Raw genomic sequence first — 144,179 nt, forward strand, 5'->3', positions numbered from 1 at the left:
TCTTTGTCATATGTGGATTTGCATGTAATGATTGCTTAGTCTCTTCAGAATGTTTTCTCTCTCTCTCTCCCTCTCTCTTGTATTATGAAGGTATAATTTGTGTACTATCCAATTCACCTATTTAACATATAAAATGTAATGTCTTTCAGTATATTCACAAAGTTATAAAACTATCACCACAATTTTAGAATATATTAATCACCCTCCAATAAAAACCCTATACATTTTAGATATCACCTTCCAAATCCCCAATCCTCCTCAGCCCTAGGCAACAACTAATATACTTTCCATCTTTTCATATTTGCCTATTCTCTATATTTCATTTAAATGGAATCATACAATATATTTTCCCTTGTGATTGGCTTCTTTTTCTTAGCATTAATTTCAAGGTTCATCTATGTTGTAGCAAGTATGCCAAATAACATTCTATTGCATGGATATACCACATTTCATTTATCCATTCATCAATTGATGGACATTGGGTTGGTTCTAATTTGGACATATTATGAATAATGCTGTTATGAACATTTGCGTACAAGTTTTTGTGTGAATATATGTTTTTATTTTCCTTGACCTAGGATTACTGGGTTGATGGTACTTCTATGTTTAAACTTTTGAGGAGCTGTCAAACTGTTTTCAAAATTGGCTACATCATTTCACTTTCCCACAAGTAGTTTATGAGATGTCTAATTTCGCCACATCTTCACCACTGCTTTTTACTATCTGTAATTGGATTATAGCATTCTAGTGGATAGGAGGTGGTATTCCATTATTGTTTTGATTTACTTTTATCTGATGGCTAATAATGTTCAGTCTTTTTCATGTGTTTATTAGCCATTTGTATATCTTGTTTGGAGATATATTGATCTGGATAGTTTGCTCATTTTTTAATTGTTATTTTTTTCTTTCTATTATTGAGTTATGAGAGTTCTTTACATATTTTATATACAAGTCCCTTACAAGGTATATGATTTGCAAACACCTTCTCCCATTATATGGGTTATATTTTCTTGGTAGTTCTTTGATGCATGAAAGTTTTAAATTTTGATGGTTTCCAGTGTATCTATGCTTTATTTTGCTGCGTGTGGTCTGTGATATCTAAGAAACCATCGCCTAACCCATGGCCCTGAAGATTTATTCTTATGTTGTCTTTTAAGAATTTCATACTTTTAGCCCTTAGATTTAAGCCTCAGGTCCCCTTTGACTTAATTTTTATATATTTTGTGGGTGAAGGATTGTTCCCTTGCTTGAATCACAGAGTCTTGTTGTTATAATGAATGCTTAGTGGATTTTCTTTAATAAATATTTCATCATTTGCTATATACCTTTAAGACCATTTTTTTAGACTTTAAATGGTTGGACACTGTAAATACTTTTCACAAGTTTTACTTGTTTTACTGGGGAATGGGTTGATGGAACTCCTCAAGCTGCCATCCTGCAAGTGGAACTCAGACTCTGTTATTTTCTTGCTTTTTGTATCTTTTGTAGTATTTTATTGAAAGCTCAACGTGCTATATAGGAAAGTACATAGTTTTATACACACACACACACACACACACACACACACCTTTTTGTGTATAGGTTAGAGGTGAGCACAACTTCCTTTCTGCTAGTCCTTCAGTATAAGAGTGTGTGTTGATCTTGTCTTTTTGGAAACTGATTTTGCCAGGGATAGTGTCATAATCTGTATAGTTGCAGTTATAAGAGATGTAAGAAAAAATGAAGATCCAACTAAGTCTACATTTTTGAGTAGTGTTTTAAGTATAAAAATTATCACTACTCAAATATTAATGAGCAAGGAACATGCATATTAAACACATGTCTAATTCAGGATGGTAATATCTAAATTGTTAAATATGGTGGCAGAGGTTATGACAACAGGAGCCTCTGGGCAGTGGTTAGAGTCAGGCAGGTATGTGGTGGGTAGGAAAGTGATCTTTCCATGTTGAGTTGAGATGCCATGTAAACATGAAGTGTAGAGCTTAAGGGAAAGTAGAAAATGGAGATCCTTGGTGCCTGCCCCCCCCCAATAAAGACAAAAAAACCAAAAAACACACAAACAAAAAACATCCAGATGGCCTGTTATGTCCAGAAAGATTCATATAGACAGCTTTAGCTGTGACAAGATTCCTGTGGTCTTAAACATCTCAAACATCTAACAGTGCCCTTATTAGAAATTTTGATAAGTATTCTGTGTTGGAATAATATTGGTCTTCAAGGGCTTTTTAGATGAGCAATGCATTTGTCAGAATAGGCTAGCTCTTCTGCCACAATTACAAATCAACTCCTAAAGCCTCAGAAAGTCAAGATAGAAAGCTTTTTGATTGCTCATGTAACACCCTGTGAGGGTCAGGCAACTTTCAGGCAGCTTTTTTTCCTTATTATAACTCAGGGATCCATGCCTCTCCATCTTGTAGCTCTTGATACATGGTCTTCATAATTGCCTTCAGGGGCAATGTGAGAGATGAATAAGTCCCACCCATTCTCAAAATCCTTGGATTGGAAGTAACTTCTCATGTCTTCACAAATCACCAGAATTCAGATGTATAGCTCCAATCCAATGTCAAAGTAACTGGGAAATCCAGGTGATAATAATAGTTTGCTGTAGACAGTTTGCCCCTCAATGAAATGCTCTTCACCAGCTGGGTTCTCTAGGTTCTGGGTCTATCTCTTTCTGCTACTGGCATTGATCTCTCTGTTCCTAATCTGTTGCGGTGTACTACATATATTATTCTAAGTCAACGTGATAAAGCATCTGTTCTTATCTAAAGAGAACTGGGGAAGTACTCAGGTTGGAGTGGAAAAGGGGTATGGAACAAACTTTTAATAGATTATCTGCAAAGCGGTGGCTCCTATGCTAGGCACTCTATAAAAGTTATCATTTGTCAATTGCTTAAATTCTATTTGTCAGTCTAGGATGACTTTTCCTAATCTGTTGCGGTGTACTACATATATTATTCTAAGTCAACGTGATAAAGCATCTGTTCTTATCTAAAGAGAACTGGGGAAGTACTCAGGTTGGAGTGGAAAAGGGGTATGGAACAAACTTTTAATAGATTATCTGCAAAGTGGTGGCTCCTATGCTAGGCACTCTATAAAAGTTATCATTTGTCAATTGCTTAAATTCTATTTGTCAGTCTAGGATGACTTTTACTAGGACTAAAAAAAAAAATAAACAAATAAAACAAAATTCTTAATTGCAATCTGCTTCCATTTTCCTTATGTAAGATGTTAACAATGTTATAAAGAAGGATTAACATTATAAGTGCTTTGACCTCCTAAGTTAAACAGGGATGTTCCTCTCATCTTTGTTCTTTCATTTTTTATTCTGAATTGTCAAATTAAACTAAGAACATAAAAATGACATTATCTGAGAAGAATTTACATTAATTCCAACCAACCTTCCTTTTGCTCTTTCATTAAGATAGGTCTTAAAACATCTCCCCCATTATTGAAGCTTTGATTCTCCACCACTCTTACAGTTTTGGAGGAAGAAGGTAATTTCAAGCTGTCTACCTTTTCAGCAATGACTATAAATAAATAATGGGTGACACAAATCCAAGACTGCTGGTAAAATTTATCACAATAAATGGACCGGATTCTTGGATTTATGCATTTTAAAGAGATAAATTTAGTGCCCTAAATTGGACATATTTCAAAGAATTGAAACTTTTTACCCTTAATTATCCCACTTTGGTTTACAACTTAAGATCCTGAACTTATTTTCTAAAAAGTAGAATAAGAACATTTTTGCTTTAGAAATATCAACATTATTTGTAATAAAAGGAGTATATAAATACAGTGAAATATTATGCAGTAATAAGAAAAAATGAAGTACTGACACATTTTACAACATAGATGAACTCAAAAACATTATGCTAAGTGAGAGAAGCTAGTCACAAAGACCACATATTGAATTATTCCATTTATATGAAATATACAGAATAGGCAAATCCACAGAGATGGAAAGTAGATTAGTGGTTGCCAGGAGTAAGGAGTGACTGCTAACAGGAAATTTCTAACTTGGGGGATGAAAATATTCTAAAAGTAGATTGTGGCGATGGCCACAAAACTCTAATATACTAAATATCATTGACCTATACACTTTAATTGGGATAATTTTATGGTATACAAATTATACCTCAAAAAAGTTGCCTTAAAGAAAACCTCAAACCAATCATCTATTATGAAACGATTTTGGAAACATGACATTTCATAATTATGTATAAAACAGCATTTATGTATGTGTGTACATATATATGTACATTTCACAAGGAATGAATTCCATCCTGTTCAAAGCAAGACCTTTTTCTATTTGCATGACTATGTAGTGTTTAAAACACAAACCGCCTCTGTCTAATTTCTATGTAAAAAATACAAATATTTGCCTCCCAAACTGCACACAAAACAATTAGATGTGTATATGTATGCATGCTGCAAGGAATGAGAAAACATACATCAAAATGTTTCCAGTGATTATATCTAGGTGGTGAGATTACATGGACTTGTGTTTTCTTTATTTGCTTATTTCCCAGTTTTCTATCTAGTGATCATGTTAACTAATTTATAATAAATAAACATTTGTTTTAAAAAATGAAGCAGAAAAAGATAGCTACCTAACACCTCAAAAATCAAAAGAAATCAAATTATATCTAATTAGTATGCTTCTTACACAAATTCATTTGTGTTCCACGATGTTTCATTTTCTGATTTGAACTCTGAAGTGCTTGTTTTCTGCATATTTTTCTACTAGTGAAAGCAGAGTAAGCATTTTTGCTAACACATTTTAAAAATTCGGTGTTTAATATAAAGTGGCACAATAGAAGCTTTACTGGACCTTACCAGAACTTTACTATTCTATGCACAAAGTTTGAAAAATGAAACAAACTAACTTGTATGTGTCTCCCATGGTTGTCATAGGACAGTCACACATACGTCTTTTTTCTGTTGATGTTGCTTCTGTCTTAAGGAAATTCTGCCATCTGAGTCTTCCTTAAAGCAGAAGTTCTCCTTTCCAAAATCTTTTGTTTTTTTTTCTTTTGTCCATCCTCCTGATTTGCCATAATAGAACATTTTACCAAATGTCAAACTGTCAAAACGTTATGAAATTAAAGACTAGTGGAGATTCTCAGTGGCCTTTACAGGTATCCAATCCAATGGGTGAATAAATAAAAATTGAGTGAATTTGAATTTTGGTACAGGGATAAGTGCCACTTCAGCTCATTCTCTCTCAGACTCTGGAGGAGGAAGTTTTGTAATGATCCCATAGAGCAGTGGTTTCCAATGGGGACATTTAGCAATCTCTGTAGATCTTTTTTTTTTTTTTTTTTTTTTTTTTTTTGAGACAGGATCTCACTCTGTTGGATTACAGGTGCACGCTACCACACTTGCCTCTCTGTAGATAATTACTTTTAATTAAAAAAAATTTTAGAAACAGCGTCTTATTCTGTTGCCCATGCTGGAGTGCAGTGGCATGATTATAGCTCACTGCAGCCTCGAACCCCTGAGCTCAAGCCATCTTCCTGCCTTAGCCTCCTGAGTAGCTGAGACTACAGGCATGAGCCACCACACCTGCTTATTTTAAAAATGTTTTTCTAGAGATGGGTTTTCCCTATATTGCCCAGTTTGTTCTCAAACACCTGGCGTCAAGTGATCCTCCTACCTGGGTCTCCCAAAGTGCTGGAATTATAGGCACTTGGCCTCTCTGTACACATTTTTGATTGTTCCAACCTGGGGGAGGTGCTATTGGCATCTAGTGGGTAGAGGCCAGGAAGGCTGCTAAACATCTCACAACACACAGCAAAGACTTATCTATCCAATATGGCAATAGTGCAGTATTAGTCTGTCAAGGCTGCCATAAAAAATTACTATAGACTGGGCAGTTTAAACAATGACATCTTCACACAGTTCTGGAGGCTGGAAGTCCAAGATCAAGGTGCCAGCAGGTTGGTTTCTGGTGAGGGTTCTCTTCCTGGCTTGTACTCAGCTAACTTCTTGCTGCGTCCTCATGTGACCTATTCTCTGTGTGTACCCAGAGAGAGAGAGCTCTTTGATGTTTCTTCTTTTTCTTATAAGGACACCATTTCTATGAAATCAGGGCCTCACCCATATGACCTCACTTAACCTTAGTTACCCACTTATAGACACCATCACCAAATACAGTCACATCAGGGGTTAGGGCAACATGTAAATTTTGAGAGGACACAATTCAGTCCATAACAAGTGCCTAGGCCAAGAAACCCCACCCAGAGAGATTCAGAGTTGCCTCAGTTTCCTCATAGATAAAAGGGTAGATATCATAACACTTATTGAAGTGGGTTATTGTGGAGATTAAATTGAGTCAATAAACACAAAGCACTTAAAATAACACTTGAGAACCTAAGTGCACTGCAAGCACTGGGCATTATTATTTTGTTGCTGTTGTCATTTTTGTTATTTATTAATAGCTGTCGTGTTGAGTATCCTGTTACGTTCTAATTTTTAAGTGCTTACCCCATACCACATATGTAACTAAATAACAGAACTTAAAAGATGTGGCTGAGCAGAACACGAAGAGAAGACTGTGGAGTCATCTATGCAGAAACTGGTAACACCTCCATCAATTCTGTAGCCAGCAGCCTCTCCATGGACCACTTCTATGTTCACACCAACTCTTTTTTCCTCTTAGAGACCTGGTGGCACTATGGTCAAATTGAGGTGTCTCCCTGCCCTCCACTCCCTTTCTCACCAAATAGATTGTCTTTTCCTTGAGGGCATGTGACATGCTGGGTGCATTAGAGCCTCTTACAAGGGCCTCTTCTGGAAAGACAACTGGAGAGGAGCAAGGCCATCTACATTTCTCCTAAAAAAAAAAAAAAAAAAGGACCTAATAATGAAGGTATTTCAGGGAAAGACAACATACCCCAGAGCCAAGGATAAATGAAAATTTCTCTCTCTAAATTAAGATTCAAGTCATTGCACATAAGATACCTGAAAAGCACTTTTATGACCAAGGGATAGAAGAGGAAAACCTTTACATTTACACAGTTTCTAGCTTATGGAGTATTATATGCACCTTCGGAGAGAATTATTTTAACTGCAACTAAACAAAAGGATGATTTAACTAAATTGAAATTCCAGTAGTTTAAATTATATATTTATTTATAAAATGATGCATTTCTATAAGTCATCATTTTAATTTCTAATTTTATGTATAAGATATTTTCCCCTTTGGTCCCCAGTTTTGTTTCTAAAATCTTTTATTGTGTGTTGATTGCATTTGAAGGGAGGGAGGTTTTTAGCAAATAAATTTTAAATCCCCTTCCCCCTTAAAGAGTTACTGTACTTAAGTGCACTAATAGAATTCTTTATGAAATATATCCTGGAGCTAGGCAAAAAAGCCTTTTGCAAAGTGAAACATACTTTTGTAATATAATTCTCTTTATGCGAGTTCTTGTGTGAGTAACCCTCAATTTAATGGAGAGTAAACTGCCTAAATTAATGAGGTGAAAGAGCCTGTGGATCTGGATATAGTTCTGTTCAACGAAAGCTGTTCACTATAGCCTTGGTACTTTGGTGACACCATCTTAATTAAGGCTGTTCAGCATCAAATACTATAAAACTAGTAAGTCCTTGTCCTACAATACATTTTTTTTTGATTTATAAAAATCCCAACAGTTGACCAGTGTACTATGGAATGCAAATTTTGCCTTTGCCAGCAGATGGCAGTATTCAAACCAATTTAATTCAACTCTTTAAGATTGATAGCTAAACCTACTGAGCAGCTACCTACAGCATTGTGCTAGGTGTTAGGGATGTAACAAAACTGAACCCCTTATGGCCCCAATAGAGTTTATTTGTTGTGCTTGTGCTATGTGTAAGACTAGAAAACCTGTAAATAATCCTTAAAAATTATTCTGATATGGCCCTTTTGTCATATTGGTGAATGGGGGAGGTAGTGGAAAGGATGTCACACAAGAACCACAAACTATAATACCAAACTGAAATTTAAAGGCTCATTAGAATCACAGAGGCATATAGTTCATAGGCAGTAAAAATCTGTTTCAATAATGGTAGTAGGAAGGCAATTGATCTTAGGGTTATCACTCAGTCTATTGTCCTATATCTAGAACTATGGGCCATATCCCGTATCTGTAACCCTTTGAGCCAGATGTGTTTAGCACTCAGAATTTTGTGGATTTTACAAAAGTAAATGGTGCATACACTCTACATTGTATAACACCCATAGTGGAAGCTGGGGAGCCCTATAATTAAGCACATTCATATTTATGCAATAAAATATATGGGAATCCATACTGTAGTTCATATACAGCCTCCTGTCTCCTGTCAATCAGATATGCTTTGCCAAAATCTTTTGGTCTTCAGAGACTTTTGTATATTAGCATGGCAGACAAGGTATTGTAGACGTATAATATATCATCACATGGAAAAAAATAAAAAAGAATCTACCCTAAATTTTCCAAAAAGATGCTGCAGTTTTTTTAAGGTAAACTACTCGAGTTTTCTGGAACATGCACTCCCAGTCTATAGAAGGCATGAGAGTTTGATTTCCATATCTGTTTACAATTTGTTCAGCATCGTTGGGTGCCAAGTACTGTCATGCTTGTGTTTTATTCACATAAACAAAAGTGGACTAGAATTAATTTTGTTTTGAGAATGTTTAAATAGTTTTATTAAATATTTTGAGATAATTAGGAATATTGAAATATCAGGATGAGGAATTTTGACCTTAGAAAAAAGGATGTTTTTCTCATTATCACTCACAAATTAAAAATAATCTGAGATTTCTGCTAAGTTTCAGTATATCTACTGATTTAAAAAAACAAACAAACAAAAAAAAAACACAGTTAACTGAATAAAAAGACATTGGATCAAAACAGGGGAAGCCTTCCCTCCCCTTGTTTAAGGCCACCCAGGCTTTGGTTGTTAAGTTTTATTTAACTTGTGAAAACCAAGGGGGGAATTTATCATACCTTGGAATGTTCATGATATACTTTAAAAGATAAATTTTTAATTTAAGAAATTTAAATTTAAAACATTTTCACTATAATTTCTCTAAACGAATAGAGACTCTTAAAGAGATGTTATTTGCAGGAAGTCAAGAGGATCTACAGATGAAATTATGACAGCGTAAGTAATCAGGGTGAGGGGGAAAAGGGAGGGACAACCAAGAATTCAAAGAGTTTTCCAAATGGCAAAACCAAACCAAGCTAAACTGGTGTTCTTAGCTGGGCACGTTATTCCTTCTAATACCTGATTTCACAAATAGTCTTTGTTGGTTTCTTCATTGTTTGGTGGTTATCTTGTTCTTAAAATGATTTGAAGCAGAGTACATAGACATATACAAAATATAGGTTAAAAAGGTGTATATGTGTGTGAGAGAAAGTCAGGGCACACGGGAAGGAAGTCAGGGAAGGCAGGGTGAAAGCTGGTACACTGTTTGTGAGTAGCCTCTGAGCTTTCAAGGTAGCAAGGTGAGAGAGAAATACTCTCGGTCATGGGAGAATATTACCTTGTGTAGGTTAAAGAGCACATTCTATTCACTGTCTTCAACCCAGGACACAGCAGGCAAGGCAAGTGATACGTAGTTGGCAAATATTTGTTAAATGCATCAATATTTTCAGTGTCTGTAAGATTAAAAATAGCAGTAGTGGTCTGTAGAAGTGCAGCTTGTTTTAGCACTCAGACATTTCTGCCAATGTCCCCAGTAACATCTTTAAGAATAAAGCGTCAAATGGTATGTGGGACTTCCATTCATGTGTTCATTCATTGTTAAACTGATCTGTTCATTGAACAAACATTTCTTGCCTCAATTGGTTCCAAGACATATGGATTCAAAAACTGTCTAGGAAAGGGAGAGAGTGATTAAACAGATATGAAAAAAGTATTAGAGGTTACATAAGGTTAACTCGTAAAGAGTTAACTCTTTGCAGAGTTAAATCAACCCCTAGAAGAACATGTAGTTCACAGTAGGCACTTGATAAATATTGGTTGAATGGACTAATGAAGGGTTTATCCAGTAGATGGAAGAGAGGGGCCTTCTAGTCAGAGGGGGGCAGAGCAGGCAAAGGTTTGGAGGGCTGCTGGTAGCCCAGGAGGGAAGATGACTGCATGAAGATGGATACAGGGGCCCTCGAGGTACCTGATGAGAAATTGGACTGGGGAAATAGACTGGAGTTGGATCTGGAATGCTAGCAGAGGGAATTTTATTTTTTGTACTTTAATTTTGTTTTATTATTTGCTTTTGAATTTCTTTGTCAAGAATGACCTTCTGGCCGGGTGCGGTGGCTCACGGCTGTAATCCTAGCTCTCTGGGAGGCCGAGGTGGGCGGATCGTTTGAGTTCAGGAGTTCGAAACCAACCTGAGCAAGAGCAAGACCCCGTCTGTACTATAAATAGAAAGAAATTAGTTGGCCAACTAATATATATACAAAAAAAAAAAAAATTAGCCGGGCATGGTGGCGCATGCCTGTAGTCCCAGCTACTTGGGAGGCTGAGGCAGCAGGATCGCTTGAGCCCAGGAGTTTGAGGTTGCTGTGAGCTAGGCTGACGCCACGGCACTCACTCTAGCCTGGGCAACAGAGTGAGACTGTCGCAAAAAAAAAAAAAAAAAAAAAAAAATGATCTTCTACTAAAGTCAGGACAGAAGTCTAATATATAGGAGCACCAAGTAATTTGACACTCACCATCTTCCCTAATGCCTCCAACAATCTTCTGAAGCATTGTTCCCATTTTCCACATAAAAAACTGAAACTCAGCAAGTTGAACCATTTGTTCAAGATCACTTATCTGCGAAAGGAAATTCCCACTTTTCTTAGATTAGTGAGACCCTTGTTCCCTATCCCAGCAAGGAGGGAGGGTACCTCCTTGGGGAGTGGACCTGGTACCTGCAGTTTCTGTTCTTGTCCCCAGGCTCATTGTATCCTGGGTGATCACCCCCAGGTGATCCGGGGATTTAGACTCCGGAGCATGGTGAGAACGGGCTAAAATTCTTAAACAAAGTGGAGGGGTAACATTCAGGAAATAATGATAGAAACATAACCCATAAATTATTGTGAATTACCTTTAGCAGTGGGACTCCGTGGAGATCCCTCTTTTCCTATCTTTCTCCTTCTTCATAGAACTAGAACACTTTTAACTCCTACTACCACGAAGACTTTTAAATGATAAAATTTCTACCCAAGGGAGTGGATGCCCACAGAGACAATGGTTGCTTCATATTCTGCCAACTGAAACCTTACCTGATTTACTCATATTCAAGGTGTTTAATATGTTCATCCTGGTGCTTGCCACATGGTAGGGGCTCATGAATATTAGCTGTTATCATTCACCTCAATTTATGTTGTGGACAATCAATTTCTCCCACAGGATCGATCTTGAGATCCTAGATCCTTTGCAAGATATCTAGGTTGCACACTCCTTATGAGAATCTAATGCCTGATGATCTGATGTGGAGCTAAGGTGGTGATGCTAGTATTGGGGAAATACAAATTATCACTAGCAGAGAGGTTTGACTGCACATAGGCCATAACAAATCAATAGCTTGCAGACTCATCAAAACCCTATCAGTGAGTGGCAAGTGACAATTAAACAGTATCTGGTGATAGGTTTTATAGTGGCCTCTCCTCTTGGAGACCTTATGGCACTTTGGTCACACCAATGTGTCTCCCTGCCCTCCACTCCCTTGGAAAGCCCACAATCTAACCCCAGCAAAAATGAGTAAAAAACAAATGTTGCTGGAGAGCTTCTTGGAAAAGGGGGGAAGACCCAATGATAAGACAGCAGAGGACTCTAACACTGCTGACAAATTGAAAGCTGCATTTAAAAGAAAATGCCAGCAGTCCTACTTAAATTACAGGTTCATTGCAACAGGAGCTTCACATTTTCCAAGGTGCTTTGTATAATACGTGGTGACCTGCTATTGAAGGAAGCCATGAAACCTTCAAAACCGCTTCACCACATGGAGATCAAGCACCCTGCATTAAAAGAAGCTTTTGGAGTTTTTCAAAAGAAAAAAAAATGTGAACATGAAGAATAGAAGCAATTATTGAAGGCCAGCACTTCATCAAATGTGTCTGCACTGAGAGCATCATTCTTAGTGGCTAACCACACTGCTAAAGCTAAGAAGCCCTTTACTATTGGTGAAGAGCTGATCCTGCCTGCTGCTGAGGACACTTGGCATGAACTTTTAGGAGAGGCTGCAGTTCAGAAGGTGACAAGCATTCCTCTTTCAGCTAGCACCATAACTAGATGAACTGATGAAAAAGCAGAGGATATTGAGGCACCATTGTTGAAGACCATTAATGAGTCACCATGGTATGCAATCCAGGTTGACAAGATGATAACAAAGCAAAAATGCTTGTTTTTGTGCAATATATTTTTCAGGAGGATGTGCATGAGGATGCATTATGTGCACTTTTGTAGAATAATTCAATCTGTAGAATAATTCAAGTCTTTGAATGATTACATATTAGGAAATCTGAATTTTGTGTCAGTATATGCACTCATGGAGCCACTGCCATGACTGGACGGCTTTCTGGTTTTACTACTTGGGTGAAGGAGGTCACTTCTGAATGTGCGTCTATGCACTGTGTCATCCATAGAGAAATGCTGGCTAGCAGAAAAATATCACCTAAACTAAACAATATTTTGCAGAATGTGATTAAAATTATCAACCACATCAAAATACATACCCTTAACGCATGTCTGTTCACTCATTTCTGTGAGGAGATGGACGCAGAGCACACACGTCTTCCCTTATACTCAAAAGTGAACTGGCTTTCTAAAGGTGGGTCACTGGCCAGAGTTTTTGAGTTATGAGAGCTGCTCCAGAGGTTTCTTTTGAAAAAACAGTCACCACTGGCAGCACATTTCAGTGACACACAATGGGTCACAAAACTTGCTTACTTGTGTGACATATTCAACCTGCTCAATGAACTCAATCTGTCACTTTATGAGACAATGACAACTGTGTTCAAGTCAGCAGATGAGGTGGCTGCATTCAAAGACAAACTGGAATTATAGGAGTGACTAGTAAACATTGGGATTTTTGACATGTTTCAAACATTAGCAGAGATTTTGAAAGAGACTGAGCCAGGGCCTTCTTTCTCCCAGCTGGTGCATGATCACCTATCTCAGCTCTCAAAATAATTTGAGCATTACCTCCCAACCACAAAAGACTCCTGAACTGGGAAGGAATGGATTCATCACCCATTTGTAAGCAAGGCAGGTAAATCAACTTTGTCCGTGGCTAGAAGAGGGTGAACTGCTTAAGATTGCAAATGATGGTGGCCTTAAAAGTATGTTTGAGACAACTTCAAATCTCTAAGTGTTCTGGTTTAAAGTCAAGGTGGAATATCCTGAGATTGCCACAAAAGTACTGAAAAGCCTGCTTCCATTTCCAACATCTTGTCTTTGTGAAACAGGGTTTTCTGTAGTGAGCAACCAAAACAAGATTATGGAGTAGACTGGACACAAGCAACACACTTCGGGTGTCACTGTCTCCCATCACCCCCAGATGGGACAATCTAGTTGCATGAAAGCAAGCTCAGGGCTCCCACTGAGTCTGCATTATGGTGAGTTGTATAATTATTTCATTATATGTTACAGTGTAATAATAATGGAAATAAATTGCACAATAAATGCAATGCACTTGAATCATCCCTAATCCATCCCCCCTACCCCAAGTCTGTGGAAAAATGAGAAAAATTGTTTTTCATGAAACCACTCCCTGGTGCCAAAAAGGTTGGGGACCACTGCCATGTGGGACAGATACTTACAGATGCCATGGAGCTGTTTTCTTCTAGGATTATGATGAGCTGGGGTTGGTGCTATCTCCCCTCATCTCCTGGCCTTTCACTAGAAAAGAGAGTGAAAGGGAAGCGAAATCCTACATTTGAATTTGCAAAGAGATCATAAGACCAGTACAGCTGTTTATCCAACCTCCCAGTACATAGACATGTTCTTAGGCTGCTTACAGAACTTGTGGAAGAGACACTGAATGGCTGTTAGAAATACTTTAGGAATCATGGAAAATCAGAGAAGTTTCAAGTGACAGGCAAATGTCCAATTTTCTGAAGAAGGAAGACAGTTTTTTCCCTGGGTGGTTAGGTCCATTTCATTTCTCAACAAAAGTCTAACATGGATTTCTGAAAAGGTGTTTTGTGAACATCTGCATAGGATACAGGCACCCTGCTACAATCCAGCTCTCTAGAGCTTAATAGAGAACAAGCTGGGCTGGGTAAGCGCTGTTCTGCCGAGCTCGAGTGCCAGTTGGATAGCTCAGGAGGTCATGTATTTGTGTCTCAGCCAAGAGTCCTAATACAGATTGATTTTTATTTTATTTTAGTGCCTGATGTGTGCCGAGCATCATGCTCAGTGCTGGGAATGATTGAGCTGAAGGGGCTCAGTCTTATGATATCAAAAGTAGTCTATGATATTTTTCTCCAGTAGATGCATGCACATGAATGTTTGGAAATACTTAAATTGTTTGCATTAATGACTGATTTAATAAACATACCTGGTTACTGAGAGTGGTCTTTAATGACATGTCTTGGGGCTCTGCCCTGTCCTACATTTCTATTGGCAACATTTTTATATCAATGCTTATACTTTTTTAGATAAAGCAATCGTGGTGGGAAAAACGTTATTAGTTGATGAACCTACTCCAGAAAGATGATGTTTTTCTGTGACAAAGACCAAAGTTGAAATGAATGGTAGCAACAACAAAGTCCTATACTGTTCTATAGATTTTTAAAAATTTTGTGTATGTGTGTGTATTAAGGATTTAGCAATAATGCATGGAATTTTTTTTACCATAAACCATTGAAATATAAATAAAGTAAATAAAACCTTCCTATCTGACAGAGTCTTCCTTCTCTCCAAACAACAACATGCTGTCACCTACAACCCAAGCTGCATGACCACAGCAACCACGACCACACTGATCCAGGGAGGGGGTGGATGGGGGAGCAGCAAAATGTGTCCAGAGTGACCAGAAGTCATTATCACAACCTCTGCATACTTTGTTCTAATGAGTCACTCCCCCGCCCCTGCAACTATCTCATGAACTCCTCAAGGTCAGAGCCTGCGTATTGTAACCTTCATTCTCATGAAATGCCTGGACTCTCACAAGTTCTCAAGCAGCACTTCTTGAAGATGTATTCCCCTCCCCTGCAGAAAACTTAATTTGATTTGATATTGCATGGATTACAGAATAGCATCTGTATTGAGTGTCTATTGGTGGTGTAACAAATTGTCCCAAAATTAATGGGTTAAAATAATGCAAATTAACTATTCCATAGTTCTGGAGGTCTAAATTCCCCAGGGGTCTCATTGAACTCAAATCAAGGTGTTGAAAGCACTGTCTTTCTTCCAGAAGGCTCTAGGGGAGAATCTGTTTTCTTTCCTCCTTCAGCTTCTAGAGGCTGTGCACATTCCTTGGCTTGTGGCTCCTTCCTCCTCTCCAAACCAATAGCCCTCAGACCCTTTTGTTCTGGGTCAAGTGTCTTCCTCTGACTGCTCTGCTGGAAAGATTTTCTGCTTTTCTTTTAAGGATTCACATGATTAGATTGGACCCACTAGTTTAATCCAGGATATTGCCATGTAACATAACATGTTCAGAGATTATGTGATCATTTTTAGAATTCAGGCATCTTGGGGAGTCATTACTGTTCTTATCACAGTATCACATAAGAAAGGTGGTAGTATTAAATTGTTGGACTATACCCAAGATACTTCACTATGCCTTATTTCAACCAAGTACTTGAACATTGTAAGAAAAAACCAAAACTGGCCGGGTGCAGTGGCTCATGCCTGTAATCCTAGCACTCTGGGAGGCTGAGGCAGGCCGATTGCTTGAGGTCAGGAGTTCGAAAACAGCCTGAGCAAGAGCGAGACCCCATCTCTACTATAAATAGAAAGAAATTAATTGGCCAACTAATATATAGAGAAAAAATTATCTGGGCATGGTGGTGCATGCCTGTAGTCCCAGCTACTCGGGAGGCTGAGGCAGAAGGATTGCTTGAGCCCAGGAGTTGGAGGTTGCTGTGAGCTAGGCTGATGCCATGGCACTCTAGCCTGGGCAACAGAGTTAGACTCCGTCTCAAAAAAAAAAAAAAAAAAAGAAAAGAAAAGAAAAGAAAAAAAGAGAAAGAAAGAAAGAAAAAGAAAGAAAGAAAGAAAGAAAGAAAGAAAGAAAGAAAGAAAGAAAGAAAGAAAGAAAGAAAGAAAGAAAGAAAGAAAGAAAGAAAGAAAGAAAGAACAGAGAGGAGGAGACTGGGAGTTGTGCATATCTAAGGTATGCTTAAAGAGATAGTGTTTAGCTTAGAAGAAAAGAAGTCCTGTATGTAGATATGTGGTGGAACTGCGGTTTGAGGAGGCATAAGACATTTGTGGTCTTCAAAATATCAGAAAGTTCCATTCCAAGACAGAGGGTTTAAATATCTGGGAATTCCCAGGATGCAGTTTTTAGCACAAAGTAAGGCAGAGCTCTATGGCCATTACTGATGTCCTTAAATGCCTCAAGCTAGAAATGCCGTAGCTGATGGTGTGTGGAGCCATATAAAAAATATCTGAGCCTTAGGTCAGGGTGAAGCTCAGTTGAATCCTCAAATTCAATTTAACCCATACAGTTACTGATTCTCTGGCTTAGAATTCTATTCATGGCCTTTAAATACCTCCACTTGCATATAGCTAAAGCAGACGAAGGCTCTCCATGCTTACTAAGTATCTTCTTGCCCTCAGAAAATCCATCATAAGGATCTATTCAATGCCACATAAAAGAAGGGATGAAGGAAGCTGATAGAGTTCAGCTACCTCCTTGGAAAATTAAGCGGTCTATGTTTTTGTTGAGAATATAAAAACCCTAGTCAAAAGGACAGTGGCAGGGTTTTCAATGATGCACAAATACTTAGTAAAAAATACTCTCTGTTGTCTTCACGCATGGCAAATGTAAAGAGACAAGGCGTGAAGACAGTGGTGGTCCATACGAATATTAAGTATGATTCATATTTTGGGGAAGTTAGGTATTTAAAATGAAGGAAAAAGAAAGAGTAAGCCAGGTTCTTTCATCTCAATTCAGGACACAATACATTTTTGATAATTTTTTCATCAGTCCACTTTTGAAATGATTATTTGGAATAACTTGTATAAGATTCATGAGCCACTATAGGAAGTGCTGTTTTTATGACACTGGTATATATGCTGCATACAGTGCTTTTTTTAATACTTTCAAAAATTGTGTTACCATGATATTCTTGATCTTTTAAGTACACCTCTGGATATCTAAGTTATCTCGAACTGTATTCGGTTATGTCAGACCATTTGATCCAAAACTTATTTTCTACCACAAAAATGTCCAAAAGGAATTAAGAAGTTAATTACAACTTAAATCGTATTTAAGAGAAGTCTCTTTGTGGTCCATTATAGTTGCCATTCATATATCTTCAAAGAGAGTCTTAAGTGTCTTTGGGATTGTAATGGTCATCCTAAGGCTAGGAGGAGCTTGTTCAGACACTTGAGATTTGGGGCCAATGACTTCATAGCCATTCCATCTTCTCTCCACATCTATGGATTAACCAACAGCAATCATGATAATCCCAGCCAGTTCCTGGTACTCCTTGCTGTAGTCAGGGGAAGGTCAGCTATTTTTTGATCCCCACGGGAGAAAGACAGCAGCTCCTCAATCACTATCTTAAAATAGCCAGTCATTCTCAGCTGCTGGGCTGGAGTCGCTCCAGGGAAGAGCAAAAGGGAATACAAATCTGCCTGGCAGTGGTGTGAGCGAGAAGCCACCAAAACATGAGCTAGGACAGCCTTCTCAAGGGGTTTCCACGTACTCAAAAACCTTATTCTTTTTTTGTTGTTGTTGTTAAGAAGCTAGGTGTCTCCCGTTTCAAAATTTCTTATTTTATTTAATAGGAAACCAGTGAATTGAAAATGAGACTAAATATCGCCATCTTCTTTGGGGCTCTTTTTGGTGCTTTGGGGGTTTTATTATTTTTGGTGGCTTTTGGATCGGATTATTGGCTTCTTGCAACTGAAGTGGGGAGGTGTTCAGGTGAACAGAATGTGAGTTTCTTCTTTAAAATACTGATGTACTTGGTAATGATGAAATAGTCTTATGTAGCCTCTTGAAACCAGAGAATAGTGGTGGAATGTCTATTTCATCATAGAAGAGATATGTAGAAAGCTACTGATCATTATTATTTGGGATAAAATACATTTCTTTAAAAATTTCCTGGATGTAATAGTTTTGATTGTATTTTTTGTGTTGATGGCAAGTTACTTCATCTGTGTTCTGTGCAGATAGAGAATGTCACTTTCCACCATGAAGGATTCTTCTGGCGATGTTGGTTTAATGGGATTGTGGAAGATAATGGCTCCAGTATTTGGAAGTTCTGGTATAGTAAGTATAACTTAACTTTATATTCCCTATGTCACTAAAATAAAAATGAACAACTTCTTATTTAGTAGATGTCACTTACAGAGTGTTGGATTCCTAATTGTAAAACCTCAGTAAGATGCCTTCAAAAGTTTAATGAAGAGACTGCCTTTCAGTAAATAGGGAAGGCTATAGGAATAATTAGTCTATCTTCTAACATAAAATAAGAGTCTGAATATTTATGGAAAACTGAATTATCCACTGTTTCCCTGCTCATATTTAAAATACACTAGCCTTAACAAATAAAACAGATATTATCTATAGTACTTTTTCAAGTGTCTATTATTGTTACATTGCAAAAAAAAACAAACCCTTTTTTGTTTTTTACTATTAGCCCTTGAAATCTGAAATGTAAAAATCCAGAAACAGAGATGTATTATTTTATATTCATAGTTTCAAAGTTAACAAAATCCTTTTTTGATAATGAAACTTAATTACCAGCAGTGCAGATGAAAGCTTGTTTTATTTTGGCTTTATCCAAGTTCATGGTAATATCAAGACATGCCTTGCTTTTGATGTTTGCCCTCTCTTGTTGAAACTTTAAAGTTCTTTTTAGAAGTAGAATGCTTTTAAAAACTCTGATGCATCTTTCAAATATATTTCTTATATATTTAAATTAATCTTTGAAAATCAATTTATTAAAAATAGCTAACATTTGTTTTATTGTGTCTAACAATGAAAGAACTGTTTATTAGCCTAAAGTTATTGAGGGTCTAAATTATTAATCTTATTAAATACTCTTGTGAAAAATCGAAGTATGGTATTTATACAATAGTCAAGATTGCGGAATATATAATAAAAAGATGAAATAACTGAAGACTTAAGCAAGCTGATAGTGAGTTATCTTATGTAAAAGGAACAAGGTAGTGATGAAGTGGTACTTTGAGATAAATATCTGATAGGCTATCTTATAGAGCATTTGGGGCAGGAGAGAATAGCATGCAACTTGCCAATGGCAATTATTTAGACTTTGATAAAGAGAAGTCAGTTAGATTGTGCAAGAAAAAGATTTTGCCAAAGATTTAGAAAAAGAAAGAATATGCCAATATTTCACTCCACCTTAAAGTATACATATGAAATTTAACGTTTTCAGACAACATAAAAATTTCCTTCTTGTGATTTCATCAAATGCTAAAATTTATTTGAATTATTAACTTGTATGATTGGTCATTTGTATCTTTTCCCCCAAAATAAAATAGATATAGAAGAAATTTTTTATTAATTGCAACGAATGAAGGTTAAATTTATTAAGACAATTATTAAACAATTAATTATTAATAATTAAGACAATTTTAAAGACAATTATTTTTGAATACCTAATGCATACTAGGCATTATGTTAGGTACTGGAGAATATGTGAAAAATAAATAAAACATGACACCTATAATTTTAAGGTGATATTAAAGGCATTTGCACTGATTCCGTTGAATTTATGTCACATAGGTAGATGTTCTGGATGAGTCCACCTTTCAGCTGTCCTGTGCTTTTTAATAGAGGTTTCTAGGATGTCATCCTCCCTCTCACAATTCTCTGAATTGGTCGATAGGACCAGCAGTTGTTTTTTGCTTGTGTAACCCCTCCCCCGGCATTTCTGTTCCATTAGGAATGAGTCATCACCTAGCTTCTCAGTAACAAATGCCACACTGCTTTGCTCTCTTTCTCAGCCAATCAGCCACCATCCAAGAACTGCACACATGCTTACCTGTCCCCGTATCCCTTCCTGAGAGGCGAGCACAATTCCACCTCCTACGACTCTGCAGTCAGTAAGTACCCTCTGTCCTCAGATTGCCTCTGAAACGAGCTTATCTTTTAAAGGATACCCACCACAAAATTTTTGTGAGCAATTAAAAAATAGTTGAACACCTGTAATTTCAACATTTTTCCTACAAATCTATAAAATATGAAAAGGCATGCTATGTTAATGCACCATTTATAATTTGAAAGAACATAACTTTGACCTAGATGTAATTCACTTGTTACTTACAAAAATAATTTTTTAAAAGATGTGTTTTTTGATATGAAGATAGTGATGTTTAATGGGAAGAACTACTTCTGAAGGGTTTAATTGACCTAAAACTGGTCTTACAATTGAAAATATTGTCATATACATCCTATTTTTAGAACATTTTCTTGCCATTGTTACACATGAAACTAGAATTATGCTACCACATTCACATAAAATGACTGAACTCTATGTGTGTGATGTCCCATAGACAAAAGATAGTCAGATATTGCTATGGAAAGTCATATTTAAAACATGAAGTTTTTAATAACTCTAAAACTAAGGTTTGGTACAGACTATCAATGTCATATACAAAACCAAAAAGTGTTTGTTTCGCAAAAGGAATACCTACTATATTTAATATTCTAAATAAACTTATATTAGTCAAGGTCTTCCAAAAAAAAAAAAAAAGAGAACCAGTAGAATACATACACATAAACTCTCTCTCACACACACATACAGAGAGAGAAATTTTAAGGATTTGGCTCTGGGGTCTGTTGAGTCTGAAATGCGTAGGATGTGCTGGCTGGCTGGACATTCAGATAAGCCTTGGTGTTGTAGTCGTAAGTCTGAAGGTTGGCAACTGCAGCAGAATTTATATGTTGAAGTCTGGAGGCTGGCTTCCTTCTGCCTCAGGAAACCTATCTTTGCTCTCCAGGCTTTCAACTGGATAAGGCCTGCTCATATTATGGAGGAAAATGATTGTAAATGCTAATTGCCTCTAAAATATACCATCACGGCCACATCTAAACTGGTGTTTGACCCAACAACTGGGCACCATTGTCTAAACAAGTTGATAGAGAACATTCACCATCACAGAACTTAAAAAAAAAATTTACATTAAACTATTTTTAATCTTTTTAATACACAGTTCCACATGTTACAATTTTGTTTTAGGTTTGTCAAAGAACTTAGCATTGGTTTATATCACATCCTAAACATGGCACTTTATGGCGAGCATGCGGGGTCTGCATGGTGAGCTGACCTCCAGCTGTGATTGTCCCCTGGGATTCCTTGGGTGCAAAGGACGGTGGCTGTCTTCCCTGAAAACAAGTGGTGTGGGTGCTCCTTCACATTAAAAACTGCATGAGGTATCACATTTCATATTTGTCAAAACCCTGTGGCTCGTGTAAAACATGGACTCTCTCACCGGTAAAAGAGGAGCTGGACAGCATAGGAAGAAATAGAAGCATAGGACAGCATAGGACAGCATAGGAAGAAATTTTGTTTTACAGAAAAGTTAAAAAAATATGCCCTTTCCCTGACATTTGTACTTTTATAAATGAACTGAGAAGTAGTACAGGATTGGCTTTCCAGAGAATTTGTTGTTCGCATAAATAATAGTATTTTGTTGTTGTCATTATTCATATGCTGAAGTCTTGTGATGGAACAGGTATGGTAGGCACAGTGTATTTCACAAGGAATGTACATATTTGAAAAGTCTGCACCTCAAGGCAATAGTGGAGGACTTGAAAAACAAGGTAACATAATCTATGCATAATAATTATGATGGAGATGGATAGTAAATACATGTCAGAAAAATTATACTGCAATTACACTTAGAATTATTATGTAGCACTGCATATAATTAGTGTGTCATTTTTTGGATCTAGTGACAAAACCATATCCAATTTTTTTTTTTTAATTATCAAACTCCCCTTTGGCACATATATTGTAACTCCTTATTCACTTTAAGAAACTTTATCAAATACTTTAAGTAAAAAATGATTGAGATGTGCAAAGATATGTTTACAACAGAAATAGGATACACAAGTTTCATTTAGCCTCATAATAATGTACAAGGAAATTTGATGTTATATTTGTGTGATTTATGTTTTTTGTGTATTTCCTGTATCCAAGAAAAAGGCATAGATTGTATCAAAAGTATTCTATCTGACTTTTCGGTATGTGTTTCCTAGTTAACAAGACTATATAATCTTTACTATACTCAAGAGCCACTATTTAGTTTCTTGTAGCTTCATAATTACCAGGCATTAGATACTTGCTAAGTTATCTTCAGTAAACTGAAAATATTATTATATAAAATCTTGATGTATCATGGCCTGGAAAATTATTCGTAAAATGACTTTGTGTTCGTCTGAGTTTTTACAATTACAGTTAGTCAATATTTGATTTAGTGAAAATAATACAGTGGAGTACGATTTTTTTCTGGAGTGACTACTTTAGAATCAGGGCTACTACTGATGAGATTATCCTCTTTCATAATCAGGAGACTGAAACTCAGAGAAAACATGTGACTCTGTGTCTTCACACAGCTGATCATTGGCAGAACTCATACAAAGTCCCCAGTCTCTGGTTTTTGTTTTATTGATAATATTATAAACTATAATGAATAAAAAAGCTTAATTGTAGTGCTTACTATTAAAAAGTATAAGTCTTTTATTTGTGTCTCAGCAAAAGCAGAAATTAAACTTATATTGGCTTTTTCTACCTTGCTATCAGAAGATGACATATGCATATAGTCAGGTCTAATTAGGAGTTTCGTTCTTTAAAAAATCCCAAACACATATTCTGAAATTCAATTACTTTCAAATCTAGTTATTTGAGTGATTGCTCCAGCTTAGTGAGAGGGTCTATTTCTAAGAATTGTTTTTGGTAGGTGTGTGTGCTTTGAAGTCCATGAAACCATTCTATTACCTTTTGAAATTTGCCAGAGTTTAGATTTCCTGGTTTGTTTCATGCTTACATTCAATCACAGTTCATTTATGTGGTATCATTTGGTAATGATGTACTGAACATAAATGAATTTTCAAGATATTTCAGCCCTAAGTGAATTAATTTTGCTCTTTCTTGGTGTCTCCATAGCTTTTGACAGCCTGTCAAAGGGCTCATTATAATTAGCTGAAATTGTTTACCTCAGTTTCTCCGGTGTATATCGGAGCTCCTTGAGGGTACAGAATGTAACTTATTCGTGTTTATATTCCCAGAACTTTGTATAGTGCCTGGCAATTAGTAGATACTTAAAAATATGTGTAGAATGATGTTATAGAAAACTTACAGTTAGTATTTTCAGCACTAAACTAGTTTTATTTTTTCCAAGTGGAAATTTTTTAAAACTAAATTAAATACTTGATTTCCTTCTTAAGCAGAATATATTGGACAAAATTTCACCTTTTCTTGAAGAGTTGGAACAAATACCTATTCACCTGGGCTAGCCACCCTGACCCCCTTTGAGTTCCTTGAGCTCTGTGTTTGTCCCCTGGCCTCAGGCATACATGCTATAGCCCTCCCCAAAGGCTGTTCCTCTCTCCCCACTCCCTCCTCTGTTGCTGTTGCTGTTTCTAACAAAGCAGGCTTATCCCTACAGCCAGTTCAAACTTTGGTTTTCTAAGGAAGCCTTCCTTGTCGGCCTCCTAATGCATTCATTGGGCCACATTGTCCTTTATAAAACCCACGCTTTAATTTGATAATTCATAGTGCAGCTTTTCATTATTTACTTGTGTAATTATCTTGTTCATGTATTTCCTTCTTTTCTTCCCAGTTCAACTCTAAACTCCATGGGAGTGGAGTCCATGGGTCTTGCTTGTTTGGCTCAGTTTTGTGTCTGGTCTAGACGAACAGTTAAATGAGTATTCTGGGGAGACTCCATTGTTATACTGTACTGTGGTATTAATGCTGATACCCTAAGTAAAGATTGATGTGTGGAGGATTTCTTTAACCCTTTACTAAACAGACTTAGATTGCTCTTAATTTTTTTTTTTTTTGCATATGTTTTGTAAATTTTGGTCTTCCACGTTATTTTTTACCTGTCAGCTGTCCTTTGCTTTTATTGTCAATGTTTATTTATCTAGTACTCTTTTCTGGTTTCTCCTTTCTTCTCCCTTATAAAAAGTGTAAGTTGAAGAGAATGATGTGAGGCTAGAAGCAGGAAGGCAGCTAGGCAAGGTATCAGTCAGTAATGCACCAGGCTGCAAGTAACAGGCAGCAGAGAGTAGCTAAACACAAGCACTGTTTTTCTCCCCTAACAAGGTGACCAGAAGCAGCTGCCATGATGCTATTGCCAGGGACCAGGATCTGTCAGCCTTTTCTTCCACTGTCCTCGGAGGTTGACAGTCACCTTCACACTCTTCCATCCTCAGAAAAGCAGGAGTGTATCCTGAATGTGCCAGTAGTTTTCTGCTTTATTCATCAAAATGGTGTCCCATGAATAAAGCTGGGCCACGGAGTTTTTGGCTTTCTATCAACTAGAGTAGAAGAGAAGGGAGCAGGACTGGGAGTGAGTGTTGAGTGAATCACAATCATCAGGGGTTGACCAAGAGTAGAACAGAACAAAAAGGGAATAAAGGCTGTAATTGATATTTGAAGAGCTAATATGTAAAACTTGATAGCCAAACAAAAGAAAGCTAGAGGAATCTAACATGATGAAGAAATTTCCTTTGGAAGTACATGTAGTTCAGTTTAAACAATATACAATAAAAGGTAATATGGTCACTTACCTCCAACCAATGATCATTATTTTAGTGTTTTGTTTTTTTTCCCAGTCCTTTTGATTTGCATTTGTACATAGTTTTTTTTTTTTTTTTTTTCAGAGATCCTGAAATTCCTTTTTTCCTCAGTTTTTAAAATGTCATAATACTACAGGGGCACAAATGTTTTGGTCACATGGATTGCTTTGTACTGCTTAAGTCAAAGTCATAAGTGTGCCCATCACCCAGACAGTGTACATTGTACTCGTTAGGTATGATTTCACCTATCCCCTCCTTCCCCTCCCACCTGCATGATTTCCATCAAACAACCCCATTAAAAAGTGGGCAAAAGACATGAACAGAAGCTTTTAAAATGAAGACAGACTGATGGCCAATAAATATACAAAAAAACATTTAACATCACTAATCATCAGAGAAATGCAAATCAAAACCACAATGAGATATCACCTAGCTCCAGTGAGAATGGCTTTTATCAAAAAGTCCCAAAACAATAGCATGGAGACAGAGAGGGAAAACACTTATACTCTGTTGGTGGGACTGAAGACTAGTGCAACCTCTATGGAAAATGAGGTTCCTCAAAGAACTATAATTAGACCCAGCATTTGATCCAGCAATCCCACTACTGGGTATTTACCCACAGGAAAAAAAAAGTCATTTTGTCAAAAAGACACTTGCACTAGAATGTTTATTGCAGCACAGTTCACAATTGCAAAGATGTGGAATCAATCCAAGTGCCATCAATACATGAATGGATTAATAAAATGTGGTATATGTATACCATGGAATACTACTCAGCCATTAAAAATGAATTAATACCTTTTGCAACAATCTGGATGAAAGCAGAGACCATCCTCTTAAATGAAATATTGCAAGAATGGAAAAACAAATACCACGTGTACACACTATTAAATTGGCACTAACCAATCAGCACTCATGTACACAGATGGAAGTTGTACATAGTTTTAATCATCATAAATACAAATGTCTATCTTGCTCTTCTATTTTTCTTATGTTAGTGTATATTTCTCCATGTTTTTATTTAATAGTTTCTCAAACATTTTTAGTTTCTCAAATGTTTTAACGTTAGTTGCTAACTCCACATTAAAAATAATTTTATGCATGTATCATTATTCATAATTTGTACTAATTCTTTGGGTTATATTTCCAGAAGTATGAATGGTGAATCAAAAGACAGGAATAGATTTTCCTTGTTGTTATTGTACCATAGTACCAAATTGTTTGCAAACTGGTACTGAACTGTGAATGATTTTCAATTAAGAAAATTTGGCAAGGAGGACAGAAATTTGAGAGTTAAGGGGAGGAGGCATGTTTTGAAGTAGAGGGTGGGGATTTAGTTCAGTTATTAAATCCAAATTGATGGTGGAATATCAGTTTGAAATAATTCAGCAAGTAGCACACTCTCCTTAAGGTTGCTCTTTCAGGCACCTAATTCTACTCTTAAAGCCACCTGAGATTTCCAGGTCTTCTGCTGTGTGTCCCATTCTGGTTCATGGCCCATTCTCTTAGACTAGACTTGAAGGCTCTGTCCTCTCTTCTAGGCAATGGGAACCCATTCCATTTTCCTGCACATTTTGCCACCAGCGGTTTCCACTGAGAGCCAAGCCCTTCCCCAGGCTTTCTCCTCCCTTTTCTTCCGAGTGGAGAGGTCAGGAAGCAGCGAGCCTCCTCAAGGGGCGGTGAGCAGAATGGTGGGAATGTGAAACCTCACACTGCCATGTTCAGGGAGTGAGCAATGAGGAAGTTGAGACCTTTGCAATTAGCCAACACTGGGGCTTGGAATAGCCACTGAAAGAGCACAGCGTCCTTATGAAAACAACCATAAAAACACACCAAAAACTTGCTTCACTATACAAGGCAAAATGAAATATAAAAATGCATGCTCTTACATCTGACAGCTTGAAACAGCACAGTAATGAATTAAAATTTGAGTCCAGAGTTAGCATAAATGTAAATACTTAATAATTTGGGGGACACATTAACATGTCATAGGTACCTAATCTCATCAGGATCCCCTCCCCCACACACTCCAGCTTGGACATTGATCATTCTGGTGTAGTTGGGTTTTATTTATTAATTTGTGTGTGTTCATATATGGTGATTCTGGCCCTAGTCCTAAATATAACAAATAGTTTCAAATATTTCTGCTTTGCTTTAGTCAGATAGGAAAAGCCATGAGCTGCAAAATGTAATGTAAAATGCAATTCATTCATTATTTTTCATAAATGTCAAGTACTTAGATATTTGGAAATGCCTTAACATCAACTAAATTTCCTGCTATTCGTTCAGACATTTGGAATCACACAGCCATCGCCACAGACACAGCACACATGACAGGGTGGCTGCAATTCCTGATTGACAGCTGACTTTTCATCTGGGACCCCAGCCCAGATTCCATTGGGGTTTGAGTGCCACTCCCAGGGCTGCTCACTCATCGAGTCAGCTTGGAAGTTCCAGGACATAACATCAAAGTTGTAATTAAAAATCACTTTTTTGAGAAGGTGCCTTTTTGTGTTTTTTACAATTTGTTCATGGGCTTCTCAGGATTGGCAGTTTACATAACATCCCTCCAATAATGGGAGGTGATGACTTTCTGAAAACAAGACTGTGTGGATATTCCCAGCAGTGCGTCTTGGCTCTGTTCATGGGGAAAGCCTCCCACCTTTATGGAAGCTTCTGGCAAGCCCTGAACCTGCCTGCTGCACTCAGAAGAAGAAACCTCTCATGATGGAGATCTCTTGGTGCTACAGAGCAGGGTTGCTTAACCCCCGCACTGTCAACATTTGGGGCCAGATAGCTCTTTGTTGGGGAACTGCCCTGTGGATTATAAGATTTTTAGCAGCACCCCTGGTCTCTACCCACTAGCAGCAGCACGCCCTCAGTTGCAACAACCAAAAATAACTCCAGACATCACCAGATGTCTCGGGAGTGGGTGGGCACAAAACGCCCTCTTATGAGAACCACTGGGGTTTTCTGGACATTTACTTCCAACACGGCTGACCTAGGCCCAAGCTCTTCTCTGGAATTACACTCAGACTGTCCACCCTCTGTGCTCAGGCTGGGTCTGGGCCTGAAAGGATGTGATAATAGTTTCCTTCTGCCGCCTTCTTTCACACAGGATATTCAAGCCAAGCAGGGGTAGGGAGCTGTCTGGGCCTTTCTTACCTTTAATCATGATTGCATCTGCCCCAAGCTCTGCACCTTTTCTTAGAAGAGAGTATATCAGTTAGATTCAAGGAAGGAAATGATTGAGTGCCTACTGTATGCTGGGCACTATTCTGGGTGTTTTCAGAATCAGCCCTAAATTCTTGCCCTCATGGAGCTTGCACTGTAGTGATGAAATAAGCAAAATAAGTCGGTCAGCACTTGGGGGAAATAAAAGATGAGAGGGCTGTGTGTGGAGGGAATGTCAATACTAGACAGGATGGCCTCATGGGTAAGGTGAGGCTTGTTTTGAGCTGGACAGGCCTGGGTTGAGTGTGGGCTCTGCAGTCTAGCTGAGCTGTCTCAGCAGGCTCCCTGAGCCCTCTGGGGGCTCAATAGATGCTGTATAGGGTTTTCAGCCCAGGGACTGGCTCGTGGTGAGGGTTCTCGGGGGGTGGGAGGGGATTACAAGCTGGACTTCCAGTCTGCACTCATCACCTGGTACCGACACTTTGGCTAAGAGTACGAGGGCAGGTTTTTAAACTCTACAGACTGGTTTGTTAAGGGAAATAAGAATAGTGTCAACCTCATACAGTTGTTCTGAAAATGAAAAGACATCATAGTACAAATGCTTGGCAGATTGGTTGCCATGTCATTGGTATTCAATAAATGTGAGCTATTCTTATGATGATATACCAACTTTGAGCACCAAAAATAGGTCATCATCAGGGAACATAAATTCATCATAACTTCTCCTTAGTGAAATGCCTCCCACTCTCTGAGTGTGCGTGTGTGTGTGTGTGTGTGTGTGTGTGTGTGTGTGGCCACCTGAGGCATTTGACAGAGTTTCTAGCAAAGAGTAAGGGCTTCATAAATAAATGTTCATCATTATTATTAATATCATTATCACCATTACCGTAGTACATGATAGTTAATATTATGCTCTGTACTGGCAAACATTTGCCACTCTTTATCTGGTAATAATGATTAAAATTCATTCAACAGATATTTATTGAGCATATACTATGACACTTTCATAGGGCCTGGTGAATAGTAGTGAACAAAACAGATAAAAATCCTTGCCCTTGGGGGACTGACACGCCAGTGAGGACAGTCAGACAAAGCAGCATAAATTGGTCAAATACGTTGTAGTTAGAAGATGACAAGTACTCTGGCTAAACACCAAACTTGGAAAGGGGCTGGAGGCGAAGGGGCCTGGGATGGGCAGGGCTGGATACAGATAACGACTATAATGTGGTCGGGAGAAAGCCTGCCTCTGAGAAAGTGAGGGAGAGAGCCATGGGGTATCTGGAGGAAGGGTGTTCCAAACAGAGGGAACATAAGCTGCAGAGGCTCAGAGACTGAGGCATGCCTGCTGTGTGCGGAGAACAGAAGAGAAGCTGGGATGGCTGCAGAAGAGCGAGTGAGAGGAGAGCAGAAGATGTGGTCAGAGAGGCAGTGGGTGCTGGGGGAGGCTGGGCTGTTGTCAGGACATGGGCTCCTACTCTGAGTGAGATGAGGGGGGGTTAAGGGAGATTTCCAGTCTGATTTATATTGTAAGAGAGTCCGTTCAGTTTGCTGCATTATTAACACACTGTCGCAAGGCAAGGGTGGAACCAGGCAGCCCAGTTAGCAGGTTTCCCATATCCCAGATGGCTTGGACCAGAATATTAGGAGATGAAAATTTCCTTAATTCTAGTAGAGTCTTATTACAATTATTTATCTACCAGTAAGGAATTCTATCAAGTGGACATGGCTTGTAATAAACAAGACACAATAAAACACCAAGAAAACTGTGTATGCCTGGGCTGCTATGTACCTTAAAATATCAGTCCTGAATTTTGTTTTTGTTTTGTTTTTACTATTTTATTATAGTAAAATTTTCAAATGTTTACAGACGTAAAGAGTATAATGAACCCATACGTTGCAACTTTAGTAATCATCACCCAACTTCAATAATTACCAACATATCTCGTTTCATCTGTATAAATCTGTAGGAATAATCCACACTGGATTATTTTAAAGCAAATTCTGAATATTATATAATTTCTACCGCAAATATATCAGCACATATCTTTAGCAGAGTCTACACTCTCTGATTACTTTCTTTAAACTTTCTATTTTGAAATAATTATAGATTCACAGAAAGTAGCAAAGACAGTACAGAGGTCCCCTGCACCCCTCTGTCTGGTTCCCTCATCAGTTACATCTTACATTGCTCCAGCGCACTATCAAAACCAGGAAACTGACATCAGTACGGTGCATGTGTATAGTTCTGTGCCATTTGTTTATTTTTTATTTAAAAGCATTACGGGGGTACAAATGTTTTTGTTACAAGGATTGCTTCTGTAATGCTGAGTCAGGGTCATAAGTGTGCCCTTCACCCCGATAGTGTTCATTGTATCCGTTAGGTAGATTTGTGCCCATCCCTTCCTCCCCATCCCCCCTATTGATTTCTGTTGAGCTACACTTCCCTCTATGCACATGTGTGCTCATTCGTTAGTTCCAATTTAATAGAGAGTACATGTGGTGCTTGTTTTTCCATTCTTTAGATACTTCACTTAGGATAGTGGTCTAGAGTTCCATCCATGATGTTGTACCATTTATCTCACACGTAGATTTTCATGCTGTGAGCACCACCACAGTCAAGATACAGGACTATTCCATCAACACCCTGATTTCCCCAGGGATACCTCTTAATACTCACTTCTCCCTCCACCACTCCCTAACCCTTCAAAACCACTAATCTGTTATACACATATCTAATTTTGTCATTTCAAGAATGTTCTATAAATGGAATGACACAGTATATGACCTTTTAAGACTGGCTTATTTTTTAAGCATATGCTCTTGAGATCCATTTAAGTGGTTGCATGTATCAATAGTTCATTTCTTTTTATTGCTAAGTAGTTGTTCAACCATTCATCTGTGGTGGGGCATTTTGGTTGTTTCCAGTTTGGAGCTATTACAAAGATTGTGCACTGTTCTTGTAAGGACATAAATTTTCATTTACCTGGGATAGATGCCCAGAGATACAATTGCTGGGTCATATGGCAAGTGAACGTGTACGTTTTTAAAAAACTGCCAACCTATTTTACAGAGAAGCTTTACTATTTTACATTCCCACTGGCAATGTATGAGAAATTCAGGTTCTCTGCATCCTCACCAGCATTTATTGCCACAGTGTTTTACTTTAGTCATTCTAATAGCTGTGTGATGATAGCTCAATTTGTTCTTAACTTCTGTTTTCTTAATGTCTGGTGATGTATAAAATATTTTCATGTGCTTAGTTGCCATCTACATATCCTTATCAATGAAATGTCTCTTCATGTCTTTCGTTCATTTTATAATTGAATTATTTATCTTTTGATTATTGAATTTTGAGAGTGCTTTATATAGTCTAGATATACATACTTTATCAGATATGGGTTTATAAATTTCTCCCATTGTGTAGCTTGTGTTTTCATCACTTAACAGAAATTTTGCAGAATAAAAGTTGTGAATTTTGATACAGTTTAATTTATTTATTTAAAAAAATAGTTTGTGCTTCCACAATGTTAAAGTTTTACAATTTACCCTTAAATCTATGATACATTTTGGGTTACTTTTTGTATAAGGTGTGAGGCACATTTTTTTGAAGATGTATGTCCAATTGTTCCAGCAGCATCCTTTGTTGAAAAGACTGTCCTTCCTCCATTGAGTTGCTTTTCCATCTAAATCAAAAAATAGTTGATCATAGTGTAGGATAGAACTATTTATGGACTCTATATTCTGTTTCATTGATCTATGAGTCTATTCCTCTGCCTGTACCATATCATCTTGCTTATTTTAGCTATATAATAAATTCCAAAATCAGATAGAGGGATTCTTTCTACATTGTTGTTCTTTTTTTGATGTTGTTTTCCTAGTCTATATCCTTTGACTTTCTGTATAAATTTAAGAATCATCTTTTACATATCTACAAGAAAATCTTGCTGGGATTTTGGTAGAAATTATCAAGCCTATATACCAGTTTGGAGAGACCTGATGCCTTCATTATTTTGAGTCTTCTAATCCATGAACACAGTATAGTCCTTCATTTATTTAGGTCTTCTTTGATTTCCTTTATCAGCATTTAGTAGTAATACTGTGTGCTTTGTTATATTTATAGCCAATTAATTCACTTTTGGAGCAATTCCAACTGATATTATATTTTAAATTTCAGTTTCCATGTGTTCATTGCTAATATATAGAAATTCAATTGATTTTTAAAAAAATTAACAGACTATTTTTAGAGCAGTTTTATATTTATAGAAAGTGAAAAGTACAGAGAGTTCTTCCCATGCCACCATGTACAGTTTTCCCCATTGTTAACATCCGGGTACATTTGCCACAATTAATGATCCAGTATTAATACATTGTTATTAACTGAAGTCCGTGATTTACATTAGGATTCACTCTTTATGTTGTGCATTTGAGAATTTTGAGAAACGTATCCACCCTTATAGTATCATACAGAGTAATTTCACTGCCCTAAAAATCCTCTGTGCACCATCTATTCATCCCTCCCTCCTGCAACCCCTGGCACTCACTGATCTTTTTACTGTCTCTGTTGCTTTGCCTTTTCCAGAATGTCATATAGTTGAAATTCCACAGAATGTAGCTGTTTCAGATTGGCTTCTTTCACTTAGTAATAAGTATTTATTCCTCCATGTCTTTCCATGGCTTGATGGCTCATTTCTTTATCATGATGAGCAGTATCCCATTGTATGGATATATCACAATTACTTATGCATTCACCTATTGAAGGACATCCTGATTGCTTCTAAGTTTTTCAATTATGAATACAGCTGCTACAACCATTTGTGTGCAGGTTTTTGTGTGAAGTAAGTTTTCTACTTTGGGGTAAATACCAAGGAGTGTAATTGCTGGATCATATAGTAAGCGTATGCTTAGTTTGTAAAGAAAGTGCCAAGCTGTCTTCCAAAGTGGCTATACCATTTTGCATTCCCACCGGCAATGAATGAGAGTTCATGTTGCCCTACATCCTTGCTAGTATTTGGTGTTGGCAATGTTTTGGAGCTTTAGCCACTTTAATAGGTATGTAGTAGTAACTCATTGTTTCAATTGCAATTCCCTGATGACCGATGATGTCAAACATCTTTTCATATGCTTATTTACCATCTCTATGTCTTCTTGGTGAGGTGTGTGTTCAAATCCTTTTGCCATTTTTTAATTAAGTTTTTGTATTATTGAATTTTAACAGTTCTTTATATATTTTGAATACCAGTCCTTTATCAGATATGTGTTTTGCAAAGATTTTCTCTCAGTCTATGGCTTGTCTTTTCATTCTTTTAACAGTATCTTTCACCAAACAGAAATTTTTAATTTCCGTTTCTGTTTTTAATGAAGTCCCACTCATCCATTTTTTCTTTCATAGATATTGCTTTTGGTATTGTGTCTAAAATGTTATTGTCTAACCCAAGATCACCTAGATTTTCTTCTATATGTTTTATGGTTTGGCATTTTACATTTAGCTCTATAATTTATTTGGAGTTAAGTCTTGTGAAAGAAAGGTATAAGAGTGGTGCCTAGATTCATCATTTTGCATATGGATATGCAATTGTTTCAGCACCATTTAGTGAAAAAAACTACTCTTTCTCCATTGAATTCCCTTTGCTCCTTTGTCAGACTAGTTGTCTATATCGTGTGAATTTATTTGGGGGTTCTGTATTTTGTTCCATCGATTTATTTAATCTACTCTTTCACCAATACTACAATGTCTTATTTTTGTATCTTTATAGTAAGCCTTGAAATCTGATTGTGTCAGCCCTCTGATTTTGTTGTTCTGTTACAATTGACTTCTAAATGTTTATCTTGTGTCATGCAAAATTGCTAAATGTTCTTATTAGTTCTAGGGAGTTTTTGGAGATTTTCAACATAGACAATCATGTCATCTGAAAATAGGGAAAATTTTCTTTCTTTCTTTCTTTCTTTCTTTCTTTCTTTCTTTCTTTCTTTCTTTCTTTCTTTCTTTCTTTCTTTCTTTCTTTCTTTCTTTCTTTCTTTCTTATTTGCATGTCTTTCATTTCCTTTTTTGCCTTATTACACAGACTAGCACTTCTAGTATTGTGTTTCTGTTATTAATTTCTAGTTTCACTCCATTGTGGTCACAGAACACACTCTATATAATTTAATTCTTTTAAATTGGTTGAAGTTTGTTTTACAGCTCAGGATATGATTGATATTGGTATATGTTCCTTAGTACTTGGAAAGAATGTGCATTCTGTTTTTTGATAGGGTATCCTATAAATATTGATTAGATGGTCGATGGTATTGTTTAGTTTTTCTATCTACTTTCTAATTTTCTGTGTAGTTGTTCTGTCAATTATGGAGAGGGAGGTATTAAAATCTCCAACTGTAAATGTGGATTTGTCTATTTCTCTTATCAGTTCCATAAGTTTTGTGCCACATATTTTGTAACTCTAGGTTTGTTTTTATTTTTATGCATACACATTTAGGATTGCTATGTCTTCCTGGTAGAATTTACTTTTTTAATAATATGCACTGTCTCTAGTAGTTTTCTTTGTAGTGAAGTCTACTTTATCTAGTATTAATATATCCACTCTTACATTCCTTTAATTAATATTTACATGGTATAAATATTTTCATTCTTTACTTTCAACTTACCTATATCATTAAATATGAAGTGAGTGACTTATAGAAAGTATACAATTGGGTGATTTAAAAAATATCTGGTCTGTGACACTTTGCCTTTAAGCTGGTGTAGACACTTTTTATATTTAATATCATGATTGATATGTTATAGCTTAATTCTGACACATTAATGTTTTTTCTGTTTGTTCTGTTTTTCATTTCTGTGTTTTCTTTTCTTATCTTCCTATGGGTAACTTGAAACTGTTTCAGAATTCCATTTTGATTTATCTATAGTGTTTTTGAGAGTATCTCTTTGTATAACTTCTATAGTCATTGATATAAATATTACATTATAAATATATGTGATCACAGTCTATTGGTGTTGACATTTACCAATACAAGTGAAGTATAAAAGCTTAGCTCCCTCCAGCAATTATAATTGTCTCACATATTTCCTCTACATATAACATGTGAGAACCACATATTACATGTTACTTTTTGTTTGCTTCAATTATCAAACATAATTTAGAAAACTCAAAAGGAGGACTATGTATTGTGTTCATAAATATTTGAGCTCTTCCTATTATTCTTACTTCCTTGCTGTTGTTCTTCTATTATTTTGCTTTTGTTTAGAAAGCTCCCTTTATCTCTTTAGTAATTCTATTGGTGTGTCAGCTCTCTTAGTTTTCCTTCATCTGAGAATGTCATGATTTCCCCTTTGTTCCGGAATGATACTTTTTGCTGTGTATAAAGTATGTGGTTAACAGCTCTTTTGTTTCAGTACTTGAAAGTGCTCTGCCACCTCCTCCCAACATCCATGGTTTCTAATAAAATATCCATTGTCATTCGAATTGTTTTTCCCTCTATGAAAGTGTTGTTCTTTATCATTGTTTTTAAGATTTTTTTCTTGCCCTTTGTTTTTAGAGGTTTGATTATTATGTCTTTTGGTGTAGATTTCTTTGGCTTTATCCTATTGTGGCTTTGCTTAGCTCCTCAAATCTTTAGGTCTAGGTCTTTTGACAACTTTAGAAGCTTTCAGTCATTATTTCTTTGAATACTTCTTCAGCCCACCCTGCTTTTTTCCTTCTGAGACTCAAACGACATGAATGTTAGATTATTTGGTTATAATTCCACAGATCTCTCCTTCCTTGTTCATTTTTTTTAACAGTCTATTTTCTCCCTGTTTTTCAGATTGGGTAATTTCCATTATTCTATCTTGAAGTTCACTGATTATTTCCTCTGTTTCCTTCATTATTCTGTAAAACACATCTGTTGAGTTTTTCATTTTAGCTATTATATCTATCAATTCGGAAATTTCCATGTGGTTCTTCTTTATATTTTTTGTCTCTACATTTGATTCAAGCATTTTCATATGTGCTACTGAAACATTTTTTTTTTCTTATGGCTGCTTCAAAATCCCCATCAGATAATTCCACCATCTTTATCTTCTTGACATTGGTGTCTATTGACTGTTCTTTTTCAATAAAGTTTTGATTTTCCTGGTTCTTGGTAGTTCTACTGCTTTCATTTGAAACCTGAACTTTCTGAATATTGTGTTATGAGACTATATATCTTATTTAAAACTTTGTTTTTTAGTAAACCTCCTTTGAGACCACTCCAGTGGGGGAAAGGGTGGACATTGCCTCATTAATGCCAAGTCTTCTATGACATTTGTGGTGGAGAGATGCTCCTTGTTACTAGTAAGTGATACTGAGTGTTCTGGCCTCCAACTCCAAGCACAGCCCTGCAGACAAGGGTGGGGAGGCAGTGTGCAGTGGGGTGGTGAATGTCCTGCCTCTCTCACCCAAGTTGGGAGAGGCTGCCTCATTTCTGTCACTTAAGAGTCTGGGTACCCCACATGGTCACTGTTATCATGGAGGGTGTCCTCATCATTACCCTGAAGGGATGAAAGTCCAGGCTCTTTATTTAGCTTGCTCTGATACTACCTCGGTTTGTTGGGGGGGGGGCGTAGGGGGATGTGGTTGAGGCACCTTGTTACAGAATGAAGAAGGTAGAAATGTACACTCTCCTCTTCAGTTTTGCTTTTGGGTAGCAGTAGGACTGCCATTTTTCTGTGGTAGTTGGCCAAAGTAGAGGGGTTATTTTCTATGCTACATTATACTTTACTTTATTGTTTGGCTAGATGTGTTCTTGTTGGCTTTTTTTTTTTTTTTTCCAGTTTGTGCCCACTGTCGATTCTGGCTTGCTGGCTCTCCATCACTAAGTCTGGAACACGTGGGGCGATGAGAAAATCCAGGGAGCTCACCACAGTTCTGTCCCTTGGGTCCCAGCGTCCCAGCTGGTCTGCCTTCTGCTGTCCACCTTCTAGAGTCTTCTTATGCTTGTTTTATAGATAATTTCCAGGGTTTTTAGATGTACTTGCCAGAAGGAATAGGAATGAGTATGTCTACTTCATCTTTTGGGTACAGAAGTTCACTCTATCTGGTTCTGAAGGAACAGCTGACTGCATTTGCTGATGGATCGGGTAGGGGGTGTGAGGGAGAGAGAAGTCATTGCTGACTCTTTTTTGTCCTTAGCAGCTGGAGGGATGAAGTTGCTAGTAGTAAAGTTTAAAAGCTGAGGTAGATCTGAATTTTAAGAGCAAGCGTTGGAAGTTCATGGATATGTTGTGTTTAAGACTCCTAGTGCAAATGTTACGTAAGCCTTTGGATTTCAGAGTGTGGAGTTAATTGTGTAGGTCTGGGCAAGAACTGCACATTTGAGGGGCACTGCAGGGGGGTCTTGTCTTCCTGAGACAAGACAAGACCATGTGAGGAGTGAGAGTAGACAAAAAGATCAGCCCAAGGACTGAGCCCTAGGGTGCTCCGTTGTTAAGAGTCAGGGACAAAGGGAGGGATCAGAAATGGAGACTGAGGGTGGGCAGATTGGGTGGCGGGAAGAAAACTAGAGGAGTGTAGTGTTCTGGAAGCCAGGCAAAGAAAGCATTTCTCAGAGCAAGGAGTGACCAGCTGGGCCAAGTGCTGTTCGGAAGTAGAATGAGGGGCCACTGAGATCTCGTGCTTGGGTTTAGCAGGTTGTCTAGAGCATAGAGAAACATTTGACCTAAAGTTATGCCTCCTGGGTTTCCTCCTTATCAGACTCACCCCCACATTGCATGTCACTCATAAATAGAATAATAAACATCAGCATCGCTTGAATTCCAGGGCTTGCATGAGGAATATGACCTAGTGCAATCACTAGAAATTGAAATGCTCAAGGCGCCATCGCGATTTCTTCAAAGCTATTAATCTCTCTTCTTGTTTTTCTGCCTGCTTATTGAAACCTACTAACATACCAATAATTTGTAAAATAAGAGAAGTAATTTTGACTTTTTAGTTTATAAAAATTGCTAACCCCATAACAAAATTATTTTGTTTCCTTTTATATCGTAAATAAAATGAAATGATGGGAACATACATGGTGCTCATGTTATAGACAATTGTGCTGGCCCGCCTACCTTACTTTTTAAATACTACCACCTTGACTCTTAATGACTGCATTATGAGGTAGGATTTATTGCTCATATCTGAAATCCAAGGAAACAGAGAATTCAGGTCTTTTAACTCAAAGATCATGCTTTCTAGTGAGTTGCCTCCATTTCTATAACTTCCTTTGTAATAAACTTCTTGATAACACTGTAGAAAAATCATGTTTTGTGTTCCTCACAAGCAATATCCATTCACTTTAAAACAAAATGTAGGGAATATTTGGTTAGTTCCTTTTTTTGAGAAAAATAAAATTTAATGTATGTTGCTTTATTAGTGAAAGTGCCTTGGCTGCAGATAACCTAAAACTATGACTCAGTTGACTTAAACTATAAGTAAAATGTGTAATTTCACTTAGCAAGAGATTTTTTCCAAGAATATTGCCTGGGAGGGCAACAGGTCCCCAATAGGTATTCTGGGAAATGGACTTGTTTCCAGCAGCAGCTAAGGGTGGATTGGGAACAGAATGCATGGCCTATGGCATGGCAGTTGCAGTTGGAAAGGTTTTTCAGGATACTCTCCAAAGAATCTGTGAAACCATCTTTAAGAATGACTGGTTTGTTCTATTATTTTACTTTTTAGTGTTGACATAGTGAGTCAATATCAGTTTTTCTTTTGCTATTCACAAACAAATTTGGGGTTATGGAAATAAAATTAAGGTGACTTTTAAATAGTCATTTCAAAATATAATTGATTTTTATCAGGTACTTTTCCTAGCACCCAAATTCATTGCTTCAAGTCTGCCAGTGGCCAAGGCCAAGGCTATTATTTACATCCATAAACCATTGATTTAGTATTGTTGAAGGAAGTGAACCACCATTTTATGGAAAGCAAAGCGTTAACTTGTTTCCAGAGCAACAGCTGTTGTTATGCACTATGAAGAGTGTTTTCGCTAACAGCTTGCTATGTTGAGTAGCTAGAGAGGAAAGACTTCCAAAGATATATCCTATCACTGCAAATAAATAAGGAAAACCAAACCTCCCACTAAACCATGCACAGAGTAGCTATGGGAACACTGTTTGATTTTTGCAATGACTTTTTTGCTTAAAATGGGCAATTTTAGAAGACTGGTCCTTTCAAGCAAAGACTTGGAAGTTCAATGTAAATAGTTCATTATCAAAGGGAAATATTGACAATCTACTTGCTGGGACTCTAACCAGAAGAGTGGGAAGTGACTTATGAGGCTGCTGGTTCTCTTTTTTATAGAGAGGCAAACAAAAATCCAGGGAGGCTGGTTAAGTGACTCACTTCTAAAGAACACACAGCAAATAGGTGTCAGGTCAGTGAGGAGAGCTCCAGGCACCCAGTAGACACGTTTCCATCACGTTTCTTCAACTCCATCCCTAGAAGAGGCCAGGCCAATGAAAGATGCCCACGGAGGGTTTCCATACTTAGTGAATGCTGCTGACTTTAACACCAATGCTCAGTCCCAGCTACTTGGGAGGCTGAAGTGGGAGGCTCCCTTAAGCCCAGGAGTTTGGGGCCAGCCTGAGCAACATAGCAAGACCTTGTCTCTAAAAAAAAAAAGATCCTGTTTCTTGCTAAGTAGAATTCAGTCCGGCCATGAACAAGTAAAGTGTGAAAGTTTGTTCCAGAGTAAATGAGGCGTGCTCGCCCTGCCAGGGATGCCAGCTATTTCTCAGCTAGCTCATCTGTCCCAAGGAGATGCTCATCTTACGCTGGCTGTGCTAGCATGCCATGCATGCGTGGTTCATGTCCCAAACTACGCAGGTCCTGATCCCCAACGGGCCAAGTATTTTTCCAAGGCATTTGCTGGCAGGCTCAGGCCACCGCTTGCCCAGCACAACTCTCCTGTCCTGTCACTGAGGCCACTCTCGTCTCTGTGTCTTTCTTCCTAGAAACTTTTTTGCTTATTTCCCGTTTGATTCCAATTCCTGGCTTAGGTATCCTTGCTCATTTTGTTTTCCCCATGAGGCAAACTAGTTTCCAAGAGGTATTGGCAGAGTTCTTGGTGCCTTTATCTCATAGTATTTTACCCCTTAAGAAAAAAATAGCAGGGGAATGTAAAGTTTTATAAGAAAAAGAAAAGGGAGTGTGTGTTTTCCTGCCTTTTTCTTTGTCTGCCTTTCTCACTGAAAACACCTCCATGCAAAACCAGAATGTAAACTTTTTGTCAATGGTTTTAATATGGATAGATTGATGCTCTGTGTGGACAATAAGCCAATTTTAACTTAAGGTAATCGGTGACTTCATATCATCTGTATAGAAAGTTCGCACACCTTGGGCCACAATACTCTACTAGAAAACTACCACATCACGCGAGGACCATCATGGTACTTTCTACCCTCCCCCCTCCAGCTGCTGCCCAACACCAGAGATTTCCACTGTCTGCACCTTCACACTAAGCTACTTCCATGCACGCTGCCCTTCCCTTGGTTTCTTTTGTTTAGGCTGTCTGCTCTGCTGCCTCCACTTCCTGTGTGTCCCACTCTCCTCTTTAAGAACAACCTCTCTCAAGAAGCCTTGTGCAATTAGCTAATATTGAGTCAAGCCTCCTTCCTCTGTTCTTGAATAATATGCCATCCAGGTTCTCTCCTGGCACTGGCATAGCTGGTAGCTCTCTGGTTGTGTATTTCTCTCCCCTTAGACTGCTTCATGGCACATACTATACTTGTTTCGTGTTATATCACCAATAAGTGCTAACCTAGCACTGATACAACAAGGTAGATTTGCAATCAATGCTTGGGTATAGGTGAATGAAAGAGTGACATTTAATTTAGTTGTTAATCATTTCTTTTGTTGGGTGTCTTATGAGATAAGTAGAGGCGGAAATATCAAATCATTTTAGCATTATGAAATTTCTAAACTAACTTTTGTGATATAAAAGTGGTAGAAACTACTTTTGAGTCACATCCTGAAAAATAAGATTCCTGGATGTATTAATATAATAGCAAAAGACCAAAAGATTCCCTAAAAAACGTGATTCTAGGATGTTAGAGATTTGTAGAGGCAAATCATCTGAAAGATATGAAAATGGAGATACAGGGGTCCTAGAATACTTAGAACTAGATATGTAAAACTTTACTATAATCATTTTCTATTGTCTGTACAAAAGCTTCTGGCAAACAGATTCCAATTTAGTGCTCAAAACAGTATATGAATAAAGTGGTCTTAAAATGTTCCCTTCGTGGCTTAGTATAAAGGATCACATCTTTTTGAATATGAATCCGAATTTTTTTTTTCTTAAAAAAAGGGAATCTGTGAATGAGAAAATTTGTCTGCTTCTGGCATTTTTAGAGTTGGACAGAAACACTCATAGAAATGCACGAAGCTCTTGGTTCATTAAGGACTGGCATTGAGGCGAAGGGAAAGGGTGATTAACAGCCCTGTGCTCTCACTGGGTACCCAGGCGGTAACACCTGATTATTGGATTCTGCAGTTCTCCTGTTTCAAGTGCCTCCCTTATAGGGATCTAGGTGATAAAGACTCTCCAGTCACGTGGTAGCGAGGTCAAGTTCCTGGATTCATTTCTGGTTTGGATGAGCTGTCCTCCTTCAGGTGTGTGACCACCCACCGAAGATGCCATTAATCTTGAGGTTGCAGTGGGATGCAGTCATACATCACTGATTATCTATTCACTCGTATTTTGTTAAGCATCTATTCCATGTGAGGCATACACAGCTTCCACCAGGGTTAGAAAAGTGAGCAAGACCCAGTCTCTACCTAGAAGGAGCTCACAGTCAAGCAGTGGAGGTGAGTAGGTGAAGAGAGAACGTCAATGCGGGGAGCTCAGGCCCGTGACTGGCACGTGTCAAGAACACGAATTGGAGTCCTCAAGCCTGGCACCCTGCATGCTGCTCACCTGCATTGGCTCTTCCAGTCACCCCAACAGTACTAGAAAATGGAAGATATGTATCATTATTATCACATTTTAGGGAAGGAAACGGAGGCATGGAGAAGCCAAGTAACTTGCTCAAGGTTGTACAACTGGTGAGGGGTATTCCAATTCTTGAATCTGCCTATATTCCTACTGATTCTGTACTCTCTTGCCTTTTAGTGGAGATGAGGAAGTAACTCCCTCCACTCTGTCCCTGCAAGGAGGCATGGATGTTTGATCAGGTGAAGGATGAGTAGTGTCTTAGTAAGCTTGGGATGCTGTAACAGAATACCACAGTCACAGTGGCTTAAACATGACATTGATTTCTCTTGGTTCTAGGGGCAAGAAGTCCAGGCTCAGGGGGCCAGCATGGCTGGGTTCTGGGCAGGGCCCCTGTCAGGCCTGCGGGCAATTGCATGCTCACTGTGTCCTCATGTGGCATCCCTCTTTCTCTTCTTATAAAGCTGCTAAGCTTATCATGAGTGCCCCACCTTCAGGACCTTATCCAAATCTATTTACTCCTCAAAGGCCCCACCTCCAAATTCTCTCACTTCAGGGTTTAAGACTTCAACATAGGAATTTGGTGGCAGTTGGGCGACACATTCAGTAGATAGCAAGTAGGAAGCCTATTTATTCTAGTTAGAGGAAGCAAGATTGCAAAGGCCTTGAGGCGTGATGACAACATTTCCCCCCAGGGAACTTCAGGGTATTTTTGACATTTCTGGAGGCTACAGCAGAAGGAGCCAGAGTGGGAGGATTTGAGACTAGAAGACTTAGAGGGATCAGTGCCAATTTATTTGAAAAACACAACAAACATAGAGATAGCTGAGATTCCAAACAGCCCTGAATTAAAATCTTGACCTTGTCATTTACTGGCTGTTTAATTTTCGGTATGTTATTTAACGTCTCTGAGCCTTGGTTGCAAAATACAAAATAGGAATTGGCATGATGACCACGTAAAGAAAACCTGCAAAAGCCAAGTCGCCAAGTGGCGTGCAGTACTTTCTGCAATACAACTGGCAGCTCAGAGGGCCTGGGAGTCTGTTGGTTCTTAACTGAGGGAGCAGGGAGCAGAGGAAGACCTTGGAACTGGAGGTTAAGCCCTGGGTTCTCACCTGGTCCCCTGGATTGGGCATTGAGTGGCCGATCCTCACTTCCTCATCACTGTGACTCAGAGGATGCTGGCACTGCTGCTCCCAGGCTACGTTCTACTGTTACTCTTATTACTGCAGCCACCACTCCTACAACTGCTCATGTGACAAAGCCACCCTTCTCAGCACCTGGGAAACCTCCCTCCCTACCCCCCACCAGCTCATTAGGAGGAGCAAACAAGACAATGAACACGGATCTACTCTCAGACCTGGAAAGCCCTCTAGCCCAAACCCATGCTTCTCCTGCTTCAAGGACTTTCCCAAGGTCAAGGCAGAGTGGAAAGTGGGGTCCCTCCCTCCCCTGGCCAATGTGCTTCTTCCCCTGGAAGCTTTTCCTTCACTGGCCAGTGCTTACAGTAAGGAGGTAAATAAACTCCATTGTGTCTCTCAGTGTTCTTTGTGTCCAGAAAATAATCAATGGACCGCGCTGAGCACTTGGCTTGGCTTGGCGTGTCCACAGTTGTGGGGTTCAGACACGGACATACTGTACAGCCTGTCCTTCTGCTTTGGTGCAGGCACTACTGTATTTTTAGACCTGCCCAGCACTGCCAAGACAAGCAGTCTATGGAGATGAAGGCCAGGCTTGCTGGCCTGTGCAAAGAAGCATGTTGCCTAAAGCTACGGCGACATATGCCAGCGGCCCTTGTTTGCTCTTGGGGGTGGGAGGAGTGGTGTGTTTTGTTGTGGCTTCATTTAGAACATTTTATAGCACTTCACACTGCGTGTGCCTGAGGATGTGTCGAAACATAGGATCAGCTTTATGAACTAGCTTTGTGGGTGTCTAAAGCACTATAGCAAGCTTTGAAAACTGAGTAACACTTAAGTTTATTTTTAAGCTGCAAATAAAATATTTACATTTTTGTAAGTGCAAGAAAATCACTTATCAAAACACTATGAATTTGGAATTGTGATCATTTTGGGGTTGAGTTTTCCCTCTATACTCTGTAGGAAAGAAGGTTTGTTCTGCAAAGTACAATATTATGCGAAATCAAGAAGAAATTTTGTTACTATCTTAACAGAACAAACTGTTTTGGCCTGCAAATGAAACCCATAGAGACAACCTTGATTCTTGCTGGCTGCCTATCACCCATGACAACAAAAATACTAAAGCTTATTTCATCTATCTCAACTGCTCGGCTTTGGGTCAGGCCTGGACACCCAATTGGGTTGCTGCAGTGACTGCCTAACTAGTTTTCCCTATTCTATCCTTTTCTAGGCAGTTCATTCTTTACTTAGTTATAAGAGTGATATTCTGATGCCAATTTGATGAGTATCTGGGACTAATGACCTTCAGCGACTACCTAGCACCAATATGATATGGGACCAGCTCTTTGAAAAGACACATAAGGCCTTGACTGCATTTCCAGGTTCCTCATTTTCTCCTTCCCATATCTACCAGGGAGGCAGCCATGGGGAGCTGCTAACTATTCCACCTTCCAGAGAACTCTTTCCTACTCTGGTTGGAATGACCTTGCCCCTATTGCTGCCTCCTGAAATCCTGGGCAAATGTTAAGATCCAGCACAGCAAGGCTTTTCTCACTGCTACTCAGCCCTGAAATAGCGGCCTCTATATTAGTAGTCTATTAATAGTAGTCGATCAGGCGCCATGGTGTGGAAGCATACATACCTCCATTAAGGCATCTAAATTAATGAGGTTTTAGTACATTTTTACTATTAATATTATATTAATGTAACTCTACTGGAAAAAGAAATACTGTAGAGCTTTATTTTTTCTAGCCCTTTACATGGGATTCAGAACAGATGCCCATTTATACAACATTTATGTCAGAATGAGTACCAGCAATCTGCCTCATTTCAACACCTGGCCAAGGAGTACTCTGTTAGGTCAATTCGCCAGTTGATTTAATATCAACAGAACCCATTTTCTTTGAATATAGTCTTTAATACTTTAATCTTTCCATGGATTCAGATGAAACTTACCTTTAATTAATCCAAATTGTGATGATATAGATTACATGTAAATCTATTTATTGTAAATCTTGTTTTGTGTTCTAATAGGAACTAATAGAAATTCAATTTTGTTTAAGTTAACCATTGAATTGTGTTTAATGGTACAAATGGATTTTTAGAGGTGTTTTTGTTAATACTAGGAACAGTCCAAAACCTTCAAAGACAAGACTTTGCAGTTTTAATGGGTTCATATAAAAAACAAAGAAACAAACTCAGTTTTCTCTGAGGTACATTCAAGATATAAGAGTCCACAACAATATAAACCACTAACCAAACCAAAATATCCACCCTGCAGATTTTATAGTTGTGTGTATATATATATATATATATAATCATATATATCTATAGGTGTAAGTATTTAATTAATTATTTTTACATATCTTTATGATTATACAAACTTCTATATGTGCCACATATATGTGTGTGTATATATATTAATATAGTAACATATATATTATATTTAATATATTAATGTGTATTAATACATATATTAATATATACACTCACATATATATGCTGAAAGCCTATGGACAGGCTTTCAGTTTTCATATATAGCTGTGTATATGTATATGTATAGTATATATATATTAAAATTTAAAGCCTGTCCCTAGCCTAGATTCATGAGCTTAGAAGATTTCTGTTAGTGTCAACTGCATTATTGACAAAACGATTTAATGTCAAGGTATAATAATTAATAATAATGGCAGATATATTGAGTGCTTGCTGTATGCAGCTACTTTTCATATATAATCTCAATCGATCTTCATTATAAACCTATGTCTAGGATATCACTTTCCATATCAGAAAGCTTTAGGTATTTAGGAGTAGAGTCACATGATAGAAAAGGCCAGTGCCTTCTTAGGTTAATGGGTGGGGAAATTTCCCATGGGAGACAGTGTGAGAACTTCGTATTCACAGTCCACTTTGCCCAAATGCACTTTTGGTACTGAACTGTAAGCTATAATTTAAAGAAAGTTTCCAACTTTAGTGGTACATAAAAAAACAGTCTACAAGGCTCTCTGAGGGAAATAATTCATATTCCTACTGCTGAACACAATGCTACCTGTTGTGCATTGATAATGCAATTTTAATAATAATAACAATAAGAGCAACCACAAAATAAATACTACTAATTGGTCTTTTATCATGTGCCACACACTACACATACATTATAAATAGTTCTTCCAATAGCTGTCAAGGCTGGACACAATAGCTGTATTTTACAGAAGAAGAGACAGAGGTTCAGGAAGCTTCAGTGACTAGTCGAAGATTACACAGTGAAAGTGATAAATACTCAAGTCACTCTGATTCCAAAACTTAGATTTTTGTACTGTATTATGCTGATGATATATATTTTTTTATTTCAACAGTCAAATATATTTTAATAAAATTAAGAGGAGAAAAATAATTTACTATATTTATACAGATGTTCATCATTTGTTTGTCTCCCTTTATTTCTGAAGAACATCCTTTGATATTTCTTACAGAACAGGTCTGCTGGTGACAAAGTCTATGTTTTCCTCCTTCACAAATGGCTTTATTTTACCTTAATTTCTCTAAGATATTTTCACTTGATGCAGAATTTTAGGTTGACAGTCTTTTCTTTCAGTGCTTTAAAAATGTTGTTCCCACTATCTTTTGGGTTCCAACATTCTTGTTGGTAGATTGTAGTTATTGAGATTATTTTTCTCTATATAATAGGTCATTATGTTTTTGCTCTGCTTTCAGGACTTTTCCTTCTCTATGGTTTTCAGTAATTTTGTTATTATGTGTCTGGGATAATTTCTTTGAATTTATTCTCTTTGGAGTTTGCTGAGTTTCTTGATTCTGTAAATTTTACCACACTTTGGAAGTTTTGAGGCATCACTTTTATGAATTATTTTCTGCACTATTATCTTTTGCTTCTGCTTTAGAGATTCCAATGAAACAAATGTGAGAACTTTTGATACTATCCCACAAGTCTCTGAAACTCCATTCATTTTGTTTTTAATCTTTTTTCCTTTCTGTTCTTCATATTGGATAATTTCTATTGCTCTACCTTCAAGTTCACTTACTCTTTCCTCTCTGATCTCTATTCTGTTATTGAAAACATCTTGCAGATTTTGAAATTTTGGATAATGTATTTTCCAATTCTAAAAATTCAATTTAGTCCTTTTTTTTTTATAGATTCTCTTTCATGCTTGAGAATTTCTTTCTATTCATTTCAAGAGTATTTACCTCAGTCCATAGAACATGGTGTTGAGTTCTGCTTTCAAGTCTGTCTTGTAACTGACACATCTGAATCATCTTTAGGTTGGTGTCTGCAGATTGCCTGTCCCTTTGAGAATTGGTCTGACTTTCATGGTTGTAGGTATATCGAGTCATTTCTGCTTGTATCTTGGACATTTGAATATTGTGCTGTCAGATTTGAATACTGTTAAAATTCTCTGGATAATATTGATTTTTTGTTGTTACAAGAAGCAATCAACTTGCTTATTCTGTCCTTCTTTTCTGTGGTGGCAGTTTCAATGTCAGTTCACTTTTCAAAGTGTCTCCTATGCTATTTGTGTCATGTGCCCTGGGGCATGCACTACTCAGGGATTGCTCTGGTACCTGGGTGGGTTTTATACTGTAATTCACTTCTCGAAGCCTTTGCTATAATTCTTTGGCCATTTTCTGTGCATGTGCAACTTAGGGGTAAGCTTGGTATTTGTGTAGGTTCAAACACAGAATTTTAGAGTCTCTATCTACTGCAGCTCTCTCCTCTATGGGATTCCTTCTCACCCTCTGGCTTCTAGGGCCCTTTTGCCCAGTTTCTCTGGCCCAAAAGATTGGATTCTCTGAGAGTCTGGGCCTCCTGTGCTATGGCCCAGGTGGGTCACACAGCAAAGCAGCAAGAGAAAAGACAAAAATAAATAATCGTGATTCTTCTCCCGCTCTTTGCACTATGAGGGTCTCTTTTTCTGGCTCCTCTATCCAGAGGGTTGGGTCATCTTTTGGGTCTGTAAGAGCCCATAGCTCCACCAGGGTAGCAGTGCAGATCTATGTCTGACACTGACCTAGAGGCAGGACGAGGGGAATAAAAAGAGAAAATAAACATGGAGATTCCCCCCTGCTCCCCACTCTGGCTTGCAGGGGCCTCTTTTCCTAGATCTCTGTTCAGAACAATGGACTGCACTAGGGTTTTCCTGCTATCTGCACCTTTTATACCATTCCCAATTTGGCTCACCCTCGGGCCAAATCCATGAGGAGAAAAAAAAAGAAGAAAACCCAGATAATCTTAGCAGCCTAGCTGATCTTTTAAGATTTGATTTCCATCCTCAATTTGCTTGCTTCTAGTTTTGCTTTTCACAGTGCTCACGTAGTTGTTGGTCACACTTACCCAGTTTCAGCCGTGATCGGGGGAGAATGGACTGGGCTTCTTATTTCCTGCACCGCCTCTCACTAACGGCTACACCCCAGCACTTGGCATAGAACGCGTCCTGTGACAGACAACCTTAGCCTTTTTGTAAATGAAGTGGATGAAAATGCAAAATGTGGGACTCACCAATTGTCTAATAAACGCTAGTAGGACAAAGACAGCAAATATATGGCCCACAGTCTGCCACTCTGAGTTCCCACACTGAAAAATCAACATTACTATCCTTCCAGCGCTCTATTGCCCGCCGGGCCTGAACACAGCCGCAGCCTAACGCGGCACACGTGGAAGCCAGGCCATGGCTGGAACGTAAACACCTTCCTTTTAGTCCCATCTTCGGGACTTCCTCGTCCACACAGAAATTCTAGCCTTCCTGTCCCATGTAACTATGGTGACTCCTCTTGCCAAATTGCCACCTTCCTCTCGTCTTTTCTCTAAGATTCCAGCTGATGGATATATTTCTTCTTTTCTGGGCAGGCTTGTTGAGAAAAATCATTCTTTGCCTTCTTATAAAGTTTCTTTATTTTCTTAAAATATCATAATTTGACTAATGTGTTTCGCTGAGCTTTTCCCCATTTATACTAACAAGATTTTATTTTAGTGTTTTAGCCTTTCGGAGATGATGAATTTGTTTAATAGATCCATAATTATCCCACTCAAAAGTGATCATCAGAATTCCTTTTTATTTGCTTACTATTAATACATATCACTAAACACACGATCCATTTCTTGCCAGCTGCAGCCATTAATTCAGCCTTACTCTTCTTTGACTTAGAGACTCCTGTACTTCTCATTTTGAACCATTCTAAGTAAAAATATTAAGAGAAAGTAGCATGCCTTAAATAAATCTTATTGAAAATCAGATTTGCTTGGAAAGCATAGTTGTGCAAACTTTTAAAAATAGTTTTGCTTGCCATTTTGTATTGCCTTAGGCTGTTTTCTAACAGAGCCACGATCTAAATAGAAATGGTTTTTTTTTTTGGTTATTGTCATTAGGGGTTTGAGGTGATTATTATCAGCTTCTCAGGGACCATTGCTGTATGAATGTATCTTAGCAGGAGATATAAGGCAGTGTTTGTAAATAATGTGAACACCTTTTCATGTCTCTGTAAATTTGGTATAAAACACCTATATGTTATCCAACTGGGTACTGACACGACAGAGGAAGGTCTGTGTAGAACACGAAGTGCTCCCACTTCTACAGTAGAAAATCAGGTCAGAAAAACGAGCATGTGTGCGCTGCAAATATTGAGCAGGTGGAGTTGACTGAAGGTCACTGACATGGACATCGCTGAGTCCAAGGTCATCTGCTAAGATCCCTGATTTAAGATAATTCAAGATCCACACCTGGGGATTCCATCTAGCAGTGCTGTGGCTGAAATTAGAAAAAGGAATGAAACAAAGCTCACTGTGTGAGTCTGCTGTGTCCACAATGTAATAACCACTTTGTTTCTCCCCTTTTCTCCTGCGGTCTCCAGTTTACCGTGGTTTCTGGGCCGTGCTGATGCTCCTGGGGGTCGTCACTGTGGTCACCGCCAGCTTTTTGATCATCTGTGCGGCCCCGTTTGCCAGCCATTTTCTCTACAAAGCTGGGGGTGGCTCATATATCGCTGCAGGTAGGTACAGTGCCAAGCATGTGATTTCCAACTGCGCTTTTTCTTCATTTTGTCCCGTTTTTCATTTCTAGATTCAGATGTCAGTCTTTTAGTTACAGTGACACAATGATATCCGTATACCATCATTCTTGAGTGCTCGCTGTATGTCACTTTCCGGGGACTTTCCATTTTCAGGTGCTAACACACTTCACCATGTGACAGTCTCTGCCCATTGCAGCCCCATCACACAGATGAGAACACTGAGGCTTAGAGGGGAAAGCTCGGCCACTGACTCATTCTGAGTGTGCAAGAGCCTTTTAATCTCTCTTACCCTATTAATTTTCTGACTATAAAATGGGGGTCCTAACGTGTCTCTGTAACGTCAGGATATAGGCAAATTTTTTGCATGCTCTTAAAAAAATAGCCCTGTGAGGATATTTTGACATATTCTTGCAGTTTGTTTATCATAAGAACAAAAATCTTTTTCTACCTCATCACCATTCAATTTTCTTAATGTGGTATAGGTGCATTATTTAAACACATTTTTTTCAGCGTAAAACTTGCATTTATTTTAGTCAGCTTCTCAACTAGTCAGATTCCTGATAAAATGATTGTAGTACAAACACAAAAGTAATTGAATAGGTGAGTCTTGGTGAATTTTAAGGCTTTTTCATTTCATTAGGAAGTTAAAGCCAGACTTGGAAACATAAGCACAGGCTATTATTTATAAAGATAATAATTCTAGAGAAGTAGACGTATTTCAGTGCGACTGAGTCAGTTTACGTGACTGTGCTATATTGTAACATCAGACCAGAGTGACAGGGTGTTTCTAGGTGACATTGTCGTGACAGTCGAAAGAGAGAAAAAGAATGATTAGCTTTATTGTCTTTATAATCATTGCAAAGAGAGTTCCTGATGCCTCTTGCAATCATTTAATCAATGGTCAGGTAACACAACTCTGTTTGCATAATAGGGTGCTTAAATCCGCAGAGGGAGTAAAAAGAATAATCAGATATGGACCCTCTGTTCAAAGAGCTCTATTAAAAAAAAACCACTCTGAGAAGAAGAGCCCTTTTTAATCTATTCTGCCTTTGTCTTTTATTTCAACTTTTTTCTTTCACTGGATTTACCCATTAGAGCTCATCATTTTTAATAAACATTTTTATTGAGATATAATTCACATACCATACAACTTACCATTTTGAAGAGTATAGTTCAGTGTGGTATTTTTAGTACATTCACAAAGTTGTGCAAATATCACTACTCTCTGATTTCATAATATTTTCATCACTTCACAAAGAAACCCCATTCTCTTCTCTCCCCTCATCCTTGCTAGCTCTAAGAAATCACTAATCTACGTTTTGCCTCTATGGGTTTGTCTGTTCTGAATATTTCATATAAATGGAATCATACAATATGTGCTTTTTTGTATCTGGCTTCTCTCACTTAGGTCTCATAAATTATCATCTCTCTGTTTTAATTCATAATTCCATAAGACCACCCCTTTATATCCCTTAAAAATGAGTGTCATCTTTGCCAAATATTTTTTCTCCCCCAAACCACCATTCTACCCTAGTCTCATTCAAAGTTCTAAATGGGGTGCATATTTTTAGTGGTCGTCCCAGAAATGACAATATTCTACTAAAATGTGTAAATATTTATTTCTTTTCATTACTTGCTTTTCTTTTAAAATCTCAGTTAATCAATAAAGGGAACATGTATTAACAGTAGTTTAGTACTAATGCATTATGGGCAGCATGATCATTTCAAACTCAGAAATGTTTTGATCCTGGGTTTGGTCCAATTAGAGAAGTGTGTGTGTGTGTGTGTGTGTGTGTGTGTGTGTGTGTGTTTGATACCTTCAAAAAATTGTTGGTCATTTTTCCATTTTATAACCTGTGTAAGGAAATAGTATATCCAAAAAATTATATTTGGCTGAGAACTTTATAGAAAGAAAAAAGCATTTGATATGTACTCATATATTCATGCCTATGACCAGTGGATTTTCTTTTTTTCAAGGAATCTTGTGCCGCAGATGGGGAGAGGCTGAGGGTCTTCTTGCTCAGGACCTCACAAAAAAATCCCCTGCGAGTTCTGAGGTGTGCAAGGTGTTCTGAGAACCCATTCTCAAAGCCACCAAACTAGATATTTAAGAGGACCCTTCCTTTAAATTTAACTTTTAATTTCTCTCATGGCACAATGCTGTGTTGTTTGTGTGTGACCATTTGTTTCCCGAGAGCAGGGTGGCTATCCAGTTGAATGAGAGGAAACATTACTGCTCATCTCATCATCATGAGTCTCCCCGCCTGCCCTGGGCCAGCACACTGCACTCTGCCAATGGTCAGAAACAGGTGCTGCCTGGGCTCAGGGTGCTGTGGCTGTTTTATCCATGCCACAAGCAGGACTGGACACTCTTTATTTGGGCAGATGGCCTTAGGGAGGGACAGAACCAATTTTTAAATGACCATTGCTGGGCGTGTGCACATAGGAAGACACTCTGGCATCAGCAGGACTATTTTGGGGCAGTCCAAGCCTGGCAGAGGGATGCCGACGCCACAGCTCTGGGGTGTGAGGGGTGCAGCCCACGGTATTCCCCTTGCTGGGCGGACAGACTCAGTGCAAGGCTGGGAGGGCTGGGAGGGCAAATGTTGCCACTCTCTGCACTTAGGCAGATACTTCCTTAGGCAGGCCAGCCCGCATGTTTTCTGGGGAGGGTCTATTCTGGACATGATGACCTCGAGCCTATGCCTCAGTGAGTCATCACGCACCTCCACAAGGCCCAGACAACTGCTGCCATTTGTTTTAATGGGAGACTTGCAGAGAACTCTTAGATACAAAGGGGTTGACACTTGTCTTCTCCTGCCCCCCCCGTGACATTGGATGTGATAGGAAAGACGCGGGAAGTGTTAGAATGAGTAGGCACGGCATTCAAACATTTGGATTATTAGGAAGAAAATCAGTGCAGAGCTAAATATTCCTAACCCCTGGGCAAAGTGACATCAACATAATGACAAAGCAGCGTGCAATTCCTGTGCATGAGTAAGGCGTGCCACGCGTGTGGACAAGGATAAGCTTGTGGTCTGGATGTCCTAGGACACTGGCATTGGGGGATTAGCCATGAAATCTAGAAATTGCTATTTTATCAGCGCATCAGGGTAGAAATATATTTCTGCCATAATAGAAATCACCTTTTCCTGATTGGCGAACTGGGATGACCACTGAGCTTTTCTGCTGAGTGGAGGTGAAGCCAGCGTCTCCACAGGTTGGAGAGATCTGCGGAGCTCCTGAACCTCGGATAACTCCCTTGTTAGACTGTCCGGTGGGCGAGACTACCTAGGTATCTTGTAAGTCCAAGGATCAGAGAAGAGCCTATTCCCCCGGGCCCGAGATACTTAACGTGTGTAATTTAGGCCTTTGGAACACGACACAGGCAAAGTGTGGGTTGCGTCCTGCGGGTTCCTGTTTGCCGCACCCCATTCCGTGACGGCAGGGTGAGCTCTCCGCCCCGCATGGCTATTTCACACGCTATCGCTGCTCCCCAGACGTGAGCAGAGCTGGGTGGGATGAACTGTGTAAATCCTCTGCCACGTGGCACGGGGTTCTGGGGCTCACCCTGTTTCCTCCTGCTCTGCAGGGGAGCGCTTTCTGAAAGTGTAGGGATGCGAACCCTCCTAATAGACGTGCATAGGAAAGGTCATTGGATATAAAAGGATTAAAAAGACTGATGTCGAAGGAAGTGGGATTTGTGGTTTGTTTTCCTTTTTTCTTTCAAAAGATCAAGGGAAATTGCAGCAGCTCCTCGGTAAACCACACTTATTTCTATATGAGATAAGAGAGATATAATGCATACATGAAACGAGAGGTTTTTTTCCCCCCTTTAATTCTGGAAAGAATAGCTTACAGCAGCCAAAGGACAGTTGAGGAGCTCATTTTCCTTTGGCTGACACTGAACACATGGCTCCCACAGAGGATCCTTACACCTTCCTCAAGGTAAAGCAGCAAGCAGCCACCGGGGCAGGAGAGTGTGTGGAGGAAATTTAGAGAAGAACTAGCGCTGCGGGCAGGGATTAGGAAAGAATTGCTGACGGCCGAGAGGCAGGCGTCTTAAACTTGCAGGCACATGCAAACCCTGTGGCACCAGCTGTCTCCATGACTAGGTAGCGAAGGATCCAGGCTATCAACAGGTGCCCACTGCGGACAAACTCCAATACTCATTCTATTGATACTATAAACTGGGAATGTCTGTTTTCGAATTTTAGTGTGGATTTTCTAACATCCTTGGTCTGATATTTTAATATAAATGTCGAATGCTAAAATAAGTCAACATTGCCTAGTATTATACAGGAAAGAGTTGCAAAGAGGTTTTATGCACAAAAATACTTTAAAAAATATCACTCTTTTTTTCTCAGATATTTCTTGAAAGTTTATTTTCCTCTGCATTTCTTTTAGTCGATATATGAGTCACAGGCTGTTAGAATCAGTTTTGAATGTGGTTCTGATACAGTAGCTGCACTGCATGAAAGTGAGGGAGACCGGTCCCCCACTCTGTGGGTCTGGAATGTCTCAGCCAGACCAAGGCCACGAGCAGAGATGAGAATGTGGAAACGAGAAGAGACGCAGAGCCATTTCTCTAGAAAGAGCTACTGTCGTCCTGTGAGTGGTCACGCTTCCCTGACTTGTTATGCATCCCTTCCTGGGCAAAACTCCAGGTCATGGTCTAACTCCCACCCAGAAAAATCGCCAGCTCAGTACTAGCTTTGGTGGAGCTTTTCTGAAAAACCTTGAACTTCAAACTTGAATAAATTCTTCCCCACACCTCCCATATCCCTCTTTAAAAATGTGTTGTTCTTCTAAGAAGTAGAGATACAAGCCTGGCAAATGAGTGATTTTACTCATGTGACATATTGCTATGGGTGTGATGAATCTTTACCCTGAAAGGGAGTTTTCAGATGTGCAGAATGACAAGATTATTTCTGGGCTATGAATAGTGTCTCTGGTCTGGAGTTAGGTTCTGTTGCGGCAGAAAGGCAGACTGAGTTTCCTCATGATCTGTTCTTATTTCTCAAAGTATGTGTCTCATTAACATCAACTATTTACTCATTGCAGTAAGGGATTTAATTTCTTTGCAAATATTCTTTCTTACTGCACACCCTTCCCCAAATGGTCACTTTGCTCAGAAATAACTAGTAGCAAGTGGCTACGGAGTATTGTACTGGTTTTGTAATTTTTTTTTCCTTTTTGTTTTCTTTACACTTTCTGTTTTCTTTTCATTTTTTGATCCTGAGACTTTAGAAGGAATCTTTATACTTTCTTGTTTGTATGGGAAGAGAAACATGTTAGGTAGCAGGGGTCCTCAGACTTGCTAAACAGGGGACCAGTTCACTGTCCCTCAGACTGTTGAAGGGCTTTGGAGAGTGCCGCGCACATTCCACACATGCGCACTGTGGGCCCCAGATGAGTGGGCTGCTAAGCAGGACAGGCAGCAGCGGCAAAAACACCTGGCGGGCCTGATAAATGTCCTCAGCGGGCGGGATAAATATCCTTGGTGGGCCACATGTGGCCCGTGGGCCATAGTTTGAGGACGCCTGGAGCGTGTAGACTCTTTGGAATGACCATGTTGACCTATACGTGGAGTCTGACCCAGAAAGACTTTTCCAATAAGTAAAGTGCTTGTGAGGAGGGACAAAAGGTTTGCTTGACTGGACACTTAAAGCAGAAACTGTCCTTAATACGAATGAGCACAAGTCGATAATTCGCTTTGTGTTTTCAAAACGTTCAGTCCGGAGACTGCGGGAGGACTGGTGCCACCTTGTGGACAGTTCCAGTAAGACATTGAGAGACACGTTCGAAGTCTTCATTCCCTCACTGCTCTCAGGAAATCTCGGAACTGGAAGGCACCCTGAAGAGTTTATTCTTCTGCCTTTTGGCCAGTGCTGAAATAGCTCAGTCACATGAGAATCTCTGATGCTATAGAAGATTTTGGAGAGTAATATTTGCTAGCTGTTAGCAGGAGCTCATGCCAAAGCCTAATAATAATGATGATGGTGACAGCAAAATTAGCCAATGGTCATTAGGGGCTAGGCATGTTCCATACACCTGCTAAGTGCTTTACTTCCGGGAATTCCACGTGGCTCCTTTCTGAGGGAGACACTTGCATTGTCTCTATTTTAGCAAGGAAAAAACAGAGACGGAGAAGTAAGAAACTTGCTCAAGTTTACTCAGTGAGGTGTAAAACCTTTTGGTTAATAAACCTTGGAGGCAGGATTGGAAACAAGACAGTAGAACCCGGGCATGTGCTTTGCAAACACATCCTACTTCCAGAAACTCAATTATTGTGAGTCCTTGGCATTAAATGAAACTCTGCTTTTCAGATTAAATCCCTAATTACTTGTAGAGATGGATAAACCCCCATGATTGCTCTCTGTTAATAATTGTTTCTCAGCAGAATGCAGAGTACTGAGTATATAGGATGTTTAATGCTGAAAATTATTATGCCAATCTAAGAAAGCCATACGTGTTTGAGAAATCCAATAGGCATTATATATGTTTGGTTGACTAAATAAAAATATGAGTCCAGAAAATGAAATGGAAGAGCCAATTAATGTTTTTGGAAAGTAGTATGATGAAGTGTGTGCAGCAATGAGTGTCTGAAAATCAGAAAGATGTAATCATGGTATTATAACTATAAAAGAAATTAAGGTTGTTTCAGATAATTAGGGAAAAATCAGTGGAAAACAAGTCTGAGGAAATGAAGAATGCAGATAAATCAAGAATATTGGCCATTATGCATTAGTTGTTTTATAATTTCTGAAATATGATACATAAAAATGAGCACAATTTTATTATAAGAGAAAACAATAGCATATTAATGTAAAGAAGAAAGAAGTGATTATTACAAAAATAGCATTTAAAATCATTTTAAAGAACTTCTAGCTAATTTTCCTGGAAAAACTGCCTAATTTTTTAATGAATGCAAAAATATTTATGAGACTACCTTGGAAGTATATTATAGTGTAATGGCAAGAATTACTCCTTTGCAAAGATAGAATGGGCAGGTTTCCCTTTTCCCGTCATATAATGTGGAGAAAGACAAATATACATGTTGGACTCTGAAATGCACCTGTTTATAGCAGGTCAGCCTGCACTCACCCTGTTTCCTCCTTTAGCATGACACACAGGGCTTTGTGGCAGTTGGGAAAAGCCTCAAACAATTTTTGAGGTTCTTAGTTGTTAAAGTTAATACATGTGAAAACAGGTTTGCAAATACTGTAGCATTTTTAAAGTGTTTATATTTGAAACGTTAATGCTTTATGATTTTAAAATACATGCATAAATGAATGACCCTACATATAATGTCATTTGCAGGCATCATCTGAAGTCTAATTGGGATTCTTTTATGAATGTGGAGATCAAGTCAAATAATCCTGATGGACCTCAATGTTATGCACAGCATGAGGGAGCACTGTGATTCCATCCCAAGAGGTTAAATCACTTGCCCATTCTCACATAGCCAGCTGCTTATGAGTCTAGCTCCTTTTTCGTGGTTGTAATTTTTGACCCTCTCAATCTGAGAGATGCTCCCTAAATATTGGGGGTGGGGGGAAGAGCAACTCTGTTTCCAAAGGAGTCTCAGAAAAAATGTCATGGGTGGTATCCTGATTCCTAGATTGGAGACCAGTTTACCAGTGTTGGTCTTATAATTAAGCTCCATTCATTTATATGCCATTGAGATAAATTTCAAATAATGCATAATGCAAATATAAATACTATGCAATAATAAAAAGAGAGTAGGAACTGAAAACCACCAGTCACAAAACAATCTCTGTGCTCTAGGCACATGGAAAGCATATTCTCTCAGTGGGCACTGTTGCATGAGAGACTGTCAAAAGTTTTGTTGAGAAAATTGATGTTTGAGGAAGATAACTAAGGTAGTGGTTTTTTAAGAACTGTGCTCTCAGTTTAGTCAGACTTAGCAGGCTGTGCAGTCAGTTGTGGGGTTGGGGAAATGGAAGAAGCTTCAGCAGGTGCACTTCAAGTCCCTGCCATAGCATCAGTAAGACTCAGGGCCATGTCATCAATTTTGTATAAGATCCTGCTCACAAAAAGATTTTATTGCCATTTCCCCAAAACCATTTGTCTAAGGAAATGCTATACATTAGTTCAAAACTTTGTGTATGAGTTAGAACATCACAAAGCAATATATTCACAGTAGCTTAATTCATAATAGTCAAAACCCAGAAACAACCCAAACGTTCATCAGTAGATGAATAAACAAATTGTGGTGTACTCATAAAATGGGACAACTGCTCAACCATAAAAGGCAGTGGACTGCTAACACATGCAACGACACGAATGGATTCTCAGACATTATGTTGAGTAAAAACAGCCAGAAACAAAAGGCTGCATACTGCTATGATTTCATTTATATGACCTTCTGAGGGCAAAACTAAACTAGATAGATAGATAGATACATTGGGTAGAGAGAGTGCAGAGGCATGAAGAACCTCTTTCAGTGATGAATACATCCTATTCTTAAAGGATTGCGACTACATTGATGTTTACATTTGTCAAAACTCATCAAATCATGCACTTGAAATCAGTATATTTTACTCTAGGTAAAGTATACATCAATTAAAAGAATGAGAGAAGTATAACAATAAACCTGGAATGTTTTTACCCCTTAGACAGAACTTCAAACTATTGGAGTTTAATACAATACCTTCAAATATTAGGTATGGGCAATTTAAGAAATGCTTATATAAAGATGATTTATGTGTTGTCTGCAAAAGGCCCCTTCAGGAGAAGTTGTCAGTCGTACTGCTTGGTGTTCCTATGAAGATCTACAGAAAGCATTCATTCTTTCTTGATGAATTGCTATGTTTCCTCTTAGAAAGTGACAGTAAACACACAGCTTATCAAATTTCCTTTTTGTTCTTTCTTTTGGACACATCAGATCTAGGTTCACCATTCCATGAATGCTGCTATCCTTAGCACACTTACCCACACCCCAGGTTTTTTCTTTGATTCTATACTTGGCACAAATTCTCCCCCTTGCCTTCCAGGAAGCTCCCTTTGGAAAAGTAATCTAGTCATTTGCTGCTTCCTTGGAATATTTTCTTTACTGCAGTATGTTTGAGAATGTCTTTAGCTTAATGTGTGACTCCTGTTATCAGGGTTTTATTCTGTGATATGCCACAGGCTCAGTGTTGGAACTTGGAAGACAAATAACTACCACACACTTTATTTTCATCCTCTGAAAATAGCCACAATGAGTAAGATAATGCTATCATCCCTGAAAGTTTATGGCGCTTACTTTCAAGTTCTATGCATATGGCCTTGCTGAACATTGCCCTGTCTCTAGCATGCGTGCACCCTCCAGGGAGAGAAAAGACACATTTTTCTGATTCTAATTTACTTTTCACCTTAACTTCTTTCATAATGCATTTTTTTTTGATTATGAGATTCTATGACCTTTCTTATACTCATGGAAAGCTGAAATGAGTTGCCACTGTGTGGAAGGGTAACTGAACGATGTCATTGAATCATCTGGAATTTATGATTCTTCCCCAAGTAACCTATAACTGTCCATGCTTCAAGTTGTTAAAGCCCATTTAAAGGAAGTTCAGTTACTTGTAAGCAGTTAAAGATCAAGTTTATAATTTTTAAGTAACTCCCAAACTCTTTTTTTTTTAAGAATACATGTAACAGTATATGTAATTCTAGATAAAAAATATAGAAGCTTAATAATTTGCCTATCTTTTTAAGGGAGAAAGTTTTTCGTTTCTGGGATTAACTTTTTCCTTTTACAGATGTGTTTTTAAATCTGGATTTTATAATATATTATAGTAAAAAGATCTTTCCAGTGTGCCACCTTTTTTCATTCTTGTGTTTGTGAAATAGTGAGAATGAACAATTTTATTTCTTTGTCTTTGAGTCTTTGACTTGGCCCTGGGGAATGTTTGTTTTTGTTTCCATACTGTGATTGTTTCCATATTGTTTATCATCAGCAATTGCATTCTTAATGGCCTTTTGCAACTAAATTTTATGTGTCCTTTGTTTCGGAAAAAAAAAATACTTTCTAATTTGAATTCGTGTCATTTAAAGGGCAAAGTTTTCAACTTGGTGAGAGAATCTATGCAAAATTATAAGTTTGATTGATTCTTCCACATACTGCAAATAAGAAGAAATCTAATGACTTCTTGGAGTGGCTCAATTATTTGTCCATGGTTTTATTATGTTCACAAATCTCTGTGGCCTTTGGGGCCATGTTTCGATTCTGCTCCAGTGAGCTATTTTATAAATTTTTTGTTGGACATCAAAAATAGGTAAATTTAATTGGAAATAAATTTTTGATTTCCAAATGTATGACCAAATCTGAATGTAATTTTATTTAAAAACAAATTACTACCTAAATATTAGCAGTATTTTCTATTCTTTTTTAAATTTTCTATTTTTTAGAGACAGTGTCTAGCTGTCACCCAGGCTGGAGTACAATGGTGTCATCATAGCTCATTGCAATCTCCAACTATAATGCACACAGTTGCATTTTAATCAGCCTCCGAAAGTGCTGGGATTACAGGCATGAGCCACCATTCATGGTCAAATATTTTCTATTCTTGATAAAATCATGGTGGAAAGTGGGTTTGAAATGTAACTCATTTGTTACTCAAGCCATTTAAAGGTTTATGTTTTTATAAATGAGAGTCCTAAGATGTCAAGAGATAATAACCAAGATTTTTCCATAGTTATAATATTTCCTCAGAGGAGACACTTCACTCAATTGATGGACGAAGTCAATGATATTACCATTGATTAATACTCACAATATCCCACCAAAGGAAGATATATCTTCTGGGTAAAAATATGCTGGCCTCGACCTTTCCCCACGCATATGTTCTCTCTTTAACACACATGGCCAAAGACTTTTGTCACAGTTTTTTTTTTTTTTGAGTTATTCCTTTTATTTTGAAATATGTTCAAATTTATATAGAAGTTGGAAGTCCTTTCATCCAGAGACTCCATTGCGTATTTTCCTAATTGTTCCATTAATAAGAACCCAATCCTGGGTCAAGCTTTGTATTTAACTGTGCCACTTAAGTCTCCATTAAACCAAAATAAGACTTTCCTTGCCCTTCATGACCTTGACACTTTCAAAAAGTACAGGCTTGTGATTTTGTAGAACAGTCTTGAATTTGGGTTTGTTTGCTATTTCTTCATGATTGGATTCAAGCTTTGCATTTTTGGCTGCAAGATCATAGCAGTGATGCTATGTTCTGAATGCATCTCGTCAGATGACTTGTGACATCAATTTGTCATGTTACTGGTGATGTTAACTTTGATCACTTGAATAAGATGGTATTTGCTGTGTCTCTGTAATATGAAGTTACTATTTTCCTATTTACGATTAGTAAGTAGTTTGCCAGAAGAGACTTTGAACCTATGTAAATACCTATATTTCATCCAAATTTCATCCACTAATTTTATCATCCATTTTTGTTTCCTGCCTGAATTATTTTAAATTTATTAAATGATTAAATTAATTATTTTTCATTTATTTTTTAAATGATTGCCAAATGGTTATTTCTAATTCTGCCATTCCTTCTACATTTATAAGTTAATTTTCTACCTTAAGGAGAAGCTTCCCTTCTCTTTATTTATACACTCATTTATTTAAATCCCTGTGGGTTTTGTTCAATGAGATATACTGTACCACTACACAGTAGCTCAAATGGTCTCAGTTTGAGCTACAGAAAGTCCCACAAAGCTGTTTTCTGAAATACTCCCAGCGTTCTTTGAGCACATCTTTATTTTCTCATATAACAGGATGTCCAGGCTCATCTTATATTTTATGCCCCAGCTTGGATTCAACCATTTCTTTGAGAAGCTCTGGGTCCTGGCATTTAGAAGTCAAGATCTGGACACTTGGTGTGGTCCACCCTACTGGGAGTTAATGCCTCTAGGGCATCTCGGGAAACAGAGCCAGGAAATAGATCTAGTATATACATACATGTATAATTAAAATATGTACACACACTTTCACTTCTATATTCATTTCTGTGTTTGTTTATCTATCTATCTATCTATCTATCTATCTATCTATCTATCTATCTATCTATGTAGCTATCTATTTATCGAAAACCATGAATTCACATTGATATATTCAATTCCAATCAAACACTCTAGGGGTCATTCTAGCTTCCTCCTGTTAAAACGTGTAACTCCATTTTTCAGCGGTAAGACACATGACTCCAATTAGCCTTAATACATTATTTATTTGACCAGTCTACCTGTAAGTAGCAGCCTCCTGTTTCTTCTCTTGGCCATATACTTCTAGCTGTATCTGCTAAACCATTGGCCTTTGGTGCAAATACTTTCCCATGTCTGTTAGCTCATTCTACCTCTTGTTGTCTGCCTCTCTCTCTCTCCCTCTCTCTCTCTCCCTCTCTCTCTCTCTCTCTCTCTCTCTCTCTCTCTCTCTCTCCACACACACATGCACACACACACTCATCACACTGGCAATTTAATGGGTAGAGAGGCATTGACTGTTTTACCCCATGGGTGAGACAACCATAAACTGATCTGATGCAAATTAAATGGACTATATCTTCAATTAGTGAAAAAGTTAAAAACTACAGAAAAGACAATTCTTCATTGTTTTCAGGATGTAATTCTTCTTCAAATAATGGCAATATTTAACTATAAGTTAATTCTTCCTTATTAAGAATCAGCTACCTGCAATGCATTTTTTAACACCGGAAATTCAGTAATGGGTTTTGCAACTTTTGAAATAATGTATTTAAGGTTACTGGTTTTTCACAAAGGCAATTTCTTTTTTCTTTTTGCATAAAAATATCCAAAAGCACAAGAGATTCACAGGATGTGAGGAAGAGAACACTCATAACAACAAATAATACAAAGGTTTGCAAGGTGTTTGCATAAGGCAGATGATATTATGCAAATGCCTCAGCCAAACCTTTACATTAACAGAGAACACTGTCTATATATTTGCTGAAAAATGTATTAAAATGCACAGAGTTGCTAGACAACACATGGAATTGCCATATTGTTGTCAAAACCTGAGGTACAGCTCTGCAAGGAGTTTTCTCACGGGCTATGACTTTACTATTTCTCTGTGATTAGTTGTTGTTCCATGGCTACGTTGCTTTTTATTCTGTGAGCCAATATTTGCATTTACAATACAGACCACGATGTGAAGGATGTTTCTTATTAGCGTAGCATCTATGTTGATCCTTCATTGCTCTGTAGCTTGTATCATGATTATGAGAAAGTTTAAACTCTGATGCTGATAATTCCCACCATGTTTATCAGCCCTTATTCTTTTGTGTTTACTTCTCAAGATTTTTATAAACTGATGGCCCGAGAGAGAGGGGCATGCTAAATACTGTTAGGAGCACAACTGGCGTGCTGGGTCTTTTGAATCTTCTCTTTTCTGCCTGTTAGGCTCCAGACTCTGCTCCTAGTCTCAGCATTGGTGTTTACCTTTCTGACATACTAGTATTTAGGTTATGGAAATTCTATACCTAATGGTTCAGCTCGTTAATTCAACCAGTGTAATAGATCTTTGGCATGTTTGGATTGAACTTTTGGACAAAGAGCAAGTGCCCTCGAGTATATTTTGCTTTGGAACAAATTTGAATTACTAAGGCTGTGTGGTTTGTGTGTGGAGCCTGCCACTTACTAGTGATTCAGCTTGGTGGAATCTCTGAATGAGGCCTGCCCCTCGGCAAAGCTGCATCCTTCTCTTCTGGTAATTACAGTAACAGGTACCTGGAAAAGTACACACTTAGCTGTAGTCTCAAATGTCAGAATTCACAAAGCTTTTCTGTCATACCACTTGTTAAGGTCAAGGATCCAACACTGTAATTCTTTTTCTAATTCTAACGGTATTTTTGAACTGTTTATAGCTACATTGGAATTGTTGATAAATTGTGATGATGCCTTCTACTTAGTGGTTTGGCATTTATTTCTTTTCCCGCCTTCCCTCCCTTCCTCTCTTCCCTTCCTTCCTTCCTTTTTTTTCTTCCTCCCTCACTTCCTTCGTCTTTTCTTTTCCTCCTTCCTTTTCCCTTCCCATTCTTTGCCTAATAAAGTTCTTGATCTCAAACCTGTGGTTTTATAGTCCATAAAATCTTTTATCATCAATCCCCTGTTTCATTTATTGAAAAGAGCATTTTTTTGCCATAATCAATCTTCAGTACACATATTTCAGTTTTGAAAAATCATGTATGTTCTTCTATGTTGGTTCAGTGCTTTCATCTCTGTTCTTGTCTGGTGCTTACCTTGGCTTCTATTTTTATAGCCATATCAGTTGCAACACTAATCGGCTGGAATATAATGGTATAACAAGAGGCAGAAAGAACCAAGCTGAAAATCAGTGCTGAAAACCACTAACTGTGCCTGTGTGTACTTACAACAGGGGGAAAAGATTACTACCTATTTTTGGTTTATTGTAGAACATACATTGAAAGAAATAATATATTACAGTGCTCATCGCAAGCCAAACACACAGTAAGAAAAATGAATAAATGTTAGAAAATAATCTCTACAAGGGCTGGGATGTTTGATTCTGGTGTTCACGAGCACCTAATACAGTGCCTGGCACACAGTGAGCACAGAATAAATACACATCAGCGGTTGCTGTTGTTCTTATGCTGCTGTCATCCTCCTTTTTGATGCTTTGAAAGTGAAAGATAAATGACATGTTTATAAAGCACATAATAAAGGGTCTGGTGTAAAGTATTTGATTTAGCTAGAAATATATTCTTAGAGGCTTATCATCAGGCAAATGATTGGTTTAGTGCAGCGCTCTTGAGAAAACATCTTCAGAAAGGCTGAAGGTTTTTTTCTTTTCTCTTTCCCAGGCATCCTGTTTTCCCTGGTGGTGATGCTGTATGTCATCTGGGTCCAGGCGGTGGCTGACATGGAAAGCTACAGAAACATGAAAATGAAAGACTGCTTGGATTTCACCCCTTCTGTTCTATACGGCTGGTCATTTTTTCTGGCCCCAGCTGGGATATTTTTTTCTTTGCTGGCTGGATTACTATTTCTAGTTGTTGGACGGCATATTCAGATACATCACTAAATCAACTGTTGCCACAAGTATTTTCTTGAGAGATTTTTAAACAGAGCATACTTTTTTTTCCACTTTATTTCAATGATCCCAGCATAGAATTAATTGATATAACTTTGTAGTTGCTATTTGATTGAACCATTTCACTTGTGATTTCCTCTGATAAGAAGGTCCTAGAATCTCTCCAGACACCAGCAGGTCTTCATCTTGTCTAAATGCTGTCAAGGACCTAGTTCTTTAGGACATTGCGAAATGGGTCTCCCTTCCCTGGAACATGTTCATGCAGGTTGCAAAGCCTTGATAATAGGATAACACCATCACATGGGGCAAATCTAGGTTTCGCGTAACACCTCCTTCTTAGTGTTCGTGTCTGCTAATTAAAAAAAAAAAAAATCTTTGGAGAATAATTAAGAATGGAAAACAAATGTTGGCAGAGGTTTCATTTCATTTCCTTCTTCACACACATACATATCCATGTATGCATTCACTGGCTCCTGTGAGCAAATGATTAATTTAAAAATAGACAGCAGTTGTTCTGCTAGAGAGCCGTGTAGTCACCAGTTAAAATGGACCACAACAAACAAAACTAAGATCATGTACTTACTCTGCTTTCATTCAAACAGTAGTTTGGTTACCTAATGTTATTCACTTAGTCATACATGCTTACGTAAACTTTAAACTATATTTAAAAGTAGCAAATCTGTAAACCAAATTATGTATAAAGCAGATTGAATTTTTATGAACTTAAAGTGAGTTAATTATATAATGTAATATGGTTTAAAATATGTAAAAACCAAGCACCTTAGCTTAGTACATAATTCTATTTGATATTCTAAAATTCCCATTAAAAACTATATTAGTAACATGCTCAGCATGTTAAAATTTATTGATGAAACATGCTTTTAATAGTCTTTAGCTATAAACTTTCAAAGTACTTCCATCTGAGCATTATAATGGCCTCACTTTATTAATACCATGAAATATTAACTTTCCCCAAGATTTTATGGGTTTCAATTCTTCTGATCATTTGATTCCCTTAACTATTGTCCCTCAATTTCTTCATCTTTACAATAGGTATATTAACATTTAAAGATCTGCTATTTTTTTTAACCTCCTGTAAGAAAAGTTTTTCTGGGGAAAAATAATTCTTTATTATTCACTATCACAGACATTTTGCATATCAAAGATGTTCATTTGGCACGAATGTTGATTGAAATCAAATCCATCTGAGAGGCTTAGGTTGTAATGGCATTCTGGAAGTTTCCATCATGGAGAGTTTGGGGTTAGTGAGGGAAGAGAGAAATGGCATGGCGTGGGAGCTTGGTTGGAGGCACAGTTTTTCTGCAGCTGTTGTAAGGCATGACTCACAGGCAAAGGAGTCACACCTAGAAGATGCTCTGGGGTAGATGAACTCTTGCTCTCTGTCCTGTGCTTCCTGCGATGATGGGGAGATTGCCCCAGTCCTCTTTGCACATCTTGTACTTTCCCATTAAGCTTTGTTTTAATGGGAGAGAGCTTTAGAGGAATAGCAACAGTCTATGGTATCTACAGAATCACAAGGGCATTTTAGTGACAGGACTTGCCTGTATTCATAATAATAATAAAAATCTTCAAGGGTTTAACTGGTTCCTCAAGTCATTTCAATGATATCATAAACGTTTTTGTGGTACTTCCCTTTGTCTTTTTCCCGTTTTATTTTTATATTGCTTCATTTACTTTTTATTTTTTGCTTTTGGCTTGATTATTAGAAAAATAATTATGGGTTCTGTTATGCATATTGACTGTGATATTAACTTATGGCATGCCATTAAGTTTTCCAGATGATACTGGGTGTATTTGATTAGTTCATGTCATCTGTAAATACAATTCTTTTTTGTAGAACTTTGGAATGGAGCTTTTCTGGTGTACTGTATGCCATTTAAATTTCACATACAAGCTGCCTTCAGTAAAGGTTGGAATATTTATACATTTCAGATGGTTACTCTCATTTTCTAATACACTTATGCAGCTACCATGTATTTATCATATGACAGTTGGCTGAATGGCTGATGTTTGTGACACTTTTACACAGATCTACATTTTGGAAATATTTTATAGCTGCAATTCATCAATCATATTAATTATTTCTTGATCAGTTTACCAGCAATCCTCAGAAGGAATGAAGGTGAGTTGTGTTTGCTATGTTAATGGGTAAAATATTCTTAAAAATAGCAGAGATATGCAGTGTGTTATTGTAATAGCCTTATATCTGATTTGAGATGCTATGTTGCTAAATGTCTATGCTTTGTTTATTTCTTTATTGGGTGTGTTGATGAATTTTCAGAAGCACTCAAATAGTGTTAAAGTCTTTTTTTAAAGTGTTGATTTTGCATCATAAGGTTTTAACTTAACAAATAAGCTATCTTTTCAGTGACACTTCTTGAAAGATTGAATAAAGAGGGCAGTGTGGCCGGGCGCTGTGGCTCACGCCTGTAATCCTAGCTCTTGGGAGGCCGAGGCGGGCGGATTGCTCAAGGTCAGGAGTTCAAAACCAGCCTGAGCAAGAGCGAGACCCCGTCTCTACTATAAATAGAAAGAAATTAATTGGCCAACTGATATATATATAAAAAAAAAAAAAATTAGCCGGGCATAGTGGCGCATGCCTGTAGTCCCAGCTACTCGGGAGGCTGAGGCAGAAGGATCACTGGAGCCCAGGAGTTTGAGGTTGCTGTGAGCTAGGCTGACGCCACGGCACTCACTCTAGCCTGGACAACAAAGCGAGACTCTGTCTCAAAAAAAAAAAAAAAAAAAAAAAAAAAAAAATAAAAGAGGGCAGTGAGTTATGCCCTTGGATTTCTGGTGAAAGCTGTGATTTCTCCACATTGTATTTGTTCAATTGGTTTAGTTCACTCAGGTGGCCGATAGCACATATGTTGAAACTATCTGGGAAAACTATACTGGGCTCATGGATGGTGTCCAACTTGGGGGTTGATGGTCAGGCTTTCCAAAAAAATACTATTGAGTGTGCATTTAGTGGTCATTTGGTCATTTTTATTACTGATATATTAAATATATTTACTAAATTCAGTTATCAAATCTACTTATAAAAACATGGTAGAGGAGGTATCAGTATTTGGTAATTATCCATTTATCTACTTATCATCTATCTATGTGTCTATCATCAACATATATGGGTGCATGTCTGTGTATATGTTTATATATGTTAGCATGTATGTGTATTGTAAGTTTGGGTAGAAATAGATAAATTGAATCCTATAAACCAATATATTTGAGCTAAACAAATTTTTAAAATCAGTTTCTCTTGGGAGATAGCATTATACTGTGGTTGTGTTTCCCTGATGCTACTTTGACTATTTTACTCACCTGATTCAGGTCAACACATATTTTGATTTATATTTGCATGAAAGTAAACTACATTGGACTTAGAAAGAGACTTAGAAAGTCCGAAGAGTCAGGCAAACATGGGATTCTAGCAAAGCTGGCTGGACACCAATCCGCAGGTGTGTAGAATTGTCCAAAGACCCACAGTGCAGGGGTTACATGGAAAAAAATATTAACAGGCAAAATCAAAACCAGATTTTGTTTCTGTGGGACTTCACCAGGAATGAGGTCTCATGAAAAAGAGATGAAATAGAAAACTAAATTTTTACTGATTGTCTGAAGGAGTTAAATATATGGAAACATTTCCTCAGTGATGATCAGGTGGAGGTGGAAGACTTCCAGCAAGAATTCAGGGTGACCGTACCTTAGGTGTGTTATCAACCAAGTGTTGAGGGGAAAAGTTAATATCTTTCATATTATAAGTTATAACAAGCTAAGCAAAGGAACATCTAATCTGGTTAGGAGGGAAATAAGGAAAGAAAGAAAAACATCCAGTTGCAGTTTAGAGTTTGAGGTGGTTCCCCACAGCAAGTGCTAGGAGCTTTATCTTCGGGAATAATAAGACCAGCCTGGGCCAGCCTGTGCATATGGGTCCTGCCAGAGAAAACATGGGTGAATAGGGAATGGGAATGCACCAAGAGGCCACTCCAGTTTTTTAAAGGTCATTCCCTCCCTGTCCCTCACCCCCCCCCCCCAGTTTGTAGCTGTGCCTGAAAAATTGAAATGGTAATTGGAGGGTTGATCTTTGTGGAATGATCCACTTCTGAATATAAAGAATCATATGGTACATCTAATAATTCTATTTAATTCTGTCTACCTAGATAAATTGATCTCTATATAAATAGATTCTCTATATAATTTACCTATAAAATATCTATATATGTAACGAAATCAGAACAATTTGGGATTCTTCAAGTGATGATGGTTTTCTTAGTTCACACAAATGACAGGGCTGGTTTAAACTGGTTTTATGAAATAAGCGTGGTTGGAGTAATTGGTATCCTGTACTTATTCTGAGTATTATGTAGATGATTTGCAGGGGTTGGGGGGAGCGGTCTCCCTGGGATAAAATAAGTGCACACACAGCAAAGATGTTCATATTCTCATTCTTCTGGAGTGCAGGAGTTATGGTGACATAATTCACTGAAAGCATAGCATAGTTTTCCCTTTGTATGACAATTCCTTTTATTTCCTTAGCATTTTTCCCCATTAATTCTAAAGAGTGCCTACCTATGTTAAAAAATTCACCAAGGCTTGCAGATAGTATTGACATTAAAAACTATCTAAATGAATAGATATTTAAACAACATAGACTAAAAAGCAGTGATGTGTAAATAATAATGCATATGGCCTCATGTTTTGATCTAGCATACACAAAAAGACACTATAAAAAATATTGATATATTGTCTTCACCCCTCAAAAACACAAGGGAAATATTTCTCAAGACTTTTGTGGGTATATATAAATATCGAGGAGATGCATGAAGTAGAGAGTTGGATTAATCTGTTTGCAGGTATATATGAGTGTGAACCTATATCTGCATACCTATGCATGCATATTTATATATATATATATACACATCTGTGGTATATATGCATATTATATATGGATTTAGATAAACCTGCATATATATATACATATATATGTTTGAATATACATATATACTCATATGTGTGTACTTATAAAAATATTTTGTATATTATAATGTATACATGCATACGTATAAGAAATGCCCACATTATATTATATGTGCATATACACATATCCAAATATCTATCTCAGCCATGCCTCTCTTAAGGTTTGCTGAAAAGGAGGGCACATTTCATCTTCGTGCTATTGCATGCCTGTCCTGGTGGTGAGTGAAGGGTGAAAAAACAACAGTAAGTGCCATTGTGGCCTTCTCTTTCTCAGATCCACAGCATGTGTGATGACACGTGGGCAATGGACTGGTCACATTCCCTATGAATACTCAATGGCAATGGCCATGTCTTTGAACATCTGTTGAGTACCATCCAGAAATCGATAACTGATGATAAATATTTATTTAATAGTTATAAATTTTGGGGGCCAAAATAATTTCTTTCTAATGCAGTATGCCTTTGTAGATTTATTCTTCTTTCAATCCCTAAGCCATTTGGTTCCCTCTGAACTCCTTATTTGGCTTCCCTATAGGGAGACTGTTACGGTGTGGTGGGGAAGGTGATGAACCTGTGTCTGGGGAGGAGGTGAATTTCAATCCTGAATTTTAAACTTATAGTTTGACAAACTATACCACCTCCCTTTGACAAATACCCAAAATGTAGACCACACTCATTAAATTCAGTTTGACAAAAAACAAACAAGCAAAAACAAACAAAACCCCTATTGTATATTGACCATGTACTAGTTCTGGCATTAGGTTCTTCATCTAAAATATTTGCTAGCTGATTCAACAATCAGTAATTGCGTATATGCTATGTGTCACAAATGGTGCTAGATATTGGATACATGTTACTAAATAAAACAGACATGTTTTTTTTATTCTTCAAACTAGGATTCAAAGAAGGGGTATAGAGAACAAACAGTGAACAGAAGATAACTATGAATTTATAAATTGTGACATATCCTCTAAAGAAAAGTATACAAGCCATAATGAGAGATAAAACCCCACTTGTTGGGTAATAAGAGAAGCTCTTTCCAAGGAAAGAATTCTGAGTATTCTGATACATAGAAGATATGAAGGGGCTCTCTGGGTGAAAAGTGGAAGCAAGTGGAAGAAAGGCCTGAAAGTGGAAAAGAAGCTGACATGTGCTAGAAATGCAAGGCAGCTAGCATGGCTGGGCCTTGAAGACGAGAGGTTTGTGATGAAGCTGGAGAAGTGCAAAGGGCTCAGTCATCCCCCGCTGTCCATTATATTTATTCTGAGAGATAAAATTGAAGGGACTTTCTGTGGATTGGCTATGGGATGGGGAGAGGAGAAAATCAAGAATGACTCAAATTTCCAGCTTAAGCAAATGGGTAGAAGGAGAAGACTAGGTTTGGAAGACAAGATGGCAACAGACTTGGAGGAGAGAGGAATCCATGGTTCATGTTCATGGCATCATGTTTGAAATGGGTGCAACATGTCCACATTGAAACCCTGGCAGGCGCTTGAGTTAGCAGTTAAGAACTCAGAGGAGCAATCTGAGCTGGAGTGGCACATTCAGGATTCACAAAAAGCAAAGCCACCAGAAAGATGAGACCACTTGCGAGGATAGCTAGAGCGAGTAACTCGCTGCACTGAGAACCCAACATGTGGAAGAGTAGAAGACTGAGCCTGTAGAAACACCAGCAATACATACGGAAGGATGGATGATGAAGTGATATCAAGGAAGCCCAGGGGGAGTATGTGTTGAGCAGAGACTGAGGTTTGATCTTTTCCAATGCTGCTGAGAGGATGAGTGAGGCAGGGAAAGAAAGGTGGCCATCGGAGGTTGAAGCTTTGAGGTTGTTGGCTACAGCGATGACAGAGTTTTAGCACAGTGGTGGGAACAGAAGTCAGATTTGATTGGTTTGAGGATTAAGAGGAGGTAAGAAAATGGAAAAAGTTTGTGCAACCTCTAAAAGCAGGCTGTTGTTGAAGGGGAGTAAAGAGTGTGGATCTAGGTAGAAGATACTATGGGGTCAAAAGAGAACATTCTTAAAACCTGGGAAAATAAGAGCAAGTGCATGTATTCTGAAAATTATTTTGTGCAGAGAAGTTGATTATGTGGGAAAGGACCAAGATGAGAGCAGAATATGCCAACATGTGTGAGGAAGGAAGGTTCTACCAGACTCACCTGAAAGGACGTCACATGTTTGAAAATACCCAAAATGTAGACCACACTCATTAAATTCAGTTTGACAAAAAACAAACAAGCAAAAACAAACAAAACCCCTATTGTATATTTACCATGTGCTAGTTCTGGCATTAGGTGTTGGGGTTACAAAAAGTCTGGCAAATCACATTTTATAGGTCAAATGCAATACTTGTCATTGCTTATCTGCAAAGCACATAAATAAGATCTCATGGAGTCAACATAGCTGAAGGATAGGTCTGTTAAAATTCTGAGTACTAATAGAATATGACTGCAGTCTCAGTCTGTTAGGATGTGAGTGTATATCTAGAAGATTCCATCTTGCTAGTGAAGTTAAATATTCCCTGGCCTGCTTCTCTAGACAAGTGTTTGAGAAGGAAACTTCTTATTTATTTATGATAGTATTAGGGCCTTTTTCTTAGAAAAGAAGTGAATAAATGTATTTCAATAGCATGTTCTCAACACTAGATTACAGTCTTTTTCTTTTTTAAAGAGTCCCATTCACTGAAAGAAAATAGCACATAATGCATCCTCAACAGAGCATGCTTGGATTCACTTTTTTTAAATTTCAGAATATTACTGGGCTACAAATGTTTTAGTTACATATATGGATTGCTTTTGTACTGCTGAGTCAAAGTTATAAGTGTCCCCATTACCCAGATAGTGTACATTGTATCCATCAGGTATAATTTCACCCATCCCCTTCTTCCTCTCCCACCTGCATGATTTCTGTTGAGTTTTACTTCCATCTGTGCACATTAGTGCTGACTGGTTAGTTCCAATTTAATAATGAGTACATGTGGTGTTTGTTTTTCCATTCTTGTGATACTTCAATTAGGAGAATGGTCTCCAGTTCCATCCAGGTTGTTGCAAAGGTACCAGTTACCTAGAAATATATTTAACCAAGGAGGTGAAAGATTTCTACAAAGAGAACTATGAATCACTGAGAAAGAAATTTGCAGATGATGTAAACAAATGGAAAAACATATCATGCTCGCGGATCAGCAGAATCATCATTGTTAAAATTTCCATACTACCCAAAGTGATTTATAGATTCAATGCAATCTCCACTAAAATACCAACATCATTTTTCACATATCTAGAAAAAATAATTCTATGCTTCATTTGGAACCAGAAAAGAGACTGAATAGCTAAAACAATATTTACCAAAAAGAACAAATCTGGAGGCATCACATTACCAGACTTCAAACTATACTACATGGCTATATTAACCAAAACAGCATGGTACTGGCATAAAAACAGATACATAGACCAATGGAACAAAACAGAGATAAAACCAGCCACATATTGCCATCTGATCTGTGACAAGTAAACAGCAATACACACTGGGGGAAAAGAATCCCTATTTAATAAATGATTCTGGGAAAATTAGTTATGCACATGTAGAAGACTGAAATAGGATGCATATCTCTCACCACTCACAAAAATTAATCCAAGATGGATAACAGACTTAAATATAAGACAAGAAACCATAACAATTCTAGAAGAAAATGTTGGGAAAACTCTTTTAGATATCAGCCTAGGAAAAGAATTTATGAAGAAGACCCCAAGGGCAATCAGGGCAACAACAAATATAAATAAAAAGCCTCTGCATAGCCAAGGAAACAATCAACAGAGCAAACAGACAACCTACAGAATGGGAGAAAATATTAACATGCTATACATCCAATAAAGGGCTAATAACCAGAATCTACGAAGAACTCGAGCAAATCAGCAAGAAAACATCAAACAACCCCACTAAAAAGTGGGAAAAAGACATGAACAGAAGCTTTTCAAAAGAAGATAGATTAATGGTCAACAAACACACAAAAAAATGCTTATCACTAATGATTAGAGAAATGCAAATCAAAACCACAATGAGATATCATCTGACCCCAGTGAGAATGGCTTTTATCCCAAAGTCCCAAAATAATAGATGCTGGTGTGGAAGAGGAGAGAAAGGAACACTTATACACTGTTGGTGGGACTGCAAACTAGTGCAACCTTTATGGAAAATAGTATGGAGGTTCCTCAAAGAACTAAAATAGACCTACCATTTGATCCAGCAATCCCACTTCTGGGTGTTTACCTAAATGGAAAAAGTCATATTATTGAAAAGATACTTGCATTAGAATGTTATTACAGTACAATTTACAATTGTAAAAATGTGGAATCAACCTGAATGCCCATCAATTCATGAGTGGATTAATAAAATGTGGTGTATGTATATGATGGAGTACTATTCAGCCATAAAAAATGGATTCACTTTTAAATGAGTATGTTTAAAACCACTAAAATGAGGCATTAAAAAGACAGTGAAGAAATGTCATTTAATAGCATGTTCTCAACACTGTTTTAGTTTTATTACTATCTATTAATAGAAGAATCCCAGTGACTCTTAGAAAGCTGTCTAGTGGTTTAATGGGGATATTCAGCTTCCTATTTAAGGACAATCAAAAGACATGCCATGATACTACTGCATTTGGACTTGTCTGTATTATTTAAGTTGTCCATTTTTGATCCAGGAAAATACACTATGATGAAAGGAAAATTACAATTTATGAAAGAGGGTTGATAAAGCAAAACGATCAGAAAGAGGGTTTTAAATATGGGCTCAATTTGGATTCTAAGAGATTCTTGCATTTAATTCATTAGTAGTGGAAACAGAGGAGTTTATTCTTAAGAGGTGGTATAGAAAAAGAGTGTTTTTTACTACTCTGTATATAATTGGCCCAACTGATTACCAGCACAATCAGTGATTACATTTTATAACTATACATGTACTGTAGTTTTTGACTAATCTCAGCAACTTCAACAGTTTATGATTTTTAATAATTTTACCTGTCCACAAGAATTGTTCATAGATAGCAAGATGTTCCAAATTTACCTGGTTGCTTCATCACATTGTTGTTTTAATAATGAAATAGTGAGCCCCAGAGCCAAAAATTTCACTACCTATCAAGATCTCAGAAAAACACATAGTAAGTATCTAAGATCTGTCATTTCCTACACAAAGACACAATAAGACAGGAAAGAAGATGTTAAAGCAATCTTTTAATTTTCTAAGCTGTTTTTCTTTACAAAAGTAATACATATTCATTAGATAATTCAGAAAGTACACAGGAACAAAAAGAAAGAAACAAATTTCACTCATAATTTTACCACTAGAGTCAAAAATTTTATTAGGAAAATAAAAAGCACTCTCTAAATTTCAACTAAACGAAAGTCAAGAGTCACAATGGTGACAGCCCTGATTTTTTTTGAGCATTTCTTACATGGTCTGATGGTGTCAGTCCCTTTGGAGAGTTGAAAGAACTGAGACTGAGAGGATATGCTACTTGCCTAAGGCCACACAGCTAGGGAGGGGTGACGGTGGGTTTCCAGGTGTTAGAACCTCTGTGTTCTTTCTATGACACCAACTGCTTTCTTCCTAATAGTGGAGGGAATATGTTTTGAACATTGTTGAGTGAAAACAGAAAAATTTCTTAGGGCTTCATGTTGGATTAGTTGGATGAACAAAGAACCCAACTGCACAAAGCGAGGCATTGCATGGAATGATGCAGCAGCATGTCGAGTTCCCTGGACCTGCTCAGTGACCTCAGGGAGCTAGAATCTGGTGCAAGGCGGATAGGGAATCTGAACCTCTCGAATGGTTCTGTGCCACTCTGAGAGCCAAGTAGAAAGTCCACCATGTAGAAAGAAGTGCTGCCTGTAGAAAGGGCTCCTTGGTGTTGTTATTGGCGCCATTACTCACGGTATTTACAGGGCTGTCCAGCCATGTGGCTTCTGTGTCTACAATCTACCCGTGTGCCCTCAGAGCAAGTTACTCAGTTTCTTCACTTTCTTCCAAACAATGTAACTGGGCACAGTCCCCAGTGCAAATCTAGCCTACAGTTGGCTTTTAACAAAGTTTCTACTCACTGCTGAATAGGGTGGCTGGGCACTGTGGTTAAGACAGAGGGCCCTGGGGAGAGAGAGGCAGCCAGGGCTGGGATCCCAGTGCCACCACTGGCAAGGTGATGTTGAGCAATGATGTAATCTCTCGGTGCCCCCCCATCCACAGGGCAGGGACAGTGAAATGTTCATGGGATGTGTTTGAAACAGTGTCTGTCACAAAGTACTCAATAAATGTTATCTACTATTGTATTTTCCTTATTCTTCTAGTTTTAAATTATTGTACCATGTTTCTATTATTTATGATCCAAGATTTCTTACCTTCCTATTCAGAGGTCATTGGATACAGTTTTTTTTCAGTAATATTTCTCTCTTTTTCTTTTTCTTTTTTTCATTCCCACACTCATCTTAGAAACATCTCGTACCTCACTGCCTCTGCTTGTCTAGGATTGCGCACGAGTGTTATGAGAGCCGGAAAAACTTGAGGGAGGGGATGGTAATGGTAATCTATGTCCCTTTTGGAGAAAACAGACCACCGAAGAAGAGAAATCATTTCAGAAATTACTTGGGTGGGTTTCCAAATATGGTTGGCCAACCAAAAAAAAAAAATTCAAATTTAAATATATAAAAATGGAAACAGCAAGATAATGAAAACCGGCTCCTCTGCACCTCAGCTTTTTTTTTTTTTTTTTTGCCCTCTTGTTATGTGGCTTCCCTTTGAAACAGATCGCTCTCATCACAACACGTAGTGTGCTGCCAGCCACCACATGGCTATTTGGCAGCTATTTATAGCACAGATCATATTACTGTGCTGCATTGCCAGGCACCATGTTCCAACTGGTATACCACTGATCTAAACAGAAATCAACTTCAGGTCCTTTTCTCTGAAACTCGATGGGAAGGGGCGATCTCTATGATCTTTTCCCCTTCTTTTTGCATTATTTCTTTGTGGAACTGTGTCTTGCTCACACCACTGGGGAAATTCAGGGAGATTGTCAGTCTGATACATACTGTATTATCAGATAGGCTAGCTTTTTCTCCCTTCTACATTTGCTTAAGAACTTATAAACCATGGAGAATAAAAAGTGCTAAATGGAATGAAATGACCTATCAAGGGTAGATGCAGCATTTGTGAATGGCTTCAGAAAAGTTCTAGCTCCAAGGCCCTCCAGGCTGAGTTTCTGTACCATCTCCAAGACAAGCTTCTTTTTTCTTTGGTCTCTCGTCCTTTCACTCCTTTGAACCCAAGTACTTTGTGCGTCCTCCATCCTAAGAACTACGACAAGATTTGGAAGTGTGGTTGAGTGTTGAGTGTTGAGAAAAGCAGATGTAAACCTCACCTTTTTATCATGCACTAGGCTATAATTTCACAGAATATTCAAGAAAGACAGACAAGCAACTTCCACAAAGATTTGGCTAATACATACACTAGATAACAGTGACTTGTGGTTTTAAGTTTAGAGAAATAAAAATGTTTTGGAACATGGCTTGGTTAGGAGATATGACTCTCCGAAGCTATAAACTAGGGAAGAGAAATCAAATCCCTAAGCAATGAGCGATCAAAGAGTGCTAAATGTGTCTCAGATCCCGTGTAACAGAGTTAACCCCTGTCAGAACAAACGGATGGAATTGCTAGTACCGTTGACTCTTGAACAGCAGAGGTTTAACTTCTTAGGTTTATTTATACAGGAATTTTCTTCAATGAAAATTACACCAAGTGTGTCTGCCTCTCCTGCCTCTCTTTCCACCTCCTCCACCTCTTCCTCCTACACCACTCCTGGGACAACAAGACCAGCCCCTCCTCCTCCTCCTCCGCTGCCGCCTTTACAACATGAAGACAACAAGCATGAAGACCTTTATTATGATTCATTTACACTTAATGAATAGTAAATGTATTTTCTGTTCCTTATGATTTTCTTAATAATAGTTTCTCTTCTCTAGCTTACTTTACTGCAAGAATATTACATATAAATACATATACAAAATGTGTTAATCAACTCTTTATGTTATCTGTAAGGTGTTCTGGTCCACAGTAGGATATTAGTAGTTAAGTTTTTGTAGAGTAAAGATTTATATGCGGATTTTCAACTGCACTGGGTGTCAGTACCCTTGACCCTTGCATTTTTCAAGGGTCTGCACTTGAGGGAAAGTGGGCATGGGGACACTGCGTGTACTCGTGGCTGATATATGTCATAGTGTTAGGAAAGACAGTACTTGTTTTTTCCTATCTGTGAGATGGAAATAGTCATTTAGAGTACTTGAACATCATAGCCAGCTCAGGTACCAGCTTATTGCATGTTATCTTTGCAAAAAAATCCATCAGAAAAACTGGTTATGATTTTGACGTCTCTTCTGGTTCTGGTACAAGATGACCTGTCGGTCATAGTACCTTGTCACGGTCATGGTAGTTAACTCTTCCGCGTGATCATCAAGATCAGGGAAGTGTCGCTGACAGTCTGCCCAAGGTTGCTGGAGCCCTGGCGTCTTCCCCTCTCTTTTATGGTGAAGCTGCTCTGACCAAGTTTCCTCACTGAGCTGTGCTGCATCAGGCACTCGATAGGTGCTGGCGGAATGAATGACTATGGGAAGTGTGTGGGTCACCCTGAAGTGTTGGCAAGGCCACTTGTATTGATGACTTAGGAGAAACTGGACAATGAGAAATTAAGGAGTGACATCTGAAAAGACTGTACTGCTAAGCTTTTAGCCTGAATTTGCCTGAGAAACAATTTCCAGAGGATAAGGGATCTATAGAGCACTACGTGAATATTTTTATTAAGCAAATATTATGTGGTCCATTTATCATTATTTAGGTAAATAAAGAAATAAATAATTGTTCCTTTAAAGAGTTGGGACAGAGCAGAGGTTAGCAAATATTCTGAGTTCTGCCTTCAAAAGGTATACTGATGAGCCTGGGAGGATCGCTTGATCTCAGAAGTTCCAGACCAGCATGAGCAGGAACAAGACCCCATCTCTACTAAAAATAGAAAAGTTAGCTGGGTGTGGTGGCACGCACCTGTAGTCCCAGCTACTTGGGAGGCTGTGACAGGAGGATTGCTTGAGCTCAGGGGTTTGAGAGTTTGAGGTTGCAGTGAGCTATGATGACACCACTGCACTGTAGCCTGGCGTGACAGAGCAAGACTCTGTCTCAAAAAAAAAAAAAAAAAAAAGAAAAACATATACTGATGAGCAAGTTATTCCCAGCATGAGAAGCTTAAGTGGAAGGATAAGGTTATGGGGTAGCTGTTGTTCCCAACCAGGTAGTACTAGTTCCTTCATTTACACTGAACATTACTGGATTTTATTTATTTATATTGCTCTGTTGAAATTTACTTCATAATAAAAAGTGTTAATTACTTCATAATAAATAGTAATAGTTACTTCATAATAAAAAGTGTCACAGTGTCACAGACTTCGTTCCTGTTATACTTTCTAGGGAGCCGGTCCCCAGTTTATATGCCATGTGGTCAGTACAATGATTGCATCAGGGTGGGACACCTGACCCGAAGACAGCCAATGGATAGCCTGCCCAAGTACTGATGAGTTATGACCAATATCCGAGGTCCAGAGGAGGGTGGAGTAGTCCAGTTCTTTTCCTTCCCCTTTCCTCTGTGTTTCTTTTTTCTCCCCAATCTCCTGCCCTGACAGCAGTTTATACTGGGGACATATCATAAGGTATTGTTAAAAGTAGAGATAGAAAACAGGAGGATGCATCAACAGTCTCCTTGAGAACAGTAGATGCAGTGATGAGCAATACATGGGCAGAAGGCTTAGGGGACAGAGACCATAAGAAACACATGTAGCTATTGCCAGCAGGTCAGAAGGCCATCCACACGGAGAGTGTAAAGAGATCTCTTGGATGCCAGAGGCTGTCAGGAGGCCCAGAGGTTTTTGCCATCAGAACTCCTTGCGTCTACTGTCAAGACCCAGGCAGCCTAGGGCTTTCTGTTTCCTGTTCTTGGCTTATTGTGAGACTTTTTGTTCTTGCCTCGTATATTTCACTTGACCACCCAGCTCTCCGAATTAAAATAGATTGAGTGTATCCCCATTCTTGGCAACACAAAAAGGAAAATTTAAGGTCAGTTTTCCCCTAATAGGTTAATGTGCATATCACCTGTGAGAATAATAGTTGAAGGGTAGAAGGAAGTATGCCTTTATTGCTTATATACCACCGAGGAATCCAGAAAGCTGTATCTGTCGAGAATTTACGTTTCACACAGTTCTATCTAAGAGCTCATGTCTCTTGCAGTGTATTTGATTTCTACTCTGTCCCCCATTCCTTGTTGTGACCCTAGAGATGCCATATTATTTTTGCCGTTTTAATGTGTTTACACCTTTATCTGTTCTTTTCAATACCAAAGTACTCAGACTTAATAAACAATCAATTTTTTTACAACATTTCACACAAATAACCATGCTTGCTCTAGGGCTTGAGACTCAGTATTCATTCGGAAGTACTGGATTATTGGCATTAAGCACTGCAGGTATGTGAACCCATGGGGCTTCTGGCATTTGAGTTTTGAGCATTCTGTATATAAATGTGGTCAAGGACGTGATACCAGCTCTGATCGTGAAGTTTGTGGGCTAAGCTGGGAATACCAGAGCTTTAGGGAAGTACATTCTAAGTTTTAACCAACAGACAAATGAAATTTTGAAACACAGAGATCAACAGGGTCCAGCTTGTATATATGGACATGTGCATGAGCATGCAGTCGTGTTAGAAGAAGTGATGAAAGGACGTCAAATGCAGAACTGCTAGTTCTTAGGATGTGCTTCTTAATGTGGGTTTCCACCATGGCTTATTATAGACGTGGTATGCTGCTACAGTGCTTGTAAAGAAGGCCTGGGCATAGTTCCTGCAACAATGCTCTTTATTCATAGGACAAGAACTACATTTTCTTACGTATTATATAAAGGTGAGTTGTGTTTGCCAAGTAGAGAAAACTCAAGAAAAAAAGGGGAAACGTTGACATATTTCATATTACCACATTCTCGTATCTCCATGCCCAGTGTGACAGACTGACAGATGGATGTCCATTCTTGATGGATGCAGTAGTCAGGCATCTCACTGGATTTTATCTTCTACATCCTTTATTCTGCTATGTTTCCACTTTGTACATGATTAAAATATTCCAGGGATGAATTTCTGGCCTATGGATTAACTCTTTCATTTCAATAATTCTCCTCAATGTTCCTCTAAATTTCATCCACCGAAATTACTTCCTATTTTTGGTGGTTTGGTAGTTGCTGTTGTCCATTTCTACTGGAATTTAAATAGGTGCATCATGATCATTTCATGATTCTGATTGAAAAAGGCCTCACTCAACTCACAAAGGTGCAGTGTCATGAATATCCTTCTTCGAAGGCCTTTGAAGCATTTCATTCCAGCCTTTAGTCTTAAAGAATGAAGATATTGGGGATAGGATGTCTGAGCCAAAGGCAGCATCATATACAACTGTGCTCAAGTCCAGCACTTAAATAAAAGCCAGAAGAAGTTGGAACTATTGCAAGCACATTTATAATATCATTTGAGGGACAGCTGGGGTCAGTGCTAAATTTTAAATTATCAGATGCAGGAAGGCAACTCTTGCATAACAATAAGCACAGGCTGTCACATTGAGTGGAAAATAACCACACTTTCACCTTGGAAAATATATTCTAAATAGGATAGTAATTGTTTTGAGAAAGCTATTCAGTGACTTACCTTTTTTCCTCACTACACTCAAGAATTGCCCAGGAATAAGGTAAACTTTTTATCATAATTTATACAATGTGGTAATTTTTTTTGAATAGTTTAGAATTTTTATAGCCTGATACAGATCTGCCAAATTGCACACAGTCATCCTGCACTGGCAGGAAGACAGGCTTGGATGACCTGCTGGGTCTTTCTCATCTCTAATGTCTGCGAGTCTTTGAAATACATCCCGGAGCTTAATTATGACAGCAGTCTTTAGTATTCTGAGCCCCTAATGGCACACTTCATGGGAACAATGTAAAAAGAAAAGAGTCGGTGCCTTTGCAGTGGTTTACACAAAAATTGGAACATGCTATGATTTTAGGGGAGAGCTTCCCCTTTTTCAGGCAGGTGGGAGGGTGGAGGAGGAGTGGTGGGTTAGGGAGAAGAGGGCTTCTGGCAGGTGCTAATCAGACTAATTCTCAGTTATTTGTTCACAGTCTGGTATAAATCAGTCATGGAGATACTTTTTGCAGAAATAACAACCATGCTAATTTTGAGCTTTGCATCAATTTAGACAACTTAGATATCATCCCCCTCCTGCCACCATATCTAATCCTGGCTCTAACTTCTCCCTGGAATTGTGCTTGGGAAATAGAAAATCAAGTCAAGCACTGTGCTTAAAATTTAACTTTTTATTTTGAAGATAAATGCAGACTAACAGAGGAGTTGCAAAGAGAATGGAGAGCTCCCCCCTCCCAACACACACCCTTCCTCATTCCCTTCAGTGTTCACATTTCTTGAAACCATGGCACAACTCTCAAAACTAGGAAATTAACCTTGATATAATACCACCAACTAAATTACACACCTTATTTGGAATTCACCAGCCTTTACTTCAATATCCTTTCTCTGTTCCAAGATTGGGTCCAGGACCCTGCATTGCATTTAGTTGCAATGTCTTCTTTGTCTTCTCTACTTTGTGACAATTCCTCTGTCTTTCCTTGTCTTTCATGACCTTGACACTGTCAAAGACTACTGGTCAAGTTATCTTGTCAAGTGTGTCTCATTTACATTTTGTCTGATGTTTTCATAGGCTAGAGTCATGGATTTGGGGAAGGAATGCCACAGAGTTATGATGTGGCCTTCCCAATGCATCATGTCACAGGGCATACAATGTCAATAAATCCTACTGCTGGTGATGGCAGCATTGACCTACTAATCAAGGTGGGGTTTGCTAAGTCAAAGACATATAGCTTGTCCCATTTATGTGAATGGGACCTGAGTCAGCAAAGGAAACTAGCTAACCTCCTGTGGTCAAATAGCATATGCGTGTCTTGAGCAAGGATTCATTGGGTGGACTAACATTTTTAATTTCCCTGCTCTGTGACTTGTATCTATGAGATGTATATAGGTCTAACTATATAATACCTCTGGGGATACCATGGCTGCTTGTAGCCATCAGTGAGTCAGCCCCTGGCTTTACTTTGCCTTGGCTCTAACTCTAAGGCTGAAGGACTATCCATTGATGATCCACTGATGAGCTTCATGCCACACAGCTTCAGTCCACATAAAGAAGAAACCCTCATCCACTTACCATCTTAGGGCTTGACTACTTTTATCTGCATATGTCACATTTATCTTTTCTTTTTTTTTTCTCCTTAGCTTCTCTTGGGATTCTCTACTAAAAACAGATATGTAGAGGATGGGGACTGATAGAAGGAAAATGGAAGGTAGGAATGCCGACTAGCGCCCCCGGTCTCCAACCTGCTGGCAAATGCAGGGTCTTGTTTGAACAGACACAGGTGAGCCTTGGGAGTGGGCAGAGCAGAGACAGTGTCATCTCCACTCTACAAATGGAGAAACAAAATAAAACTGATGCTTAAAACTGTTCAGGGACTTGCCAAGGTCATATGGCTGTGACATCACGGACTCAGCTAGAGGATCTGTGGTCTCTGAGTACCTAGTCTGCTGGCCATTCAAGGCACAGCAGCAAAAGAGACTCAGGGCTCTGGCAGGTCCAGAGCAGTCCAATATATAAGCAGGTGGCTCGAACTCTGAATTTATTACCAACTTATTACAAAAGCCAAGGATTGTTAGTTAATCAATCTTGGCTTTCCACTTGGTGGTGGTTATCTAAGGAATAAAATATTCCTGGGGTCTGTTTCTAATTGAAGGCCAAAATGCAAATTTTGCCTCACTTGTTACACCTGAGGTGTTATGTATGCCCAAATAACATCTTCTAGATAAGTACTTATTGTGCCTGTACCTCCTTCAGAAATTAAGGATAATAATAGTAATCAGCTGCACACAAAGCAATTGTGGGGGATGGGGTGGGAAAGGTTCAATAATTATAACAGCTCACAGAACAACTAAGATCAGGGAAGAGTTGCTACGGAAGTGGTAAATGTGCTAGTGAGAATTATGACATCTCTACGAATTCACCACCAGAGGCCAGGATAACACAAATGCTTATCAAATGGTAACTTCTTTCAACAAATATATATTGGCTACATATAACATCAGAATCCAAAGCTAGAAGGGGTTTGAGGTAACAATAACCATAGCTCTATTTTTAATAGACTTTTTTTAGAGCAGTTTTCGGTTCACAGCAATATTGAGCAGAAGGTACAGATGTGTCATATCCTCCCTGTCCCCGCACACGCACAGCCTCCTCCATTGTTAACGTCCTACACCAGAGTGGTACACTTGGTATGACTGATGAACCTACATTGACACATCATTGTCACCCAAAGTCCATAGTTTGCATTAGGGCTCATTCTTGGTGTTGTACATTCTGTGGATTTGGATAAATGTATAATGACATGTATCCACCATTATAGTATCATCAGAATTGCTCCATTGCCCCCTCAATCCTCTATGTTCTTTCTATTCACCCCTCTCTCTCCTCTAACCGCTGGCAACCACTGATCTTTTTACTGTTTCCATAATTTTATCTTTTTCAGAATGTCATGTAGTTAGAGTCAGGCAGTATATAGCCTTTACAGATTGGCTTCTTTCACGTATTAGTATACATTTAAGGTTCTGCTATTTCTTTCTATGGCTTGATAGGTCACTTGTTTTTAGCACTGAATAATATTCCATTGTTTGAATATACCACAGTTTCTTTATCTATTTACCTACTGAAGGACATCTTGGTTGTCTCCAAGTTCTGGCAATTATGAATAAAGCTGCAGTAAACATCCATGTGCAGGTTTCTGTGAGGTTGCAAATTTTTAACTTCTTTGAGTAAATATAAGAATCACAATTGCTGGATCATATGGGGAAAGTATGCTTAATTTTGTAAGAAACTGCCCAATTTTCTTCCAACTTGGCTGCACCATTTTGCATTCCCACCAGCAACGGTTGAGAGTTCCTGTTGTTCCACATCCTCCTAAGTATTTGGTGTAAAAGGAGGTTTAACGTGGTTACATAACTTGCCCAAGGTTCCATAAATAGCAAGCACAAAGCCAAGTGTTCAGATGAGCTCTCCTGGAATGCGAAGCAGCTCATGTCCTTGTGGCAATGCTGGTCTTCTTGTCTCCTTTTACAGAGGAGGACATTGCCTGAAGATCTGCAAAAGGACTCACTCATAGTCACATGGCTATTTAGAGCAGGACACAGGAAGAGAACTGGGTCCCCGTCAGCTGTGTCATCTGTTCCACATACAACTTCTCAGCCATCAATCATGCCAGGATTAGCCTCCCATAGAGAGCACTGAGTCCTTGGTTTATACTAGGAATCCTGATGGATGATGGCTATTCCAAGCTTCTCTCCAATCCAGTGATTATTTTTGGGTGCATTTAATTTAATGCTCAAATTAAAGACAGGATCTCTCTTGTGTGCAACACATAAAACTTAGCATTGCCTCACAATCTAGTTGAAATATGTCGCCTACCCTGTGCACAAACACCAGCTGAGAGCTCTGTGTTATTACAGCACCTCCCTCCAATGTTAATTGTTTTCTTAGGTAGTTTCCATTCCCAGTTCTCTGATACCCTGTGGTGTTTCTAATTTTTTCATATGTCATAGAGAATTCTTAGAACATTAGTTCCAACCCAATTCGATTTTAAAAATGAACATTAGAAATAAGAAGGTGAAGTTTGTGCATTTTTTTCTTTTTCGTTCAATTTGGGGGTTGTAATTCCAAAAATGACAAGAATTATGAAGGTGCTCATTAAGACAAATAAGAAAAAAAATTGTCTTTAACTTGAACTAGAGAACAGAAAAGCACAAACAGCAAAGTGTTGACTACATTCTACAGATATATTGTACAATGATCTGCCCTTGTTAATAGAGTGGCGATTCTGTTCTAGAAAACAGATACAGGAACTCTCAAAACCGACAGCAGAGTTGAGGGGGTCGCAGGCCAGCGCTGGCCTTGCCGAATCTTTCTGTGCGTAGCAGCGCCATGTGGGGTGCTCCGTGGGATCTGGGGGATCCTGGGCTGCTAGAGTGCCACCTTGATGCAGCCACAGTTCCTGCCAGTGCAATGTGGTTAATAAAGTAATGGTGGAGACCGGAGCAGAAGAGCCAGGGTGAGCGGCTGCGGAGCTGCTTGGTGGGCGCACACTAACCAAGAGCAGCGTAGGGGCCCATGGGCCCTGAGTGCCTCAAGAGGATTCCATTCTAGCTGCACTATCTCCTGCTTTTCCAAGACCCAACGGTGTGCAGGCTGGTTTTGTTCCCTCTCTCTGCTCTGGGCAAGGGACTTCCAGGAAAGTTGCCTGTTTAGGGAGGCAAACACGGTTTCTGAGGGCTCCTCACTGTAAGACCGTATATGGAATTTATGGGTCTTAATGCAAAATGAAAACGTGGGGTCTCTTGTTCAAAAATTATTTCAAGAGGGTGGTTGCAAAGCAGTAAAGCAAGTGTGGGGTCCTTCTAAGTGTGGGACCCTATGTGACTGCACAGGTCACACCCCTCAAAGCTGGCTTTGCCACCATGTTAGTTTCTCTTCTTATCCCTGTACCAAATCTGTGGCAGTTAGGAGACAGACCTCTGTTTTAATCTAAACCTTCATTTTATCAGAATAAAATTAAGTACAAAGGAACCAGGCACATTGCTTCAGCTCCTTCTGTTTCAGTAAGAAGAAATACCTAGTAGAAATCCACTCATGGGCTATCAACCTTTTCACAGTGAAATTAATATTAATAAGAGATACATTGGATGGTTGTTTACAAATTCATGAAGCCTTATTCTCTTTTACTTGATAAACTTAATTATCCAATGCCACATGGATAAAAATTTTCTAGTTCTTAAGTTTCAAAACAGGAAACTCTGAAGCTCCATCCCCACTTCTGAAGGCTAGCTATAGTTTTAACTTAGGGTCTACCTTAGTTGATTCTAGGAAGTTGTTAGTCTTGTTTTTCTTAGTTCCATGGCCTGGTGCAGTGGACTACAAACATGAGTAGATGTTGTTCCTCCTCTCAAGAGCTCATATTCTAACTGTGAGTGTAGCACATAACTAAATGAGTGTAAGGAAGTGTGGTATGTACTAAGTGCATGTCTAAAATGTTAAGGCCGTGCAGAGAAAGGAGGGCTTAGTTCACCAGCAGGTAGTCAGGGAAGGCTCTGCAGAGGTCTCTCGGGTGGAAAGATCTAGATTCTGCTTTTACCTATCCACTCTGCCTCTTGGCAATTCACAGTGAATATTTGCCATTTCCCAAATGTGGATCCCTTCTCATTTGTCAGTAATAACATCCCCAGGAATCTAAATTTCTGAAAACACATTGGCAACTGTTGTGTTGGACAACAGAGGGTCGCCAGCCATTTCTAAAGCAGGGATCAGATCAGAAGTACATTCTGGGCTCTGTGGAGAACAGATGAAAGGACTCAGGGTGAAATGAATGTGGGGGATTTGAGTCCATGAGTGTCTCCCAGATGTTTAGGCAGAGAGACCTTGAGACCTCAGCCAAGCAATTAGCAGAGAAAGAGCAGTGAGAGAATAAATTTGAGATACATTGTGGAAGTGAAAAATGAAGGAAAAAGAGAGAAGTCAAGGATGGTTAAAGAACTGCCATCTTCTCCTGTTTCATCTGAGTGAACGGCATACATTCATTATGAGTAATACCCCATGCAGCATCAAATCAATTGTAGTAATTGTGCTTATGTTTTTATGTTTCTGAAAAGCAAGTTCTTAATTGATTTTTATCTATGTGTTTTGCTCCCTTCTGCATTTGACCCTGAGCACCAGGTGACCAGGATTCTTCTTTTTGCCTTTGCAATTATGTTTGTTTCACATGGCATAAACAGTGGGTGGTAAATAGAGGCCATTTTTCTGAATGATTAGATTCCCAAAGAGGACTTCAAGGCTGCTTAAATGGCTACTTGGATTTCCTCTTTTGATTGACATGCTTAGAATAGAAGGGCATGCAGCAATTCTCACATCCGGGTTAGCACCAATTTCATATTTCTTTGCTTTCAATAGATTCACTTGATGACCATTGTGAAAACCTGAACTATTTGTTTTATATTGAATTGACAAATAATCATTGTATATATTTATGGGGGACAATGTGATATTTCATTATATATACATTGCAAAATGAGTAAATCAAGCTGCTAAAAGAGTAGATTTTAAAGGTAAAACTTGCAGCACTTCCTAGCAACAAATTCTCAAAATTTGCCTTTTCTAGTTTTTTGGAGCACTCTAAAAACAAAAATGTAGGTATTAGATATGATCAATATAACGGATGATATGACTTTTTTTTTGGTAAATACTGAAACACCATGAAACTCAAATGCAGTGTAGCTCCAGTTCCTAGCCAAACTGGGAAAATAGTCCTGTGTAAGGAGAGTTCAGAGAAGTGTGTGTTAATCCACCTAACGGATTGCCAGTGTGGTGTTACCATTCTCAGCATGCGACTCCTGAGGTCAGAAGCTCAGCATTGCATCCCAGACTAATTTTCTGGCAGCCAGCCCAGGAGAATGAGCCGCACAGGTTATAATAGACAAAAGAAAGATTCTCGGGGTTGCTGCAAACTGGGGAAAGGAGTGTAGGACTGTTTGGAGGAAAAGCAGTTACAAGGATCGGTACTTCCATCAATTCATAGTGAGAACTAGCTCTGGGTGTGTCAATGGAAAGAAGGAAGCAACTGAACCAGCGTCCTCAAAATCATAAAAATACAGGCCGCAACTTTTAGAGTTGCCACTAGAGGGCGCATTTCATCTATAAAGAGACCTTGCCGTTGAAAACCCAGGAAAACTTTCCAAAAGGCTTTTTGAGCACGTCTCAAAGGGTGGTGGGGGTTGAAGCAGGGAGGCGAGGGAGTGGTGGAGGTGGTGGAGGAGGAGGGTAGCAAGAGATAGAGAGTTATAGCCTTGGACACGTCTGGGGAAAGGTGTGTGCCTAAGTGTGAAGCCACCGTGGCTTAAGGATTCTGTCTTTTCTTTTCCTGACTGTTGCAACCGCAATGCCCACAGCACGTATCCCAGGGAGAAATTAAAGACTAGTCATTTCCATAGAACTCTCCCATCGAGGGACCCAGACTTGGTGACTGCTCCATGGTCCTCCAAAAGGCCCCTCCACCTAAAATGGGGGCAGGACCCAAAGCAAATAGGGAGCGGTTGTGGGCCAGGTGGGTGCCACTGAGGCACAGCAAGCAGAGGGGGCGCTGAGTGAGTATCAGGACGTCTCATCGTCACAGAGACACTGTGATAAATGCCGAGGGACTGAAACAAAAACGAAGAAAGGTGATTTAAAAAGGGTATTTTGACAGACAGGGCATAACTCCGATTCCTTTCGCAGAAAGCAAAATATTCCCAGGAAGCAGAAAGTTCCCAGCGATAGGGGGAGTGAGAACTCAAGCAAGAGCTCTGATTTTAGGCATTCTCTGCTGGTAATCCTTCAATTTTTACAACGTTCTCTAGATCTGCCACTGCATGAGCTACATAACTGACAAATCTTCAATTCACATTATATTTAAGTGGTTTCCCCATCACTTCTCACAGTTAAAAATACATTACATAAATTACTATCCCGCCCAGTGAAATATGCAGCGGCTCTGTTGTCTGCCGTTTATTTCTAAAACATTTTGGCACTTTCCGCGGAAGTCGTCTTGTTCTCGGTTATGCCAGGGGACGTTTTTTTTTTTTTTCTTTTCCCATTTTACTTTGTTATTAAGTGCAGGATCACAGAGATCCGTGGAGAAACAAACAGTGGTGTCAAGGATGGCGTGTGGTGGCGGGAACTAACGGCTGCAGGCAGAGGCGGAACAAGGAGGTGGAGAAGAAACAGGGCAAATAAGATGATGTCGCTGTCCCCTGCGTGTGCCAGCCCCACGGAGGTCCCCCGCTTTGGACCTGGCTGGAACACTGCCCCAGCTCCGAGGGGCACCAGGGGCTGGGCATCAATCACGTGGCAGCGCTTCAGTCTCCGTAATGGACCAATAGCTGCGAGTGGGGGGCCCTGCAGAACCCCCTTCCCAGCCCTGGGAGCTCTCCTGCAGGGGACCCGGGCCTGAGCAGTTCTTTCTCCCCAGCAGGTGTCACTGTGGAGTTATTAAAGTAGGGGAAAGAAAAGGACAGGCTTCGACAAGCTGAGCCTCAAAATAAAGGACCTTGAACCCAAACTGCACCACAGGCTAGGTAGCCATGACATGCAGGAATTTTTAAAAGTCCTTCCACTGACTCCAACGCTGCGACTATGCAATGGCTGTTACCTTGAAGTGTTAAGTTCACCTTATCTTTCAAGTTTTAAGAAGTAAAGTAGAAGCAAAACAATTCTCCATAAGCATATTAAGAAGACAGCCATCTACCTTTCAAAGTGGCAATGGAGATATAAAGTTTTGTCCTGTCTGCTCACTGTTTGGACAGGTATTTTTGTTCATTTGTTTTAATGAGGAGAGGTAACATGGAGTCATGGAAAGAAAAAAGGAATGCACAAATCTGGGTTCAGATTCTTGCTTGGCTCTTCCTATGTATCTGTTTCTTTGGACAAATTCTGTAATTTTGAGCTGTAACACTCAGTTCCATGACAGGATAATTGCAAAGGTTAAATAAAACAATATTCATGAAGGTGCTTAGTATGGTTAGTTAATTTGAATCCGGATGCATCACTGAAAAAATATAGAGATTTCATTATCGTTTTAATATTTTAATTTCATTTTGATTAAATTCTGTTCACATAGTCATTACCCATATGTAAAGAATAACCCCCAGGAGGATGGCCCTTTTGTCTCCTTTGGGCTCAGGTCTGTATCCTCCCAGTGACTATTGGCTATCTCTGCTCAGATGTCCTGCTAGGACTCAAATGCAAAATTATTATCTATATGCTTCCATGCCCTTCTCTTTGCTTTACTCTGATTGGTGGTGTTTTCCCCTTTCCCTGAGCCTTGATCTTTGGGATCACCCCAACTTCTCCTTTGTCATATCTTCTATATCCAAACAGACCCTTGCCCTGGCACCATTTCTGATGCTGCACCATCTCCTGTGCCTGCCAGCTGCCATACATAGCTCCTTGGATTACTAGTCTGGTTTTCGACTCAGTGGTTCCTAAGTATCTTTTCCTCAGCCAACAATTCCAGGCTCCACCTAGATCCACATCATCAGGAGTGTTGAGGGGCCCAGGGTGGCATGGCTTTAACGTGCACACTGGATTTTACTGGGAATCACTGTCCCATACATCTCTGACCCCGAGTCGGTCAGATCTACCTTTCAATCCAAAGTGCACTTCACTGACAGATGCCTTAAGAAAAAGCCATCTTTTGATTTTGTTCCTTCTTTGCTGCATACTCTTGGGATTTCCTGTTTCCTAGAGAATACACTTAACTTCATAGTCAAATGATGTCACTGGGTTCTAGGTGTCGTGAAGGCAGGGACACTGTGCATATGCTCATCCCAAATGGCACACAGTAGGTCTTTGTCTACAATAGCTCTCTCTTGGTGGCAGCCTGGATCACAGCCATTTCCCCTTCTCCTGGGACTGTCCTAATATACATAGAAGGGCCACTGACACTGCCCTTTGGCCAGAGCTGTTGATACAGACTGTAGGCTTTTGACCCAATGCATATAGACTGTTGCTATTTCCAAAGAATATGACATCTGAAATGGAGAGACCCTGAGATGAGAGGTCATGGACACAGAGTCACATGAATGGCAAGGCTGCTGAGACTTCCAGACATAACCAGAGGTATGCCCACCTTGAGCCTTGGTTGCTCGCATCTACCCATCATAAGATACAGTGACACCTCCCAATAAATAGTCTCTTTTCTCTCTTTTAATTCAAGTCATCCAGAGTCAATCTCTCTTATTAGCAAATGACAGAGCATAACCTGATACATTGTTGGGGATATAATATGCTCATGATATCTACCTAATTCATGTTATGATCTACAGTTCTTTGTGATAATTTCTTGTCTAAAATCAGGCAAACTCTCTTTAAAAATTTCACTGTTCCCTATGTGGAATTTACTCTACTTTCTGTTACTCAAGCCTCTCAAATCCCTTACATACCAAGTTGAAGTCACAAAGCCCTTAAGTTTCTTCCTGAAACTTCTTCAGCTATCAGTGCTGTCCTACTTCTCCCAAGCCCTTATACCCCTCCTGGGATAAACCATCCAAGGAACATTCATTCATCCTTTATGGGCTTATACTGCCATTTATTTTTATACTTGCATATATTGCATCTTCCCCTTTAGTTGAAAACCACTTGGAAGCAGAGACCAAGTCTTGCATTTGTTTTTTAATGTTTTTCTCTTAAATACTTAATGCTGAAATGTTTCTGTACTACTCTTATTGCTAAATGCTGATTGTTTAAATGTTTCTCTCCTACGATACCATGCCTCATAAATATTGATCGAATGAATGGATGAAATGCATACCTGCTTATATTTCTAATTAAAGGCAATTGGGAATTATAGTATTTGTTTTTCCAAAAATGTTTCCAATTACCCATTCCCTCGTCAGTTCCCACATAGCATGGAAATGCAACATTCCCTTTGTGGAAAGTCCCCCTTGTAATTGCTCCTGTCAGGGTGATTAATGGATAGCGGTTTGTGACCAGGAACCTCTACGGTGACCTGGTGGTCAGCAGAGGCCACCTTGTCGTAGATATTTCTGTCCCTGCATGAACTTTTTAAAAAATTATGGCATTGGAAAAGAACTAAGGTTGCAATATGGGTACATTTGCATACAGATTCCCAGAGCCTGTCAATAGCTAATTGCATCCAGGCGGGAGGCCTGATTTGCCTGCTGGTCCCTCCAGACTGGGAGATGGGATGGTCACTCCAAGCTGGAGCCAGGCCAGTGCCTTGGGCCAAATCTGTTTTCATCCTTGCGGCTGTCTGTCTTCTGCCTGAGCCTGCTTGCCCTCTGCTGACACTTCAGGCTGAGGATGACTTTGCTGGCCTTGCAGGGCCAAAGGTGGCCAGGCTTGGGGGGGGGCAATGGGAAATGGGGGTTCCCCACTCCTCCTGCTTTTAGTGTCCAGCCTTAAGCTTAAAGGGATTCTTGCCCCAACAGTTACATTCCCCATGCTGCTATTGGGAGTGTCCTTGTTTCTCTTCTTCTGAGACTCCCAAGTTACTCTCGGCTACACCTGTCTGTCACTTGGTTGGATCAGCCATTGCCAACTTTCTCCTTAAGGAGACAAGGGTTAGAAGGAAGCTCAGATACTGGGAGCCAGGAAGCCTGACTTTGCAATGTGACAGTCCAAGACTGTGTCCTCTAGGAAGGCCAGAGGAGCTCCTAGTGTACTGGTGTTAGTGTACTGGTGCACACTAACTGAGCAAGGACTGTGCAGTGCTGTGCGTATTGAATGGGTTTTCCCCCTTAACCCTCACAGTGACCACTTGAGGCAGGTTCTCCTACTAAGCTCATTTTAACCAGGCAGAAACTGAGACACAGAGAAGTTAAATAACTTGCCTAACACTGCACAGCACAGCTTCTATCCTTATACGTACTCTGATAAGAGTAATGAGAGTACTCGTGTATGTGCTCTTACTATTAATAATTACTCTTTCCTAGTGATCTTGCCAATCCTGCAGTTATATTTCAGGAATCAGTTAAGTAGGATGCTAGGTAAGAGCTTTCTACTTGATCATTGAGCAATTAATTATTTATTGGCCACCTATTAACATGCATTCCTATTCTACCTAATGGCTAAAAGAAATGCCAGAGTAAAAAGTAAGTGCTTACAATATAGTTTAGGAGAAAAGATCCTTTTCTCTGTGTGTATCCCTTTCTATCTCTTATTGCAGGTGTATCTGCAGCTGCAGGTGACCGGTGGGTGCAGGCACGGTTGTAGGTATTGGGCGAGCAGACCAGCACAGGGGTAAGAGAACGCTCCCCAGATTGCTCATGTTTGTCCACAGATGGCTCCATTGCTCACTAGCAGTGTGACCTTGGACATTCACTTAACTTCCCTGTATCTCAATTGTTTCATTTGTGAAGTGGGAATAATTATAATTCCTAATTCCTCATGACTCTTGTTAGGATTAGAATAATTAATATTAATACATGTCTATTGCTTAGAGTAGTGCTGGACACATTGTAAACAATCAGTACACTGCAGCTACCGTGGCCCTTATCATTTTGCATTTCTCAGTGTTTCTATAATTGTCTACTAATTTGGAAAAAGACAGTTCCACCTGGAAGCTTCCTATAACATCTGACCCCCTCTCAGCACCTTCCATCCCTCCTGTTGGTTTCTGTAAAACCGTGTATGTTTTCTATACAGTGCAAATGCCTATTCCACAGATTAATTCAGGACCTACTATGTGCCAAGCACGTGGGATGTGACAGGTACCCCCTGCCCAACTGGATCTTAGGATCTCAAGGGAGTGGTATTTAGTTATTAAATATTAAACAACTACTATACATCTCAAAACCCCAGGGATCACAAGATGTTCGGGGACCTCGCCTTTTCAGGAGCATAGTTCCTTCAGGTAAAGAAAGGAAGCCGGGAGGGGAAAGTGAAGCAGGAGTTGGCAGTGTGCGTGCAGCGGGGCACAGGGGGTGCGGAGGCCCCGGGTCAGAAAGGCCCACATGGGCAGCGCAGGGCCAAGAGTCGCCCTCCCAGCAGAGGTTTTCCGGGCCCTGCAGCTGTGTAATGGAATACGTCCCTCCTGGGCTGGGGGCGGCTCCCTGTTGCCTGTGCTTAGTTGCTGCTCCTGCCAGATTACTTTTCCCTGAGCACTTTGGAGAAGTAGAATCTCCTGGATCCTCACAACCTTGGTATGATGTATGCCCGCTTTAAAGCTGAGATGAATAATAAATTGCTCCCGTCACAGAGTTAGTAGAAGACTGAGCTGGAATTTGTGCCCAGGCTATGGAGCAGGGCCTCCGCCTTTGGGGTGATGATAGATCAGAGTCACACTTAAGAGGCCAATGAAAGGCTCTGCATAAGTATGTGCTCTGAGAAGAAGACTTCTCTGAGACTTGGGAAGCAAACCCGACCCTCCTCTCTTGGGGGAAGAGAAATGGCAATTAGGGAGAAATGGAAAAAATATCCAGTGATTTTTCGGCAACTTTTTTTTTTTTTTTTTTTTTTTAGACAGAGTCTCACTTTGTTGCCCAGGCTAGAGTGAGTGCTGTGGCATCAGCCTAGCTCACAGCAACCTCAAACTCCTGGGCTCAAGCAATCCTCCTGCCTCAGCCTCCCAAGTAGCTGGAACTACAGGCATGTGCCACCATGCCTGGCTAATTTTATATATATATATAAAATTAGCCAATTAATTTCTTTCTATTTATAGTAGAGACGGGGTCTTGCTCTTGCTCAGGCTGGTTTCGAACTCCTGACCTCAGCAATCTGCCCTTCTCAGCCTCCTAGAGTGCTAGGATTACAGGCATGAGCCACCACACCCGGCGGATTTTGGCAACTTTTTATCACCTGAAGTGATCTTCTTGATTCAGAAACATAAAATGCATGATTAACCAGGAGGGTCTCCACTGCCCTGATCATATTTGGTGTGTTTACTTAAGGCCCACCCCACCCACCCCCCAAGCAAAATAAAACAGAATGCCAAAAACTAAGAAAAAATTGAAGAGAATTTTTTTGGAGCTATTTTTAGTGGAATTTTAAAAATTCAGTAAAAAAATATTTTGATTACCTTTTTTTATTCTTCATATCTCTAATTTTTTATAAACCAATGGTTACATTATGGCCAGAGTTCTTGTTCTTTTGAAGTTCAAACCAGGAAATCAAAGCAGACTGGTGCCCGATTTCATGAGAATGCTTTGATTTGCTTTATGTATATAAGTTGCATCTTATTGTGTGAGTGCTACTCTTTTGGAATTTGAATACAAAATGTCAATTTGACTTTCAGAGTTCAAATACTACATTATATCATTATCAAAGATAGTTTTTACCCCCTAAGTACTAGGGAAATATATTAAGATGTGCCAAGGACTTAGATTGTTTAAAAAGAGAAGTAGACATCTCATATGTTTGTTTTCTATCTTTCTACATCATAGAAATGAACAAAGAGGGAAATATATAAATTACAGAGTATACAGTGTTTTCCATTGCTAAAGCCTTTAACCAAGAGGAGGCAAAATGGCCTCCTAATATTGCTAGACTTTTAAAATGGAATTGTGAGTGCTTTGATTAATAAAGTTGTTACTGTTTCAAGAGCCAACTCACTTTTATAGGATTTGACAGTGTAGTATTTACAGCAACACAGGTGACATGAATAGCAACCATTATGGTAAATATGTATGTCTTTGTGTGTGAAGACAAAGGTGACATGCTCAAGAAATTTTGACAAAAGATGGATTAAAAACCAATATTTTTATATAGCATTTTATTTAATTTACAATCACCAATCCTTTCCCCTATAAATTAGCAGACTTAAAAAAACCTCTTTTTTATTGAAGATATTTCAAATACAATTCTGAAGTCCAAAGAACAGTACAATAAATGCTCCATGTGACCAGTACCCAGTTTCAAAAGATTACCAGCATTTTTCTATCTTTTCATCTATTCCCAACTTCACTTTTTTTTCTGGAATATTTTAAAGCAAATCCCTGATACAATATCATTTCACCAATGGATACTATTTAGTAAAATGAAGTACTTCCTCCCTCTAAAAAATAAACCTGGACACCATTATTAGCAAAATTAACAATTTCTTCATATCATTTGATATCCAGGTCCTATCCGATTGTCTCAAATTAGCTCAAAAATATCTTTTTATAGTAGTTTGTTTGAATCAAGGTCCAAATAAGACCCCCACACTGAGTGCATTTCATTGGTCTCTTAGATGTCCTGAAGCACATAGTTTCCCTCTCCTGCCTGCCTGCCTACAGCTTCCCTTTCTTTCTTTATTTTTTCCTTCCCACCATCAATTTGTTGGAGACAGTGAGTTATTTGTCCTGAAGATTTGCGCATTCTGGGCTTGGCTGATGGAATATCCCTCCCCCTGCCCCTCCCCAGTGTCATTCCGCGTGTAAACTGATGCTAGACCTGAGATTTCATTAGATTCTGATCAGTAGCAAGAAAACCTCTTAGGAGGTTTTTTTGTTTTAGTAACGCTCTCCCAGGGAAGACCACCTGATGGCAGTGTTAGGCACCACATCTCCTTCCTGGGTGAGTCCCCTCATTACCAGGGTTAGGCGACAGTCCCAGCCACTGTCCCTCGCGTGGCCCGGGCTCGGGTCCCCGGGGGGCCGCTGCAGGCGCGGGATTGGGGGAAGGGGCGGCTGCTGCCCTGCTCCGCCCGCCCGCTTTGCCTGCCGTGTAGACATCACCGGCTTTCCTCCAGATTAGTCGGTTCAAAAGTATAAGAATTTTTTTTTTTTTTTTTTGGTGGAAGATTGAGAGTTTTCAATTCGAGTTAAAAGAAGCAAAACGGTTTTCACGATGATGCTTGAGACTGCAGCTAATTCGATAGAAATTGATGGCAGCCCAAGGTGTTTATTTCAGCTAGGATACCCTCTCCCCGCTACCCCACAAAAGATAGACATCCACTCGGTTGGTGTGACCTTCAATTACTGAGACAGTGCCCGTTTTTTCACCTGAATATCAGGCAACTCCTGGACCAGCCAGATCCATCTTCCCCAAATTGCTTCATCAGAGATCCGGGACAGTCAGTGCTGTGCACAGCACGCGGATAACAGCGTGCACTCGGACCTGGCGTCTACGTTAAGGCTCTAGTACCAAATTACTAAATCATACTTAACCTTGCTTTATTCGTTCGTGGAATGTGAACAACAATCACTAAGGAATGAGAATTGAGAGAGTTAATTGGTCTCCTTTCTACACTGTCATATAGTCGTCGTTCAATTAGCATTAACGTAAAACCAAGTAAATTCAACTTAATTAGACTGGGTCTTCAGGGTTGGAATTTGGTGAATGTCAGGCCATTTTAAAACTTGAGTCACCACGCTATTCGAAAGACCTCATAGTACGCACGCATGGTACAAACCCTGAATGATCATTCTAAATGGAGTTAGGGCAGCGTTTGTACTATTGTAAAATTAATTAATGAGGAGAAATTAATTCGCTAATAGGTGACTAGTGCACACTCAAGCTCTAAGCCAGATATCCGAAATTTGTTAGTTAAAATTGGGTAAGAGCTATTTTACCTGGAGTATTTCCTTCCTTGCAATTTAAAATTAAACCTTCAGCCAAGGCAAGTAACTTTAATTTGAATGAATTTCAAACTCTACTCCTGTGATTCTAATTTGTCTCTGGGTCTTTCTGGCTGCATAGTCATTGTGCACTAGAGCATCTTTCCTGATGAGGTCAGTTTGACAAAGTGATTTATTTCCTTAACAATTTTGAGTATATTATTTAGAGCATTTAAACTGCTTTTAGGGAAATTACCAACAAGCACATTTAAATTCAGAGCCAGGTCACTGTAAAGAAGAAAAAGAGGAAGAAGATAAACATCCTTGTTTGACATCCAAACATCATGATTATTGTCATAAATAATCATGTGCTCCTCTAATAAATTATTAGGCCGTAAGCCAATATCACTTGAAACGTTTCTTGAAGTAAAAATTAAAAAAAAAATCAATCATATGGTTCTTTCTGTCACATTTTGGGTTTAAACTAATTTATTTGATGATATACCAATGATGAGAAGAAAACAGGAACATTTAAGAAATTAATGATATAGTGCCATGAGTACTTTGCCAACCACTTTTAAAAAGAAGCCAAAATATTAACGGTATAAAATATGTTTATATACATTCAGAATTTTAATGAGATTCTCTTGATGTGTTGTTAAGTTAAATGCCAAATTTATCTGCACTTAAGCAGATTATACAGGTAGTGAGGAGAAATTGGGTAACCTATATGAGAGAAGACTTAGAAAACACATTCCTCTGCTGAAGAGGTAAAATCCTTAGAGATTATTCAGCTTGTATCCAGTGAAAAACAAAAGTTAAGAAATTTTATGGTTAACTGTGAAGTGCTATGATGTTTTTCCCATAGATTCCCCTCCCCCCCATTTAGACTTTTGTTGGATGATACTCATTTCTACACTGTAATTTCCAGCTTACCCTAAATATAGACTCTGGATTTGAGCCATCCTAATTAAACTGTGAAGTTCTTTTGTAGTGAGTTCTGATGCTTCGGAAATAAATTTCAGGGCTTGCACAAGCAGTGCATGTCACCTTCCTTGTTTTCTTTTCCATTATGAATTTATCTAGACATGATACATTTCAAATAATAATTTAGTGGTATATTTGTACCATTTTTTTGATCTAGACTGTTTTTAAAAAATGATAATTATAAACTGCCTTCTATTTTGCAGGAATTTAATTCATTCTTTCAGAAGTTTCTCACCTTAACGTACCTATCCCCCTTTCTGCACAAAGTCTTTACAATATAAATAAAGAAAGTGAGATAAAATGATTTTGCCTACGGCTATCTAGAGAAACAAGTGTGGGGTCCTTTTGTTGTTACACAAAATTCATGTTTTTTCTTGACACACAGCTGTTAGAGATAATGGGATTTTCACTAAGGGAATAGAAAGTGAGAATCAAACACAACAATTTCAGTACAGACCAACCCACAGGATAAAGCTGAAAGCTGGGGTATGGAGGAATGCTGGGGGTTGGCTCAGGGGCACATGCTTCTTCGTGGTCTCCCCCCTTGGCTGGCCCCTGCTCCCCAAGATTGCATTTTGGAGCCATGTGGCATCAGATAGTTCATGGCTGCGCCAGCGTGCAGACTTTGCTAGCACTGCCTCCTACCTTGGAGAGCACCGGGCTGTGGTCCTTGTGCTGGGATTATTGGAGACCAAGTTTGCTCTGACTACAGCTTGGAGCAGGAGCTAAGTGAGGCAATAAAAATTCCCTAAGGAAGTCGCAAACTGTCTTTTAATGAAACTCAAAGTCTTATATCTGTTGGAGGTTCGGTTTGAGAGTAATTTTATTTTAATTTTTGAGACGGAGTCTCACTCTGTTGCCCGGGCTAGAGTGCTGTGGTGTCAGCCTAGCTCACGGCAACCTCAAACTCCTGGGCTCAAGCAATCCTCCTGCCTCAGCCTCCCTAGTAGCTGGGACTACACACAGCACCACCATGCCCGGTTAATTTTTTCTACATATTTTTAGTTGTCCAGCTAATTTATTTCTACTTTTTTTCCCCTTTTTTTTTAGTAGAGACAGGATCTTGCTCTTGCTCAGGCTGGTCTTGAACTCCTGAGCTCAAACCATCCATCCCTTGGCCTCCCAGAGTGCTAGGATTACAGGTGTGAGCCACTGCACCCTGCCTGAGAGTAATTTTAAATGGACTCTGATTTGTCTTTTGATTTCCACTTCCAAAATGTAATTTTCCTAAAACTCTTCAGGACTGTTGTGAGGTGGTGGTAATAGTGGGTTTCCTTTTAAATTGTCCTTGAGAGGCAGAAATATCTGACACAGTGTGTTTTCCCTAGGGCTTATGAGGTCAGGGAGCAAGAACCAAGCACCCTATGTGCTAGAGTTGTACTCAAAGTATTTCTCAACCCTAGCTACACATTAGCATACTCCCTGGGGCCTTTGAAATAAACCCTAAGTATGTGGGTGGATCACAGTCTCAGACAGACTAAATCAGTTTCTTTGGGCTTGGACTAAATGCTTGGGTATGTTTTGAAAGGTCCCCAGGTAATTCTACCTTGCAGCCAGGGCTGCAGATCAGAGCATTGGTTCCAAACCTTGGTGTTGTCAACGGCCCATGGGAGCTCTGTGGATCTCCAGGTGTGTTGGAAAAATCTAAAAATTAGTTTTAATATACTTTATGTAAGACAAAGTATTTATTATTTTAGATAGCAATCTTGGAGGGTAGAATAAGCAGGAAGGAGGTAATAGGAGGTAAATAAATCAAGTACTCAACAGAAGGATGCTTCCATTCTAAAAAGGCAGGAGCATTCATCTGAGCTGCGATCCCCAACCCCTGGGCTGCAGACTGGTACTGGTCCCTGGCCTGTAGGAACCATACCACACAGCAGGAGGTGAGCAGTGGGTGAGGAGCGAAGCTTCATCTATATTTATAGCCACTCCCCATTGCTTGCATCACCATCTGAGCTACACCTGCTGTCAGATCAGTGATGGCATTACATTCCACATCATAAGTTGTATAATTACTTCATTATACATTATTGTAATAGTAATAGAAATAAAGTGCACAATAAATGAATGCACTTGAATCATCCTGAAATCATCTCTCTTTCCCACCCCATCACCCCTATGTGTGGAAAAATTATCTTCCATGAGACTGGTCCCTGGTGTCAAAAAGGTTGGGGACTGCTGATCTATAGGGTTGAGTTTCCTCTGTGTTAGTCTCAGTAATGAAGAAACCACATAAAAGAAAGTGGTGGTTGAAAAAAATAGAAGTTGTAACAAGTATGCGATGCAACATTTCTTTTTTAAGTTGATCTGATACTATGACTGATATGTTTTAGCTACTAGATTTATGCCTTTATAATACTGTCAAGTTAACATCATGGCTATCACCTCAGAAATGGTCCACTCTTGAGCTAAGATGTAGCATATTGTTGCTTTTTAAGAAGAAGAAACTTTTTCCAGCTCCCATTGTCAGTGTAAAAGCAGTGGTTCTCAAACTTTCAAGCAATGGAATCATCTGGAATTTGTTAAAACACAGATGCTGCGTCTCAGCACCAAAGTTTCTGCGTTAGTAGTTCTGGGGTGGGACCCAAGAATTTCCATTTCTAACAACTTGCCAATGATGCCAATACTGCTGGTCTGGGGACCACACTTTGAGAACCACTGCTCTAAAGCATTATAATAGCCATTTATGGGCTCATTTTACATGGCATATATCTTGGCTCAGGTTGTCTAGAAATAGAGACTAAGGCAAAAGCTTATATGTGGATACTTCATTGAGGTATGCCCCCCTGGGAAACTGGTATGAGGGAAAACAAGCATGAATGAACCAGGGAAGGAGGGCAAACAGATTTGAGGGAGTGTTATTGAGCTACTGAGCTGACACTCTGTAACAAGCTTGTCTTATTGCCTACAGGGAGAAAGGCAAAAAGAATGTATCTACTACCTCTCTCTAGTCTATCATCTCTACTTCATTAATGTTGCTTCAAGGGATGTTTCCCCCACTTCCATGTTGTATCACCTTCCTATCCACTTAGCCACTGGAGAACAGCCTCCATGGATATAGTCTTGCCAGAGGGCTCTTGGCCCCACACACAGACTCCCAGTGTTGTGGAACACAGGTTCCCCTGCCTGCCTACCACCCAAGGAACAAACACAAGAACCAAGTATTGGTGAAGGAAAGGTGGTTTATTCAAATGCTGGCGGCCAGAGGAGATGGCACACTATTATCTTAAAGACCATCTTATCTCCTCTGCTTACTGAGCAACCTATAAAGGGAAGGGATAAAAGGGGGTTGGTGGCAGAAAGCAAGGTTTTTGCTGTGGGTGGCTTATTCTGGACTCTTTATCTGTTTTTACTCAAGGTTGTTTTCTAATCTTGTGCCTGGCAGTTGTGTAAGCAAGCAGCAGATTAATTCTAAACTTTTAACATAGAACAAGCCAAAAGCATACTGGAGGCAAAAATGGCTTCCCTTGAGCCAGTCTAGTATTATAGTCTGAACAGCCCTTGGGGTGCATTTACACTACAGGCTTGAGAGCGAGATCTGCAAATCACCAGCTCTGTGAGAGTGACTTTATTTAGAAAAAAAGCAAGGGCTCCCACCCAGAGTAGAACATATTCTAATGTTACAGCGAGTGTTACAGCGACCGACTGGGGAAAAGAACCCAGAGGCACACAGAGAGTTGGAGAATCAGCCTTTATTTCACCAGCAGGCTCAGAGGGGCATGCCACCAAATTCTGATCCCTGCTTCCTTGTTTTTCTCCAGTTTTATACATTTCTTGGGGTTACACACAACCAATTAACTATGAGCATAAGGAGTTATCCAATCAGCGGTGAGAATCAAAAGCATCCAATCAGCAACAAACTTTACATATGTCCAATCTGCAATGAGTTCAGCCATGAGGCCCCAGTGTGGGTTTTTTCCCTGTCTAACACTTGCAAATGATCAGTGCTTTTTGTTTATTTGCTGCAAAGACATTTTTTTAAAAAGTTTTTGGTGATTTATGAATCGATGTCCTACTGTGTCTTATTGTGCCTGATTAACATGTGAATGCTACATGTGACTCAGTGTATCAGCTCAGCAACACCCAGATAAGTCTAAGCTTTGTCCAATCAGAGGAGTTCACTGGTTGCACACTTGAATGTCTTGACAATGTCTAGTTGCACTAGAGGTTTCTGAATGCTCACTTTCAATGTTTCTTCTGTCCCTTTTTCTTCATGGACTGGTAACAACTAGCAGACCAGGTTGTCTGCAGACCACTATTTGAATAGCACAAGTATAGCTTATTTTTGACAAAATATTCCAAGTATGACCATATTTCTTCCTTTTTTACAAATATTGTATGTAATAAGAAGCAGAAATGCCAGTTTGTCAGAGGCTTAGCAAATTCAGATGAGTACATAATACAGAAATATTAAATAAGTGATTTCTAAAGTTGAAAACTCTAGGACATATAAGTAGTATATGTTTCATCAAAGTAGGTTATTTTTCATTGTATTATTTACATATAAACTGTTAACAATATTTCTTCTTTCTAACCCTAATGGAAGTCTGATGAGGGATCAGCATAGAGAGTATAGTATAAACCGTGTCTTTGAAATCAGACACACTTGGGATACAAATTCTGTTTCTGCTCTTTGCTAACTGTAATCCTGGGCAAGTCATTAATCACTGTGAATCTTTTTCATCCATAAAAGTAAGGACAAAACAAATGCCTTACAGATTAGTTTAAAAAGTGACGAATAAGTGAGATGTCATGTAGTAAACATGTGGCATCTAGTAGTTGCTCACAAATGTCACTTCCTATCCTCTTGCACTATTAATGATTTAGTATTGAGATAATCACCTGTACTTTGGTTTGGAATTAAAGGGAGAACAGAGGTCCAAGAAGTGAAATTGGCTTTTGGCCATCATTTCTCCAAGGACAAGTGATGATTTATAAGGGAGAGACTGAAATGAGGAGACAGTGAGCATTGCTTTTGACAAGCTCCATGGACTATACCAACATGGATTGGTATCCAGGATTTGTTGAAAGAGGGAGCTTCCTGGTGAACCACCATAGCTTTGGATTGGAACCCTTAAAAGCCACAAATGAAGGGAAATGCCTTCTGCCTTCATGAGGATGACACTTCAATCACTGAAATTGAAGTATCTCCCAAGTGTGAGAGTCTCCAAAAATATAGCAAAATCAAACATCAATCATCTATAAAGTCCTATAGTTAATTATACATGCAATTTAGCAAAATAATCCCAGATAATACCCAAAAGCAGTCAAAATATGATTAATTTATCTGATTGAAATTTGCACATATAAAATATTCTGAACACAAAACAATAGAAAAAGAAAGCCAAGACTATCTAGGAGTTCTGGATATTGGAGTTGTCAGTGACAGATGGACATTCTGATACTTAAATATATAATAAATAAAGTTTAAAACTCAGTGGATGGTTTTAATAACATATTAGACACAGCTAAAGAGAAAAAGAATGAATTGGGTGATAACTCAAAAGAAATGAGATTGAAGCACAGAAAGACAACAGGTTAGAAAAATTAGGAAAGAGGGTAAGGGGCATAGAGTTTACACTGTAAAGTTTCAATATATGTTTAATTGGAATCCCCCAAGAAAGAGGAGGAAATGGGACAGAAACAACATTTGAAGGGACAGGGACTGCCAGTTGTCTACAGATGGAGAAGCTATTCAACAGTTGCAAAATGTGTGGTTTTATTGTTTTATTAAGCATGCACGTAACATTTTTAAAAATTACTGTATTTAGACCATAAAGCAATATTATCAGTTTGCTTGGGCAAGACTAGGTATATTAGTTATCTATTGTTTTAGAACGAATCATCCTGTAACTCAATGCCTTATAATATAAATATTTATTATCTCATGGTTTCTATGGTTTAAGAATCAGGGGATGGCTTAGCTGGGTGCCTCTAGCTCTAGATATTTCACAAGACTGTAATCAAGGTATGGGTCATAACTGCAGTTATCTCAAGGTTTGACTGAAAGAGGATGTACTTCTACGATCACTCACATCACTGTTGGGAGGCCCCAGGTTCTCTCTGGCTTTTGGCCAGAGATATAAGTTCTTTGTCATGTAGGCCTCTACATAGGACATCTCACAATGTGGCAGCAGGTTTTTTCAAGCAAATGAACAAGAAGGTGCCCAAGACAAAACAAATGACCTTTTTTGATATGTGCTTTTGAAAGTAACATTCTGTGGATGCTGTGGCATTCTATGCAATAGAACCAAAACACTAATTCCAGTTCATGCTTAGTGAGAAGTAATCACACAAGGGAATGAATACCAGGGGCTGTAGGTATTTGGGGGCCATCTTACAGGTTGCCTAACACAATCTTCCCTCTGACCCCCAGTGGTTACTGTTCCTCTCATATACAAAATACATTCATACTCTCTCAATGTCCACCAAAGTTTCATACCATTATACCCTCAGTTCAAAATTCAGAGTGTCATTATTGGAATCAGGTCCAGGGGTGCATGAAGTTCCTCAGGTATATTTCTTTATGTACAACTCCTCAACTGTGGCTCCTCTTTATCTGTAAATCTGTGAAACTAAGAAAATAAGTTATCTGTCCCTGCACATACCCAACATACAATGGTAGGACAGGCATAAGAAAATTGCTATTCATATTCTTCTTCAAAAATAAAGAAAGAAAGAAAAAAATAACGAGGGCCATAAAGAAGTCACTGGTCCATAGCAATTTTGAAATCTATCTGGAAAAAATATTGGAAGCTCCTTAATTAGATTTCAAGACCTGGAAAATATTTTCTATGGCTATTGATTCCATCCTGTATATCATTCTTCTTTTTCATGAAATGTAGCACTTGTTTGCAGCTGAGTAGTTTTCTCAGCCTGTTTCCTGCCATTAGTATTCTGGGGGTCCAAATGCCTCTTTTATGCTGTCTGACTGCTTCAGTCCAAACTGATAGTCCTAACATAACTCTCAAAAACTTTGTGGGCCTCTTTAGAATTTCCTTGAAATTCACTCCATTAGATAATGGCCATACCTCCAAATCCTTTTCGGGTATGGCCTTAAACTTTTTAGAGGTTCTGTTGTTCACTTAAGAGGATTTTTGAGGTATACCCTTAATCTTTTTAAAGGACCTTTGTGGAAATAAATGGTACTCTGGGTACCAACTTTCATCTTTCTTAAGTCTGAGAAGATTTTATAATCCCATCCAGAGCTCCATCTCTAGATTATATTGTGCTGACTACGCGCTTGACCTTTACTCTGAAGCCATTTCTTAATTTTAGCATCTTTAGGAGTTGAGAATTTTCAAATTCAGAATCCTGGTTTCTTAGTGACTAACAGTCCTTCTCACAATTTAATTCTCTTCCTTTGCATTTTACTATGAGCAGCAAAGGGAAACCACATGATACCTCAACAATTTGCTTGGAAATCTCCTTAGTTCATGTGACACATGTCTACTTTCCATGTTACTGCAGGTGATGATGTTGCAAACCTGCCCATCAGTATTTAACAAGGATCCTTCTTCCTCCAGTTTTCAATAACTAGTTTGCTATTTCCTTATAACTCCCCATTGACTGTGTTCTCAAAATCCACAGTGCTGCTAACAATCTGTTTAAGGAAATTTACACTTCTCCAATATGCTTCTAAAAATCTTTCCAGCCTTAATCTACTGTCTGTTTCCAAAGCTACTTTCAAATTTTAAGGCATTTGTTAGGCATTAATGATAGCACCCCATTTCTGGTACCAAATGTGTTATTTAGCTATTGCTGTATAATAAATTACTCTAAAACTCAGTGGCTTAAAACAATGAACATTTATTATTTCACAGTTCCTGTGGGCTGGGAATTTAGGAGAAGCTAAAGAGGATGGTCTGGTGTATAATCTCATGAGGCTAAAGTGAAGCTGTTTTCTGGGGATGCAATCATTGGAAGGCTCAACTGGGGTGGAAGAATCCCACTTCCCAGCTCACTTATGTGCCTGGCTCAGAAGATCCATTTTCAAGCTCACTTGTCCTGGCAGACTTCAGTTCTTCACCATGAGAATCTCTGCCTCGGCTTCCTGGGCCTCCTCATGATATGGTAATTGCTGATGGAAGATAGATAAGATGGGTGGGGGAGAGATAGAGACAGACAGAAAGAGAGAAATAAAAGAGAAAACAAGAAAAACAGATGGTGGTAAGAGAATATGGACAAGATCGAAGCCATGGTCTTTTTGTAACCTAATTTCAGAAGTGCCACCCCATTAACTTTGCTGCATTTTATTTTCAGGAAACAAGTCTCTAAATTCTCAAAGTAAGGGATTACACAAGGGCATGAATGCCAGGAGATAGACATCACAGAGAGATATCCTAATATCTTCCCACCACACCAGATTATTCATTAGTCAAAATGAGCTCAAATGACAGAAGCCTCTGACCGTTCTCCATGCCTTCTTTATTCCATGGCTCAGGCTGGCACAGCTTTCTCTGTCTGGGACAGTGACAATCTTTTGGAAGAGGGAAAAGAGATCTCAGAAATATCATGTCACTGCCATGCACACTTGGCTGGACAAAATAGGTTACATCCTTAAGACCTACAGCAGCAGTGCAGAAAGTATACTTCTGTTGCACAGAGGGGCATCAGAGGCAGGGAAGTACATGCTTTGAACAATATAATGTTACACAGCAAGCCTCAGGGCTTTCAAGGATTGAAATCATGCAGCATATATTTTTTACCATGATAGATTAAGCTAGAAAGGAATAACAAAAAGATAATACAAAGTCCCTGTATGTTTAGAAGTTTAAAAAAAAAAAATACAGTTCTAGATAATCCACGTACCAAAGAAAAATAATTATAAAATTAGAAAATAAATTATAAAATATTATATATATATATATATGTCAAAACTTGTGGAATACAACTAAAGCCATACTTAGAAATATACAGCCTTAACTACCTATATTAGAAAAGAGGTTTTAAAAATCCATGAATTAAACATTCAAGCCAAACATTTGAAAAAAGAATCACCATAAAAACCAAGTAAATTGGGGGAAAGAAAAGAATAAAGAGCTGAAAATATTTTAAACACAGAAAACAAAAAAGCAAAAAGGTAGGATAATGAATAATTAAAATAGTAATAACTAATAAATAATACATTAGAACATACTTGTAACATTAATAACACCTGTGGAAACAGATCTAGAAAAAAAAGGGGAGGGCATAGACAGCAATAACAGAAATGACAAAGGAGACCTTGGTAAAAATCTATAGTCATTGAAAATATCACTATATCATAAACAAATTTATTTCAATAAATTTGGAAATTTTTATGGATGGTTAAATTTGGGGGAAAGTGTAAGTTATCAAAATGACTAATGAAGAAATACAAAACCTTAATAATCCTTTTAAATAAATTGAAGAGTAATTATAAACCTTTCCACAAATAAAACTCCAGGTCCAGATGGCTCACCAGTGGGTTTTACCAAGCAGTTAAAGAGTAAATATTATCAATCTTTCACAAATCATTCTAGAAAATAAGGAAAAAAATAGAGGAAACCTTCCAGAAAAGGTTTTAAGATGCCAGTGTAATCTTGTTATTAAAACTGTTAAGGAAATTGTGAGAAAGGAACATTACAGGTCATTTTTACTCATCAACATAGATATAAAACTTCTAAACAAAATAATATCAAATCTAATCTTGCAAATTATAAAAAAGTATAATCTATTACGATATGTTGAGGATATTTTAGGAGTGTTAACTTGATTTAACATTTGAAAAATCAAGCAATGTAATTGATCATATTAATAGAATAAAGGAGACAAATCATAAAATCATCTGCATAGACAAAGAAATTTCTAAATCAAATCCAGCATGCATTTATAATTTTAGGAAAACTCAACAGACTGAGAATAAAGAAAAACTTTCTTAACTTGAAAAGAATCCATACAAAGCCTACAGAAAATACCATATTTAGGAGTAAAATGTGTATGTCTTCCCTTTGAGATCAGAAAATGACAAAGAGTTTTGCTGTCATTGTTTATATTCAATATTGTACTTGTTGTACTTGAATAATATAGTAGGGTAAGAAAAATAAATAAGAGGTATACTAATTGTAAAGGGATAAATATAAAAGCCATTGTAATGTGATATAATAGGATTATATATGAAGAATTTTAAAAGAATCTCAGATAAATTATTATAATAAATAAGTTAGTTCAGCAAGAGAGCTGAACAGCATATGTATGTCTTAGTCAGTTCAGGCTGTTTTAACAGAACACCACAGTCTGGGCAGCTTAAACAATAGTCATTTACTTCTCATAGTTCTGGATGCTCGAAGTCCAAGATCAAATTGCTGGCTGATATGGTTCTTGGTGGGGATCCACTTCCTGACCTACGAAATAGCTGCCTTCTCCTTATATGCTCACACAGCCTTGGGTGGATGCCTTTCTCTCTCTCTTTCTATTCTTTTAAGGGCCCTAATCCCATTAGAAGGACCCCACCCTCATCATCTCATCTAAACTTACTATCCCCCCAAAGATCACACCTCCAAATACCATCATATTGGGCTACCATCATTATGGCTTCAACATATGAATTTTGGGTCATTCAGTCCATAACAGCATACAAATATATAGCAATAAATATGCAAAGTGCATATATAATATATAAAATATTCATAAGTAAATTTCATTTTTACTTATCAACAAATCATTAAAAAATTATAATTAAAAAGATAACCATTTATGATGACATAATAATCTCTAAAACTGCATCTAAGAGAAGGTATTCAAAACCTCTACATGGAAAATTATAAAACCTTATTGAGGGAAATTAAGGAAGAAATGAATGGAGGAACATATTAGGTTTGTGGATTGGAAGGCCCAATTTCATGAATATGCCAATTGCTTCCAAACTGATTGATCTAGAGTTTCGGTACAATTGTACCAAAATTCAACTTTTAGTTTTGTGGAACTTTATTGTTTTATTTTACCATTGTTATGAAATGCAAAAGGCCAAGAATGGCTAAGAAGTTATTGGAAAAAGAATAGCAAGACAGTAGAACTTACTAGACATCAAGACTTTGTAAAATTTAAGATAAAGCGTTATTACAAAGATAGACAGCCATATGATTTAAATGAAATAGAGTGATGATTTTAAATTTAAGAAATTCTGTTTTTCAAAGTCATTCAATAAGGGATGAAAATAAATATCACAAAGTTGGAGCATATATTTGTAATGCATGTAACCCCCCAAATTTCATATCAAAATATATGAGGAAGTCTTAGATATCAGTGAGAGAAAGACAGGCCAATCAAAAAATGAGTAAGAGACTAGTAAAACCTCTTCTCAAAAGAAGTTGATAAATGTATTAAAACATTCTTAACCTCATTCATGATCAGGGGCATCCAACACACACACACACACACACACACACACACTAAAATATACTATGCACATAATCTCCAGAGTGTCTGAAATTTAAAAAGACTGATGATGTGCTCAAGAAACAGAAGCAATATTAACTCTTATACACTTCTAATGATTGTATTATCTTGGTAGAACCACTTTGGAAAATGCTTTGGAATTACTAAAGTCAAACATAAATCAAACTTATGATCCAGAAATTAAACACCTAGAAATATACCCCCTAAATGTATGCATATGTACACTAAGAAATATATATATGTATATTTTATGCACACATATATATACTGTATCTGTAGATACTTATATTCATGTCTATCCACACAACCCAAGAATGCTTTTAACAGCATTATTATTATCTCGAACAGGAAAAAAATTGTCATAATTAATAGTATGGATAAATAAATTGATTGTATTTATATAATGACATAATAAACAGCACTGAACATTAATACGTTTATAGCTAGAAACAAAAACACAGATGGATTTCACAAACATAATGTTGAGAAAAACTGTTTCAAAACAGGTGAAACTAAGCCACAGGATTGGGGGATGTGCATGCTCACATGACCCAAGTACAGGCAGACAAAGAAGAGCTTTCCATGAAAGTCAGGGCAGTGGGTATTTTCCATTAGGGCAGAGAGAAGGCAACTTCTGAGGGGGTGCTATGCTATATTTCTTCATCAGTTTGTAGTAAACTTGTTCAAATGTGTTAAATTATACATTTTTAGTTTCTTGAACCTCAGAGCAGGAAGCCAACTTCATATGCCTTCTTCTAAACTTTTTACATCCCATATTAAGAGAAAATGGAAACTATTTAAGCAGGAGGCTGGTGCAATCATCAACATTAAAAACTGGTTGTTACCTTGGAGTCACGTTCCACTTTGATGTAATTCAGGAGTTTCCCTGAAGCTGGTGTTGCTGTAGCATCAACTCAACAAAGGTCATCATTGCCAGTGGTACTATTTTCCACAAAGCCTGTTAGTATGGAAAATAAACTAGTAGGTTTTAACAGGCATTTAAAAAATAAACGTTCCTCCCCTATTATTTCATCACCACTTTAGAGCCCTGCTGGGATAAAGTGAATATTTTGTGTTTAGTCACCTAGTAATGATGTAATTTCAAACTAATGTGTTCAAATTCCAGATTGATAACTTCACATGTCATATTTGGATTTGAAGGCCTAATCTTAAAGTATTAATTTAAGATCTGCATATATCCTTATAAACAATGAATAAAACTGTTTCTCTGTACAATAACTGTTTCTCTGTTCTGGAAACTGTTTCTCTGTTCTGGAGAGGTGACTAAATAATTTTTCTCTGCTGAATAGCTATTTTACATGGATTGTTTTATCCATCTGTTAACAACAACAACATCAAAAAGACTACAGTAGACCATCAGTCAATAAACACTGTGTTCCCGAAAGGTTGGTACTTGTTTCAGAAGAACAAGGACAAGTGGTTTGAGGAGAAGGAAAGAGAAGTTTATTACTTGGACAGCTAAGCAGAAAAATGGCAGACTATCATCTCAAAGTCCAAATTCCTATACATAAGCAGAAATACAGAGCTATTAAAGGGAAGGCCCTCAGTTCTAGGCTTATAATTAATAATTCTAATCATTCCATCTTTGTTGAAGACAAAGCCATGACCTCTGCCCACCTGGGGGCTCACTTAAACCTCCTCTGCACAGGCACTGAGCCTGGGATGGAACTGATCATTTATTGAGCGATTATCTCTTGCAGCACAAAGAACAAAAGACATTCCCCTGCCCCTCCCCATCACCTGCCCAAGGCAGATTTGCAGGTCTAGTTCCTAAAAAGAGTGGGGGAAATTTTAAAGAGATAGAAAACATCTTTTGCCTTTTTTTTTCCAGACTATTTCCTCTGTTACATATTCCTCACTCTCAATTTTATGCTTTCATCTCTATGGGGTGACTACTCTGTTACATGTTCTTGGTACATGAAAAGCTTGATGCTGGATGCTATGGAGGAGAGGAAGAGAAGATTATCTTTATTCTTTCAAGGGGTCTATAGTTTAGTCAAGGAAATAACAAATACAGATACAGTTAGATTACGGTATAGACTATGATACTTTTAATACCCTATTTGAATATAGTCAAAGTATCTAGGTTCACCCATATAAATGGGGAAGCTTAGTAAGCCTTTATAGAGAAGGGGGCTGGTGACCTTGACCTTGAAAGGTGAGGAGAGAAATACTGCAACATGGTCTTTAATGGTCTCCAAACTCCTCTTGATGCTAGAATTTTTAAATTCCATAAGTCTGTAAGGGGAACTTTTTATAAACAATAGCCTGCACGTGACACTTTCATTTACATTGTGCAAATGAATGAACTTAGTCTGCAGGGACAAGTTGCTGCCACTAATGTCATAAAACTGGTTTAATCCAATATTTTAAATAACTATCTGCAACCCCCTGACAGGTGCTGCAATGATCTAACACCTCAGTTTTTGTTAAGGCACTCTAATAGAGTAAAAATGATATCACATTAATGTGATTGGAGATGACAGAGGGTTGAACATGCAATACACTGGTCCCTCAATCTGTGTGATAAAAAATGAGTGCTGATAGGACTGCCACAAGATAGACATGCAGCCTCTCCAGGTCCCTGCAAGTAGAGGGAAGATTTAGACAGTCTAGCGTGGAGATGCCTTCAACAATCATCTGGGAATTCCATTGCAGGGCATGGCGTCCTCTCACCAGCCCAGGTCATGGAGCTGTCATGGTAGAAAAGGGCTAGGCCCACAGGGGAGCTGCAGGAATGCAGAGGGGATGGTCTACCCACTGGCATTTCTTCCTGGCGAAATTTAAATTGAGTAATTTGTGCATTAACAATAGAAAGAGACCTAAACTGGGAGTCCTTAGCCCTGAATACTAGTATTTACTTTTACATAATCTCTGGTTATTTTACTTTTCTGTGTCTCTGTTTTCTTTCCATAAAATGAGATGTTTGGATTAGAAAAATCAATCATTGCAATTTCAGATATGTACAAAGCCAGACAGGTGATGAAATGTGCAAAGCAGGCTGCTGTAGATGGGAGGGGGTGCTGGAGCCCGAGGCAGAGTGGAGCCAGGCAAGCCCCAGTTAAAAGAGTTAAAAACTGTTTTAAACACTATGCTGGTTTTTGCAAATGGACATCTAGTTTGTAAACCCCTACTTCACATAAACTATAAAATTTCTTCCCACTTGACAATGTAAATTCAAATCTCCCCCAAGGCATTTGGTAATTACATGACATCTCCACTGTAGCTATGTAAATCTGGTGTATTAATTAGCATTACCTTCAGCTACAGGTAAAAGGGTAGTGATCTACATACAATGGAATAGTATTTCTCACTCTCCTAAGAGTGAAGAGATAGGCAGCTTAGGGCACCTCTGGCCCCCAGTGTCCTCAGGAACCCAGACACTTTTGGTCCATTCCAGAGGTGTGACCCTTGTCCTCATAGTCTTTGTTCCAGGTCTTGAGATGGAGGGAAGGGAACAGATGGAGAAGCAGGAACAAAGGGTCATTTCTTGAAGAAGATTGCCAGAAACATCGACATCACATGGCACTTCCTTTTCCATCTCACTGATAAGAACTTAGTGACCCAGCTTCAAAGGGGGCTGGGAAGTGTATTCTTCACATTAAATAATCACATACTGCTAGGAAAAGAATTGGGTCCCCCCACCAAATTCATATGCTGAAGCCCTAACCCCTAAGGTGATAGTAATTCAGAGATAAGGCCTTTAGAGAGGAGGTGGTGGAGATTAAATGAAGTCATAAGACCACAGTCCTAACACAACAGGATTGGTGTCTATAAGAGAAGAGAGAACAGAAAGAAAAGGCCATGAGGGGATACAGAGACAACGTGGCTATCTACAAGCTGGGAAGAGCTCTTTCTTGATATCCAGTTTGCTGGCACCTTGATCATGACTTCTACCCTTGAGAGAAAATAACTGTCTGTTGCTCACACCTCTCAGACTGTGGCACTTCATTATGGTAGCCCAGGCAGACTGACACCTGCACCCAACCATGTTACTTAGTTGGAAGAAGAAGAGCAGATAGTAGGAGATGATGAGCAGGCACTGCCATGGCTGGCTTTGGGCTGCCTTTGGTGCTGCACCTCAGAATTACCCCAAAATGATATTGCTAGATCCTGGGAAAACATCGTGATGATAAATATCTAGAATGTATACTCTAGTGTAAGAGGTTGTTAATTCTCTCTCTCTCTGTTGAGTAGAGGTCATTAAGAGAAAACATTATGAATCAAAGAGTGGATTCTGATTGATCTTCACTGTTAAAAATCTATAAAATTTCACAGGAGTGATTTATTAAGTACCTTTATAGCAGGTTTTTAAATCCCCATTTGAGTGGTAGGTACCCACTAAGATGGCCCCAGTGTTCCCTGGGTTCACTTCCCTGCATAATTCCCTTCCTTCGCATGTCCTCTGGGTTCAGTGGTGTCAGCCAGACTTACTGACTTGTTTCCATTGAATACAGCAGCACTAGTGGGGGCCACTTCTGAGACGAAGTCATCGAAAAACTGTGGCATCTGGCTTGGGTTCTCTCTCTCTCTCTGTCATCCTATTGCTTGCTCTAGGGAAGCCAGCTGCCATGTCATGAGAAAGCCCTGTGAGGGGACCCGTGTGCATGACTTTGGGAGCAGATCTTGGGAGTCTTTCTAATAGCCCAGTGAATGAGCAGGGAAGCATAATCTCCCCTAGTCAAACCTCAAACCTCAAGATGACTTCAGCCCTGACTGACACCTCAAGTGCAGACTCATAGAGTCTCTGAGCTAAATCTCTCCTGGAGTCCTGATTTACAGAAAATGTACAATAATAAGCATTCATTTTTTCCCAGCCATTAAGTTTTGTAGTAATTTATTATGCAGCAATAGCTAATGAATATAATGCATTTTACAAGGTACCTGCATACAACACAAAAAGAGCTATTTCAATTTCAGGAAGCCATGGACATATTTCGAAGCCCAGTGTGGGCTAGGAGCTTTCCTGCACTTTAGTCCTTATTATTATTATCATTGTTGTTATTGTTTTGGTCACATTTCTATGTTACTGCAGAAGTACTAAAGAGGTATGATATGACTCTCACTCTCAAGAAATTTATGATTTAGGTAGAGCAACCCAAAGTAATAGTATTTATCATTTTGGGGAATTGCATTGGATTATGAGAAATCAGACCCCTTGTGCCTTAAAGAAATTGAGAGTTGCATCTTTTGCTAGTGACAGGAGGTAGGGAGGAGATGGGCAGTTTAGGACTGGAGTGGAGGCTCAGTGATACCTTTGGGAACCCAAGTGACTCTTGCTCCCTACTCTGCTGTCTGTAGCCCATAGCCCTCTTGCTCATGATTGTTAGTAGCCTCTTCACCTCTGAACACTCATCTGGGCTCCAGGCAGGAAGAAAAGGAAAAGGTAGGCAAAGGCAGCTGCAATGATCTTTATATCCCACTAGTGCAGACACAGATTTAGAGAGGTGAAATAACACCTGGCACTAATGCCAATATAATACCTAGGAGATTTATGGGACTTAAGAATTACATTAAAAATGCTATTGTAAAATATCATAAGTTTGCTTCATGATAATTTCTTGTTTTTCTCATTAATAACACTACAAAGGCAAAGAGATACATTTTTTTCTATTCAAACATAATTTTTCTTTTCAGTGAAGAAAGTTCAAATGACAGTATTATTGAAATTCAGAAGAGGCTCAAGATTAAAAGTAGGAAATGTTAATAAATTTATGATATACAAAAACACTAAAACAATTTGGTTTGTAAAAAGCTTTTACCTTTGAGAAATGTATGCAAATTCACTCAGACTGGAAGTTAATTTGTATATATTTGGTGGAAAGGAATGAATGCATAGTAAGGCTCACAATCTCGTTTTAACATATTTCTTTTCTCATGGTCTCTTGTTTGTTTTGGGGGAAAAATGAAAAGATGCTTGAGAGACAGTGGTTAGATCTGATGCAAAAAATGTGTGAGTTATATGGGTCATTCTGGAGGGCTGTCCGTCGGTTGAGTTTCTTTACATGTAGTTTATCCACCTCCATAATTGAAAAGTAATTTTTATTTATGTTAGCTCATTTGGATTTATTTACCTATGGCAATGACTAATTATTTTCTTTTAAAAATCACCACTGCCAAATGTTTATTTTTGGCTATTTAGAGTACTTAGGTTGTTTTACATATTTACTTAAGCTGCTGTTCTAGTTGATCTTTTTAGGAGTCATACCCTTAAAGTTTTCTTTCTGTATTTCCAAAAGATTTAGTATCAGGTGGAGGAAGAAAAGAAGAAAAACAGCTATTGGAGCCTCTCCCAGCTAAGCAAAACAGTGGGTCCTTTGTTTTCCTCATGTAATACGTCTGCTGAATTCAATGGAGGGAAAACTTTGAATGCATCTTAAGGCTAATGTTGAGCAGTTCCCACTGTAGGATAAGTAGACATTTTATAAACTTGACTTAGACTAGAGTCAGAGGTTAATTTTTCTTCAAAATCATTGCATTAAGGTCGTGCTTATATGGTATTGACAATACTGGAATCCAGTGGATTTTATTAATAAAAGTATTGAAATTGGTATTTAAGACACTTGATGTCTTGTAGACAACTTAATAATTTGAATAAAATTTTTCTTTCCATTCTAAAACAAATAATCAATTATCTTGGGATCATTCTGAGTCAGCATGAATCTGAGAATCGTAGCCAACTTCCATTTCACCAGCAACATCTACATTCTCTTTGGAGCCATTCCTGATGAACCTCCCACATGGACAGGGCCAGTGATGATGGAAGAACTTAGAATGGAATAGGAGTGAATCTACCATCCACATCACGGGGACAGAGTCTTTAACTTCCATGTGCCTCCATTGCTTCTTCAATAAAAAGCCTTGCAAGCTATTGTAAGTCAGCAAGATATAGGATAAAGACGACAGCAACAATAAGGATGGGTGGCATTTACTGAACTCTTACTGTGTGTGCATCAAACACAGATCTGCACCAAATCAGGACCTTCCATTTCTTTCCCTCATTAATTTTTGAGGGAATTCACCTGTAGGAAGAAGGGAAACTGAGAAACTGTCAAAAGATGGCCTGGCCTACTGAGGACAGATACCATCCCTTCCAGGCAGCTATATGTCCAAACATTTCCTCCCCACCTTACTCCCATTTCTATTTTTTAACAGGAAAGTTTTGGTGGAATGTATTTCACTTATAATCAAGCCCTGGTATATAAATACCGTATTGCCCTGAAAATAAGACAAGGTCTTATATTTATTTTTCCTCAAGAAGACACCCTAGGGCTTTATTTTCAGGGGATGTGTTATTTTTTTTTAAGTACGGTACAACAGTCTACATTTATTCAAATATAGTTAAGTCGTCTTCTTCTGGAACATCATCTTAACTCTCCAAACCCTGGATTTCTTGCGACTCTATTTCCTTTAGAACCATTGGCCCCAATCTCTCATGTCGAGCAATAGAGCTCTCATGGGGCGGATGAGAAGGGCTGCTCGTCTTCTTTACAGCTCCGTGACGAAATGCATGGGTTGTGCAGACACGCCGAGTAGCCACGCCCATCAGTAGGTCTTATTTTTGGGGTAAGGTGTATATTGGGCAAATGCTTAGAAATCCTGCTAGGGCTTATTTTATGGGTAGGTCTTATTTTCAGGGAAACACAGTATATCTTATTTAATGCATATAAAAACCTGTGAGGCCAGAACTAATGTAACTCCCATTGTAAAGATAAGAAGACTGAGGTCCAGAGTACAGTAACTTGCCTAAAGGAACATAGCCCCTGGCAGGGCAGGGATTCGGAAAGTCTCTGGCCTCCAAAGCCCAGTGCTTAGCCATTCTGCCACACTCCCCCTACCGGTGACCATTTCTGATAGGCTGCAGCACAAGGGAGGTGGGGGGGTGCGGGGGCGGGGGGGGGGCTGTGTCACCCAGAGCATGGATTAGAGCTGGTAAGTGATGGCTCAAGGCCAAGGGGTAGCTCCTGAGTTGGTTTTGAGGGCTATGAACCTGGCAAAGAGCCAGGTTCATTAGACATCGGAGCAGCTCTCTCAGTGGGAATTTTCACTGGGATTTGGAAAGAAATGAATCAAGGGCCGAAGCCCTGGGGCCCACATGGCAAGGAAATCAAGAAAGAAGGAGCAGTGGCACCTTTGAAGTTGGCATCCCAGAGCTATTTGTACATTATATAGCTTTTTTTTTATCCCTGCATCTTTTCTGAGAACCAGGATTTGTCTAAGCCTCCAACTGCTCATCTCTCCTTCCCCTCTTTTGACATTGTCGGTCCACAGAATCATCCACAATTATAGGACATAGCCCCTAATTTCTCTGGCTCTTGGTGGCCATGAAGGTCCCCGACCCTAAGCATTCTTGATCAGCTCACAGGGTTCAGAGTTTGGTCCTATCTCAGTGTAATAGTAAGACTGCCACGCCCTGAGGCCTTACCAGACCTTTACCTCTAAAAAGACAGCAAATTAGGTCATTAGTAAGACAGCTTTCTGACCTAAAATTCTGTGGTTCTTCTGACACCATAATAATAATAATGATGATAATAAAATCATAAATTATAGTGAGTAAATGAATCCTGGATATGTCATTTCTGGAAGGTTGCTGACCTCTAGTGTTGGCACAGCCCTAGAAAGGAAATTCAAACCTCTGTTAATTTTATATTTCTGTTACCATTTCCTCTAGCCTTCCTTTCCTTTTTCATTATGGAAGAAAAGAAAACATAAAGTACTTCGAATTAAAGTTCTATTAACTAAAGCTTCATTTACAGAATAAATATTTCTGCTGACATTTGACTGATTATATCAATTTTGAAGTTCAAATTTTAATAAGGTATTACCAAGCCCAAGAATAAACAAGCTAATCGGGCGCAGTTTCCTATTTCCTTCTTTGTATTAAATGATAAGTGAACTTAAAGCTATGCTTTGTCTTATTAATATCTGCTAAATATGGATGAATTACTGAATATATATTTATTCTTAAACTCATTTGGAGGCAAATATTTACAAGGCTTTTCTCTTATAATCTGATTTTAATATCTCAACTGAAACTGATTTATAACACATGACTTCAAATGTGGTATTAGTTAAAGAGGCCAAGAATTAATGAGCTGATTCTATCAAGGGTTTCTTGAAACTGATTTTGAAAGGGGAAAAATATTCCTATTTTTTAAATCAAATTTTAATTGTAGGAATGTTCATGGCAAATATCAGAATCCCACATAAACAGATCTTTAATAATTTTAGATGTGCATATATTTGGTTTTACCATATTGTTAACCATGTTAGGAACTCACTTGAATGTTCTGTGCCATCAAGTGAACATCATTTCTATAATAGATTGCAGGTGGATTCCTTTATTTATTCTGGAATTATGTACTAAGGAAGTTAGTAAAATATGTTTCCTGGAAATCTTTAAGATTTGCTGGGTATGACACACAAGGTGGGGTGGGTTGGTGAATGCTCACTGAATGTCTCTTCTCTGCTTTCAGGTAAAAAATAGCATCCTTCTACCATTTGCACTAATAGAGACAGCATCTTGTTAGATGCACTGAAAGGATGCGAACTTCTTCATGCAACAAGGAGACAGTTATATTACAACATAGTAAGATTGATGATTAATTGGTAAGCTTTGGTCACTCGCAAAGTACTCACTGTATGACAAGCAGGGAACGAATGCCAGGTGTACTTAAAGTATCTCCTCCCAGAGCTTTGTGCTGGTCAATTGTGAAGTATGTCTCATGCAACATAAAAATAAATAAATATTAGCATATACATTAAAAAAAATATAAGGATTGTTTAAAGACTAGCACACCTATTTTGGAAGAGAATTATTTTAGGTACTGGGTCCATTTGTGCCATACTCTCTTATTCCAATTAGTCTGGGTTCTCCAGAGAAACAGAACCCATAGGATAGAATGTGTGTGTGTGTGTGTGTGTGTGTGTGTGTGTGTGTGAGAGAGAGAGAGAGAGAGAGAGAGAGAGAGAGAGAGAGAGAGAGAGAAAGAGAGAAAGACATAGAGAGAGGGAGAGAAAGAGGGAGAGCAAAATAGAGATTTTCAGTACTTGGCTCATGCAATGGTGAGGGCTGGTAAGTTCGAAATGTGCAGGGTGGGCTGGAAATTCCAGTAGGAATCAACGTTGCAGTCTTGAGTCCGAAGGCTATATAGTCCGAAAGCTGTCCTGAGGCAGAATTCCCTCTTCTTTAGACCTCAGTCTTTTCTTTTAACACCTTCAGCTGATTGGATAAGGCCTACCCATATTATGAAGGGCAAACTGCTTTACTCAAAGTCTACCGATGTAGTTGTTAATCATGTCTAAAAAGCACCTTCCCAAGGACATCTAGACTGGTGTTTGAACCAACGGCTGGGCCCTATAGTTTAACCAAGTTGACACGTAAAATTAACCATCACACACTCTTTCACAATTGTGTGTGGGCTTGATTTAATATTTTATTTAAAAATCTTCTGTTTTTCTTATATAATTATATACTTGGCCCAATCTGAAAAAAGTTTAAATGTTTAACATGATTTTATTCTGTGAAGAAATTCTTCTACAGGGCTATTCATGACTCTAGTCCCATCACGACTTCCTTGCCTTGGTCACACCTGCACTATGGTCTGTGAGCTCTCCAAGTCCTGTCTGGCTCCCTCCTTTTTTCTCTTTCACAGGCTTTTCCTCAAGAAATCTCTTGCACTCTGGCGCCATCTTGGCATCTTAGGGAACTCAGACAAAGCACAGTGTTGGAGCTTCATGTTTTATAGTTGGGGGAGGGACAAACCCAGTATGGGTTGGAGTGAGCATGTGCTAGAGCCCTGTGGTAGAATACTGGTTTCTAGGCTTTCATAAGGACCAGCCTCAGATGCCCCCAACAAATGTAGAACTAATGATAAGACTTCCTAACCTTACAAACTAGCATGCTGATGAAACTTTTTGGAGCCATAGGTTTGGTGTGTTTTTTTTTAAAAGCCTAAAATTTTTTTTGGAAAGAGTTAATAAAGCTATAAACATCTTTTATGCACTTAAATGCAAATAGTTAATGAACAACTACCATTTGTAATGCATTGTGCAGTTTTCAGAAAGATGAATACATTTTGGTTTCTGCTTTCTAGTTAAGTGAGAACATATGAAAAACAAAGCAGAATGTGGCGATCAATACAAGAAAATAAAACATGAAACTAGGTGGCCTGGAAGAAAAAAATGGGACCAATCACAGTGTGCTTTCAAAATAAGGAAGTTTAGGAGGAACGTGTCATTTGAACTGGATTTCACAGGATGTGGAGATGTTGCAGGAAAGGACACGGAGACCAGGATCGGATGGAGAGAAAACAGTGTGAGCCCAACACAGGGAGAGTGTGAAGTTCCCAAGACTGATTGATGTGAGACCAGTGTGTTTTATAGGAAGTGAGAAAGAGGGCATCATGCTGGAAAGGTAGGCTGCAGTCCATCATTGAGTTACTGAAGTCAAGGAAAGAAGTTAGGAACTCATTCCAGGAGCAGTGTTTCAAGCAAGGGTGTGCTTGCATATTTTCCATATTGATTACCAATCTATAGCTTTTAACTGTGGTCTAGATATGGACCTGATTCACTCTGTGTGTCACATGGAACTTGTAACATGTTTATTCATATCCTGTCAAATATTCTGTAGGGAGCACCAGGTTAATGACATGGCAAGCTTTAGTTCATGGGGCTTTATTCATATACACTTTAACTTTATTATCTATTAAATAAGCAATGACACAAGCCAAAAACAGTTATATCATGTAGTTGGAGTAATACATATGTAATTGAGCAAAAAAATTCTTTGAAGGGTAACTTGTTTAAAAAAAGAAGGGGACAAAGTTGGAGAAGATAGATAGTAAATAGCAAAAAATTAAAAAAAGAAAGAAAGAAAAGAAAAGAAAAAATAAAGAAAAAAGAAGTCACCATCACCATGGCAAATTGACCTCTAAAGGAAATATTTGACAAATTCCTGAAGAAAAACATTTGATTTGGCAAATGTTCCCAACAAGAATGCTCTATGTTTAAAATAAATACAAGCTTAAGAAATACCCACTTTGGTCTTTATAAAACAAAAGTATTTCTTCATGATGTATGAGCAATCCCTAGTGGGCTCACTAATGAGCTAGCTGGTTTAGACACTCTCAGACCAAAGGAAAAATTGAGAAGAGCAAATACAAGGTGTCTAAATAAAGTCTGTTTTATAAGAATTATAATTTCATAATGACAAAATGTTATACAAAGGTGAATACAACGCATATTAATTTTATAAGAAAGTTTTATTAATTCTTTAAGAAAGTTTTATTAACTTTCTTAAAGATTTCGTATTGAGTTATAATTTTTAAAATATTTAAACCCACAGAAAAGTTGAAAGGATAATGTAATGAACATCGTTATGTTCCCCCAACTAGATTCATCAACTCTCAGCATCTTGCCATGCCGATTAATTCTCTTCCTCGCTCTCTTTCTCCCCTTTTGTCAAACCATCCTAACGTAGCTGGCAGATACAAATATAAACCGCCCCAGGTATCAGAATCCCCCTGCTCAGCAACTTCACCACGACCATACTCCAGAAAGTCTTTGATGTAAAAACATGATCTAACACACAGACCATACCCAAATTTCTCAATTGTCCTCAAATTTTGTTTTAAAGCCACTTTATTGAGGTGTGCTTGACATCAAAAAGATGTACACATTTATCATATACAGCTTGGTGAGTTTAGAGATAAGCATACCAATAAACCATCGCTACTACCTACGCCACAAACATTATCTATCACCTTCAAAAGTTTTTCTCCTCCTGCCCTCTTTATTTGTTACTTTTATTCTTTGGTGATAAGAGTACTTACTGTAAGACCTATCCTCTTAGCAAATTTCAAGGTATATAATATAGCATTATTTATTATAGTCACTGTGATCTAAGTAGATCTCTGGGACTTATTCATCTCGCATAACTGAAACTTTGTACCCTTTGACCCAAAACTTCCATCCCCTCCTCTACCCTAGACTCTGGCAACCAGCATTCCACTCTCTGCTTCTGAATTTGACTATTTTAGATTCCTCACATAAGTGGGATAGTGTAGTATTTGTCCCTTTATAACTGTTTTTTTTCACTTAGCATAATGTCCTCAAGGTTCATCCATGGTGTCTCAGATGGCAGGATTCTTTTCTTTTTAATGTCTGATCAAATATCTTTATAACTCTTTCATTTGTATCATTTTAAAATTTATTTATTTATTTATTTATTTTTGAGGCAGAGTCTTGCTCTGTCACCTGGGCTAGAGTGCTGTGGTGTCAGCCTAGCTCACAGCAACCTCAAACTCCTGGGCTACAGTGATTCTCCTGCCTCAGCCTCTGAGTAGCTGGGACTATAGGCGTGTGCCACCACGCCAGGCTAGTTTTTTCTATTTTTAGTAGACACAGGGTCTCGCTCTTGCTAGGCTGGTCTTGAACTCCTGACCTTGAGCAATCCTCCTGCATTGTTCTCCCAGAGTGCTAGAATTCAGGGATGTGCCAACACGCCAGGCCTTGATTTAGAATCTAATCAAGACTCACCCATTACATTTTGACTGCTGGATTTTCTACTCTTTGCCAATCTAGAACATACCTTTAACACCACTCTGTGCTCTTTAAGACATGGAAGGATTTGCTATGTCCTGCAGAACATACCACATTTTGGATCCAACTGATTCTTTCCTCATTGTGAGACAAAGGTCAGTCCTTTCTGAGGAAACCACCCTCCTTGTGCTTTTGGGAAGCGCTCTTTGCCCCACCTCGGCAGGCACAAATGCCAGGCTGACTCACGATTGACAGGGCTCACCAAGCTCCACGACCTGTTCAGGGCATAATTGCCAGATCTCCCCATTGTAAAGATGCATTTCCCTCTTTCTGATTCACAGCTGATCTGAGGGATGATATTAATTCACATACTAATTCATTGTTTGTAAAGCTCTGAGTCATTCTTGGGGAGTGGATGTTGGGGGAGGTTCTTCTGGTAAAAACTCTACATAACTTCACCATTTATAAAAATGCCCTTTTCTACATGCAGTGAAAGACACTTGGGAGTTAGGGCGAGAAGAGACCCAAGTGACGATCTGGTTACATTTTTTTTTTTTTTTTTTAACAAAAGAGGAGCCTGAGTCATCTCAGGGAAATAGTAAGAACCATACTACAGATCCCCTGATCATTGTCCAATTTTATTTCTTTTATTTTCAAAATATATTTACTCAGTTGTTCAAGAACAAAGAGCAAAATCTTGGGCAATCAAAAGAAGACATGAAGGCAACATGAAATAAGATGCTTATGCTATTCTTGGGGATATGTTTTAGGGATAATAACAGCAGGAGGTGGTGGTTCTGTTATAAATAAACTAAACATCATGTGAGCTACATATTTGTATCACATATGCAATTTAAAAATTTCAAGTAACTATTTTTAAAAAGTAAGAGGAAAAAGATGGAGATATTTATAATAATATATTTTATTTAATCTATATCCTAAATACTATTTCAACATGTAAACAACGTCTTAAAAATTATGTGTGAGATACTTCACATTTATTTTTTTTGTGAAATCCATGTGTATTCTGTACTTACAGCACATCTCAATTCAGGTTAGTCACATTGAAAGGTCGCATTTGGCCAATGGCTACCTTGTTGAACAACATTGCTCTAGCACAACGAGGAAATGTGAAACAGAGATACCTACTAAACGAACAATGAAAGCAATTGCCTGGCACTCACAATAGTTCCTAGCAAGTATAGCTGTTAATGGTACTATTTGTGTTGGTAATTTTATTTTCTCAACTTTGGTCTTTAGGACTTTGGGTTTCCTGAAGGTAATCAAATATCAACTAACTACTTTTCATATTTCAAAAGTCGATTTAATATTGTACATTTATCAAAAAAAAAAAAAAGGCCATTAGACTAACTGCAATGGCAGTCATGTCATTAAATAAGTTAATAAACAGGACCGGCATCAAGGGTATGTGGTCGATATAGTCACCCGGGGCTTTGTGCTGAGAAGGGGTTTAACGTGCTGGGTCACCACCTTGAGTTTCTCATAATTTTATGTTTGAATTTGTGTTTTGTAGGTGAAGTGAGGTGGGGAGGACTCTGAAGTTTGTGCTGGTGATTGCCTCTTGCTGCCCCAGGAGGCTGTTCCAGCTTGGGGTCCAGGGGGTGGCTGGCTTCCAGGCTGCTGACTTCCCCTGCACCAGGAGACCTGGGCGTGGCTGGGGGAGGGGCGAGGCCAGGGGGATGCACTTCATGCGCAGAGTTTTCTGCACTCACAGTCTCAAGTACCATGGTGCCAGAGATTACTACACTAAATGATAACCACGAAATATCTTGACAGCTCAAGAGTGGAGTAATCGAAGAACAAAAATAAAAAGCTTGTTTCCTGCTGCTTGAAACAAGGCTCCACATTTTCATTTTACGCTGGACCCTACAAATTATGTAGCTGACCTTGTGCTCCGTGTTGGAGAAACTGCTGTTGGAGAAAGGCTGACTGTTTTTTGGATTTTGTTTTACATGAAGTAATCAGTTCATGGACTGAATTTTTCACTATTTTGGATCTTACTGTGGCATTTTATAAACAAAGTCTGACTAAATAAAAAAATTCTATTTAATGATATTTGGCATTTTATATATACAGGGATTCTGTAACCAGATCTATGGGTGAATTTTTAAAATTGTGATCAGTAGGGAAGAAAATAAAACCAAAAATAATGAGATACTATTAATAAATATGATCTATTAATCCAAGAGGGCTGGGGCTGCATTTCAAAGTCTTTGCATGAAACGTGGCAAAACCCTGATTTGCCCAATTTCAGGAAGATAGGACCAGAGTGGTGTTCTGGGAGTTGTGCATTGTCTCGGCAGTATTAATAGTGTGCTAGTACAGGTGGCCAAGTATAGCTACACCTCTGGCTCCACGTGGACCCACCTTGAGCAGGGGTTCCTTTCCTTGTAACCCTGAAGATCCCTTTCAATTTTAAGTTTCTATGATCCACAAAGAGTATAAACAGAAATGTACTGAGAATTTGGATCATTTTCCCAGCACATAAAGACTTGTCTCTGTCCTACTAACATTATCCCTGCTTGAGATATAGAGAAAGAGGCCCCACATTTATGAAAGTCCTCGTGGATTTAATATCTACCCATTATTTTATCAATGAGAATCCGGGGATGATAAGTTTTTTGTTTTCTTATTTTTATCCTATGGTTTTCCTTCATTCTCCATCTCCTTTTGGTTTGTCATTATTATTTTTTAACGGTGACTAAATGCCTGACAATTTGTCAGTACTGTTTAGACTTTCGGTGGATATCCCCATTCAAGGCACTGATTCCAGGCTCTCAGAAACCCGGGACACTGGATTGCCTGTTGCTTCTTCAGCCTTCGTACCTGCTTTGCTTGAAGCAGTGTATAGTCCTTTGTTCTGTGGTGGCATCTGTTTTCTCTATCATAGTCTTTATTCCATGCATTCTTTGGGAATCTAAGTAGTGAAACTAAGCTGGCCAAAGAAAGCTTGCTTCCCAAAAGAATGCCAGTAATCTCCAGAGATAGCTTTTCCGCCAACTTTTATCATCTTCATCTTCCCGGTCTCTAGACATCTTCTCAAACACCTGTATCTATTTGAAATTCTTCAAAAAGCAAGTTGAGAAATTAAGGGTCAGGTCTTGTTTTGGCGGTTGAAAAAGACCAAGTGATGACTGGCTGATCTTGGGGACTTGACTGACTGAGCCCTTTCTAGCTGTGGCTGTGAATGCCCTGGCTGTCAGGCATTAGAGAGTTCTGTCACCAGGCACAGAGCACCGCAGCTCACATCCTCCAGGGCTCCTGATAGACACAATCCATTTTTAATGCCTTGTGTCAGGCATCCCTGCTGCCCTCTAACCATTCTTAATAATAAGACAAAAGTGATATTTTAGGGTAACAGTTAATAAATAATGTGACTTATCCAATCACACCTTTCAGTAAAATATTATTATCTTTTGGCAGCTTCATTACTGTAGAGACATCAGGATCTGATGAAACATTCTCTAATTCTACCACTAGTACATTTTCCAGAGTTGTCTTTCTTTTAATTTAATTCTCCCACTCTGAAAGCATACTGTCCATTGCAATTACCGAATGAGCATTTAATCTCGCATAACTAAGGCATTTTAATCTTTTCTTATGGAAAGACGATTAAAAGGTCCTAATATTGCTATGATACGGATACGTTTCATTCCAACCCAGTGAATCAAAGTTTCCTTTGTTCTTATAACTACAAGTTAAGACAAACTGAGTCTCTAGGCACTTCACTGCAATGGATAAGCCACCTAACCATAAGGTGTGATAAATTTTTCAAATCTTTCTATTGATTGAATAGAAAGGTCTCCAGATCTTCCTTGGGCAGAGGTGAGCCTGGAGGTAGAGAATCACAAAAGAAGTTTTTATAGTTATTATGGTGGCTTTATTTATAGGCTATTATATTTGTCCCAAAGGAATCAAGTTAGCCACATTTTAAATGTTGTGTGGCTAAAAGAGATATTGGATCACTTTAAAAACCACAAAGGTTGATTTTATTATACCATGTCATCACTACACTGATCATTTTTAATTATTAGTACAATACTAATGTAAAATAAAAGAAAGTTTATGAATTTTTAAACTTTTTCAAGAATCAGTACCATTTCCTGATTTTTAACCTTCATGTCACTATTCTATTTCCCTGGAGCACAGCATATCATGTTAAAAGGATTGTATATCCTGAATGTTTGCAATGTACATAAACCTTAGCCTATTATCGACTCCAGTGAAAATATGTAAATATAAATATAAACCTGCAATGTGTTGTTTATCTAAGAAGGTAATTTCTCCATGACTATTTTCCCTGGCCTCCAACCTCTGACACTGGTTTATTTCAATTGTGCTGGTCACTGGTTTCTTAGGAAGGACCTCACACTGCATTATGTATTTTCATAATACCTTGGGCTTAGTTCAGAGGTGTCATATCTTTCTCTTGAACCTCTGTTTCTTAGCCACATCCATTCATGACCTAATTCTCCCCTTCAGAATTGTGGTGATGAAAATGGGTCACAGATTAGCAAGTTTACATTTGGGAAACCAGGCAACTCCAGTTTATCTTTTATTATGCATTTATTCCTCAAGGATCATTTCCTATTTATTGAAAGTTGGAAAAACAACAATTTCTTCCAGACTGATAGTGATCTGGTAATCAATGTGAAATATATTTGTAAAACAAATAAGGATTTACCTATTTCTCCTGTGAAATAATTCAGATGGCTGAAACAGCCAGTTTAATGGTTACACTGTAGTTGAACTTTTGAAAGACACCCCTTTAAAAGATAACATGTTTCTTTGATCCTTCTGTGTGTGTTGCTTTGTTACATTTTATTATGAAGCCTCTTTTATAGTTACATAAAAGGTTTATTAAGGAAATGTTTGGATTAATGGCATCAACTGGCATAAGAAACTTCATAAATATTTCACTTTTTTGGCAATGATGATAGAATCAGAAATTCACAGAAAGAATATCTAAGACATTTTAGTCATACATAAATGCATAAGGATATAGATGTACTTTGTTTGCATATTATTTCTTTATTAACCAGGAGCTGCTTTGATTATTTGGGCTGAGGTGTTGATAGCCCAAGGTGTAGTCCTTGATTACGTAGGTAAAGAAATATACATTAAGCTGAATAGAAAGCTGATAGCAATGTAGGCTGAGTGCAGTTAATTAGCTGCTTATTCAAATACCCTATTCATTATTTCTTCCTCTAAGAATCAGATTGTTCTCTGTGTGTGTGTGTGTGTGTGTGTGTGTGGTGGGAGTAGGAATGGTACAATTTTTGGAAGAGTCATGGAGAAGAGAAGGGATAACAGTTCCTCTTAAAAAGATATAAACAGTTCAACATTTCCAAGGGGACAACAGTGGTTGAATTTATTTATTTTATGGCATTTCTACAATGATAATTTGAATTTTTGAGTTAAAATTTTTCTAGTTAGTACTACAGTAGTGTAAAAAAGGAAGCCATTATAATTTCAACTTGCCACCACAAAGCTCTAGTGGTTTAGAAGAGTTTGCTTAGGTGAAAACAGAGGTAGCCACCCTGTTCCTTAATTCCACAAGATTCCCTTAAGGTGGAATAGAATTATGGTAGAAAGTCACTGGAAGTTTGCAGTTTTGTCTTTTAAAATGTGGCTTTCTTATTTCAAGAAATTAAGAAAAATGAAGAAAAGGACAAGGTAATTAATATCTGATACAGTATTTTTTTTAAAAAATCATCCTTTGAACAGGATTGTCGGGAGGGAAATGCAAATCTCATTTTGTTAACTGAGTCAATACACCATGAAAATATAATTCAGTTGCAAAATTACACAATAATTAAGAGAAAGACATTTGAAGTCAAGATAGACTTATATTCAAATTCTATGTCTTAATGGTTATACAACCTCAGCAAAGCTTTTGAAATTTCCTTACTTCTAGGATATAAAATGAGAATGATAATGAAAGATCTGCTTCATAAGATTATGTGAAAATTAAAAAAGATAACATACATAAATCTCTTCGCAGAGTACCTATATATAATAATAATTCAAAACATGCAGCCTAAAAAAAAATGAAATGTTTGAGAAAAACAAACATTTTGCCACTTGTCATCTCCTTCAAACTGGGCTGTTGGTTTTCCTTTACAGCTGTGTAGCTATTTCTTTCTTTCTCCTGTCTGAAAAAAAACAAAAGGGAAAAAAAAGCCAAAAATATTTTAGGAATAAATGACCTGTGAAAAGTACAGAAAAACCATGCTCTGACCTTGAAATGGAGTTTATGAATTCTGAAAGGGTGAAGAAAAACATAATAATTAACTACATACCTGCCCATCCAAACAGTTACTGCGGAAGTCCTGGTCCATCTGTTTTTATAACACCTTTGCAGGTTTCAACAGGATCTGCTGCATTTAGTGGTTCATCCGGTAGCCTTGGGGAGAGGGCGGCCATGGGCAAGGCTGAAGTCAGCCCCGGACAGTATTTCTACTCACACTCAGGGATTCACAGTCTTTTGGAGGAAAAGGAAGTTCAATTGAGCTAAACTGCTTGCTTCCCACTGAATTAGCAGTCATAAAGGCTGATGGTGCAAGAACACCTCCTTCAAGCCACATTCTTGGCTCGGGGCTCTGTTTGAAGCATTTTGTGACTAAAGTCATGCGAATACCAAATCACACAAAGACTGGACCCAACACTCCTTTTGTTTGGCTGAATTGCTGTGTATTTCTGTGGACATCTGAGATGTAGAAATTATGGAACTTGCTTTGCCCAAATGTTATAATTTTGTTCGTGTAGACATTGTCAAATTAAGAAGCATTTAAAAGAAATTTCCCTAGACTCCACCCCTTTTAAATAGGCAACTCTCATAATTCTCTTTGCATTTACCACTACCTAATGCATCTTAAATTCCTCTCGTAAAGACAGGGACCAAAGTCTCTGATCAGATGCTTTGTCACTGCTTGTTGCCTTGCATTGGACTGATCCAAGATAACATGTCATAAATCTATATCGGTAAGCCCACTACAAGGAGATCTAGGGATCTTTTTAATATGGATGTAGGGCAATTTGGAATCTATCTGATTTTGAAAACAATGTTTCTCTCATTCTTTCTTCCAAAGGAAGACTCTGTGGAGATTTTTCTGTAATGATGACTTCAGAGGGTTTTATTGATGCTACTTTGAGACAGGGCCTTTAAGGTTTTATTGTTGTTGTTGTTGTTGTTGTTTTTTTTGAGACAGAGTCTCGCTTTGTTGTCCAGGCTAGAGTGAGTGCCATGGCATCAGCCTAGCTCACAGCAACCTCAAACTCCTGGGCTCGAGCGATCCTTCTGCCTCAGCCTCCCAAGTAGCTGGGACTACAGGCACATGCCACCATGCCCGGCTAATTTTTTTTTCTTTATATATATATCAGTTGGCCAATTAATTTCTTTCTATTTATAGTAGAGATGGGGTCTCGCTCTTGCTCAGGCTGGTTTTGAACTCCTGACCTTGAGCAATCCGCCCGCCTCGGCCTCCCAGAGAGCTAGGAGTTGTCGTTGTTTTTAATTTATAAATACAATATATGTCTTTTCTATGTATCCAGGCTTTTGTCTTTCATTTTAAATGGCTAGGAAGAGAATCTAACAGCTTTCATTCAGAATAGGGATATACTTACTGACTTTAAACTATATATTTGATAGATCTTATATTTTCATTTGAGAATTTATTTTTCTTATGGGACACAAATAAGTGGTAGAGAAATGATTTTGAAAGAAGGGATATTAACATATAAAATATAAAGGGGCACTTTGACTTCAGAAGAAAATTCTCTTTCTCTTTCTCACACGCACACACGATAATTAAAACTTTCTAATAAGTTTAGTTAACGTTGGACAACTGCAAATTATTTGCGGTTGTAGAAAAACCTTTTGTATTTCCATAGCTTTTAAATATCAGACACTTGATTTAGAAGACATTAAATGCCGAGGTAAAACACAAAACCTTTCCTGGAAACCAGGACAAGAATTTTTAATTTTATTTAGTGCTCCTGACAAATGACAAATTTTTATAATGGTAAAACTGCATGCATGGGACTCTGTTGGCAGAAATCACTCTGTTTCATGGAAGTAGATTGTTGGAATGGCCCCCGTGAGCAAGGTGAGTCCGGTGGGCTGGGCTCTGGCTGTGTCAGGTACAGGAGCCTGACTGAGGGTGCTCCCAGTACACACATTCCTTCTAGGCCTTTCTGTTTCTCACCAACAGTCCCACCTTGGCAGGGTGATTGCTGGGAACCAGGGAGAATGTATCGTCTTCCTCCTCATACTCACTCTTTCTCCCTCCCTGACTTCCCTCAGTGTCTCCAGTCTCTTGCCCCCTTGGAAAAGAGAGAAGCCAAAACACAATTAAAGTGGCTTTTTCTGAGCCACTGGCCCATAAGGGGTCTTTATAGGAAAGCTGAAAACTCCATCCACTTTTAAGAAAAAAGAATTCTTTCTTTATACAAACATGATCTGGCTGGCCGTAGGTGTTCCAGGAGAGAACAAGCACTCAAAATACTCAGAAAATCGTCTATAAAGGATTGAACAGTAACCACCAGGATTCAGGAGATTTCCCGGGGATTAATGAGTAGCTGGGAGGAATTGCTGGCCTTCAACTGTACTCTGGGCAGTTAACCTCAGCTAGTCAGTACTTCCGAAGAAACACCTGCACTGGGGCGGTGATTGCTATTGTAGCATATAAACACAGAAGAACACTTGCAGTGTGATTTTATTTCAATGTGCCCTTTGCTTCTGAAAGACTGCAGCATCCAGCGGAGCATTTGGTGGCTAATAACACAGCACTCATTACCCTACGATACACTCCTCTTCACATTAAACAAGCTGATTGGAATAATGTTTAAGGACAAAAAAAAAATTAAAATTTTATTGTTGCAAAAAAATCTTGTAGAAAACATTCTAAAATATTAAATACACAGCCCAGCTTGCATTGAGATTGGAGCAAACCAGGAATGATTTTTATCACAAGTACACTGATAACATTTATCTCAAGAGTGAGGATGTTTTTCTTTTCATGGTGATAAGATCACTTCAAAAACTTAAAAAAAAATCTTTTTGTCCATTTCTGGTTAACCGATATGCTAGCAAAATAGTTCATTAATTAAAGGATTCATGACCCAACTTTAATTTGGTTTTAATTACAAGGGAGATATATGGGAAAAGATTATTTTTAACCTGACATACTTAGCTATTTTCCACTTCTCATTGGGAGTCCCATTCATTTCATCTTTAGAGTACTTATCTCAATAGATTGAAAACTGGCTTTGTCACTTATGCTGTTTGCCTTTTTTTTTTTGAGACAGAGTCTCACTCTGTTGCTTGGGCTAGAGTGCCGTGGCATCAGTCTAGCTCACAGCAACCTCAAACTCCTGGGCTCAAACAATCCTCTTGCCTCAGCCTCCCGAGTAGCTGGGACTACAGGCATGCGCCACCATGCCCAGCTAATTTTTTTCTATATATTTTTAGTTGGCCAATTAATTTATTTCTATTTTTAGTAGAGATGGAGTCTCTTGCTCAGGCTGGTCTTGAACTCTTGACTTTGAGCAATCCTCCCGCCTCAGCCTCCTAGAGTGCTGGGATTATAGGCATGAGCCACCACGTGTTGTTTGCCTCTTAAAGGAACCAAGTTTGAGGTGAACAGCTGGCACTGAGGTTGGCGCTAATGCCAATCTAACACTCCAGCAGACCTAGGCTGCTCATGTTTGGACTTATTATTTAAAAAAAAATAAGTTAAAAAAAAACACTAAAAATTTTAAAAATAGAAAGAAGCTTATGGGATAAGAATATAAAGAAAGAATTTCTTTGTACAAATGTAAAACATGTTTGTGTTTTAAGCTAAGTGTTATTGCAAAAGAGTAAAAAAGTTTAAAATAATTAAAAAGCTTAAGTAAAAAAGTTACAGTAAGCGAAGATTAATTTATTATTGAAGAATATTTTTTTTTAAAATTTAGTATAGCCTAAGTGTGCAGTGTGTATAACGTCTACAGTAGTGTACAGTAATGTCCTAGAGCTTCACATTCACTCACTACTCACTCCCTGACTCACCCAGAGCAACTTCCAGTCCTGCAAGCTCCATTCATGGCAAGTGCTTTATACATGTGGAACATTTTTAATATTGTATTTTTAATGTACCTTGTTATATTTAGATATGTTTAGATGCACACATACTTACTACATGTTGCAATTGCCTACAGTATTCAATACAGTAACATTCTACACAGGTTTGTAGCGTAGGAGCCACAGGCTATGTAGGATAGCCTAGGTGTGCAGTGGGCTATACCATCTAGGTGTGTGTAAGTACACTGTATGATGTTCACACAACGATGAAATCACTTAATGATGCATTTTTCAGAACTTGCATCCCTCTTGTTAAGTGCCCCATGACAGCATGTAAATACTTGGGAGAGTATGAATCTCAGTTTGCCCATTGGTTTTGTCCGTACAATCTGGGCCTTGGTGCTATCACCTATAAAATGGGGAGAAAAATACCTTGTAGGGTTGTTGTAAAGTTTGAGGGATAATGATGTATTCCAGCAATTGAAATTCAATCCTCATTACAATAAGGCAGTTATGATTAATATTCCTGTTTTACAGATGTAAACGCCAATATACAGAGATACCAGTGTGCTGTTGCTAGCACACAGTGAGTATTCAATAAACATTAGCTTTAGGGATTTTGGTTAAGAAAATATTCTTTTATTGGAATTGCTCAAAGAACGGTGTTTGGTAGGGCTGTCATAACAAAGTACGAGGTGCTTAGAGAACAAAAATTTATTTTCTCACAATTCTGGAGGGCAGAAGTCCAAGATCAAGGTATCAGTGGCGTTGGTTTCTCCTGAGGCCTCTCTCCTTGGCTTGTTGAGGGCCGCCTTCTGGCTGTGTGTGTCTTCACAGGGCCTTTCCTCTGTGTGTGTCTGTGTCCCAATCTTCTCTTCCTATTAGGACATCAGTCATATTGGATTAGGGTTCACCCTAATGACCTTATTTTAACTTATTACTAATTACCTCTTTAAAGTCCCTATCTCTGAGTACAGTCACATTCTGGGTAGCTGTGGGTTAGAACTTTGACACATGAGTGTTGGCAGGATACAATGAAGCCCATTACAGAGGGCAAGTGTAAACAGTGTGAGAGTAAGCTGAGTCCAGTCTAGGTGATCTCAGCAATAAAATCCTTAAACCAGGGCTACAGCTGCCCTGTTGGGTTCAATGCTTCTGCACAGATTAAGACCGCCTATGAGTCTGACCTCCCTGGGTTGTGTAACTGAACCACTGCTGGAAGTTTCTTTCCCCCAGCCAGAGCAACTTGATCCCTTAAGACACTTTAAAAAAACAGCAACAACAAAACCTGCCATTGCCACAGATTTCTGTTTATATTTTTAGTAACAAAGAGATGAGTATTATTAGGGAATTCTTACAGTGAAGTGGTTAAATCATAAAGGATTATTTCTTCATCCACCATTGATCCAAGACCAAATTCCATTGCTATTCTCTCTGCTTTTTAAATAAGGAAGAGCTGGCTTGAACATATTTCACTGCTTTGGTATTTAGTGCAAAGTTCTGAGATTATCTAGATGCTCATTGTTTTGTAGATGCCCCTGGTGCTTGGAGGACACTAAACTCAGAAGAGCCAAAAGGATAGTTTGGAGCAATAGGTGGGTGGGCAGTCTTGAAAACTGGTGGCCAAAGATGCCCGGTAGGCAGGTAAGCGTGGAGAAGTGCAGGTGGCCTCATTAGGTTGTTAATGATTTCCCTCACAGAAGTTCTTAATCAGGCTAATCTGTTACTAGCTTGAAATTCATTGTTTATTTTTATTTCTGTTGTTTTGACATTATTCTTTTTACTTTTTTTTTTTTTTGAGACAGAGTCTCACTTTGTTGTCCAGGCTAGAGTGAGTGCCATGGCATCAGCCTAGCTCACAGCAACCTCAAACTCCTGGGCTCAAGCAATTCTACTGCCTGCCTCAGCCTCCCGAGTAGTTGGGACTACAGGCATGTGCCTCCATGCCCAACTAATTTTTTCTATATATATTAATTGGCCAATTAATTTCTTTCTATTTATAGTAGAGATGGGGTCTCGCTCTTTCTCAGGCTGGTTTCAAACTCCTGACCTCAACTAATCTGCCCATCTCAGCCTCCCAGAGTGCTAGGATTATAGGTGTGAGCCACTGTGCCCGGCCTCTTTTTACTTTTGATGCCATTGCTTTTGTATGTAAATAAATTGACTTTTTAAAAAGTTTACCCTTTCAGAACATTGCACATTAATAAAGAGACTAGAAGAGGATAATTAGTGCAAATTAGCCATTCATGTAACAGACAGTGTTTAAAGAGGCTTCAAGGGAACTTGGAGTCCCATTTTCCATGGCAAAACTATAAACAGACTGAATGTTAGTGGAAATTTTGGAATGATTTTTAAAAATGTAGTTTTAGTATTCTTAATAAATATTCCTTAATTGTTATCATTTAGCACAATGATAAACATCAATGTTGGACATATTGCTTTTATGGTGATATTCTATTTTCCATAATACTATTCCTTAATATTACAAGACTTCATAGGACACATGCAACAAAAACCTGCTACGTGAGGTTATTCCTTTTCTTTGTCTCTCCTTCCAATTTACAGTCATGAATATGTTGACTACATAAACCAGAAGTTAAAAAAAAATCCAAACTAGATTGTGCAACACTTCCTCATATTTCTTTAGTAAGAGTTTTTGCCTGGAAGCTGTTCATAATGGTAAAAAAAAAAAAAAAAAAAAAAAAAAAAAGCTGGGATTTTGAAGGCAGGGACTCAAATTCTTGCTCTCCCACTCAAGATCTTTGTTGACATAGGAAAGATTTCTCACCTCCTTCAGGTGCATTGTCTTCATCTGTAAAAGAACAAATACCTAGGATAACACCTGGAAAGTACACAGCAGACACTACTAGACACTTACTCTGTTGCCTAGGAATAAATTTACCCTGGCTAAGTAAGGGTAAAGTGTACCTCTCCTCCACACCTTTCATTTTCTGCTTTCTCTTTGAAACACCTTAGCGATAATTATTAGGAATAAATACTAATAAAAATAGCAGCAATAAAAACAACTGCAATAATAACAATACTAATAAAAAGCTAATATTTACTCACGATATGCTAGACACTGGCTGTGCTTTTTATGGGATTCCTTCTTTACTTGTCACGACCGTTTCACATGGGAGCTGCTATTAGCATCATGCTACTGCCAAGAACCCCAAATGGGTTGGGAAACTTGATCAGGATCACACCTTCATGCTACTAAGTAGCAGTCAGGATTTGTTTCACAGGGTGTCTCAGATGGATACTAATGAAGCCCTTTGGATACATAAAGAATAAATTATGGTTCATTTCCATTTCAAATTGAAAATAACTGAAAGAAAATAAGAGAAGAAAATTCTCAATTATGGAGCTAACTAAATAAAAGAATGTCCTATAACCTCTGGCCAACTGGTTGGTAATTTTCAAGTAAGGCATCAATTCCAACTGAACATAAGATTGTCCATACAGTTGTTTTCTACTTCTCACAGCCAAACTCTGTGAGCTCTGTCTTCTTGGTGGACACATAGCATTATTTCTTTCAAAGTTGTATAATTTCTGCCCCCAGTCTAAAGGATAGTAATAGAGTATACCGAAGGTGAAAACAAACAAACAGATGTTTTAGGTCTTTTCAGTTCTTTAAATTGTAACAGAATAGATGTTATAGAAGCAATTATGATTTAAATTTCACAAATTTGAAAGAAATATTTTATACATGTGTGATTATATAGATGTATTCTAGATACAGGAATAAACTAAATTCTTTTAAAAATGCAATTCCATTCAGAGATGCATTTAATCTTTTTTGGTTTGTGGTGTGAGTGTTTTAATAGCTCAGTGTTATTGAATATGTGCCTTTAGGACCTGTTCAGTTAGATAGGATTAAAATAACAGTCCTCCTTATTTGAACAGTGGGTTCTAACCCTACAGATAATTATCCTTACAAGGGGGTTGCATATATTTTAGAAGGGAGTTGCATATATTTGAAGGGAAATAACACGGCATCTTTATCCTTTGGAAAGATCTTAAAATAATGCAAAGAACATCTTTGAAATATTGTAGACAAAACATGTGATATTTAAAGCAAGGTATATTCCTTCTTTGAATCATTCAGGCATCAGGAAGATTCCAGTACATTATGAGAAGACCGTTACAGTATCTGAATCTTAAATAGTTTTTGGTTGAATGTAAACATGAGAACATTTGACAGAGTATCTGAAGGGCCTGACTTGCTGTGACTTGCTGAAATTGAACTTCTTTATTCCTCACAGAGCCCAGGGGACAGTCCAAGGCTCACTGCTTGCATCAACTAGCAATATCAAATTCTGTAGGTATACACAAGGAAATTCCATGTTACAAAGTTTGATCAAGTCAGTATTTCACATCTTCAGTGAGATACATATTCTCAGAATCAAGGTCTCTTGTCATCATCAGATAGAGAGCTGACTCCAGGATTTAGGTACCATATCAGTCAGCTTAGGATACGTTAGGTGGTAGTAACAAACATACCCCAACTTCTGGTGCCTTATAAAAATCCAGATTAATCTTTGGGTCATTCTACTCTTCCATTACAAGTCAACTACATTTCTTGGATCCAAGATAAAGGAGGAACTTCTCTCTGGAATATTGCCAGTTTCATGATTGAGAGTAAAGAGAATATGACAGGGCAACAAATCAGACTGTAAAACTTTTGCACTATGGTGCCACATGCCACTTCCTCTGACATTTCCTTGGCCAAAGGAAGTCATATAACCAACACTGATCTCAAGGGACAGAAAGGTATAATCCTTTTATAGGGGAGGATTATACATGTGGCTAAACCTGGAGTCAATGAGTTGAAAATGTATGATCTTCCCACAGGAAAAGGTAGTATATGTTTTGAATAGTAATACAACCCATAGCCAGTATCCTAGCCTGTAACAGACAAGCAAGCTAAGGGGACAAAAAATTCTGTTTCAGTCTCTGCCCAATTAGCAGGTAGCCCTGTGGGCAAGGGACAAGCCATCTAATTCTTTGGAAGGTAGAGATCAATGACTCCTTTGCAGGTAGAATACCTCAAATGAAAAACTCTTCGGTTTACCAGCTGAACATAAAGGGAGACAAATAATTTTGCATAAATAGCTATTACTGACTGGACACCTATTAAACATTAGCACCAGTGGGATAACCTGGAAGTGACTGTTATGCACCCAGGTATTTTGTGGACTTGAAGTAAGTGCGTAGAACTCAGCAGAACATATTAAGTCAGGACAGTGCTGCAGAACCTGCTGGAGAAGTATCCAGAAAGGACTCTGTCCAGAAGGGGCAACTTCAGACCAGCTCTGGGGAGCGGCCATTATTCTTCTCTCTGGGACAGCTCATGGGGAAAGTATGGAGGATCAACACGGCCGTTGCATAACCTGCAGTAGAGAGCTGTTTTTGCATGTCTTTATAATATTTCTCTGGGTTTGATGTGGTTAGTCTATTTAAGGTGGATATTTGATATCCACCTTAAAGTGGATACCAAGTACAATGTAATCAGAAGATTTTACTCTAGCTTAGCCAAGGGTCCAAACAAAGAATTGTGATCCCTCTCACCTCCTCTGTCTCCCACAGTGCAAACACAGCCTTGTGGACAGTGAATGTCTCTGGCACTCATGGATGAGGGTTGAGTTCCCCATGTGTCCACTTGTTCAAGACTTAGAGGAAAACTCTCCTTTGGGACACTTTTTTCTTCCCTCTTTACTGCCTTGCCAGCTCCCCACATGGCTTAGTCATCACTATCAGTCAGCCCAAGTGCAGTAAGTCCTCACTTAACGTCCTGCCTAGGTTCTTGGAAACTATGACTTTAAGTAGAACACTGTGCAGCAAAACTGATTTAATCCTAGGCTAATTGGTATAAACAAAAGTTAAGTTCCTATGGGATGCTCATGGTCACAAAAATATTACCAAACTTCTAAAGAAAGACCACAACACTTCTAATATTAAACATTAAGTGTAAGCTATACCTGCATTTATGAAAGATTAATGAAAACGAGTAAGATAATCATTGACCTCCTTCTTCTGGTTCAGCATTGTGGGTGGCTGGAGCCTCTCCTGGCAGCTCAGGGTGCAAGGTGGGGGCCAACCCTGGACAGGACACCACCCCATCACAGGGCCATTCACACACTCACTCACACCCACTCAGACTGGGACCATGTAGACATACTGATTCACCTCTCTGGCTCGGTGTTGGGATATGGGAGGAACACGGAGTACCCAGAGAAAACCCGTGCCGATCAGGGGAGAATGTGAAAACTCTGCACCAACAGTGGTCTCAGTGGGAATCAGTTTTGTTTTTTTTTCTCATCAATGTTATAAAGAAATAACATTGAATTCAAGGACCTGCTGTAGTTTGTACATTTGTAATTTGTACGTTTGTATATGATTAACTGTCACCCTGCATTGGGTTATCTGTTTACATATCTGTCTCCCCTAGTGAACTAAATATGCATTTTATGTCTGCTTCTTCAGAGCAAACTAGATACTTCTATGTCCTGAGATAGAGTCCATATCTTCTCAATCTTGTATCTCCAGCATCTAGGTGCTCAATAAAAATTTGTAGAATGAATTAGCTTCTAATTTGCTTGTGTTATAACTATAGCACTAAAAATATCTACATATATTTCCAAGCAGAGAATTTTGTGTTAAATAATTGTCATTTCTTGAGTACTCACAAAAAACCTTTATGTATGCTATTTTGTTTCATTTAATCCTCACAACATCCCTGTAAACTCATGTTAATGTCTCTATTATTTATTGATTAAAAAGTAAAATTGAGGATAGGAGAGATTAGGTACTAAGAGAATTCACAAGACTCCAAATATTCTATCTGAAGTAAAGAAAAGTAAGAAGGAATTAGACTGTGGCAACTTATGAAGACATAAATTATAGTTCCTGTCTTGCACACATGCTAACACTTCTGAATACTGGATAAATACCGACCAAAATTTCTCAAGAGTTCTTTCCTAGTGTTGAGGAAAGCCTCTGATATGTAAGCATACAAGGTAGTTAGTGAGTGGGAAATATGCCAAAACTTGTTTCTCGGAATTATGCAAGTGTTCCGGTACCTCGGTTTTCAGAGGTCTGTCCCACAAAATGAGAATACTATATATCAAGTAAAGTTCAAACACAGGATTGAATATCTTTATATGCATTTTCGTCTCTCCATATATCGTATAGGAGATCAAAGGTGACTGGTTTATCAAATAGGTTGCATTTGAGAGGTAAGCAGGAAAAATTGCATTATTTCTCACCATTACTTCAAACAAGTTGTGACGCAGGACGACAGAGCAGCCAGAGCTCGCATCTCTGCTGTTCACCTTGCCACGTTAGCAGTCGGTGCTGAGGCCTAAAGCATGTCCAGATCAAAACTTGAACCTGGCATTCTCCAGGGGAAAACATCAACTCCCCCCACACACCGCACTGGCTCTAGCTCACTGCACGCTTGAAGCCTCAGTGAGGAGGGAAGGTGGCTTGTTTTGCTTTGTTTCTTCTTCCTGTTTCTCTAAGCTTCTGTGCTTGTACTGCTGCTTCTGGCTCCTCTAGAGTTGGGCTGGAGGTTAAGGAGTGACTTCTTTCTTGGCCGGGCTTTTGCAGTTGGAATGTGATATCTCCCTGTGTGCTAGATGTCAACTGCTGGAGTTTTCTCTCACAGGACACTTTTATGGGCTATTTGTAGACCTCATATGGGGGTTCCTGTACTCCGTTGCTCACCAACATGGCTGCTGTGTCTTCTTTCTCACCCCTGTGAAAGCCTCAGCTTGCCCTCTGTCATACATCTTCTTTCTGCTGGGGAGCCTTTTCTGGCAGACGTGAGGAAACTGTGTGATCTGCTATCGTTAAGCGTGCTGGGGCCTCCCACTCAGCCTCTCTTCTCGGCTCTCTGGACAAAGGCAGCCTCTTGCCTGCAGATCTCCAGGGGCGGAGTCTCTGCGCCTCTCAAACTCCAGCCCAAAGATCCTCATCATTCTCCAGGCCACAGAGCCCCTGCCCTTGCCTTGGGGTGGGAGTAAACATTCCTCCATGCCTCCCGCTACGGAAGAGACACCCATCAGCCTCTCTCTCTTTCTTCTTATCCTCTAAGCAATTATGCTGAAGAAGCTTTTATATCTTCAGACAAACCTCCCGCCCCATCAGCTTGGAGTTTTCTAATTTACAAGCTGGAGGATGGTAATTGGCAAAGTAGTCACAAAATTGGGATTTGGGCAGCCCTTAGCAAGATGGTGCAGGACAGGCAGAATGGCCTCCCGAAGACGCTCATGCTCTAATTTTTCTGGAACCTGGGAATATGTTATAGTATATGGCAGGAAGGACTTTGCAGTTATAATTAAGGTGATAGGCCTTGAAATAGGGACACGATCCTGGGTTATTCCAGTCTGCCCAATCTAATCACATGAGCCCTTAAAAGGACAGAGCTATCTCTGGTTAGAGGCAGGAGAGATGAGACAGAGGCTGAGGTTGGGGACACTCAGTGTGAGAGGGATTCAACCTGTTGTAGCTGGCTTGGAAGACCAAGGGAGCCACTATCCAGGAAATGAAAGTAGCTTCTGGAAGCTGGGAGTGACTTGTGGCTGGCAGACAGCAAGGAAGTGGGGGCTGCAGTCCTCACCACGGCAAGAAATGAATCCTGCCAACATCCTGGATGAGCTGGAAGCAGATTCTCCCCCAAAGCCTCCAGATAAGAGCCCAGCCCAGCTGCCATTTTCATTTCTGCCTTGTGAGACCTAAGCAGAGAACCCATCAAGCCTGCCTGGACTTCTCTGAGTGACAGAACTATGAGATAATAAATTCATATTGTCTTAAACTGCTAAATTTGTGGTGATCAATGACAGCAGGAATAGAAAACTAAAATAGATGTGGCCACTCTTTTGAGAATAAAGGAGGTGATTGTCTACATATTATTCTCTCTTTGGGGAGAGTTGAGACCACCAATAAAGTCTTATTTAATTTCATGTTGCATATTTCCTTTTCCCAAGTCAATGCTTGGCCACTGGCTGCTTCTCTAGAGTCTAACAGAGGCCAGCAGGTGCATCAGGGGGAAATTCTGGGCGATGGGCAGGGAAGGGGCAGGAAAGGGGCAAGAGATTGCTATGTTGTGTATTTCTCCTTCAAGAGAGCTAAATGTTCACTCTAATACACAATTATCCTCTATTTTATTGAGCTACACATATAGAGAGTGGAAATGGATGCTTACATTTATGTTCAGGAATTATGTTTCAAACCCATGGATTTTAAATACAACCTACTCATTGTTGCACAAATTTTCAACTGCCTACATTTTCTCCTCTGCTTGTATTTCTCTATTTCTCTACAATAAAGTATAAAAAGGGCAGGAGGCAGCATGCAAGATTAAATTTGTTTTCATTATCTGGTTGCTATTTGATGTAGAAAGAAGTGATCAAATAACAATTTCATATACTAGTTTGGGGGTAGAACTAGACTCTGCCAGAGAAAGTCTCATTGGCAGAGGGATAAGGTGGTAGTCAGGAGCCCATATTAAAGTGAGACATAAAATGAGCTTTCTGAATCGTATTTTGAAGGCAACAGGGTCTGTGCACTAACCGTTAATCTCCTGCTTTGAACAATCCCTACCATGGAGCAATAAATCCAGCACTTAGAAG

At 38.7% G+C, this 144,179-nt stretch overlaps 1 protein-coding gene and 1 long non-coding RNA gene across 2 annotated transcripts; one reads left to right on the top strand and one right to left on the bottom strand.

Annotated features, from left to right (window-relative positions):
* The first annotated feature begins 17,736 nt into the window (after positions 1-17,736).
* TMEM182 (transmembrane protein 182) lies at positions 17,737-79,482 on the top strand. The gene is made up of 5 exons (XM_012740531.2): positions 17,737-18,069; positions 18,307-18,406; positions 20,107-20,205; positions 50,011-50,148; positions 65,010-79,482. Exons 1-5 carry the CDS (start codon positions 17,938-17,940, stop codon positions 65,228-65,230), a joined length of 690 nt encoding a protein of 229 aa, XP_012595985.2. The 5' UTR covers positions 17,737-17,937; the 3' UTR covers positions 65,231-79,482.
* Positions 79,483-129,752: 50,270 nt separating this feature from the next.
* On the bottom strand, positions 129,753-135,417 carry LOC142869978 (uncharacterized). The gene is made up of 3 exons (XR_012918504.1): positions 135,271-135,417; positions 130,784-130,965; positions 129,753-130,636 (listed from the first exon to the last, which is right to left on the bottom strand). It is a non-coding gene; the product is annotated as an uncharacterized LOC142869978 (long non-coding RNA).
* Positions 135,418-144,179: the final 8,762 nt, after the last annotated feature.

Source organism: Microcebus murinus, chromosome 3 (genome assembly GCF_040939455.1).
Source record: "Microcebus murinus isolate Inina chromosome 3, M.murinus_Inina_mat1.0, whole genome shotgun sequence".
NCBI classification, from domain to species: domain Eukaryota; kingdom Metazoa; phylum Chordata; class Mammalia; order Primates; family Cheirogaleidae; genus Microcebus; species Microcebus murinus.

Coding starts and splice junctions, on each gene's coding strand:
- TMEM182 (XM_012740531.2), top strand. CDS start 17,938: ATGAGACTAAATATCGCCATCTTCTTTGGGGCTCTTTTTGGTGCTTTG. Junction 18,070..18,306: donor GGTGTTCAGGTGAACAGAAT/GTGAGTTTCTTC, acceptor TGTTCTGTGCAG/ATAGAGAATGTCACTTTCCA. Junction 50,149..65,009: donor TGGCTCATATATCGCTGCAG/GTAGGTACAGTG, acceptor TCTCTTTCCCAG/GCATCCTGTTTTCCCTGGTG.